Source organism: Nomascus leucogenys, chromosome 10 (assembly GCF_006542625.1).
Source record: "Nomascus leucogenys isolate Asia chromosome 10, Asia_NLE_v1, whole genome shotgun sequence".
Lineage (NCBI taxonomy): Eukaryota > Metazoa > Chordata > Mammalia > Primates > Hylobatidae > Nomascus > Nomascus leucogenys.
This window is the reverse complement of record NC_044390.1, coordinates 59,006,212-59,149,454: the sequence shown is the minus strand read 5'-3', so window position 1 is coordinate 59,149,454 and position 143,243 is coordinate 59,006,212. Positions and strand designations below refer to the sequence as shown.

The 143,243-nt window shown below is 45.3% G+C and overlaps 5 protein-coding genes across 6 annotated transcripts in view; 2 read left to right on the top strand and 3 right to left on the bottom strand.

Annotated features, from left to right (window-relative positions):
- The window catches only part of LOC100607194 (zinc finger protein 700), a 15,188-nt gene extending 2,264 nt beyond the window's left edge, over positions 1 to 12,924 (top strand). The window contains exons 2-4 of the mRNA XM_003275771.4: positions 9,342 to 9,468; positions 9,675 to 9,735; positions 10,427 to 12,924. Coding sequence (XP_003275819.1) covers positions 9,342 to 9,468; positions 9,675 to 9,735; positions 10,427 to 12,404 — 2,166 coding nt within the window. The 3' untranslated portion in view covers positions 12,405 to 12,924. The remainder of the gene's footprint in view (positions 1 to 9,341; positions 9,469 to 9,674; positions 9,736 to 10,426) is intronic.
- Positions 12,925 to 27,356: 14,432 nt separating this feature from the next.
- Positions 27,357 to 43,363, top strand: ZNF763 (zinc finger protein 763). The gene is made up of 4 exons (XM_030820762.1): positions 27,357 to 27,608; positions 41,082 to 41,208; positions 41,415 to 41,475; positions 42,164 to 43,363. Exons 1-4 carry the CDS (start codon positions 27,546 to 27,548, stop codon positions 43,155 to 43,157), a joined length of 1,245 nt encoding a protein of 414 aa, XP_030676622.1. The 5' UTR covers positions 27,357 to 27,545; the 3' UTR covers positions 43,158 to 43,363.
- Positions 43,364 to 55,935: 12,572 nt separating this feature from the next.
- LOC115836974 (zinc finger protein 433-like) lies at positions 55,936 to 77,435 on the bottom strand. Its single transcript, XM_030820767.1, has 2 exons — positions 77,186 to 77,435; positions 55,936 to 56,472 (listed from the first exon to the last, which is right to left on the bottom strand). Exons 1-2 carry the CDS (start codon positions 77,307 to 77,309, stop codon positions 56,357 to 56,359), a joined length of 240 nt encoding a protein of 79 aa, XP_030676627.1. The 5' UTR covers positions 77,310 to 77,435; the 3' UTR covers positions 55,936 to 56,356.
- Positions 76,991 to 100,175, bottom strand: ZNF433 (zinc finger protein 433). 2 transcript variants are annotated; one of them, XM_030820757.1, is made up of 4 exons: positions 99,540 to 100,175; positions 80,680 to 80,806; positions 80,386 to 80,446; positions 76,991 to 78,763 (listed from the first exon to the last, which is right to left on the bottom strand). In XM_030820757.1, the coding sequence occupies exons 1-4, from the start codon at positions 99,540 to 99,542 to the stop codon at positions 77,443 to 77,445; spliced, it is 1,512 nt and encodes a 503-aa protein (XP_030676617.1). In that variant the 5' UTR covers positions 99,543 to 100,175; the 3' UTR covers positions 76,991 to 77,442. The 2 variants fall into 2 exon arrangements, with proteins under 2 accessions (XP_030676617.1, XP_030676616.1); XM_030820756.1 differs by lacking the exon at positions 99,540 to 100,175 and having other exon boundaries at positions 80,680 to 81,364.
- A 12,378-nt stretch (positions 100,176 to 112,553) lies between these two features.
- Positions 112,554 to 120,555, bottom strand: ZNF878 (zinc finger protein 878). Its single transcript, XM_030821773.1, is given in 5 exon segments — positions 112,554 to 112,558; positions 117,542 to 117,555; positions 117,557 to 118,885; positions 120,052 to 120,112; positions 120,318 to 120,555. Coding segments are annotated over 5 exon segments (1,647 nt in total).
- Between the last annotated feature and the right edge of the window lie 22,688 nt (positions 120,556 to 143,243).

Sequence of the window (143,243 nt, the reverse complement as noted above, 5' to 3'; positions counted from 1 at the left end):
GAATTCCCAGCTACATGGGAGATGGAGGTGAGAAGACTGCTTGAGGCCGGGAGTTAGAGAACAGCCTGGTAGATACAGTGTGAGACCTCGTCTGTTTTTTTTTTTTAGAAAGACTCACCTTGTTTGAGTCTAGTTTTGGGCAGTTAAGAGTAAGGCTGCTAAAAACGTTTGTGGGAGGACTTTTGTGTGGACATCAGTTTTCAGTTCATTTGGGTCAATATTGTAGGAATGAGACTACTGAATCAGTAAGACCAGGCTATTTTCTTCAGACCTCCGCAGACTGTCTTCCAAATTGGCTGTAGAATTTTCCATTCACATTGATAGTGAATGAGTGTTCACTGTCATTGGCATTAGGAAGTGTCAGTGTTTTGGATTTTAGCTATTCCACCAGGTATCTGCTGCTGACTCATGCTGACTCATTGTTTTCTTTTTTTCTTTTTTTTTTTTTTTTTTTTTTTTTTTTTTTTTTTTGAGACGCAGTTTCGCTCTTGTTTCCCAGGCTGGAGTGCAATGGCACAATCTCAGTTCACTGCAGCCTCTGCCTCCTGAGTTCAGACGATTCTCCTGACTCAGCCTCCGGAGTATCTGGGATTACAGGCATGCGCTGCCTCGCCTGGCCAACTTTTGTATTATTAGTAGAGATGAGGTTTTACCATGTTGACCAGGCAGGTCTCAAACTCCTGACTACCTCAGGTCATCCACCCACCTCAGCCTCCCTGTGTGCCGGATTAAGGCATGAGACACTGTGCCCGGCCTGTTTTCATTTTGCTCTTTAATGACACATAATATAGATCATCCTGTCATGTTTGTTTGCCATAATTTACTTTGTTTCTGACCCATATTTCTTTATGGGGAGGTATACTTGGAAAGATCTTGCTTTTTTTTTTTTGTTTTGAGACTGTGTCTGGCTCTGTCGCCCAGTCTGGAGTGCAGTGGTGTAATCTCAGCTCACTGCAACATCTGCCTCCCAGGTTCAAGTGATTCTTCTGCCTCAGAAGTAGGTAGGATTATAGGCTTACGTCACCAGGCCCAGCTAATTTTTGTATTTTTACTTGAGACTGGGTTTCACCATGTTAGGCTGGTCTCGAACTGACCTCGATGATCCACCCGCCTCAGCCTCTCAAAGTGCTGGGATTACAGGCATGAGCCACCGTTCCTGGCTTTTTGCTTCTTTTTTGATTAGTGGGTTTTTTTCTTATAGAATTTTAGGAGTTCTTCATACCTTTTGGACACCAGTCCTTCACCAGATAGGTGTTCTGCCAATATTTTGTTCCAGTCTGTCACCTGTCTTTTTATTCTGTTAACAAAGTCATTTCCAAAACAGACCATTTTACTTTGTTTGTTTTGTCTTTTAATTATACTTTAAGTTCTAGGGTACATGTGCACAACGTGCAGGTTTGATACATAGGTATAACATGTGCCATGTTGGTTTGTTGCACCCATCAACTCGTCATTTACATTAGGTATTTCTCCTAATGCTATCCTTCCCCCAGCCCTCCACCCCCTGACAGGCCCCGGTGTATGATGTTCCCTGCCCTGTGTCCAAGTGGTCTCATTGTTCACTTCCCACCTATGAGTGAGAATATGCGGTGTTTGGTTTTCTGTTCTTGTGATAGTTTGCTGAGAATGATGGTTTCCAGCTTCATCCATGTCCCTGCAAAGGACATGAACTCATCCTTTTGTATGGCTGCATAGTATTCCATGGTGTATGTGTGCTACATTTTCTTAGTCCAGTCTATCATTGATGGACATTTGGGTTGGTTCCAAGTCTTTGCTATTGTGAATAGTGCCGCAATAAACATACGTGTGCATGTGTCTTTATAGCAGCATGATTTATAATCCTTTGGGTATATACCCAGTAATGGGATGGCTGGGTCAAATGGTATTTCTAGTTCTAGATCCTTGAGGAATCACCACACTGTCTTCCCCAATGGTCGAACTAATTCACACTCCTACCAACAGTGTAAAAGTGTTCCTGTTTCTCCACATCTTCTCCAGCATCTGTTGTTTCCTGACTTTTTAATGATTGCCATTCTAACTGGCGTGAGATGGTATCTCGTTGTGGTTTTGATTTGCATTTCTCTGATGACCAGTGATGATGAGCATTTTTTCATGTGTCTGTTGGTGGCATAGATGTCTTCTTTTGAGAAATGTCTGTTCATGTCCTTTGCCCACTTTTTGATGGGGTTTTTTGTTTTTTTCTTGTAAATTTGTTTGAGTTCTTTGTAGATTCTGGATATTAGCCCTTTGTCAGATGGGTAGACTGCAAAAATTTTCTCTCATTCTGTAGGTTGCCTGTTCACTCTGATGGTAGTTTCTTTTGCTGTGCAGAAGCTCTTTAGTTTAATTAGATCCCATTTGTCAATTTTGGCTTTTGTTGCCATTGCTTTTGGTGTTTTAGTCATGAAGTCCTTTCCCATGCCTATGTCCTGAATGGTATTGCCTAGGTTTTCTTCTGGGGTTTTTATGGTTTTAGGTCTAACATTTAAGTCTTTAATCCATCTTGAATTAATTTTTGTATAAGGTGTAAGGAAGGGAACCAGTTTCAGCTTTCTATGTATGGCTAGCCAGCTTTCCCAGCACCATTTATTAAATAGGGAATCCTTTCCTCATTTCTTGTTTTTGTCAGATTTGTCAAAGATCAGATGGTTGTATATGTGTGGTGTTATTTCTGAGGCCTTTGTTATGTTCCATTGGTCTATATATCTGTTTTGGTACCAGTACTGACAGTTTTACTTTGAAGTCTAATTTCTCGATTTTCTCATTCACAGATCATGCTTTTTGTGTTGTGTGTGAAACCTTATTGCCAAATCCAAGGTTGTCTTGGTTTTCACAACTGTTATGTTCTAGAAGTTGTGTTTTGCATTTTCCATTTAAGTAAATGATTAATTAGGAGGTAGTTTTGTAAAAGGTGAAGTTCTGTGTCTAATTCATTTCTTTGCATTTGCTAATCCAGGTGTTTCAGTACCATTTGTTGTGTGCCACCATGTCTAATTATTTGTTTTATTATAGAGACAGGGTTTCCCTATGTTGCCCCTGCTGGTCTCAAATGACCTGTGTGCCTTGGCCTCTGGTTTTGAATTTTTAATACATGTCTTTATAGTAGATTTTTCTTTTCTTTTTTTTTTTTTTTTTTTTTTTTTTTGAGACAGAGTCTCGCTCTGTCACCCAGGCTGGAGTGCAGTGGCGCCATCTCGGCTCACTGCAACCTCTGCCTCCCGGATTCATGCCACTCTCCTGCCTCAGCCTCCCAAGTAGCTGAGACTACAGGTGCCTACCACCACGCTCGGCTAATTTTTTGTATTTTTAGTAGAGACAGGGTTTCATCGTGTTAGCCAGGATAGTCTCGATCTCCTGACCTCATGATCCGCCTACCTCAGCCTCCCAAAGTGCTGGGATCACAGGCGTGAGCCACTGCGCTTGGCCTATAGTAGATTTTTCTATGTTCCTTGTGCCTCTCTTGTCATCTTATGGAATCTTCTCTTGTATAGTTTAATGAGTGTTTTTAATCATCAGGAGATATTAACCCATTTATGCAGGAGGTTGCGATTTTTCGAACTGCAGATGTGTGAAAAATCAGACTTTGGCGGTAACCTTGAATGGTGGGATATAAATAACTCCCACATGCTTAGCGTTCCAAAAATGGGACACTACACATAAATGGGCTAAGGCTTGTCAGATGCCTTTTCTGCCTCTATTTATTCATTCTTGTGGTTTTTTGTTTGTTTGTTCAGAGACGGAGTCTCACTCTGTCATCCAGGCTGGAGTGCAGTGGCGCAATCTCGGCTCACTGCAACCTCCATCTCCCAGGTTCAAATGATTCTCCCGCCTCAGCTTCCCAAGTTAACAAGGACTACAGGTACACACCACCATGCCTGGCTGATTTTTTTTTTTATTATTATATTTTAAGTTCTAGGGTACAAAATGGGCAGGTTTGTTACACATGTATACATGTGACACGTTGGTGTGCTGCACCCATTAACTCGTCATTTACATTAGGTATATCTCTTTATGCTATCCCTCTCCCTTCCCCCCACCCCATGACAGGCCCCAGTGTGTGATGTTCCCCTCCCTGTGTCCAAGTGTTCTCATTGTTCAGTTCCCACCTATGAGTGAGAACATGAGGTGTTTGGTTTTCTGTCCTTGTGATGGTTTGCTCAGAATGATGGTTTCCAGCTTCATCCATGTCCCTACAAAGGACATGAACTCATCCTTTTGTATGGCTGCATAGTATTCCATGATGTATGTGTGCCACATTTTCTTAATCCAGTCTGTCATTGATGGACATTTGGGTTGGTTCCAAGTCTTTACTATTGTGAATAGTGCCGCAATAAACATACGTGTGCATATGTCTTTATAGCAGCATGATTTATAATCCTTTGGGTATATACCCAGTAATGGGATGGCTGGGTCAAATGGTATTTCTAGTTCTAGATCCTTGAGGAATCACCACACTGTCTTCCACAATGGTCAAACTAGTTTACAGTCCCACCAACAGTGTGAAAGTGTTCCTATTTCTCCACATCCTCTCCAGCACCTGTTGTTTCCTAACTTTTTAATGATCGCCATTCTAACTGGTGTGAGATGGTATCTCATTGTGGTTTTGATTTGCATTTCTCTGATGACCAGTGATGATGAGCATTTTTTCATGTGTTTGTTGGCTGCATAAATGTCTTCTTTTGAGAAGTGTCTGTTCATATCCTTTGCCCACTTTTTGATTGTGTTGTTTGAATTTTTCTTGTAAATTTGTTTGAGTTCTTTGTAGATGCTGGATATTAGCCCTTTGTCAGATGGGTAGATTGCAAAAATTTTCTCTCATTCTGTAGGTTGCCTGTTCACTCTGATGGTAGTTTTCTTTTGCTGTGCAGAAGCTCTTTAGTTTAATTAGATCCCATTTGTCAATTTTGGCTTTTGTTGCCATTGCTTTTGGTGTTTTAGTCATGAAGTCCTTTCCCATGCCTATGTCCTGAATGGTATTGCCTAGGTTTTCTTCTGGGGTTTTTATGGTTTTAGGTCTAACATTTAAGTCTTCAATCCATCTTGAATTAATTTTTGTATAAGGTGTAAGGAAGGGATCCAGTTTCAGCTTTCTACATATGGCTAGCCAGTTTTCCCAGCACCATTTATTAAACAGGGAATCCTTTCCTCATTTCTTGTTTCTGTCAGATTTGTCAAAGATTAGTTGGTTGTAGATGTGTGGTATTATTTCTGAGGGCTCTTTTCTGTTCCACTGGTCCACATATCTGTTTTGGTACCAGTACCATGCTGTTGCGGCTGGCTAATTTTTATATTTTTAGTAGAGATGGAGTTCCACCATGTTGGCCAGGCTGGTCTCAAACTGCTGGCCTCCATAATTGCACCTGCCTTGGCCTCCCAAAGTACTGGAATTACAGGCATGAGTCACCATGCCTGGCTGCTACCATGATTTATTATCATTGCTTATTGTAAAACAAAACTTAAAACTTATCAGCTTAAGGAATTTTACACGTACACTTGAGATAGTTTGACAAATCTACGTAAGTTCTATAAGATGAATTTTATTGTATTTTGCTTATCGCAATTATCCTGAGGTTTCATGCATGTTGTAGTATGCAACAAGATGTTCTTTTCTTTTCTTTTTTTTTTTTTTTTTGAGACAGCAGCAGGCTGGAGTTCAATGGCACAATCTTGGCTCACCACAACCTCTGTTGTTTAATCTTATTTCAAAGACTGTGATCATGGGAGGCTCAGATGGGTTATAGTATACATCAAGTCGGGCATTTCCTGGGTTACACACTTTGTACTGAGTGGTGTTATATAGGCAAGTTCCTTTTAAAGTTCCTAGGCATTCATAATAACTAGAAAACAGAAAGATTGTTTTAACTTGTTGCCCTACCTCAGTAACCTGATGAATACACTGGGAACAATCTTCCATGCAGGGAAAATCAGTTGAAGTCCTTATTGTACAAGTCCAAATTTTAAGGAGAATGAGTCCTATGATGAGTTTCCTCATGCTTTCACCACACATAGACCAGTCAGCTTCCAGATGTGACAGGAGCAGGGCTTGTCATCTTTTTCAGAGTCACTTTGCAGGGGTTTTCCAGGCTTGGTCTTGCCTCCCAGGAGCTGCAGGTTTTACACGACTGTGGTGGATCCAGGCTGGGATTCCCTCTACCTTTACGGTGGTGTGAGTGGTCTAGGGTCCCGTCCACCATGGGCATGAGCGGGCTACGTTCCAGTCCTTGATCCACACTCGATTACCTGGGGAGAAAGGGTGAACTGGGGAGAATAAGCTAATGGGGCATTTCTCATTTACCCAGGCTGAGATTGTTTGTGTAATTTTTCCTAAGGCCTGTAGCTGTTGCTGTAACTTAATTTCACCTAATTCTCAGGGAGTGCCTGGAAGTCCCCATAGTATGGAAGGAGGTCTATGATATAATATTTCATAAGGAGAATATCCTGTTTTTCTAGAAGGGGTAAATTTAATCTTAAATAATACCATAGGGAGAGCTTGTACCCACTTTAATCCTGTTTCTTGACACACTTTCTCTAAACTATTTTTGATAGTCTGATTCATTCGCTCCACCTTTCCGGAACTCTGAGGTTGGTCAGGCAGCATGCAGTATCCATGTGATCCCCAATACCTTTGCTGTCTTCTGTACCAAGTCAGCCACAAATGCCAGCCCATTATCTGAGCCAATGTGTAAGGGCATTTCAAACCTAGGAATAAGATCTTGAAGAAGCACACAGGTTACTTCACCAGCTTTCTCGGTTTGCGGTGGGTAAGCCTCCACCCACCCAGAGTATGAACACACAAGAACTAGTAAATACTTGTTATCTTCACATTTTGGCACTTCTGTGAAGTCTACCTGCAGATCTTCAAAGGGGGCTGCTCCATAAGAGTGTATGCTGGGCGGAATGGTTGGACCCTGCTTTGTATTGTGTTGTTGGCAGTTAATACATCGATGTGCCACTGTTTTGGCAAGGGCTGATAAATATGAGATGTAGAAGTACCGGCCTAACAACTTTTCAAGTGACTCCTGGCCTAGATGGGTGGTTTTATGCACAGCCAGTATGACTGCGGCTCCCAGCAGCTGTGGCACAGCTACTGTCCCATCCAGTAACCAGATCCATCCCATCCTTCTTCCATCACCTGTCCTCCCTCTGCCTAGAGAAAGTCCTTTTCTTCTTTAGAGTAAGTAGGTACAAGGTAGGCCACTGGCCTTGGCCAGGCCCCCACAGTCTGGGTTAGAACTCCAACTGCCATTTTTTTGTTTTTCTGACACAGTGTAAAAGGCTTTGTCAGATCAGGTAGCCCCAGGGCTGGGACTGACATAAGTTTTTCCTTTAACTCATGAAAGGCTCACTGTTGTTGGGATTCCCATTCAGAAGGTTCCCAGCACCCCCCTTTGTGACCCCGTATAGAGGTTTGGCCAGTACTGCAAAGTTTGGGATCCACAGTCTGCAGAACCCTACTGCTCCTAAGAATTCTCTCACCTGCCTTCTGGTTTTAGGTTGCAGTAGACTGCAGATGACCTGCTTTCTTTCTGAGCTTGATTGACCAAGCGCAAGTCCTATACTGGCCTGTAGTTCTTGGTCCCCAGCTTGGGAACAGGCAGGAGGGGAGTGTTCCATGGAGACTGACAAGGGACTATAATTCCAAAGGCTCTCAGGTGCTTGAGGTGGACCTGGATACCTTCAAGAGCTTCTCTGGGGGACTGGGTACTGTTTTTGCCTGACTGGCTGGGCCCCAGGCTTAACTTCTATAGGTACAGGGGTTTGGTTGACTGCCAGCGCTGGAGGGGTGTCTTCCGTCCACACCTTTGATCACCGCTTAGCCAGAGCTGGTCTTATCTCTTGGCCTGGCTCGGTTAAAAAAAGTCTTTATTCCTCCTCCTGGGGGACCGTACGGGCCATGATGACTCCCTTTCCGGGTAACTTTAGCTGTAAAAGAACTGTGCTTTGTAAAAGAGATGGTGGCTCTCAGCTTGCTAAGCAAGTCCCTTCCCAGAAAGGGCAAGGAGCAGTCGGGCATGTACAAGAACTGGTGAATTACTTCATGTCCCCTACAGTACAAGTCCAGGGCAAGCAGAAAGCTTGTTTTGCCGAGACTCCTGTGGCTTCGATTATATCAATAGTCTTTTTGGATAAGGGGGCGACCGGGGTGGTTACTACTGAATGTTCAGCACCAGTATCGACGAGAAACTCAATGTCCTTGTCCCTGACTGTCATCCTGACCATGGGCTCGTTAGGGGCACCTGAGCCTGGTCCTCCTTAGTCCAGTAACCCTTCTGCCAGATTAAACAAGGCCCTTTCGTCCTTGCCTGAGACCTCTGGCTTAGAGCCATTTTGTTTCTTCTTTAACTGGGGGCACTTGTCTTTCCAGTCATAGGTCGTAAATGAGCCGCCAAGGGAGGGGTTTCTCCTGCAGCTTCACATTCTCTCTTCTCTGCTGTGGGTGGTCTATGGGTGTATCTGCCCGGTGGAGGCACAGGTGCTGTGGGCTCAGGAGTGGGGAGTCTCTCTTCTGGGTAAGAGCCGGGAGCATTGCTGTGCCATTTCCTGCCATGGGTCCTCTGACATTGGGTCAGATAGAATTTTAGCAGCTGACCTCCCTTGGAGGGTGGGGAGAGATCCCTCATTGGCTATCTCTCCCTTTGCCACTAACACTGCTGCTGCCTGTCCTCTCAACCACTGTGGGGGGTCTAAAACCAGCTGTAACCAAGTGTCTATGTACAGGAACTTGTCTGGATGCCCTGGCTTACAGGTAATCTTGTGCCATACCTTTGAAATAAGGGACCTATCCAGGCTTCCTTCTGATGGCCAACCCACCTCTAATGCTGGCCAGTCTGTCTCACACAAAGTTCTAAGTTTTCCTGGAGTTATAGTAACTCCACAGTCTCCCTTAAATCCCTTTTTGAGATTTTTTTAACATAGTTCCTAGTGGGGTGGGCTTACTTTGTTTCTGACCCATGTTTCTTTCAAGACAAGACAACACTCACACTACAAGAGGGAAAGGGTAAAGGTCACTCGTGTGGCGGTACATGCCTGTAATCCCAGCTACTCAGGAGGCTGAGGCAGGAGAATCGCTTGAACCCCGATGGTGAGCCAATATCACGCCATTGTACTCCAGCCTGGGCAACAAGAGCAAAACTCTGTCTCAAAAAAAAAAAAAAAAAAAAAAAAAAAAAATTGCTTTATGGAAGAAAGTAAGTGTAGACAGAGAGAAAGGGATCTGATGACCAAAGCAGGGAATAAATGTTTGGAGTCCACGGCATCCTGAGAACTTCTTGGGAATAGAGTCTAGGCCCCCAGTGCTGTCACTCTCACCCATCCTCCTCTACACATGTGAGATGTTTCAGGACCCAGTGGCCTTTGAAGATGTGGCTGTGAACTTCACCCAGGAAGAGTGGACATTGCTGGATATTTCCCAGAAGAATCTCTTCAGGGAAGTGATGCTGGAAACTTTCAGGAACCTGACCTCTATAGGTAAGGATGACAATATTCCTTCCCTCAGTGCGTTAGCAAACCAGTGTTTCTAGCTCATGAAAGCTGTTGAGTGATTTTGAACATAGATAGGAAATACTTTGCTAAATAAATGAGGCATGGCTGCAGTAAATAATGGGCATAGAATCTAATAACTTTTTCACAATTTTATACTGCTTCAGGACTATTTTTCTGTGTCTGTATTTTAGGAAAAAAATGGAAAGACCAGAACATTGACTATGAGTACCAAAACCCCAGAAGAAGCTTCAGGTAATTTGCACTTACAAGAGAAAGCAGTGTCTCTCTGCACAATCTTAGAATATGAGAATATGTTGAAGTGAAGTAAAACAAAGAACTGAATCCAGCATCAAATTCATTTCTTCTTAGAATATTTTCTCAAAAAACATATATTTAAATGTGACTGAGGCTGAGGGCTCACTCCTGTAATCCCAATCCTTTGAGAAGTGGAGACAGGATAGCTTGAGGCCAGCAGTTCAAGAACAACCTGTGCAACATAATGAGACCACAAATCAACAACAGCAAAAAATTAGCTGGGCATTGTGGTATGCATCGGTAGTCCCAGCTACTCAGGAGGCGAAGGCAGGAGGATCACTCGAGACTTCAGGAGTTAAAGGCTGCAGTAAGCAATGATATCACTGCACTCCAGCATGGGCAACAGGACAAGAACCGGACTCAAAAGAAAAATGACATATAGTTTTTAGTAATTGTGAAATAGTTTACATGGGAATAGTATTAAGAAGCCCCTTATGAGTATTTTTTTAAACAATAGGTATGGCTGGGTCATCTTGTAGAACATGTCCAGTCACCTTCAAACGATTCGGACAGGGCAGAAAGCCTACACTTTGATGGAGAGTGTTAAAAATGCAAGTGCAATACTTGCTGATGAATATAAAATTACTTATAAACAAACCCTTCATAATGTGCTTCTCATGTTTTACAGGAGTCTCATAGAAGAGAAAGTCAACGAAATTAAAGACGACAGTCATTGTGGAGAAACTTTTACCCAGGTTCCAGATGACAGGCTGAACTTCCAGGAGAAGAAAGCTTCTCCTGAAGTAAAATCATGTGACAGCTTTGTGTGTGCAGAAGTTGGCATAGGTAACTCATCTTTTAATATCAACACAAGAGGTGACACTGGACACAAGGCATGTGAATATCAGGAATATGGACCAAAGCCATATAAGTGTCAACAACCTAAAAATAAGAAAACCTTCAGGTATCGCCCCTCCATTAGAAGACAAGAAAGGGATCACACTGGAGAGAAACCCTACGCTTGTAAAGTCTGTGGAAAAACCTTTATTTTCCATTCAAGCATTCGAAGACACATGGTAATGCACAGTGGGGATGGAACTTACAAATGTAAATTTTGTGGGAAAGGCTTCCATTCTTTCAGTTTGTATCTTATCCATGAAAGAACTCACACTGGAGAGAAACCATATGAATGTAAACAATGTGGTAAATCCTTTAGTTATTTTGCTACCCTTCAAATACATGAAAGAACTCACACTGGGGAGAAGCCTTATGAATGTAGCAAATGTGATAAAGCATTTCATAGTTCCAGTTCCTATCATAGACATGAAAGGAGTCACATGGGAGAGAAGCCTTATCAATGCAAAGAATGTGGAAAAGCATTTGCATATACCAGTTCTGTTCGTAGACATGAAAGGACACACTCTGGGAAAAAACCCTATGAATGTAAGCAATATGGGGAGGCCTTATCCTATCTTATAAGTTTTCAAACACACATAAGAATGAACTCTGGAGAAAGACCTTATAAATGTAAGATATGTGAGAAAGGCTTTTATTCTGCCAAGTCATTTCAAACACATGAAAAAACTCACACTGGAGAGAAACGCTATAAATGCAAGCAATGTGGTAAAGCCTTCAATCTTTCCAGTTCCTTTAGATATCATGAAAGGATTCACACTGGAGAGAAACCCTATGAGTGTAAGCAGTGTGGGAAAGCCTTCAGATCTGCCTCACAGCTTCGAGTGCATGGTGGGACTCACACTGGAGAGAAACCCTATGAATGTAAGGAATGTGGGAAAGCCTTCAGATCTACTTCACACCTTCGAGTGCATGGTAGGACTCATACTGGAGAGAAACCCTATGAATGTAAGGAATGTGGGAAAGCCTTCAGATATGTGAAGCACCTTCAAATTCATGAAAGGACAGAAAAACACATAAGAATGCCCTCTGGAGAAAGACCTTATAAATGTACGATATGTGGGAAAGGCTTTTATTCTGCCAAGTCATTTCAAACACATGAAAAAACTCACACTGGAGAGAAACCCTATGAATGCAACCAATGTGGTAAAGCCTTCAGATGTTGCAATTCCCTTCGATATCATGAAAGGACTCACACTGGAGAGAAACCCTATAAATGTAAGCAATGTGGGAAAGCCTTCAGATCTGCCTCACACCTTCGAATGCATGAAAGGACTCACACTGGAGAGAAACCCTATGAGTGTAAGCAATGTGGGAAAGCCTTCAGTTGTGCCTCAAACCTTCGAAAGCATGGTAGGACTCACACTGGAGAGAAACCCTATGAGTGTAAGCAATGTGGGAAAGCCTTCAGATCTGCCTCAAACCTTCAGATGCATGAAAGGACTCACACTGGAGAGAAACCCTATGAATGTAAGGAATGTGAAAAAGCGTTCTGTAAATTCTCTTCTTTTCAAATACATGAAAGGAAGCACAGAGGAGAGAAGCCCTATGAATGTAAGTATTGTGGGAATGGATTCACATCTGCCAAGATTCTTCAAGTACATGCAAGAACACACATTGGAGAGAAACACTATGAATGTAAGGAATGCGGAAAAGCATTCAATTATTTTTCTTCCTTGCATATACACGCAAGGACTCATATGGGAGAGAAACCATATGAATGTAAGGATTGTGGGAAAGCATTCAGCTAGCCTGGTTCCTTTTATGGACATGAATAGACTCACACCAGAAGGAAACGCTATGAATGCAAGCAGTGTGGCAAAGCTTTCACATTTTCCAGTTCTTTTCGATATCATGAAAGGACTCACACTGGGGAGAAACCCTATCAATGTAAGCAGTGTGGGAAAGCCTTCATTTCTTTTACTTCTTTTCAACGTCATGAAAGGACTCATATGGGAGAGAAACCCTATGAGTGTATTCTAGTTCCCTTCGATATCATGAAAGGACTTACACTGGAGTGAAACCCTATGAATGTAAGCAATGTGGGAAAGCCTTCAGATGTGCCTTGCACCTTCAACGGCATGGAAGGGTTCACACTTGGGAGAAACTCTATGAATGTAAGCAGTATGGGAAAGCCTTCAGATCTGCCAAGATTCTTTGAATACAGATAATGAATATAAACAATTAACGTTATCATAACTGTATACTAACATGTTATTCTTTTTAAATAAGAAGCTATAATAAAATATCCCATTGGTTTTATGTATTAGATCAAGCTTATAATGTTACATTATTATTATTTGGACATTGTGAGTCAGTATTACCATGTGGATAAAATGTCAGGCATCTTTTTCCTCATGGAAATTTTACTTTTCACACTGGGCGCAGTGGCTCACGCCTGTAATCCCAGCACTTTGGGAGGCCAAGGCAGACGGATCACAAGGTGAAGAGATTGATACCATTCTGACCAACGTGGTGAAACCCTGTCTCTACTAAAAATACAAAAATTAGCTGGGCATGGTGGCCCACACTGGTAGTCCCAGCTTCTCGGGAGGCTGAGGCAGGAGAATCACTTGAACCTGGGAGGCAGAGGTTGCAGTGAGCAGAGATCACACCACTGCACTCCAGCCTGGCAGCAGAGCAAGACTCCATCTCAAAAAAAAAAGAGAAATTTTACTTTTCATGCTTATGTACTTATTTTTTATCTCAACCCTAATTTTGCTGTTTTTTTTTTCATAGTCTCATTCTTTGGCCCAGGATAGAGTGCAGTGGCGCAATCTCAGCTCACTGCCACCTCTGCCTCCTAGGTTCAAGCGATTCTCCTACTTCAGCCTCCTGAGTAGCTGGGACTACAGGCATGCCCCACCTGGCCCAGCTAGTATTCGTATTTTTTAGTAGAGACGGAATTTCACGATGTTAGCCAGACTGGTCTCAAACTCTGGACCTCGTAATCTGCCCACCTCAGCTTCCTAAAATGCTAGGATTATAGACATGAGCCACTGGGCCTGGCCTCAACCCTGATTTTTCATTCACTCATTATACCAAAAGTTATCTCATATACCTCTGAGTGCCTTCTTCCCCAGAACCACCAGTGCCATACCTGCTGTCAGCAAGGGTGTAATATACTGTAGTGGTAAATATGACCACAAGTCATAAATGACTGTGGGATGTATGAGAATTACAAGTCACATTAGTAAGAAGAGAAAAATTTTGGTCATGTTTGTGACTTGAAATATGTTTTCTTTTATCACATTTAGAAATATAGTTATAAAATGTTCTCTTTTTTTGTCCTGATCCATCATGGTCACTGAGGAGCATCATCTCATATGCCTGGTGTGTGACTTGTGTCTCTCCAATGGTAAAAGACTTGGCTTTGGCTGGACACGGTGGCTCACACCTGTAATCCCAGCACACTGGGAGGCTGAGGCAGGTGGATCACCTGAGGTCAATACTTTTTTTTTTTTTTTTTTTTTGAGATGGAGTCTCGCTCTGTCGCCCAGGCTGGAGTGCAGTGGCGCGATCTCGGCTTACTGCAAGCTCCACCTCCCGGGTTCACGCCATTCTCCTGCCTCAGCCTCTCCGAGTAGCTGGGACTACAGGCGCCCGCCACTACGCCCGGCTAATTTTTTGTATTGTTAGTAGAGATGGGATTTCACCGTGGTCTCGATCTCCTGACCTCGTGATCCGCCCGCCTCGGCCTCCCAAAGTGCTGGGATTACAAGTGTGAGCCACCGCACCTGGCCACCTGAGGTCAATACTTTGAGACTAGCCTGACCAATACTATGAAACCCCATCTCTGCTAAAAATACAAAAATTAGTCGGGCGTAGTGGCATGCCCATGTAATCCTAGCTAGTCAGGAGGCTGAGACAGGAGAATCACTTGAATCTCGGGGGAGGGCAGAGGTTGCAGTGAGCCAAGATGGCGCCATTGCACTCCTGCATGGGCAACAAGAGTGGAACTCCGTCTCAAAAAAAAAGACTTGGCCTTGTGATGAGGGGAGGTAAGCTGTAGACTCTTGGACCGATTTTTGCCTTACTTATTCTCTAAAGACTGAAATATTTCCTAAAATGTATGGGCACTGTTTACTAGAAAGTACCTTAGTTAAAACATACAAATTCATTTGTGCCTTATAAAGCTATATTTTTTCAAATTGCTTTACTAAGTCATAGGAAGCTAATACAGTTGTGTAAATTGTCTAAATACAAGCTTTCTTTCTCTGATAATGTGCTGTTGATGCTAACTTGTCGACAGCCTGCTTATCTCAGCAGTGCAAAGTTAACAGCAACATGGAAAAGTAACTTTTATGTATTATGCAATGGCATAGAACAATTCAGTCACTTCCCTTAAGGTACCAATGAAGCTGCTCTTCAGAAACCTTATTTAAAAAACACTAAGGTCAAAATCCAGGCACCAAAGGATGCAACATCAATCACTGACCAAACCCTATCTGTGTGTGGAGATGACATACCCAGTCCCAGATAATGTATCCACATCAGTGAAGGGTGGAGTCATTGATTGTCAGATCACACAAAGTGACTCACAGCAGGGAAGACAGGGCAGTGGCAGAGATGGAGGCACCTGACCAGGTGCAGTGGCTCACACCTGTAATCCCAGCACTTTGCAAGGCTGAGGTGGGTGGATCATTTGAGGTCAGGAGTTCAAGACCAGCCTGGCCAACATGGTGAAACCCCGTCTCTACTAAAAATACAAAAATTAACTGGGCATCGTGGTGTGTGCCTATAATCCCAGCTACTCAGGAGGCTGAGACAGGAGAATCGCTTGAGCCTGGGAGGCAGATGTTACATTGAACTGAGATCACACCATTGCACTCTCTAGCCTGATCAACAGAGCGAGACTGCATCACAAAGAAAAAAAGAGTTGGGTGCACCTGGATCTAACCCCTGTCTCATCCTTCTGCCTTGAAGGCCAAATGCACCCTGATACTTTTCACCAAAGAGTAGAAACACCACCATTCACTTGACCCCAAATGTGACTTTCCACAGGATGCAAGCACAGTGTTGGAATGGCCAGTGACAGTGACAATAGAAGTGCAGGGTGAGGGTGATGAACAGGACACACTGGAGAGCCTGACATTGGCCTAGACTATGGGGGTGTCTTGATCTTTCACAAAGAGCCCAAGGAGCAACCCAAAGAGACACTGGAGCACAGGCCCAAAGGGTGTTCATATGCCAGGAAGGCCACTAATTTTGGAAGGCAGTGATGTTGGTGCCTGTTCGAGTACTGATCCTTTATAACATATGCTTTTCTGCATCTGGTTAAACAAGGAAATCTGCAATTTTTGACTTTCAGCATTTAGAAATAAGTTATTTTAGCAATCCACACACTCGTGGTTTATTCTGAACTAACTTGAGACAAACAGCTACAGATAGGGAATATCATGAGTATTTCCAAGACTAAAATTCTTCACGAAGTCAGTGGGACCCTCTCATGGGAGGGTTTTAAGACCCACAATCAAAAAGGTGGGGAAACATTAGAGTGGAAAGAGGGCAGAAGTTCAGGGGCCTTCCCCAGAGGCCTAACACACCCAACATTACCCTGGATGAAAACAAATACATAGCATAACACCACACACTCTTCAATGTATAACAGAGGAAATGAAATGTACTCAAAGGTAAGCTTTCAGAATTCCACTTTACACAATTAATAGGGTTTTAATATTACTCTATGTGTTGATGTTAAAGAATTATTAAATATGAACAGCATTTTCTGGTTATATATGGAAAATACCTTGATTTATGAGATATGAAAATGCTCATTTTTACATATGCATGTTTTACTTTTGTGCTTTTTTTATAAAACAAGGTGAAAAAACAGGAAAAAAATTTCAGATCAAGGAAGTTAAGCAGATTAATAGGAGAAAAGTTATACAAATTTATTTAACATGTATATATGGGAGCCTTCAGAATGAAGACCCACCCAACAATAAGACAAAAACCTATATACCATTCCAGGGTAGGAAAGAATGCAGACGTGGCATGGCCAAAAAATCCCAGGTTTGATGGGTAAGTCAGGTTTAATAGCAAGACAGATTCTGCAAGAGGAAAGGAAGGAGCTTGGCCAGCAAAGCAGACCTTGTTATGTAGATGAAGGCTCCCTCAGAATAAGTGGGAAATTCTGCTTTTCCTTCAGACTTTCATTTAGAATTTTAAGTAATAGAGACAGGATTATGCTATGTTGCCCTGGCTGCTCTCTAATTGTTTGTCTCAAGCAGTCCTCCCAGCTCAGCCTCCCAAAGTGCTGGGATTCCAGGCATGAGCCACCATGCCCAATCAGGGTTTGTCCCCTTATAAAGAATTATTCATTGCTGGGCACAGTGGCTCACATCTGTAATCCCAGCAATTTGGGAGGCCAAGGCAGGAGGATCACTTGAGCCCAGGAGCTCAAGACCAGCCACAGCAACATGACGATTCCCTCTCTCTACAAAAAAATACAAAAAATTAGCTGGATATGGTGGCACGTACCATATCCAGGAGGCTGAGGCAGAAGGATAACCGAAGCCTGGGAGGTTGATGCTGCAGTGAGCTGTGATTGTACCCCTGCGCTCCATCCTGGGCAATTGAGTGAGAGCCTTTGTTAAAAAAGAAAAAAAAAAAATTATTCACTTATTGCAGCTTCAGATTTTTTAAATGAATTGTAAATTGCATTTTCATTACAATTGGAAAGATAAGAAAATTTTGCACAGAGCCCAGATAAAGACAGATTTCAGGAAAATATCATTTGTCTTACATAGCGTTTGTTTCAAAAAAAAAATTTTTTTTTTTTGAAACAAAGTTTTACTCTTATTGCCCAGGCTGGAATGCAATGGCTCAATCTTGGCTCACTGCAACTTCTGCCTGCCAGGTTCAAGCAATTTTCCTGCCTCAGCCTCCCGAATAGCTGGGACTACAGGTGCACGCCACCATGCCTGGCTAATTTTTGTATTTTTAGTAGAGACCAGATTTCACCATATTGGGTAAGCTGGTCTCAAATTCCTGACCTTGTGATCCGCCCACCTCGGCATCTGAAAGTCCTGGGATACAGGCGTGAGATACCGTGCCCAGCCTGAAAATTCTTGTTTAATTTTTTTCTTCCTTAGAGACCATGTAGTACATTTCTTGGTCTATCCTTTTTCGTGGATGATTTCTTTTTCTTTCTTTCTTTCTTTTTTTTTTTTTTTTTTTGAGACAGGGTCTGGCTCTAGTGCCCAGGCTGGGATGTAGTGGCACAATCTCAGCTCACTGCAGCCTTCATCTTCCAGGCTTAAGCTATCCTTCCACCTCAGCCTCCCTAATAGCTGAGACCACAGGGCACGCCACCATGCCCAAAGTGCTGGGATTACAGGTGTGAGCCACCGTGCCTGGCCGTTTATGCATCATTTCTAACAGTTTCAGGGCTTAGCTTTGGGAATGCTGCTTGGGAAAAGAAGTAGGGAAAATCTTTTATTACAGCTGGAGAAAATGAATAAACTTCCACAACAAAGTATAGTAGATAAATCAGTGAATTACAAAGATTCAGAAAAATATCAGTCCTCCTTGGCAGGTTGGAGAACTTGTAACGGTGGATAACTCTTCTCTTCCTGTTATCTGTGGGGTAAGACCTGGCTGGCAACTGTTGTGATATGTTTATGTTCACGTATGGTTAATGTGTAGTATGTGCTTTGTTATGGAAATTGTAATGAAGTAATAATGTCCACCTTAATAAGATAATAAGATTCAGAGAATATGATTAAATATTGAGTTTATGTGAACACAAAGTTTGAGGGTAGCCACTGGGGAAACAGACATCCTGAAGAGTGGGGTCACTGCTCCCACTCTTAACTGGAGAAGTTAAGTCTTCACTTCTGTAGGGCAAAATGAAGATGCTTAATAGGGTTACATTTTCCATGCAAGGCCAGTGCATATATTTCAATGATTTCATTGGTTGCCGCTTGCCAAATTGCAGCTTACCAAATTTCAAGGATGATTGCGTTAACTTTTTGTAAGGAGGTGTGGTAGTGGTCTCAAAAGGATCGTACCTCTGGCACTTCTCAGTGTTTTCTAATCACTTACAGCCCAAGAACAAGGAAGAGAGTTAATCTTTTTGACATGCACACCGAAGGAGCAATTACATGGTAGTGTAAACACATTTCTCAATATGTTTATTGAGTGAAAGGGTTAGATACTTTCCCTGATGAGGGGTGATAGGTAAGTGCCTTATAATTTCCTTCCAGCCTATAATAAACCGAGTTTGAGAGATTTTGCTGGATTCTTCAAACACTGGGTATTTTCTCATTGAAACAGAGGCCTGAGTCCAGTGACTGCAAACTAAGGCCAATGAGAAACCTACAAAGAGAGGTCATTGAAAGCTCACACCTGTAATCCCAGCACTTTGGGAGGCCGAGGCAGATGGATCATCTCAGGTAAGGAGTTTGAGACCAACCTGGCCAACATGGTGAAACCCCATCTCTACTAAAAATACAAAAACTAGCCAGGTGTAGTGGTTCGAGCCTGTAATCTCAGCCATTCGGGAGGCTGAGGCATGAGAACTGCTTGAACTCAGGGGGCGGAGGCTGCAGTGAGCCGAGATCATGCCATTGCACTTCAGATTGGGTGACAGAGCGAGACTCTCTCTCCAAAAAAGTAAATAAAGCTCACCTAGTTCTTCCCATGGTGTCCCCACTGTAGGTGTTTCAGCTGCTCAAATTGACCATGGGAGGAGCGCTTTATACTGAGAGAACCTCAGATCCCTGGAAAGCTAGGGATCCACAGGCAGATACAGTACCCAGTGATGCCCTCCCCAAGTGACAGTTTTTGTCATGGAGCTTTTGCTAGATGTTTCTAGTGAAACAAATGTAGGTTTAGGTAAGAATTAACTTTTTTTTTTTTTTGAGATGGGGTCTCGGTCTGTCGCCCAGACTGGAGTGCAGTGGCACGATCTCGGCTCACCGCAACCTCCGCCTCCCAAGTTCATGCCTTTCTCCTACCTCAGCCTCCCGAGTAGCTGGGACTACAGGCGCCCGCCACCATGCCCAGTGAATTTTTTCTATATTTTTTTTAGTAGAGACGGGGTTTCACTGTGTTAGCCAGGATGAACTCGATCTCCTGACCTCGTGATCTGCCTGCTTTGGCCTCTCAAAGTGCTGGGATTACAGGCGTGAGCCACCGTGCCTGGCCAAGAAATAACTTTCAATTCTAGACCTTGAAATCAGCTTGTCATTAGGAGAGGTCATAAAAAGAGTCTAGGTACTGAACTTGCAAGTAAAAATAAAAATATTAAATAAATACATAAAGTGGGGTTGCATATAAGCCTAGAAGGGATCAGTCAAAAATTCAGGGGTGGCTGGGTGTGGTGGCTCATGCCTGTAATCCCAGCACTTTGGGAGGCTGAGATGGGCAGATCACTTGAGGTCAGGAGTTCAAGACCACCCTGGCAAGCATGGTGAAACACCATCCATACGAAAAATACAAGTATTAGCTGGGCATGGTGGCACATACCTGTAACCCCAGCTATTCTGGAGACTGAGGCATGAGAATCACTTGAAGCAGGGAGGTGGAGGTTGCAGTGAGTCAAGATCGTGCTAATGCACTCTAGCTTGGGTGACAGAACAAGACTCTATCTCAAAAAAACAAAAAAGTTCAGGGACCTGGAGGAAGGAGAGAAACTGAAGCATGCTTTGGTTAATAGATATTTCATTTTGACTGATCACTAAAGACAAAGCTTTTCGCCTAACGGTTTGTGAGGTAAATACTGCAATTTCTAGTCTGTGTCTGGTTTGTCATAGGTGACAAACGTGGCATCATCTAAGTCATCGTGGGAAGAGTGTTTCATTGCAGTAAGGTGCCCCTGCACAACATAAAGGATGGATTTCTTGAATCACAGCTATTGTCAGGATTACCCACCTACCCCCATCTCCTTTCTACACCCCTCACTCTGCCCCTATCAATGTCTTTGATTTGGCTGCTGCTGAGTTGTATCCTTCATAATAAGTGGGTAACTGTAAGTGAACTGTAGGTAGTTCTATCAAATTATGGAACCTGAGTAAGGTGTTGTACAGGACCCAGGTCTAAATGCAGTTGCTGAGAAGTACAGGTGGCCCCTGGGGCTTTGAGTGGCATCTGCCGAGTGGGGCTGTGTTGGGTGAGCCAGGAACTCATGGAGTCTCTGCTAACTCTGGGTGGTTTCTGGATTGAGTGGTTGCATAACTGCTTAGTGCTGGAGAATTGGTTGGTGTTCAGCAAGCACCACACATCTGGTGTCAGAAAAAAGACACCATAGGTCAGAACCTTCCACTGACTCACAGTGAGTGAGTGGTCTTTGGTGGGCATTGAGACCCTGGTGGAAGGACTGTGTCCACACTGTGAGGAGGGGCTACAAGGGTGTTAGTAGAAGTCCCAGAATTTTCTGACTGCTCACATTTGCCTCACACACTGCCTAGGAGTGGGCCAGCCTGGCCTGTGTCTCCACAGTCCAAGTGGTTCCTAAGCTTGGGAATGTATAACTATTGGAGTGTGGGTTTCCTTGTGAGCTGTGGGTGAGGCAGGCTGCCTACCCTGAGCTGCCTCCGTTTTGTTTCTTTTATAGAATCTTGCTACCATGGAATTGCTCTTTCTGCATGCATCTGAGAATTCATTTGTTTGTTTGTTTGCTTATTTCTTTCTTTCTTTATTTTTCAGACAGAATCTCACTCTGTCACCCAGGCTAGAGTGCAGTGGCGCGATCTCGGCTCACTGCAACCTCTGCCTCCCAGGTTCAAGCGATTCTCTTTGCTCAGCCTCCCAAGGTGCTGGGACTACAGGCACACGCCACCACACCCTGCTTGGTTTTGTGTGTGTTTTTAGTAGTGACGGGGTTTTACCATGTTGACCAGGCTGGTCTCAAAGTCCTGACCTCAAGTGATCCTCCTGCCTCGGCCTCCCAAAGTTCTGGGATTGCAGGCATGAGCCATTGCACCTGGCCACATCTGAGAATTTTATTCTATGATTTGGGTGTTAGGATTTTAATTAGCTGGTTGGAACCTTAATGAGTAGTTTGGTAACCTTTGAATAAGGAAATAGTTTTTTAATAAGCTGTTTTATGCCAAGTCAAAATAATAACAATATGAATACTCAGAGACATACCACCCCAAAAAATAAATAGGCCTTGGGCAGTTCTGGTGTGTCTCCTTGGCCTCACTTATTTTTGATATGCAAAGGTGATCAAAGTTTTGATTCTTTTTGTTATTCTTTATACCTTTGTCATCTCTTTGTCACAAAGCAGAATTTTCCCACTTTTGAATTCTCAGTAACATAATGTTACCATTAATACACCATTAGTATTATGCTGAAAGGGTGTATTTCTGGGTTTTTTTGCCTGAGCCTGTTGCAAACATGCTGCTCTGTGAAGTTGTGGGTCATGTAATTGATTCTCTTATTCCCCTGCTTAATGGGACTTGAGTTGGTTCAAGTCTGTCTTTTGATCTTATTGACAGTACTCTTCTTGTTTTTGTCCCTAATTGGAAATAATTGCTGGCTTGTAGATTATGGATAAATTCAAATTTACTACGAAATGTTGATAGAGTATGAATGTAACTTCTGAATTAACCATCTCACCTTTCATGAACGTGTCTTTATTCTTGTGATTTGTCAATACTTTGAATTATCTAACTCACTTGTTGTTGCCCATCTGCTCTTAAGTAGAATCTCTGTATGATTATGTATTTTTTTACTGGTTGCCATTGGTTGAGCATTTTTCCTATATGATCTTTCATTTTCTTTGTAGCAGTTTCCAGTCATCCTCTTACATTTGACTAATTTGTAGTTATTTTTTTCTTGTTTTTTTTTTTTTTTTTTTTAGACAGAGTTTGGCTCTGTTGCCCAGGCTGGAGTGCAGTGGCGTGATCTCACCTCACTGCAACCTCTGCCTCCTAGGTTCAAATAATTCTTGTGCCTCAGCCTCCCGGGGCGCACACCACCACCCCCTGCCAATTTTTGTATTTTTAGTAGAGATGGGGTTTCACGATGTTGGCCAGGATGGTCTCAATCTCTTGAGCTCGTGATCTGCCTGCCTTGGCCTCCCAAAGTGCTGGGATTACAGGCGTGAGCCACGGCGCCCATCTCTTGTTTTCTTATTTTTAATTTGAGACAACCTTGCTCTGTAGCCCAGCTGGAGTGCAGGGGTGTGGCCACTCACTGCCCACTGCAGCATTAAGCCCCTAGGCTTGAGCAATCCTCTCACCTCAGCTTTCTGCCCAGCTAATTTTTTAAAGTTTTTTGTAGAGACAGGGGCCTCAGTGTTTTGCCCAGGCTGGTCTCGAACTCCTGGGCTCGATCAATCCTCCTGCCTCGGCCTCCCAAGGTGCTGGAATTGCAGACGTGATCCACCACGCTCAGCAATGAGGGTTTTTTTTTTTAAACCAAGATATCCGTACATGTTTCTGACAAATATTTTATTTAAAATCTTTAACAACTGCATACTACGAGAGGTTATTCTGTTTTTCATTTTCATTATGACTACTTGTTTTTCTTTCTTATTCTTATTTTTTACCTAGATAATTAAAATAATTTACCATGAAGTGGCCCTGGCATGCATTTTGCTCCTTCATGCAATCATACAGCTACCTCGATGTCTCTTCTCTCTGCCATTCTGAAATTGGACCTCACTCCTTGACTCTTACTCCCCATCTGCTATGTGATTAAGTCCTGTCTGATTACATCGTCTCCAAAGCCTCTTTTATAGACTTCCATTTGCCCCTTGGTGTGTCTTGCATTTACTCTCCTCAAAATATATACTTAGAGGCCGGGTGCAGTGGCTTATGCCTGTAATCCCAGTACTTTGGGAGGCCGAGGCAGGAGGATCCCTTGAGCCTAGGAGTTTAAAACCAGCCTGCGCCACAGAGGGAGTCCCTGTCTCAAAAACAAAATTTATACATACAAGCCCTAAACCCCAACAGGGTCATATTTGGACACGAACCTTTTAGGATATCACATAACATTTATAAATGAGGGCCCTCATAATGGGATTAGTAAGAAGAGAGAGAACTCTGTCTCTCCAGCATGTGAGGACAAAGCAAGAAGGCATCTAGCTGCAAGCCAGGAAGATAGCCTTCACTAGGAACAAAATTGCTGGCAGCAAGATTTTGGATTTTCCAAGCTCCAGAACTGTGAGAAACAAATTTATGCTGTTTAAGAAACTGAGTCCATGGTATTTTGTTATACTAGCCTGAGCTAAGTCACCCCAAGAGTCCTCCCATTAACCATATACTATCATACAAGTGCTGCATTTGGATCTACCTGGAATGTCTCCAAATATTCTACTTTTCCTCTTGGACCCATTGTGAGAATAGGTGTGCTTCATAGGAAACTGCTGGTGATAGTAGTGATAGCCTAACAACTAGGGACAAAAAGGAAACTTTTTCTTTTTCTTTTTCTTTTTTTCTGAGCTGGAGTTTGTGCTCTGTTGCCTAGGCTGGAGTACAATGGCGCAATCTCAACTCACTGCAACTTCTGCCTCCTGAGTTCAAGAGATTCTCCTGCCTCACTCAGCCTCCAGAGTAGCTGGGATTACAGGTGCGTGCCACCACGTCTGGATAATTTTTGTATTGTTAGTTAGAGATGGGGTTTCACCATGTTGGCCAGGCTGGTCTCGAACTCTTGACCTCAGGTGATCCACCTGCTTCGGCTTTCCAAGGTGCTAGGATTATAGGCGTGAACCACCATGCTTGGCCTCTTTTACACATACACACACACACACATTTTTCTTTTTTAAATAAAAATAAATAGAAACTAGGTCTCACTGTGTTGCCCAGGGTGGTCATAGCCCAAGATTTTGGGCTCCAGCGATCTACCCGCCTTGGCCACCCCAGTGCTGAGATTAAGGCGTAAGAAACTGTGCTAGGCCAAATGAACAAAACTTAGTGGGAGGATGGGCGTGGTGGCTCACACCTGTAATCCCAGCACTTGGGAGGCTGAGGAGGGTGGATCACCTGAGCTCAGGAGTTCAAGACCAGCCTGGACAACATGGTGAAACCCCGTCTCTACTAAAAACACAAAAAATTAGCCGGGCGTGGTACTCCCATTCGCATAGTGAGAGAAAGGTTCTTTCTTAAGGATTCTACCTGCTGGAAAGCATTATATACTGCCAGCACTTGTTCAATACAAGACTGTCTGGTTTCATCTCCATGTCCTGTTTCCCAGGCTGGAGTGCAGTGGTGGGATGATAGCTCACTGCAGAAACTCCTGGGCTCAAGGGATCCTCCTGCCTTAGCCTCCCAAGTAGCTGGGAATAAAGGCACATGCCACCATGCCTGACTGTTTTTAATTTTTTGTACAGATGGAGTCTCACTATATTGCCCAGGCTGTTCTTGAACTCCAAGGCTCAAGTGATCCCCCCCTAACCTCAGCCTCCCAAAGTGCTGAGATTACAGTCATGAACCAATACTCCCAGCCCTGAAACAGATATATTTCAAAAGGAGAACATCTAATGTTCAAGTTGGTATCTATAGAGCAGTTAACCGGAACTATCATTTAGGGTCTGTGGGATTCTAGGACACTAGGTATGAAACAAATATGAGGAAGGTCAGGGAACAAGCTGACTTAATGATTAACGCTGAAGGTGCTGCAAGATGGTTTAAGTTTTCCTCCTCCCTTCCTCCCTGATGAATTTGATAAAGTTTTAAGGGATAGTTTCACCAAGGGCCTCTTCCATTGACTGCAAGGAGGTCATCCCGCCTGGTAAATCCTCAGTAGGCCAAGCCTCTTACGTGGCCAGAATGATCCAATCCATGAGGACATATCACCATCTGTTGTGTTTTACAATTAGACCATCCAAGGGGGTCAGGGTTTCCCCAGGTAGTTTGGTGAGTGTGTGTGTGTGTGTGTGTGTGTGTGTGTGTGTGTGTGTGTTGAGACAGTGTCTTGCTGAAGTGCAGTAGCTTGATCATAGCTCACAGCAGCCTCAAACTTTGAGGCACAAGTGATCCTCCTGCCTCAGCCTCTTGACTAGCTGAGACTATAGGTACACACCACCTCTCTAGGCTAATTCTAAACAAAAATGTATGGAGATGGGAGGGTCTCACTTCACTGGTCAGGGTGATCTCCAACGTCTGTCTTCAAGTGCTTCTCCCACTTTGGCCTCCCAAAATGTTGGGATTACAGTCGTGAGCCATGACACCCGGCCTCCTAGGCTGTTGTTGAAAGGTCGTTGCAATCTCTAAGAGTTCTGCAGCAGTTTATTCCCCGACAGTGATACTCTCATCCTTTGACCCCATTTTGCAGCAGTGGTTGAGTGTTCACTTTTCTTTCCATAAGGGGGCGAGCTTGCCAGTGACCCTCATCCCCCTCCTCATCGATGACTTCTTTGTCATCAGAGCCTTCCTCTTCATAAATTCCCACGGAATCCAAGTTTTCACGTCCCAATCGGGCTTAGTTATGATAGCCACAGGCCCACACCACCTGCCACAGCACCCCTGTCCCATGGAAACCGCCTGACTCTCTTCTCCTCAAGCGTCCTGTCCCGGGAGCCCCCATCTCTGCTCTCCCGGGCTCCGGTCCCTAGAGCCGCGCTGCTGCAGAGCCCAGGGCAGCTCCCTCCACCTATCCACATCCAGCTCCAGCTCTCCACCCTCTTTCCGACCAGCCAGGCCTGGAGTTGCTGCAGTGTCATTGACTGCGGGTCCCTCAGCTGCCACCTCCACCGCGATCTGAAAGTCTTTTAAACTTTTAACTTATCTTAGAATTCCCCCCCTCCATTTTATACATAAACATAGGAGGAGAGCAGGGGTTTGAGGGTGTTTGTCTCATGGAACTGATCAGTGGGGTGAGAAGTAGCTGAGTAACCTGCAAGGGGCAGCAGAGCCCCAGGCCAGTGACTCCACGCTGAAGCCAGTGTGGATCCTGCAAATGAAGAGAAAGAGAGCTTCCCTGGGGGCTTCCCAGGCAGCCCTCCCTGCCCTACAAGTGGCCTCCAGCTGCTCAGAGCAGCTCCAGAAGGAGTGTGGATTCCGAGAAGCTGCAGAGCCCTGGAAAGCAGAAGACTCACGTGCAGACGCATTTGTGGGGTTCTATCCTTTCTGGTGTTGTACCTCTGGAGCCTGGGGCTGTCTTCTGGGCAGGGTTTGGGGTTTGACACCCATGGGGTAGCTGGGGTCAGAGTTGTTTGTTTATATAAAGAGAATGTGTGAAGATCAGGCTAGAGACAGAATTGTTTGGGGGCGACACCTGGATAAAGGGTTCATGAAGTTGACAGTTTATTTAGGTCAGAAGGTTAAATTAACCCCAGGTGAAAGTTTCCTGCTGGTGAAAATGAAGATCTGGAAGGAGGAAGCATTTTCACACTGTGAAGAGGGGATGGCGGTGTGTGAGCAAGGCTTGGCCATGCCTCATCCCCAATTCCGGCCCGCTCAAGGACATGTGCCTCTCCTGGTGCAGTCGTGCCTGGCCTGGTCTCGGTTCCCTTGCTGCTCTGAGGCCCGCAGATGGCTCCTATGGACACTGAGTCTGAAATTCCCTGCACACTCCTGTGACCCCGTGCAGAACGAAGGAGCGGGGAAAATCCCTTGAGTGAGGAAGACGCTAGTGTTTGTTCTCTTATATCTGTAGCAAGTCTGGCTGAAATGCAAATATCCAATAACCAGAGTACAGGAAGCACCTCGCCGTTAGAGAAGCTGTGGCTAGAATCCGTCAAGTCAGTCTGGCTCTGCCGGGCCTGATACCCAAGGCTTCCGCTGTCACTCAGAAGTGAGGGGCGGGGCCTAGCATTCCATCCAATCAGAGGTGCTGGGGCAGGGCCCGGCCCATTGTTTATCCAGGCACAGAGTGGGTCGCATTCCTGTCCTCACCTTTGTCCCTGCGCAGCCTGTGGTTGGTATCCGCTGTATCCATCCCCGAGAGGGACCTGGTGCCTCTACCCAGGTTTCTGTCGCTCTGTCTCCTGCGCTATGCCCTGCTGTAGTCACAGGAGCTGTAGAGAGGACCCCAGGACATCTGAAAGCCAGGAAATGGTGCGTGTGCATGGCCGGTTGTCCCGAGACGGGGTAGAGGCTGCCTGGAACCGGCCGGAACCGGCTGCGGCGGGACCCGGGCCTCCCTGCGGGCGACTCCAGGGTCTGGGACCGAGTCCTCCTGGAGCTGCTCGGCCCTCGGTCTCCTCGGCCGTTGGTTGGGGCTGGGCTGGCAGCCGGGACCCCGGGTGTCCTGTCCTGTCCTGTCCTGTCCCTGCGCGGCGACTGCGGCCCCGCCCCGGAGCCCTCTCTGGGCAGTTCCGCGCCCGCAGACCCGAGTCTCCCCAGATTGTGCGGAAGCCACGGGAGGGTCATGGGGGAAATCCCGACCCGGGTGTAGGGTTCGTGCGTGGGAGGAGCAGTGGTCTGTGGGGCCCCCAGTCCCCACTTTCTCCTGTTAAAAATTAAACTGAAGAACATTAACAATTAAAGAGTTCATTTGAGCAAACAGCAATTCAGTAATGAGAAATACCCAGTCCTGGCATGTGGTTTGTCAACTGAAAAAGCCAAACAATGTAAAATAAAGAAGTTTATTCGGAGCCAAATAGGAGAGACCTTGGCCGAGGGAAACACAACCCCAAGAAGCCTATAGTGAGTGGTCCCGAGGCGGCTCAAGACAGTTTGGTTTTATTCATTTCAGAGAGACAGGAGTTGCAGAGAAAATCGTGAATCAGCGCCTGAAAGGTGTAAGTTCCATTGGCAGAAAGGGTGGGACTGGTGGAAGGGGGGTTAGAAGGCACAGGTGGTTGGGGGATTCTGTAGGTGGCAGTTGGTTGAGAGTGTGTATCTTTGTCTAAAGTTTGGAGGAGGTAGGAAGGAATGCTGAAGGAAGGGGGTCTGTTATCTGCCACTTGATTCCATCCCAGCCAAAAAACAGTCCTGTTTCTCGAGATTTTATGAATTCTAAGGCATGACTTACCCTTGCCTTGTGTGGCCTTAGGTCTTGTTTGTAATTTGGTATCTTCTTGCCACAAGGAGTCTGTTTTTCCAGTCTGATAATGTCTGTTTTTACATTAATGTGCGTCAGTTGCTGCATCTAAACTCCTAAAGGGAGAGGGTATAAGGGGGCCTGTCTCACCTCCCATCCTGTCATACAGAGACACTCAATTTTCAGAGTTTCTTGGGGGTTCCCTTGGCCAAGAGCCAGTCACTTCACTTAGCTGGGAAGGTACTTTGTTTTTGTTTTTGTTTGAGACAGAGTCTCCTTCTGTCGCCCAGGCTGGAGTGCAATGGCTGGATCTCGGCTCACAGCAGCCTTTGCCTTCTGGGTTCAAGCGATTCTCCTGCCTCAGCCTCCTGAGTAGCTGGGATTACACACACACGCCACCATGCCCGGCTAATTTTTGTATTTTTAGTGCAGATCGGGCTTCACCATGTTGGCCAGGCTGTTCTCGAACTCCTGACCTCAAGTGATCCACCTGCCTCGGCCTCCCAGAGTGCGGGGATTACAGATGCGAGCCACCTCGCCTGGCCACAGGGTATGTTTTTAAGTTTGCAGGTTGAAGGCTGGGCTTTTATAAGGTACATGAGGAGACAAATGAGATAAATGCTTGATTGGTTGCAGAGATGCAGTTGCCTTATTTGGACTTGTCACTCCGAAATAAATCGAAAGGTTCAGATTTCAGTTGCAAGAGTTTATTCAAGCAGAAAGATAGCAATGGCCCAAACAGGAAAAACAGACTCGAGAAAAGGACTCAGTCCTCCAAAATTGGAAGTTAAGTTCTGGCTTTATATTACCAGGAAAAGAGGTCCTCATCAGACCCCAAGAGGGTTCTTGGATCTCACACAGGAAGGAATTCAAGACGAGTCGCAATGTACAGTATGTAGAGAGTTTATTGAAAGCTACTGTGGGCCAGCATGATGGCTTAGGCCTGTAATTCAAGCACTTTGCAAGGCAAAGGCGGGAGGATCACTTGAAGTCAGGAGTTCGAGACCAGCCTGGGCAACATAGCGAAACCCCTTCTCTTCCAAAAATAACAAAATACCAACCGGCCATAATCCACATTGGAGGCGGGGGTCACGGCAGATCGAACAGGTGAACCGTCTCTACTGAAAAAAAAACTTAGCCGGGGGGGGGGGGTGTAGGGGGGCTGGGGGGGGCGGGGGGGGAGTGGGAGATGCGCATGACTCGGGGAAGAGGAATGTCAAAAAAAAAAAAAAAAAAAAAAAATAGCCAGGTATGGGCCTGTGCCTGTAGTCGCAGGTACTCGGGAGGCTCAAGTGGGAGAATCACTTGAACCCAGGAGGCAGAAGTTGCAGCCCAGCTGAGGACTCGCCACTGCACTCCAGTGTGGGTAACAGAGTGAGACCCCATCTCAAAAAACAAAAACAAAATAAACAAGAAAGAGTTGAAGACCAACCTGGCTAACACAGCAAGACCCTGTCTCTATTTTTTTTTTTTTTTTTTTTTTTTGAGATGGAGTCTCACTCTGTCACCCAGGCTGGAGTGCAGCGGCGCGATCTTGGCTCACTGCAAGCTCCGCCTCCCGGGTTCACGCCATTTTCCTGCCTCAGCCTCCCAAGTAGCTGGAACTACAGGCACCCACCACCACGCTCGGCTAATTTTTTGTATTTTTAGTAGAGACGGAGTTTCACCATGTTAGCCAGGATGGTCTTGATCTCCTGACCTCATGATCCACCCGCCTCGGCCTCCCAAAGTGCTGGGATTACAGGCATGAGCCACCGTGTCCGGCCCCTGTCTCTATTAAAAAAAAAAAAAAGGAAGGAAGGTTCTCTGTTACAGAATAGGGCATCCTCATAAAGCAAGTGGAGGAACATACTGTCTAAGTTTTTCTTATGTAGGGATCTTGTCTATGTAAAGACTAAACTAAGCTGTGCCTACGTTCATGTGGGCTGACAGCGTCACAAAATTTATTACTCTGTTGATTTAAAGAAAACTATCCTTTACCTTTTAGCACACAAGTGCATTAAAACATAACAATAATTATCTTGAAAGCACATACTGTTCTGAGTATTGGGACATCCGGATGTTCTGTTGTTGTGGGAGTGTAAGGATACTTGCAGGCATCTTCAGGCTGTTTTCTTAATGGCAAACATTTTATGACCATGGGTTGTGACTGGCAAGGAGTGTTTCTTGTTAGTCTCAAGATGGAGCTGATTAGTCTTTCTCTGGCTCCCCTAGGCACTTGCTTCCCTAACACTTATATAGGCAAAAGGCAAATAAATATAACAGGATTACATTTTCCATAGAAGGCTAATGTATGAGGTACAATAATTTAATTTTTTTTTCTTTGAGACAATGTCTTGCTCTGTGACCCAGGCTGGAGCAGTGGTGCGATCCAGGCTTACTGCAGCCTTGACCTCCCCAGCTCAAGCACCTCAGCCTCCCCAGTAGCTGAGAGTACAGTTGCCCACCAGCACACCTGGCTAATTTTTTGTATTTTACGGAGGTGGGGTCTCGATACATTGCTCAGGCGGGTCTCTAGCTCCTGGCCTCAAACAGTCCTTCTTCCTTGGCCTCCAAAAGTGCTGGGATTACAGATATGAGCAACTGCACGTTGATAACAACTTAATTTGTAGTGGTTTGCTTTTTTCCCCCAGAGCTTGTTTTCTTTTCTTTCTAGCTGGTTTATATTTCATTTTCAATTTAAAAAAGTGAATTTAATATTCCAGCTGAAGACAACATGATAGCCATGAAGTCTTTGTGTGAGAAAGTTAAGAGGGAAATTAGTCTACTATAGAGATCAGTAGTAGAGAGGGGCCTGGCGGGATGGCTCACAACTGTAACCCCAGCACGTTGGGAGGCCGAGGCAGGTGGATGGCTTGATCTCAGGAGTTCAAGACCAGCCTGGGCAACATAGTGAGACCCCATCTCAATTGTGAAAAATCATATTAAATTAAAAAAAATAGTGACAAGGGAAAGGGTCTTTCCTGTATCCCTTCAGTCATTTACAACATTTTACAAAACACTATAGGTAAGAAAGAAGGCGAATCTGTAATCAGGGAAAGGAGGGTTCCAGCTAGCTAGGTGAAAGCTGTGTGTCATGTGACTCAACCCTATGGTCACATTGCTTCAAGATGATTTAGAGATCCATCAGCTTAAATTTTTGAATTACTTTGTTGTTTTTGCTTGTTTGTTTGTTTTGAGACAGGGTCTCACTCTGTTGGCCAGGCTGGAGTACAGTGGCACGACCTCAGCTCACTGCAGCCTCTGCCTTCTGGGTTCAAGTAATTCTCTGGCCTCAGTCTTTCAAGTAGCTGGGATTACAGGTGCGTGCCACCACACTCGGCTAATTTTTCTTTTTTTTTTTTTTTGAGACAGAGTCTCACTCTTTCACCCAGGCCGGACTGTAGTGGCACTGTCTAGGCTCACTGCAAGCTCCGCCTCCCAGGTTCACGCCATTCTCCTGCCTCAGCCTCTCGAGTAGCTGAGACTACAGGCGCCCGCCGCCGCACCCGGCAAATTTTTTGTATTTTTAGTAGAGACAGGGTTTCACCGTGTTAGCCAGGATGATCTTGATCTCCTGACCTCGTGATCCGCCCGCCTTGGCCTCCCAAAGTGCTGGAATTACAGACATGAGCCACCGCGCCCGGCCTAATTTTTCTATTTTTAGTAAAGACAGGGTTTTACCACGTTTGCCAGGCTGGTCTCGAACTTCTGTCCTCAAGTGGTCCATCCACCTTGGCCTCCCAAAGTGGTGGGATTACAGGTGGGAGCCATTGCACCAGGCCTGACTTACTTGTTCACACAGCCTATATAGGTAGAAAATTTCTAGTTATGTAATCAGCGGTTAATTGGTGGATTGTGCCTGATTAAGCATAAATTTCATTAAGCATAAATAAATGCATGCCAGGGCTACTACATGGTAATTTTCACGAGTTGTATTTAAGTATGATTTCAGGGTCCTTAGGTAGGACCTTAGGACACTACACACAGTTCGGCCTCATTGCTTCTTATTTAAATTTTTTCACACTCTCCAGGGCAACTGGCTACCCCTCAACATTTTCCAAATATATGGGATGCAGCATCTCAAATCCTCCACCCTCATACCACAGCCTGACTCTTTAAGGGCTTGCAGTGAAATCTGTTTCTGAACATTTCACATGAGAGGAAAGCAGAGAATAACCACTAGACATTTTCCCGAAAAAAACCTTTCTGCCTCTCCTCCTTTTATCTTTCCTAGACACAGACACCTTATCAGGATGTCTTTGGGATGAGGTTCCTTTCTGGAAACTGTACAGGGTGATGTGTCTTCAGTACACCCTCCTATCTTTCCTGGTTTCGGGTTTTAGAACTGCCTGGGGCTGACTCAAGATCCCCACAACTGCCATGTCTCCTGGAGGGTCTAGTGGGTATCTGTGCCTAGGGGAATGGGGCCTCCCGAGGGAGCAGCTGAATGACTAATGGTAGAGGAGATGCTGGTATACTCTTCATCTACATAACCAATTCTTGGGGTGCTCAGCTTCTCTCTCCCAACTCCACTTTCTATTAATTGGAGACACATGGCTGTTCAGCCAATCGGATGTTGCTAATGAGGAAAAACAAGAGATGATTCCTGTCCTCTGGATTGTCTCAACTGTGAAGAGAGAAATATCCCAAAAGACAAGGAAAGGCCACTCCAACAAGGTTGTATTAAGCTGTCCCACAGGGAGGTGGTCACCAGAATGCAGCCGTGTAAGTCCTATATGTGAGTTAACCACATGGAGGAAGTGGGAGGAGGTGGAGAACTAGAAACTCTGTTCAGAGTTTGAGTAAAGTTTTCTTCTGTTATGACAACATTAAATCCATAAAGAAAATGCATGCTAAGGTGACATAAATATAAGAACTCACTATAACAGGTAACTTAGAATTAATTAAATTATTGTATATGGAGATGATAGGTAGTAGATTGATTATTCTCCTGTAGATAACCATTTGTCCCTGCTTTTTCTGTTAAGTGTTCACCACTTGTATCATTGGCTGGCAATACCTGGTTTGTCATAGTTTCATATTACCTTAAATAGATGTCCAGACCAGGCGCAGTGGCTCACACACTTTGGGAGGCTGAGGCTGGCAGATCACCTAAGGTCAGGAGTTTGAGACCAGCCTGACCAATATAGTGAAACTCCATCTCTACTGAAAATACAGCGTTAGCTGAGCGTGGCAGCACATGGCTGTAATCCCAGCTACTTGGGAGGCTGAGGCAGGAAAATCGCTTGAACCTGGGAGGTGGAGGTTGCAGTGAGCCGAGATCTCGCCTTTGCCCTCCAGCCTGAGCAAGAAGAGCGAAACCTCATTTCAAAAAATAAAACTTAAAAACTAGATGCCCTGGTCTCACAATTTGCTGTTTTCCATTGGTCTATCTTTCCATTTCTCTGTTAATACCATTTTCTCTTAGTGTAGAGTTCAAAGCTGCAGTGTATAGTAGGGATATTGCTTCTCTATCTTAGTCATCTTGGGCTGCTATATCAAGTTACCATAGACTGGGTAACTTAAAGAATAAACATTTGTTTCTGGCAGTTCTTGAGGTTGTGAAGTCCATGTTCAGGGAGTTGGCAGATCCAGTGTCTGGTAATGGCCCACTTCCTGGTTTGTAGATGGTCGTCTTCTTGTGTTTCTTCACATGACAGAAAAGAGAGGAAGCTGGCTGTCCTGTGTCTTCTTACAAAAACACTAATCTCATTCAGAAAGCATCTACCTTTATGCTCTCATCTAATCGTAATTAATTCCCAGAGATGTCAACTTCTAATACTATATTGGCGGTAGGTTATTAATGTGTGATTTTTTTAGAGTGATGCAAACATTCACGCCGTAACACCCTCCAACAATATTCTATAGAGCATCTTGGCTGTTCTTAGTCATTGTCTTCTATTTCAGTTTTTAGAAGTACTTTTTTCTTAATTTTAGTGAAAAAAACAAACTGCCTTATAAATGTCATGGCATAAAATATTAACTGTAGTCATATTTCAAAGAGGTTACATCATAGTGCTATTTAATCTCCTTTTAAGGACATATGACATCTTTCCATTTATTGCATTTTATATTGATGTTTTTCAGTGTAGACTTTTTGCATAATAATCATTTTATATCCTTCCTGAGACTTTTTTGGACTTCAAGAAAATTAGTTTTAATAGAAATTTGTGGCCGGGCACGGTGGCTCACGCCTCTAATCCCAACACTTTAGGAGGCCAGTGTGGATGGATAGCCTCAGTTCGGGAGTTTGAGACCAGCCTGACAATCATGGAGAAACTCCGTGTCTACTAAAAATACAGAATTAGCCAGGCATGGTGGCGCAGGCCTGTAATCCCAGATACTCGGGAGGCTGAGGCAGGAGAATCGCTTGAACACGGGAGACAGAGGTTGCAGTGAACCAAGATGGTGTCATTGTGCTCCAGCCCAGGCAACAAGAGCAAAACTTTGTCTCAAAAAAAAAAAAAAAAAGAAAGAAAGAAATTAGTCCAGCCTGGGTAACGTGGCAAACCTTGTCTATACAAAAACATACCTGGTCATTGTGATGTGTGCCTGTAGTCCCAGCTACTCAGGAGGCTGAGGTAGAAGGATCTGTTGAGCCTAAGAGTTCGAGGCTTCAGTGAGCTATGATAGCACCACTACACTCCAGCCTGGGTAACATAGTGAGCCTGAGACCCTGTTTCAAAAAAAAAAAAAAAGGGAAGAAAAGAAAAAAGAAAAAAAATTAGTTTCAATAGAGTATGCTGTCTTTTAAAAATTACATTCAACAAGTTGTTGCTGATAATTGAAATTCACTGAGATTTATTTCTGTATAAAGTGTGCATTCTAGAAACTTAGTAAAAATATTACATATGCACAAAATACATAAAAGAATTGCACAATAAATCAAAATATTGACGGAGCCAGTATTGGGAATAAGATAATTGCCTTACTTTTTATACTCTCACAACCTGGGTATGCATCCCCTCAGTATATTCTATTTTTGCACATTTTTTATGCAAATGATAACCAATATGTGATATTTTGTATCAGATTTTAATTCAGTTATGAACCTTACATGGAATGATAGTTCATTCACTTTCTTATTTCGTTGATTTTATTATTTAGAACAGTGGTTATTTGCCCAAAACATTGAGCAGATAATCCACAGAGTTCCCACATTTTTCTTCCAAGCTCATAGTTCCCCCTGTTTTAAACATCTTGGCTGGCCAGGTGCTGTGCCTCATACCTGTAATCCTACCACTTAGGGAGGCTGAAGCAGGAGGATAGCTTGAACTCCATTGTTGGAGGCCAGCCTAGGCAACATAGCAAGACCCTGTTTCAAAAAAAAAAAAAATTGTTTTAAACCAAACAAACCATATTGACTGTGTGTAGTGTATCCTACAATTGATGCAAGAATATATTACATGTGAACACGATGAAAATTGAAGAAACCAACATTATTATTACCTAAAGTCCATCTTTTGCGTTAAACTTCACTCTTTGTGTTCTGTGGTTTAAGACAACTACATGTGTCATGTATCCACCATCACAGTCTTACACAGAGGAGTTTCACAGGCCTCAAAATCCCCTGTGCTCCTCCTAATTATTTGTCTCCCCTCCCTCTTTTGCCATCCCTATGTATCCCTGGGAGCAAATGATGATGTTCCTGCCTCTAGTGTTTTGCGTTTTCCAGAATGTCACATATTTGGAATGATGCTGTAAGTGGCCATTTCAGACTTGCTTCTTTCATGTAAAAATATGCATTGAAGGTCTCTCGATAACTTTGTTGCTTGACAACTCATTTATTTTTTATTTTTATTTATCTAAAAAAATTTTTTGTGTGTGAGAGACAGGGTCTCAAACTCATCAGCTCAGGTGATCCTCCCACCTCAGCTTCCCAAAGTGCCTGAATTCCACTTGTGAGCCACCATGTCCGGCCACTCATTTTCTTTCATCACTGAGTAACATTCCATTGTACAGATGTTACCATAGTTTGTTTCTTTATTCACCTATTGAAAGGCTCATCCTGAGCTTGGTGTGATGCCTCATCCCTGAATTCGCAGTACATGGGAGACCGAAGTGAGAAGATTGCTTGAGGCCAGGAGTTGGAGACCAGCCTGGTAGATACAGTGAGAAACCTCGTTAATGTTTGTTTGTTTGTTTGTTTGTTTCTTTGTTTGTTTTTAAAGACTCACCTTGTTTGATTCTAATTTTTGGCGGTTATGAGTAAGGCTGGTAAAAATGTCTCTGGGAGGACTTTTGTGTGGACATCAGTTTTCAGTTCATTTGAGTCAATATGTAGGATTGAGACTATTGAATCAGTAAGACCATGCTATTTTCTTCAGACCTCCGCAGACTGTCTTCCAAATTGGCTGTAGAATTTTCCATTCACATCCCTAGTCACACTGGCTCAGCATTTGGAAGTGTCAGTGTTTGGGATTTAGGCCACTCCACCAGGTGTTTGCTGGTGCCTCATTGTTTTCTTTTTCTTTTGGAGACGGAGTTTTGTGTCTAGTTCTTGTTGCCCGGGCTGGAGTGCAATGGCATGATCTCAGCTCTCTACAGCCTCTGCCTCCCGGGTTCAAGCAATTCTCTTGACTCAGGCTCCCAAGTAGCTGAGATTACAGGCGTGGGCCTCCAGTCCCAGCAAATTTTTGTATTATTAGTAGAGACGAGATTTTACCATGTCGGCCAGGGTGGTCTCAAACTCCCGACCTCAGGTGATCCACCCGCCTTGGCCTCCCAAAATGCTCGATTATAGGTGTAAGCCACTGCCCCTGGCCTGTTTTCATTTACTCTTTAATAACATATAATGTTGAGCATCCCGTCATATGTTTGTTTGACATGATTACATTCTTTAGGGGGAGGTATAGTTGGAAATATTTTGCCTATTTTTGTTTTTTTGAGACGGAATCTGGCACTGTCACCCAGGCTGGAGTGCAGGGACACTCCTGCCCTTGGTGATCCACTCGCCTCAGCCTCCCTAAGTGCTGAGATTACAGGCATGGGCCACTACAGCCAGCCTTTTGCTTCTTTTTTGATTGGTTGATTTTTTTCTTATAGAATTTTGAGTTCTTCATACCATTTGGGTACCAGTCCTTGATCAGATAGGTGTCCTGCAAATATTTGTCCCAGTCTGCTGTCTGTCTTTTTATTCTGTTTTTTCCAAAACAGTTTTATTTTGAATGAAGTCCAATTTGTTGATTTTCTCATTCACAGATCATGCTTTTTGTGTTGTATGTGAAACCTTATTGCTAAATCCAAGGTCGTCTTGGTTTTCACAAGTGTTACGTTCTAGAAGTTGTGAGTTTTGCATTTTCCATTTAAGTAAATGATTCATTAAAAGGTAGTTTTATAAAAGGTGAAGTTCTGTGTCTAGTTCATTTCTTTGCATTTGCTAATCCAGGTATTTTAGTACCATTTGTTTTGTGCCACCATGCCTGACTAATGTTTTGTTTTATTATAGAGACGGGGTCTCCCTATGTTGCCCAGGCTGGTCTCAAACTGCTGGGCTCAAATGATCTGTCCGCCTTGGCCTCTGGTTTTACGTTTTTAATACATGTCTTTATAGTCGATTTTTCTATGTTCCTAGTGCCTCTCTTATCTTATGGAATCTTCTCTGGTATATTTAGTTTATTGAGTGTTTTTAATCATGAGGAAATATTAACCCATTTATGCTGGAGGTTTCAACTTTTTGAATTGCAGACATGTGAAAAATCAGACTTTGGCGATGACCTTGAGCAGTAGGATATAAATAATTCCCACATGCTTAGCGTTCCAAAAATAGAACACTAGGCATAAATAGGTTAAGACTTGTCACATGCCTTTTCTGCCTCTATTAGGACATTCTTCTGGTTTTTTGTGTTTTGTTTTGAGATGGAGTCTCACTCTGTCACCCAGGCTGGAGTGCAATGGCACGATCTCGGCTCACTGCAACCTCCGCCTCCCAGGTTCAAACGATTCTCCCACCTCAGCCTCCCAAGTAACTGGGACTACAGGCACACGCCACCACACCTAGCTAATTTTTGTATTTTTAGTAGAGATGGAGTTACACCATGTTGGCCAGGCTGATCTCAAACTGCTGACCTCAAGTGATACGCTTGCCTCGGCCTCCCAAAATGTTGGGATTACAGGCATGAGCCACAAAACCTGGCTGCTACCATGATTGATTTTCATTACTTACTGTGAAACAAAACTTAAAACCTATCAGCTTAGGGAATTTTACATGTACAGTTGAGATAGTTGGAGAAATCTACATAAGTTCTCTATTGTATTCTGCCTTTTGCAATTATCCTGATGTTTCTTGCATGTCATAGTATGGGCCAAGATGTTCTTTTCTTTTTTTTTTTTTTCGTTGAGACGGAGTTTTACTCTTGTTGCCCAGGCTGGAGTGCAATGGTGGAATCTTGGCTCACCGCAACCTCCGCCTCCAGGGTTCAAGCAATTCTCCTGCATCAGTCTCCCGAGTAGCTGAGATTAAAGGCATGTGCCACCACGCCTGGCAAATTGTGTGTTTTTAGTAAAGATGGGGTTTCTCCATGCTGGTCAGGCTGGTCTCGAACTCCCAACCTCAGGTGATTTCCGCCCCAGTCCCATCCCCCAAAGTTCTGAGATTACAGGTGTGAGCCACTGCGCCCGGCCAAGATGTTATTGATGTTTTTTTTATATTTTATTATTTTTTTTTTTGAGACGGAGTCTTGCTCTGTCGCCCAGGCTAGTGGCACTAGTGCAGTGGCACAATCTCAGCTTACTGCAATCTCTGCCTCCCGGGTTCAAGTGATTCTCCTGCCTCATCCTCCCGAGTAGCTGGGATTACAGGACCCCGCCACCACACCCGGCTAATTGTTGTATTTTTTAGAAGAGATGGGGTTTCACCATCTTGGCCAGGCTGGTCTCGAACTCCTGAGCTCATGATCCACCCGCCTCCACTTCCCAAAGTGTTGAGATTACAGGCGTGAGCCACTGCCCCAACCAAGATGTTATTTTCTTTTTTTGAGGCGGAGTCTTGCTCTGTCGCCCAGGCTGGAGTGCAGTGGCACAATCTCGGCTCACTGCAAGCTCTGCTTCCTGGGTTTACGCCATTCTCCTGCCTCAGCCTCCCAAGTAGCTGAGACTACAGGCGCCCACCAACACACCCAGCTAATTTTTTGTATTTTTAGTAGAGACGAAGTTTCACCATGGTCTCGATCTCCTGACCTCGTGATCCGCCCGCCTCAGCCACCAAAGTGCTAGGATTACAGGTGTGGCCTTTAAGATGTTATTTTCTAAGACTAAATAATATCCCATTGTATGTGTATGCTTACCACATTTTGTTTATCCATTCAGTCATCAGTGGATATGTGGGTGGCTGCACTGCTCATTACTGCCACCCCAGGAAGGTCATATAGTGGTTAAATCTATGCTTATTACACCTGGACATCTCTTAGGAGTTTCTTGTTTGCCCTCTTGTGTACTTACAGTGCCAAGTTTTTCTTAGGAATGTCCCATCTGCCCTTGTTATCAACATCTACCTAGCTACATTCTGACAGGATAACTGCAAAGTGAATGATTCCTGGGCATCATAATGGATGTTGCTACCTAGGTGTCTCCCCTCCTCTCTGCTTATGTCTAGTGTGCCTGTTTTGGGTGGTCCCTGGGGTTGTGGGATTTCCCAGGGGCTCCCCCTCCTGCTCTTGGGTAGCTATCTGCCTTCTCTAACAATGTCATCAAAGATTACACTTTGGGAACAGGCATTTTCAAGGATACACAGCCTCAGGACTGCTAATGTTAACATTTTTCTGCATGTTAATTCATAGGACTCTATTATGACAGGTGCTACAGATTCACAGTTCAAAGAGACATTAGGGACAGCCCAGGCAGCTCCCTTTTCTCCCTAGATTCAGTGAATGCACACATTTTCCCAACCTGCTGTTGCTTTATCCCTTGTTCAGTTCTAGCATCACAATTGCTTTATGAACTAGCCAAGCATGGTGGCACATGCTTGTGGTCTCAGCTACTCAGGAGATTGAGTCATAAGAATTGCATGAACTCAGGAGGAAGAGGTTGTAGTGAGCCAATATCATGCCACTACACTCCAGCCTGGGCAGCAGAACGAGACTCTGTCTCAAAAAAAAAAAAAAAAAATTGCTGGCCAGGCACAGTGGCTCATGCCTGTAATTTCAGCACTTTGGGAGGCCGAGGCAGGCGGATCACCTGAGATCGGGAGATCAAGGCCAGCCTGACCAACATGGAGAAACCCTGTCTCTACTAAAAATGCAAAATTAGCCAGGTGTGGTGGTGCATGCCTGTAATCCCAGCTACTTGGGAGGCTGAGGCAGGAGAATCTCTTGAACCCCGGTCGTGAGCCAAGATCACATCATTACACTCCACCCTGGGCAACAAGTTATTGTTTTGAAAATCCATCTCAAAACAACAACAACAAAAATGCTTTATGGAAGAAAGTATAGAAAGAGAGGAAGGGATGTGATGACCAAAGCAGGGAATAAGTGTTTGGAGTCCACGGCAACTTCTTGGGAATAGAGTCTAGGCCCCCAGTGCTGTCACTCTCACCCATCCTCCTCTACACATGTGAGATGTTTCAGGACCCAGTGGCCTTTGAGGATGTGGCTGTGAACTTCACCCAGGAGGAATGGGCTTTGCTGGATATTTCCCAGAGGAAACTCTACAGGGAAGTGATGCTGGAAACTTTCAGGAACCTGACCTCTATAGGTAAGGATGACAATATTCCTCCCCTCAGTCCATTAGTGAACCAGTGTTTCTAGCTCATGAGTGCTGTTGAGTCGTTTGGAACATAGACAGGAAATACTTTGATGAATAAATGCGGCATGGCTGCAGTAAATCAGAGACATAGAATCTAATAATTTTTTCACAGTTTTATACTGCTTCAGGACTATTTTTCTGTGTCTGTATTTTAGGGAAAAAGTGGAAAGACCAGAACATTGAATATGAGTACCAAAACCCCAGGAGAAACTTCAGGTAACTGGCACTTACCTAGAGAGAAAGCAGTGTCTCTCTAGATGATTTTAGTATATGATAATATGTTGAAGAGAAGGAAAACAAAGAACTAAGTCCAGCATCAAATTCATTTCTTCTTAGAATATTTTCTCAAAATCATGTATTTACATGTGACTAAGTCTGAGGGCTCACTCCTGTAATCCCAATCCTTTGAGAAGTGGAGATAGGAGGATAGCTTGAGGCCAGCAGTTCAAAAACAGCCTGGGCAACATAACAAGACCATATATCAACAACAGCAAAAAATTAGCTGGTCATTGTGGTCTGTAGTCCCAGCTACTCAGGAGGCTGAGGCAGAAGGATCACTCGAGCCCCCAGGAGTTAAAGGCTGCAGTAAGCAATGATGATATCACTGCCCTCCAGGATGGTCACAGGATGAGACCCTGACTCAAAAGAAAAATCACATAGAGTATTTAGTATTTGTAAAATAGTTTACATGGGAATAGTGTTAAGCCCCTTATGAATATTTTTTTAAACAATAGGTATGACTATGTCACCTTGTAGAACATGTCGTCCATTTACCTTCAAACAATTCAGCCAGGGCAGAAAGCCTACACTTTGATGGACCATGTTAAAAATGCAAGTGCAATACTTGTTGATTAATATAAAATTACTCATAAACCCTTCATAATGTGCTTCTCACTTTTGACAGGAGTATCATAGAAGGGAATGTCAATGAAATTAAAGAAGACAGACATTGTGGAGAAACTTTTACCCAGGTTCTAGATGACAGGCTGAACTTCCAGAAGAAGAAAGCTTCTCCTGAAGTAAAATCATGTGATAACTTTGTGTGTGGAGAAGTTGGCATAGGTGACTCATCTTTTAATATGAACATCAGAGGTGACACTGGACACAAGGCATGTGAATATCAGGACTATGCACCAAAGCCATATAAGTGTCAACAACCTAAGAAAGCCTTCACATATCGCCCCTCCTTTAGAACACAAGAAAGGAATCACACCGGAGAGAACCCCTATGCCTGTAAAGAATGTGGAAAAACCTTTATTTCCCATTCAGGCATTCAAAGACACATGGTAATGCACAGTGACGATGGACCTTATAAATATAAGTTTTGTGGGAAAGCCTTCCATTGTCTCAGATTGTATCTTATCCATGAAAGAACTCACACTGGAGAGAAACCGTATGAATGTAAACAATGTGGTAAATCCTTTAGTTATTCTGCTACCCTTCGAATACATGAAAGAACTCACACTGGAGAAAAGCCTTATGAGTGTCAGCAATGTGGGAAAGCATTCCATAGTTCCAGTTCCTTTCAAGCACATAAAAGAACCCACACTGGGGCAAAGCCATATGAATGTAAACAATGTGGCAAATCCTTCAGCTGGTGTCATTCCTTTCAAATACATGAAAGAACTCACATTGGGGAGAAGCCCTATGAATGTAGCAAATGTAATAAAGCATTCCATAGTCACAGATCCTATCTTAGATATAAAAGGAGTCACAGGGGAGAGAAGCCTTATCAATGTAAGGAATGTAGAAAAGCATTCACGTATCCCAGTTCCCTTCGTAGACATGAAAGGACCCACTCTGCGAAAAAACCTTATGAATGTAAGCAGTGTGGGAAAGCATTATCTTATAAGTTTTCAAACACACCTAAGAATGCACTCTGGAGAAAGACCTTATAAATGTAAGATATGTGGGAAAGGCATTTATTCCGCCAAGTCATTTCAAAGACATGAAAAAACTCACAGTGGAGAGAAACCCTATAAATGCAAGCAATGTGGTAAAGCCTTCAATCGTTCCAGTTCCTTTCAATATCATGAAAGGACTCACACTGGAGAGAAACTCTATGAGTGTAAGCAATGTGGGAAAGCCTTCAGATCTGCCTCACACCTTCGAATTCATGAAAGGACACAAACACACATAAGAATACACTCTGGAGAAGGACCTTATAAATGTAAGACATGTGGGAAAGGCTTTGATTCTCCCAAGTCATTTCAAAGACATGAAAAACTCACACTGGAGAGAAACCCTATGAATGCAAGCAATGTGGTAAAGCCTTCAGTAGTTCCAGTTCCTTTCGATATCATGAAAGGACTCACACTGGAGAGAAACCCTATGAGTGTAAGCAATGTGGGAAAGCCTTCAGATCTGCCCCACACCTTCGAGTGCATGGTAGGACTCACACTGGAGAGAAGCCCTATGATTGTAAAGAATGTGGGAAAGCCTTCAGATCTGCCAAGAACCTTCGAATTCATGAAAGGACACAAACACACATAAGAATGCACTCTATAGAAAGACTTTATAAATGTAAGATATGTGGGAAAGGCTTTTATTCTGCCAAGTCATTTCAAATACATGAAAAATCTTACACTGGAGAGAAACCCTATGAGTGTAAGCAATGTGGGAAAGCCTTTGTTTCTTTCACTTCCTTTCGATATCATGAAAGGACTCACACTGGAGAGAAACCCTATGAGTGTAAGCAATGTGCAAAAGCCTTCAGATCTACCTCACACCTTCGAAAGCATGGTAGGACTCACACTGGGTAGAAACCGAGGCAGGCCAAACCAGGTGAATCACCTGAGGTCAGGAGTTCGAGACCGGCCTGACCAATATGATGAAACCCGTCTCTACTAAAAATACAAAAATTGGCCAGATGTGGTGGCCTGCTCCTGTAATCCTAGCTAGTTGGGAGGCTGGCACAGGAGAATCGCTTGAATCTGGGGGGCAGAGGTTGCAGTGAGCTGAGACCATGCCATTGCACTCCAGCCTGGGCAACAGGAGCAAAACTCGCTCTCAAAAAAAAAAAAAAAGACTTGGCCTTGTGGTGAGGAGATGTCAGCTCTAGACTCCTGGACCTGTTTTTGCCTTACTTATTCTCTAACGACTAAAATATTTCCTAAAATTTATGGGCTCTGTTTACCAGAACGTACCTTAGTTAAAACATAGACATTCATTTATGCCTTATAAAGCTATTTTTTTTCAGGTTGGTTTAGTGAGTCACAGGAAACTAATAAATTTGTGTAATTGTCTAAATACAGCCTTTTCTTTCTCTGATAATGTGCTGTTGATACTAACTTTTCAACAGCCTGCTTATTTCAGCCGTGTAAAGTTAATGGCAACATGGAAAAGTCACTTTTATATATTATGCAATGGCATGGAAAAATTCATTTTCATTAAGGTTCCAATGAAGCTGCTCTTCAGAAATGCTTGCTCTTCAGAAACGCTTATTTAAAACTCCCTAAGGTCAAAGTCCAGGCATCACAGGATGCAGCATCAATCACTGACCAAACCCTGCCTGTGTGTGGAGATGACATACCCAGTCTAAGATAATGTATCCACATCAGTGAAGGGTGGAATCGTTGTCAGATCACACAGAGTGACTCACAGCAGTGACTCACAGGGCAGTGACAGGTGGGTGCACCTGGCCAGGCACAGTGGCTCACACCTGTAATCTTAGCACTTTGGGAGGCTGAGGAGGGTGGATCACTTGAGGTCAGGAGTTCAAGACCAGCCTGGCCAACATGGTGAAACCTTATCTCTACGAAAAATAGAAAAATTAGCTGGGCATCGTGGTGTATCCCTGTAATCCCAGATACTCAGGAGGCTGAGGCAGGAGAATCGCTTGAGCCTGGGAGGCAGTTGTTATGCTGAACTGAGATCACACCATTGCACTCTCCAACCTAGTCTACAGAGCAATACTCTGTCTCAAAATGAAAAAAAAACAAGAGTTGGGTGCCCTTGAATCCAACCCCTGCCTTATCCTCCCTTGAAGGCCAAATACACCCTGACACTTCTAACCAAACAGTAGAAACAACAACATCCACTTGACCCCAAATGTGACTTTCCACAGGATGCAAGCACAGTGTTGGAATGGCCAGTGACAGTGACAATAGAAGTGCAGGGTGAGGGTGATGAACAGGACACACTGGAGAGCCTGACATCGGCCTAGACTATGCGGGTGTCTTGATGCTTCACAAAGAGCCCAAGGAGCACCCCAAAGAGACACTGGAGCACAGGCCCAAAGGGTGTTCATATGCCAGGAAGGCCACTAATTTTGGAAGGCAGTGATGTAGGTGCCTGCTTGAGTCTGGATGCTTTATAACATACTTTTCTGCATCTGCTTAGACAAAGAAATCTGCAATTTTTGAGTTTCAGTATTTAGAAGTAAGTTATTGTAGCAATCTACACATTTGTGGTTTATTCTGAGCTAACTTCAGACACACAGCTACAGATAGGGAATATCATGAGTATTTCCAAGGCTAAAAGTCTTCATGAAGTCAGTGGGACTCTCTCATGGGAGGGTTTTATGACCCAAAATCAAAAAGATGGGGAAACATTAGAGTGGAAGGAGGGCAGCAGAAGGTCAGGGGCCTTCCCCAGAGGCCTAACACACCCAACATTATTACCCTGGATGAAAACCAATACATATCATAACACCACACACACTCTTCAGTGTTTCACAGACAAAATGAAATGTATTCAAAGCTAAGCTTCCAGAATTCCACTTTACACAATAAGGTTTTAATATCACTCTGTGTTGATGTTAGGCAATTACTAAATAGCATTTTCTGGTTATATATGGAAAATACCTTGATTTCTGGGATATGAAAATGCTCATTTTTAGATATGCTTGTTTTGAACTTTTTTTAATAAAACAAGGTGAGAAAACAGGAAAAAATTTTTCAGATCAAGGAACTTAGGTGGATTAATAGGAGAAAATTCATACAAATTTATTTAACTTGTATATATGGGAGCCTTCAGAATGAAGACCCACCCAACAATAAGACAAAAAAGCTTACATACCATTCTGAGGCCAGGAAAAGTGCAGACTTGGCATGGCCAAAAAAATTCCAGGTTTGGTGGGGAAGTCATTTTTAATGGCAAGACAGATTATGCTAAAGGAAAGGAAGAAGCTTGGCTAGCAAAGGAGACCATGTTATGTAGATGAAGGCTCCCTCAGAGAGAATAGGTGGGAAATCCTGCTTTTCAGACTTTTATTTAGAATTTTAAGTAATAGAGTCAGGATTATGCTATGTTGCCCAGGCTGTTCTCTAATTCTTTGTCTCAAGCAGTCCTCACAGCTCAGTCTCCCAAAGTGCTAGGATTCCAGGCATGAGCCACCATGTCCAGACAGAGTTTGCCCCCTTGTACAGAATTATTCATTGCTGGGCACAGTGATTCACAGTGACGTCTGCCTGGCATCTGCCTGTAAAGGAAGCATGGCACCAGCATTTGCTCAGCTTCTGATGAAGGCCTCAGGAAGCTTTCAATCATAGCGGAAGGTGAACGGGGAGCAGGCAGTCACATGGCGAAAGCAGGAGTGAGACAGAGAGAGTGGTGTAGGAAGGTGTAGCTCACTAGAACTCACTGATTATCACAAAGACAGCAACAAGCCATGAGAGAAACAAGCCATAGGTCCTCCTGACCCAAACAAGTCCCATCAGGACTCACCTCCAATGTCGGGGATTACAGTTCATCATGACATTAGGTGGGAACATACATTCAAACTATCACGTGACAATATTACTTCCCTCAGTTTATTAAAGAGCAAGTGTTTCTAGCTCTTCAGTGCTGTTCAGTGATTTGGAATATGGACAGGGAAAACTGATAAATCAGGCATGGCTGCAGTGAGCCATGAACATAGAATCTAATAATTTTAAACTAATTTTATCATAGCTGGGCATGGTGGCTCATGCCTGTAGTTCCAGCACTTTGAGAGGTCAAGGTGGGTGAATGACTTGAACCCAGGAGTCTGAGACCAGCCTGAGCAACATGGTGAAACCCTATCTCTACAAACTTTTTAGCCAGGATGGTGACATGCACCTGTAATCCCAGCTACTTGAGAGGTTGAGGTAGGAGAATCACCCAGGAGTTTGAGGCTGTAGTGAGCTGTGATCATGCCATTGCACTCCAGCCTGGGTAATAGAGTGAGACCCTCATCTCCAAAAAAAAAAAAAAAAAAAAAAAAACCCATAATTTTATAATCAGGACTATTTTTTTTTTTTTTTTTGAGACGAAGTCTCGCTCTGTCTCCCAGGCTGGAGTGCAGTGGCGCGATCTCGGCTCACTGCAAGCTCCGCCTCCCAGGTTTTACGCCATTCTCCTGCCTCAGCCTCCCAAGTAGCTGGGACTACAGGCGTGCACCACCTACGCCCGGCTAATGTTTTTTGTATTTTTAGTAGAGATGGGGTTTCATTGTGTTAGCCAGGATGGCCTCGAACTCCTGACCTTGTGATCTACCCCCCTCGGCCTCCCAAAGTGCTGGGATTACAGGCGTGAGCCACCACTCCGGTAATCAGGACTATTTTTTTTTTTTTTTTTTTTTTTTTGAGACAGAGTCTCGCTCTGTCGCCCAGGCTGGAGTGCAGTGGCGCGATCTCGGCTCACCGCAAGCTCCGCCTCCCGGGCTCACGCCATTCTCCTGCCTCAGCCTCTCCGAGTAGCTGGGACTACAGGCGCCCGCCACCATGCCCGGCTAATTTTTTTGTATTTTTAGTAGAGACGGGGTTTCGCTGTGGTCTCAATCTCCTGACCTCGTGATCTGCCCGCCTCGGCCTCCCAAAGTGCTGGGATTACAAGCATGAGCCACCGCGTCCGGCCAGCTATCAGGACTATTTTTTATGGATCTGTATTTTAAGAAAAAAATGGAAAGACCAGATCATTGAAGATTAGTACAAAAATCTCAGGAAGAATCTAAGGTAATTTTTGCTCACAAGATAAAGCATTCTCTCTCTAGAAAATCTTATACTGCCTGAAAATGTTTTGGTTTTTTTGAAGACAGAGTTTCACTCTTGTTGCCCAGACTGGAGTGCAGTGGCTCAATCTTGGCTCATCTCAACCTCTGCCTCCCAGGTTCAAGTGATTCTCCTGCCTCAGCCTCCCAAGTAGCTGGGATTACAGGCGCCCGCCACCATGTCCGGCTAATTTTGAATTTTTAGTAGAGATGGGGTTACTCCATGTTGGTCAGGCTGGTCTCGAACTCCTGTCCTCAGGTGATCTGCCTGGCTCGGCCTCACAAAGTGCTGCGATTACAGGCATGAGCCATTGTGCCTGACTGAAAATGTTTAAAATGTGCAAATAAAAGAAATAAGACCAGCATCAAATTTATTTACCCTTAGAAAATTTTCTCTAAAAACATAGTATTTAAATGTGACATAGGCCAGGCACGGTGACTCACACCTCTACTCCCGGCCCTTTGGGAGGCCAAAGCCAGATGATTGCTTGAGGCTAGGAGTGAGACCAGCCTAGGCAACATAATGATACATCACCTCATTAACAAAAAATGTTAGCTGCACATGGTGGCACTTGCCTGTAGTTCCCGCTGAGGCTGAGGCAGGAGGATGGCTTGAGTCCAGGAATTCCAAGCTACCATGAACCATGCTCAATTAGACCCCTGCCTTATCACAAGGACAGAGGGCTTTCTATCCTAAGGTTCTTGCCTTGGTATACTGGAAGAATGGTATCACTCGTGGGCTTGGAGAATTAGTGCAAGTTTTTTCTTTCTTTTTTTTTTGTTTTTTTTTTTTTTGAGAAAGGGTCTTGCTCTTGTCGCCCAGGCTGGAGTGCAGTGACCTGATCTTGGCTCACTGCAACCTCCACCTCCCAGGTTCAAGTGATTCTCCTGCCTCAGCCTCCTGAGTAGCTGGATTACAGGCGCCCGCCACCACGCCCGGCTAATTTTTGTACTTTTAGTAGAGATGGGGTTTCACCAGGTTGGCCAGGATGGTCTGGAACTCCTGACCTCAGGTTATCCACCCACCTAGGCCTCCCAAAGTGCTGGGATTACAGACGTGAGCCACCGTACCCAGCCAAAAACGTGAACTTTCTACTTTGGGTACTGCCATTTTGGAGGGCATCAGATCCTCCATGCCCGAGCTCTGTGGGCGCTGCTGCCTCTCTACACCTCGGGCACCATATCCCAGGAGCCCCAGTCCCACTGCCTGGCTTGTGCTTTATAGCAGCAGCTGCTGCTGGGCCCTCAGCTGCCACCACCGATGTCGCGATTTAGAAGTCTTTTAATGCATTTAAATATCTTAGAATTTGTCTTCCCCATTTTATACACACAATCATGAGGAAAGCAGGGACTCTATTGGTTTCTTATTCACACAGTGGGATTGAGGGTGTTTGTCTCATGAAACTAATCAATGGAGTGAGAAGCAGCTGAATAACCTGCAGTGGGACAGCAGAGCCTGAGGCCAGCGTGCAGCCTGCAAAGGAAGGGAAAGGGAGCTCCTTGGGGGCTTCTGGGGCTCCCCGCCTTCCCCTGCAGGTGGCCCCCAGCTGCCCAAAACAGCTGCAGAGTGTGGATTCTGAGAAGCTGCAGGGCCCTGGAAAGCAGGAGACCCTCGTGCAGGTGCACTTAGGGGGTTGAATCCTTTCTGAGGTTGCCCCTCTGGAGCCTGGGGCCATTTTCTGGGAAGCGTTTTGGTTTTGACATGCATAGGGTCGCTGGGATAAGACTGTAATTGTTATACATGAAGAAAATCTGCGAAGGTCAGCCTCAGTAAGACTTGTTGGGTTTGTCTTATAACAAAGGGTTTATGAAGTTGACAGTTTATTTAGGTCAGAAGCTTAAATTGTCACCAGGTGAGAGTTTCCTGCTGAGGAAAATGAGTATCTGGAAGGAGAGAGCATTTCTACATTGTGAGGGGGCATGGGGTGGGGGTGGGGGAGCGAAGATAAGGAAGCCTTGGCCTTGCCTCATCTCCATTTCTGGCTCCGTGGAGGACATCTGCTTCTCCCTCCTGGTGCAGTCATTCTTGGCCTGGTCTGGGTTCCCCTCCTGCTCTGAGGCAAAGGGGGTGGCTTTGTGGGGGCAATAGGCCCTTGGTGTCTGTCCTAAAGGTTTGCTGAAAACTCACTGACATGAGGCAGTTGGATTAACTCTGAAAAGGCATACAAATTTATTTAGTGTATACACACAGGAGCCTTCAGAATGAAGACTCCTCAACAATAACACGGAAAAGCTTATATACCATCCTGAGGACAGCAAAGAATGCAGACTCAGCATGGCCCCAAAATCCCAGGTTATGTTGGCATATCGGATTTAGTGGCAAGACATCTTCTGAGAGAGGGAAAGAAAGGGGCTTGGCTAGCAAAGGTGGACTGTTAGATAAATGAAGGCTCTCGCAGAGAGAAGAGAAATGCTTCTTTTCCAACTTTTTAACATTTTTCTTTTTATTTGGATACTTAAATAATAAAGATGGGAGTCTCCCTGTGTTGACCAGGCCTTCAACTCCTTGCTTTAAGGCAGGGATGTCCAATCCTTCACCTTCCCTGGGCCACATTGGAAGAAGAATTGTCTTGGGCCACACATAAAACACACTAACACTAATGATAGCTGATGAGCTAAAAAAAAAAAAAAAAAAAAAAAAAAAAAAAAAAAAAAAGAAAGAAAAGAAAAGATCACAAAAAAAATCTTTTTTTTTTTTAGCCAGTCTCACTCTGTCACCCATGCTGGAGTGTAGTGGCGTAATCTTGGCTCACTGCAACCTCCGCCTCCTTGTTCAAGCGATTCTCCTGCCTCAGCCTCCTGAGTACGTGGGACTACAGACGCCTGCCACCACACCTGGCTAATTTTTGTATTTTTAGTAGAGACAGGGTTTCACCGTATTGGCCAGGCTGGTCTCGAACTCCTGACCTCGTGATTTGCCCGCCTCGGCCTCCCAAAGTGCTGGGATTACAGGCGTGAGCCACAGTGCACAGCAGAAAATCGCAAAAAAAGTTATAAGTATTTTAAGAAAGTTTACTAATTTGTGTTGGGCTGCATTCAAAGCCGTCCTTGGCCTGCAGGCCACATAGGTTGGACAAGCTTTAAGGGATCCTCCAGCCTCGGCCTCTGAAATTGCTGGGATTGGAGGCGTGAGTCACAGCTTCCTACCCGTGTTCAGGTTTTAAAGATGTCAGACCCCGAATCTCTACTAGTTCCGGTGAAGGGAAATAAGCAGGGAGGGGGCCATGGCTTAGTTAAGAGAGATTCTCTGCAGATGCACATTTTCCTCCCAAAGGCACCTTTGCAAGACCACTCTGTTGACCAAGCAGCCACGATTTCAAAATATGTCAAAGGAGTGACCAGGCGCGGTGGCTCACGCCTATATTCCTAGCACTATGGGAGGCCGGGGCGGATCGCTTGAGCTCAGGAGTTTGAGACCAGCCTGGCTGAAACCCCGTCTCTACTAAAAATACAAAAATTAGCAGGGGTGGTGGAGCACGCCTGTAGTCCCAGCTACTAGGGAGGCTGAGACAGTAAAATCGCTTGAACCCAGGAGATGGAGATTGCCGTGAGCCAGGATAGCGCCACTGCACTCCAGCCTGGGTGACAAAGTGAGACCCAGTGTCAAAAAAAAAAAAAAGTCACAGAAATATATTTTGGGGTGGCCGGGCGCGGTGGCTCACGCCTTTAATCCCAGCACTTTGGGAGGCCGAGGCAGGCGGATCACGAGGTCAGGAGATCAAGACCATCCTGGCTAACACGGTGAAACCCCGTCTCTACTAAAAATACAAAAAATTAGCCGGGCGTGGTGGCAGGCTGCTGTAGTCCCAGCTACTCGGGAGGCTGAGGCAGGAGAATGGCGTGAACCTGGGAGGCGGAGCTTGCAGTGAGCCGAGATCGCGCCACTGCACTCCAGCCTGGGCGACAGAGCGAGACTCTGTCTAAAAAAAAAAAAAAAAAAAAAAAAAAAAAGAGAACCTGCGGCTGGAACAGCAGCGATCGGCTCTGCAGGGCCCTATTACCCAGGGCTTCTGCTGTCACTCAGGGCTGAGGGGGCGGGGTAGGATGCCCTATCCAATCGGGGTGCTGGGGCGGGGCCCTGCCAACCGTTTATCCGCCGGAAGGAGGGCGCCGCCTTGCCAGTCTTCTTATTCCCTGGCTTCTGGCGGCAACCCGAGATCGGGATTCCTTCTTTCCTGCTCTGAGAGGGACCAGGTCCCTCCTCTGTAGCTTTTTTCTCTCTGTTGCCTGCGCCGTGTCCTGGACTGCTCACGGGAGTCCTGCAGGAGACGCCGGAATATCTGGAAGCTGAAAAATGGTGAGTATGTGGAGCCGGAAGCCCCGAGGTGGGGTTTGGGGGTTAGGGGACGGTCTGGTCAGAACCGCGGAATCGGCTGTGGCGGAACGTGGGCCTCCCTGCTGCGACTCGGGGGTCTGAGGCCCTAGTTCCCCTGGCGCAGCTCAGCCCTAGGTCCCCTTGGCCTCAGGGTGGGTCTGGGCGGCAGTCGGGACCCCGGGCGTCCTGCCGTCCCTGCGCGGCGACTGGGGCCGCTGCCCCGGAGCTCTCTCTGGGCAGCTCTGCGCCCGCAGCCCCGCGTCTCCCCAAATTGTGCGGAAGTCATAGGGGGAATCCCGCCTCGTGTGTGGGGTTCCCAGTCACACGTTTCTTCTGTTAAATTAAACTGAGACACTGTTAACAAGTAAAGAGTATTTTGGGCAAACAGCCAATCATGAAGGAGAAACATCGGGTCATGACTTGTTTGTTAACGGAAAAAAGCCAAACTGTAAAATAACTTAAAGAAGTTTTATTTTGACCTGGCGTGGTGGCTCACACCTGTAATCCTAGCACTTTGGCAGGCCGAGGTGGGTGGATCACCTGAAGTCAGGAGTTTGAGACCAGCCTGGCCAACATGGTGAAACCCTGTGTAGGGTCCAGCCCTACTGGGCCTGTGGGTTTTTCTCCTCGTGTGCAGAGACAAGAGATTGTAGAAATAAAGACACAAGACAAAGAGAAGAAAAGACAGCTAGGCCCCGGGGACCGGTAGTGGCCCCAAACGCCTGGCTGCGCTGTTATTTATTGGATACAAGACAAGGGGGCAGGGTAAGGAGTGTGAGTCATCTCCAATGACAGGTAAGGTCACGCGAGTCACGTGTCCACCGGACAGGGGGCCCTTCCCTGTTTGGTAGCCGAGGCAGAGAGAGAGAGAGAGAGGACAGCTTATGTCATTATTTCTTCTATGCATTTCAAAGACTTTAGTTCTTTGACCAGTTCTGCTACTGCTATCTAGAAGGCGGAGCCAGGTGTACAGGGTGGAACATGAAAGCGGACCAAGGAGCGTGACCGCTGAAGCACAGCATCACAGGGAGACGGTCAGGCCTCTGGATGGCTGCGGGTGGGCCTGGCTGATGTCAGGCCTTCCACAGGAGGTGGTGGAGAAGAGTCTTCTCTAACTCCCCTTTCCCAGTCTGCTAAGTAACAGGTGCCTCCCCAGGCTCTGGCGTTACCGCTAGACTAGGGAGCCCTCTAGTGGCCCTGTCCAGGCGTAACAGAGGCTCACACTCTTGTCTTCTGGTCACTTCTCACCGTGTCCCTTCAGCTCCTGTATCTGTATGGCCTGGTTTTTCCTAGGTTATAATTGTAGAACAAAGATTATTATAATATTGGAATAAAGAGTAATGCTACAAACTAATGATTAATGATATTCATATACAATCATCTATAATCTATTTCTAGTATAACTACTCTTATTCTATATATTTATTATACTGCAACAGCTTGTGCCCTCGGTCTCTTGCCTTGGCACCTGGGTGGCTTGCAGCCCACAACCCTCTGTCTAAAAATACAAAAATTAGCTGTGCATGGTAGTGGGCACCAGTAATCCCAGCTACTGGGGAGGCTGAGGCAGGAGGATCGCTTGAACCCAGGAGACGAAGGTTGCAGTGTTATGAAAGACCTTGGCCGAGGGAAACAACCCCAGGAAGCCTCGAGTAAGTGGTGCCGAGGCAGCTCGTGACAGTTTGGTTTTATTCATTTCAGGGAGACAGGAATTGCAGGGAAAATCATGACTTAGTGCTTGGAAGGTGTGAGTTCCTTTGGCCAAAAGGCGGGACTTGTGGTAATGGGGTTAGAAGGCACAGGTGGTTGAGGGATTCTGTGGGTGGCAGTTGGTTGAGAGTGTGAAGCTTTGGTCTAAAATTTAGAGGTGGATAAAAAGGAACGAACTAATGGCATTTGCAGCAACCTGGATGGAATTGGAGACTATTCTAAGTGAAGTAACTCGTTAGAATGGAAAACCAAGCATCACTTATGTTCTCACTCGTAAGTGGGAGCTAAGCTATGTGGATGCAAAGGCATAAGAATGATACAATGGACTTTGGGGACTGGGGAGGATGGGAAAGGGTGGGAAGGTGGATGTGAGGGATAAAAGACTACAAATTGGGCCGGGCGTGGTGGCTCACGCCTGTAATGCCAGCACTTTGGGAGGCTGAGGCGGGCAGATCACCTGAGGTCAGGAGTTCGAGACCAGCCTGGCCAATATTGTGAAGCCCCATCTCTACTAAAAATACAAATATTAGCTGGGCGTGGTGGCACATGCCTGTAGTCCCAGTTACTCAGGAGGCTAAGACAGAATTGCATGAACCCGGGAGGCATAGGTTGCAGTGAGCCGAGATCCTGCCACTGCACTCCAGCCTGGGCGAGAGAGCAAGACTCCGTCTCAAAAACAAACAAACAAAAAACCAAAAACCACAGGACTACAAATTGGGTTCAGTGTATACTGCTCCAGTGATGGGTGCACCAAAATTTCACAAATCACCACCAAAGAACTTACTCATGTAACCATATACCACCTGTTCCCCATAAACCTATGGAAATATATATATATATTTAAATTTTTAGAGGCGGTAGGAAGGAATGCTGTAGGAAGAGGGGCTGTTATTTGTCACGTGATTCCATCCCTGCCCAAAAAACAGGCCTGTGTCACCAGATTTTATGAACTCTGAGACATGAACTACCCTTTTCCTTAAGTCCCTTTAGATGGTGTTTGTAATTTCGTGTCTTACTGCCACAGAATCTGTTTTTTGAGTCTGACGATGTCTAATGAACATGAATGTAGATCAGTTGCTGTGTCTATATTCTAAAAGGGAGACAGTATAAGGAGGCTACTCTGGTCTTCCCGTCACAGTGGGGAACTCCATTTTGAGTTTTTATTGGTGATCTTGGCCAAGAGCAGGTCAGTTCACTTAGTTGTTGGTGGGGGTGCTGCTTAATTTTGTTAATAGCTTATAGGTTGGAGGACAGGCTTTTATAATGTGAAAGGAAAATAAAACCTCAGGACCCCAATTTTTATACCAAAAGGAAAATATTAAGCTAAAAGGTGAGTCAAGCAAGAAGTTGCCTTTCTTTTTGTTGCTAAGTGAAGAGCTACAGATAAAAAGTTATATATCTCGGGCCGGGCGCAGTGGCTCATGCCTGTCATCTCAGAACTTTGGGAGGCTGAGGCAGGCAGATCACTAGATCAGGAGTTCGAGACCAGCCTGACCAAAATGGAGAAACCCTGTCTCTACTAAAAATACAAAACTTAGCCAGGCATGGTGGCCTGTGCCTGTAATCCTAGTTAATAAGGAAGCTGAGGCAGGAGAATCACTTGAACCTGGGAGGCGGAGGTTGCAGTGAGCCAAGATCGAGTCACTGCACTCCAGCCTGGGTGACAGAGCGAGACTGCATCTTAAAAAAAAAAAAAAAAAAAAAAAAAAAAAAGTTATATATCTCCACAGGAAACTGTGTATCTCATGTAAAGTGTTGATTTACTGGATGAGACACAAATACCTAACTGACTATTCTCTTGCCTGCTTCTTTTCTGTTGCAATATGTGGATTACATACTAACCCTCCCTCTTACCTATCCAGCACACTTTTCCCCTTTATATATTGAAGTCCTCAAAATTGTCCTTGGAGAAAGTCACAGACTGTTTCTGTGATTCCGTGTTGATTTCCTCTGGGCCTGTTCTCAACCTTGGGAAAATAAACTTCTCAGTTGATCCAGAAGCATCTCAAATATTTTTGGTTTATAGTATGTTGCATGAGGAGCCAAACCAGATTAAATACTAGATTGGTTACAGTGATGCAGTCACCTTCTTTGTACTTGTCAACTTGAAGTAATTGAAAAGATCAGATTCCAGTTTTGAAGCATTTATTCAAGTAGTAAACTGAGAATGGCCTATTTGGGAAAACATATACTCCGGAGAAATGTCTCAGTGCTCTGAAGTCAGATGTTAAATTCTTCCCTATATAGGCAAAAGGCAAAGAAATTGAACAGGATTACATTTTCCATAGAAGGCTGATGTATGAGGTACAACAATTTAACTTGTTACAGTTTGCTTTTTTCTCCTAGGCCTTCATTTTCTTGACAGCTGATTTTCATTTCCTTCCCAATTTAAAAGAATGAGTTTGGCTACGTGCGGTGGCTCATGCCTGTAATCCTAGCACTTTGGGAGGCCATGGTGGGCCTTAGCTCAGGAGTTTGCCTTAACTCAGGAGTTTGAGACCAGCCTGGGCAACACGATGAAGCCCCATCTCTACTAAAATACAAAAGTAGCTGGCTGTGGCGACGTGCACCTGTAATCCCAGTTACTTGGGATGTTGTGGGAAATAAAGGACTAGAGAGACTGATATAAGGAACAGGAGAATTTTATTTAAGGTATGCACTGGCTCAGTGGATTCACATCTAAAAAGCTGAGCACTGAACAAAGACTGAGCGAGGTTTTTATAAGCAAACTTACAGAAGCAAAACAAAAGTAGTTAAATCATACAGTGATAGGTCACGTAATCAATAGCATAGCATAACTTGTGGCCTTGCATAGCTGGTGGCCTTGTAGCTGCATTTAAAGAAAAACAAGAACTGACTAAATACAGACATTTTTCCTTTTTCTTTTTCTTTCACCTTTGTTCTGGAGGGGGGATGTCTGGAACCTATTCTTTTGGCTTTGACTTCTCAAACAGCATTATAACTGTCTTTGAGTGAGCTTGCTAGACAGAGGAAAACTTGTTATTTTCTTTTTAACCTTTGCCTTGCCTGTTACTTTTCTTGGAGTGAATGAATGCACATTTATTTTTTAAATTTCTGCCTCAGGGAGGCTGAGGTAGGAGAATTGCTTGAACCCAGGAGGTGGAGGTTACAGTGAGCCAAGATCGTGTCATTGCACTCCAGTCTGGGTGACAGAGCAAAAATTGGTCTCAAAAAAAAAAAAAAAAAAAAAAAGAGTGAGTTTAACATTCCAGCTTAAGACAGTGTGATAGCCATGAAGTCTTTGTGTGAGAAAGGGTAAGATGAAAGTTCATCTACAATGGAGCTCAAGAGTGAAGAGGGAAGGGGTCTTCCTTGGCTCCCTTCAACATTTACATTTCAACATTTACATAATTTTATGAAAAAATATAGGGAAGAGTGAAGACAAAAAGGCAAATCCACAGTCTGGGAAAGGAAAGTTCCTGCTGCCTGTCATGTGACTCAATGCCATCTTAATCACATTGCTTTAAGGCTCAAGATAATTTAGAGATGGAACAGCTCAAATTTTTGGCTTTAGTTTCACAGACTGTACAGGTAGAAAATTTTCCAGTTATATAATCAGGTTAATTGGGGGATTTTGGTTGACTAAGCCTAAATTTCATTTCCCTATAAATTATTACTTTATCAGAATTGTATTTGAGTTGTATTTCAGGGTCCTTGGGTAGGTCCTAGGGTACTACACACAGTAGTAGTCTTATTGTTTCTCATTTAATTTTTTTTTTTTTTTGAGACAGGGTCTTGCTCACTGCAACATCTGCCTCCTGGGCTCTGGGTGCAAGCAGTCCTCCCACCTCAGCCTCCTGAGTAGCCAGGACTGCAGGCATGCACCATCACACCTGACTTAATTGTTGTATTTTTTGTAGATGCCAGGTTGCCCAGTCTAGTCTCAAAATCCTGAGCTCAAGTGATCCATCTGCCTCTGCGTCTCACCCGAAGTGCTGGGATTACAGGCGTGAGCCACAGTGCATTGCCTCATTTAATTTTTTTTTTTTTTTGTGACTGAGTCTAGCTCTGTTGCCCAGGCTGGAGTGCAGTGGTGTGATTTCGGCTCGCTGCAACCTCCGCCTCCCGAGTTCAAGTGATTCTTTGGCCTCACCCTCTCTAGTAGCTGGGATTACAGGTGCACACCACCACGCCCCGCTAGTTTTTGTATTTTTAGTAGAGACTGGGTTTCACCATGTTGGCCAGGCTGGTCAAGAACTCCTGACCTCAAGTGATCCACCCACCTCAGCCTCCCAAACTGCTGGGATTACAGTCGTGAGGCACCATGCCTGGCCTATTTAAATTTTTTAACACTCCCCTTGGGGACTGGTTTCCCCCTGCATTTTCCAAATAGATTGGATGCAGTGTCTCCTATTTGTACCCGAGGCTAACTCTTTAAGGGCTTTCAGTAAAAATCCTAAATGTTCAGTTTCTCTCCCACATTTCCAACATCAACTCCAGTCTCCAGTTCACAGTATTATCAACTATTTCTTCTTTATAGAACAACATTGTACTTATTCATCCTGTTTAGAACAGATGCAGTGTATTTTAATTGTTTATTATTTTATCACAGAGCAATAGATGATTCTTTCTAAAGTATTTGTTTGCTATTTCTGAAAATTTCACATGAGAAGAAGGCAGAGAAAAATCACCACACATCTCAGTGAACAAAACCTTTGTGCCTCTCCTTTTATTTTTTCCTAGGCACAGACATCAGGATGTCTTTGGATTGAGGTTCCTTTTTGGAAACTTTACAGAATGATCTGTCTTCCGTTCCCCCTCCAATTTTTCCTGGTCCTGGGTTTCAGAACTGCCTAGGCTGAGCCAAGATGCCCACCACTGTCATGTCTCTTGGAGGGCCTAGTGCATATCAGCCCCTGAGTCATGCCTCCCAGAGGACAGCCTAAGGTAGAGGAGTGGGGCCTCCCAAGGGAGCAGCTTAATGCCTTGTGGTGGGAGGAGACTGCTGGTATACTCTTCATCTAGATAACCAATCCCCTTGGGGTGATCAGCTTTTCTCCCTCAACCTCAGTTTCCATTATTTGGAGATAATGGCTGGTCAGCCAATTGGATTTTGCTCCTGAGAGGAAAGAGAAATGATTCCTGTCCTCTGCATTGTCTCAGAAATGTAAAGAAAGAAAACTTTTTTTTTTTTTTGCCTTTCCCACGCATTCTGAGGGAGAAAACTCAAAACGTGTGGGAGAAAACAAAACAAACAGAAAAAGTTGGTGCAAAAGTAATTGTGGTTTTTGCATTGTTGAAATTTGCTGTTTGATATTGGAATACATTCTTTTTTTTTTTTTTTTTTTTGAGATGGAGTCTTGCTCTGTCGCCCAGGCTGGAGTGCAGTGCTGCGATCTCAGCTCACTGCAAGCTCCACCTCCCAGGTTCACGCCATTCTCCTGCCTCAGCCACCTGAGTAGCTGGGACTACAGGCGCCCGCCACCACGCATGGCTAATTTTTTTGTATTTTTAGTAGAGACGGGGTTTCACCGTGTTAACCAAGATGGTCTCGATCTCCTGACCTCATGATGCACCTGCCTCGGCCTCCCAAAGTGCTGGGATTACAGGTGTGAGCCACCGTGCCTAGCCAGAATACATTCTTAAATAAATGTGGTTATGTTATACATCATTTTAATGTTCATTTTTCACTTTACGTTTTTTGGCTAATGACTTATTACTTGCTGTTTATTTTAGACTATAGAAATGATGTTAGACAAAAAGCAAATTCGAGCAATTTTCTTATTCGAGTTCAAAATGGGTCGTAAAGCAGCAGACACAACTCGCAATGTGAACAATGCGTTTGGCCCAGGAACTGCTAACAAAGGTACAGTACAGGGGTGGTTCAAGAAGTTTTGCAAAGAAGGATAGGCACAATGGCTCAGGCCTATAATCCCAGCACTTTGGGAGGCTGAGATGGGAGCATCACTTGAGGTCAGGAGTTTGAGACCAGCTGGCCAACATGATGAAACCTCGTCTCTACTAAAAATACAAAAATTAGCCAGTATGGTGGCATGTGCCTGTAATCCCAGCTACTTGGGAGGTTAAGGCAAGAGGATCACTTGAACCTAGGAGGCAGAGGTTGCAGTGAGCCAAGATCATGCCACTGCACTTCAGCCTGGGCCACAGAGAGTGAGACACTCACTCTGCATTTATGCAGCCAGAAAACACATGAAGAAATGCTCATCATCACTGGCCATCAGAGAAATGCAAATCAAAACCACAGTGAGATACCATCTCACACCAGTTAGAATGGCCATCATTAAAAAATCAGGAAACAACAGGTGCTGGAGAGGATGTGGAGAAATAGGAACTTTTACACTGTTGGTGGGACTGTAAACTAGTTCAACCATTGTGGAAGTCAGTGTGGCGATTCCTCAGGGATCTCGAACTAGAAATACCATTTGACCCAGCCATCCCATTACTGGGTATATACCCAAAGGACTATAAATCATGCTGCTATAAAGACACATGCACACGTATGTTTATTGCGGCACTATTCACAATAGCAAAGAGTTGGAACCAACCCAAATGTCCAACAACGATAGACTGGATTAAGAAAATGTGGCACATATACACCATGGAATACTATGCAGCCATAAAAAATGATGAGTTCGTGTCCTTTGTAGGGACATGGATGAAACTGGAAAACATCATTCTCAGTAAACTATCGCAAGGACAAAAAACCAAACACCGCATTTCTCTCTCATAGGTGGGAATTGAACAATGAGAACTCATGGACACAGGAAGGGGAACATCACACTCCGGGGACTGTTGGGGTGGGGGAGGGGGGAGGGACAGCATTAGGAGATACACCTAATGCTAAATGACGAGTTAATGGGTGCAGGAAATCAACATGGCACATGGATACATATGTAACAAACCTGCACATTGTGCGCATGTACCCTAAAACCCTAAAGTATAATAAAAAAAAAAAAAAAAAAAAAAAAAAAAAAAATCTAGCATTAAAATGCATCGGTTCACCTGTTTCTGCATCCTCATTTCCTTTTGAAGTTTCCTGTGTCACATAAAACTTATACTAAATAAATTTGTAAGCTTTTCAAAAAAAAAAAAAAAAAAAAAAAAAAAAAGGCAACGAGAGCCTTGAAGATGAGGAGCATAGTGGCCAGCCATCAGAAGTTACAATGACCAACTGAGGGCAATCATCGCAGCTGATCCTCTTACAACTACATGAGAAGTTGCCGAAGAACTCAACATTCATCATCCTACAGTCGTTTGGCATTTGAAGTAAATTGGAAAGGTGAAAAAGCTCGATAAGGGGGTGCCTCATGAGCTGAGTGAAAATAAAAAGAAATCATTTTGAAGTGTCATATTCTCTTATTCTGTGCGACAACAAACCATTTCTCCATCGGATTGTGATGCGTGATGGATTTTGTTCAACAGCCGGCAATGACCAGCTCAGTGGTTGAACCAAGAAGAAGCTCCAAAGCACTTCCCAAAGCCAACTTGGACCAGAAAAAGGTCATGGTCACTGTTTGGCGGTCTGCTGCTGGTATGATTCACTACAGCTGTCTGTAGCCGAGTGAAACCATTACATCTGAGAAGTATGCTCAGCAAACCGATGAAATGCACTGAAAACTGTAATGCCTGCAGCTAGCATCAGTCAACAGAAAGGGCCCAATTCTTCTCCACTACAGTGCCCAACCACACGTCGCAAAACCAATGCTTCAAAAGTTGTTCAACAGTTGGGCTAAAATGCTTGGCCTCATCCACAGATTCACAACTGATTCAATTGACATTCAGATTCACCTGACCTCCTGCCAATCAACTACCACTTCTTCAAGCATCTTGACAACTTTTTGCAGGGAAAACACTTCCACAACCAGCAGGATGCAGAAAATGCTTTCCAAGAGTTTGTCAAATCCCGAAGCACAGATTTTTAGGCTACAGGAATAAACAAACTTATTTCTCATTGGCAAAAATGTGTTGATTGTAATGGTTCTTATTTTGATTAATAGAGATGTGTTTGAATTATAATGATGTAAAATTCACCGTCCAAAACTGCAGTTATTTTTGCACCAACCTAATATTCTTAAGGACATGTGACATCCTGGCTCGTCTTGCCTTCCATCATGAGTAAGAGCTTCCTGAGCCCTCACCAGATAGAAAATTCCAGTGTCATGCTCCTTGTACAACCTGTGTAACCATGAGCCACATAAGCTTCTTTTCAATATGAATTATCCAGCCTTAGGTATGCTTTCATAGAATCATAAAACCAACTAATGCAGCCCTTTTGCCTTCCTATGTTTCCACCTTGGTTTGTACACATGTATATGCAGTGACAAAGTCTGTGTGTTTGTCAGGGGTGCTATATGTACATGTCCTATAAATCTGGAAGGTTTGTGTTTTCTGGCCTGGTTGGCCTAGTATTACCTTTCTTCTGAGTGTAACAGAAAGGATGAGAGTATACACCCTGTCTTGTGGGATTTGGGGAAAAGCAGTCTTTTATTATCAAGAGTGAGGGTAGTTTTGCATTTTCATACTTGTCTTGTAGTAGGTTTTTCTTTGTTCTTAGTGCACCTCTTGTCATATAATATTATTATGATTTTTTGAGATGGAGTTTTTCTCTTGTTGCCCAGGCTGGAGTGCAATGGTGCAATCTTGGCTCACCGCAACTTCCACCTCCCAGGTTCAAGCGATTCTCCTGCCTCAGCCTCCCGAGTGGCTGGGATTACAGGCATGCACCACCATGCCCGGCTAATTTTGTATTTTTAGTAGAGACGGGGTTTCTCATGTTGGTTAGGCTGGTCTTGAACTCCTGACCTCAGGTGATCTGCCTGTCTTGGCCTCCCAAAGTGCTGGGATTACAGGTGTGAGCTACCACACCCGGCCAGAATATTCTTTTGTATTTCTAGTTTATTGTTTTTAATCATGAGATGTTGAGGTTTGTCACATGCTTTTTCTGTATCTACTAGGACATTGGTGTTTGATGTTGATTCTATTTTGTGTATTGAATGAATTGATTTTCAGAGATAAAAGTAATATTGCTTTCCTGGATTAAAATTCCACTTGATCATGAGGTTTAGATACTGTCACATATTGCTGAATTTTTTTGTAAATATGTTGCTGAGGCTATTTCAGAATTTAAGGGAGATATTCATGTACAGTATTATAGTACAGCCTGACATCTTGTATAGCATATGGTGTGATGTGTGTATATATACATGTATATACATGTACACTTGCAGTGTATGTATATATGATTTAGTTACATAACTTGCACATTATATATAACTGCCACTTAAAAATAGTGTTATAGTATATAGCATGAAATTATTATAATATGAATTTAGTTTTATCCTCCATAGTTTAGTGGATTTCATTACCATGTCAGCCTGCAGAATTATTCAAATATTCCAGTCTTATCCTTTCATGGGAAGGGAGGAGAAACTCCCTCTCTTGATGTTACAGAAAGTGCCACCCCAAAAAAGTCTTCATAATCTTTTTTTTTTTTTTTTTTGGAGATGGAGTCTCCCTCTGTCACCCAGGCTGGAGTGCAGTGGTGCAATCTCGGCTCACTGCAAGCTCTGCCTCCCGGGTTCACACCATTCTCCTGCCTCAGCCTTCCGAGTAGCTGGGACTATAGGCACCCACCACCACGCCTGGCTAATTTTTTTGTATTTTTAGTAGAGATGGGTTTTCACTGTGTTAGCCAGGATGTTCTCGATCTCCTGACCTCGTGATCCGCTTGCCTTGGCCTCCCAAAGTGCTGGGATTACAGACATGAGCCACAGCACCCAGCCTTTTTTTTTTTTTTTTTTTTTTTTTTTTTGAGACAGAGTCTTGCTCTGTTGCCCAGGGGCCTGACCGCTGCTCACTGCAACCTCTGCCTCCCAGGTTCAAGTGATTATCGTGCTTCAGCCTCCAGTAGCTGGGATTACAGGTGCCCAGCACCACACCCAGCTAATTTTTGTATTTTTAGTAGATTTGGGGTTATGTTCACCATGTTCACCATGTTCACCATGGCTGGTCTCCAACACCTGACCTCAAGTGATCCTCCCACCTCGGCCTCCCAAAGTGCTGGGATTACAAGTGTGAGCCACTACGCCTGGTGCCAAAAATCTTAATAATCTTGAACTTAGGAAAAAGATTCTACGACATGACACCAGGAGCCCTAGGATCAAAGAACAAGTATGTCATTTAGACCACATCAGAATTTAAAACCTTTGTGCATCTGGCCAGGAATGGTGGCTCACACCTGTAATCCCAGCACTTTGGGATGCCTAGGTGGGTGGATCATGAGGTCAGGAGTTCAAGACCAGCCTGGCCAACATGGTGAAACACCATCTCTACTACAAATAGAAAAATTAGCTGAGCATGGTGTCACATGCCTGTAATCCCAGCTACTCAGGAGACTGAGGCAGGAGAATCGCTTGAACCCAGGAGGTGGAGGTTGTAGTGAGCCGAGATCATGCCACTGTACTCCAGCCTCGGCAACGGAGCAAGACTCCGTCTAAAAACAGAAACAAAAAACTTTTGTGCTTCAAAAAACACTGTCAAGAAATTGAATCATGTGTGGCCATGCCACCCTAAACGCATCTGTTCGCCATAGCTAAGCAGGATTGGACCTGGTTAGTAAATGGATGGAGAATTTCTGGGAATACTGGGTGCTATATGCTTTAAAAAAAAGAAAAAAAAAAAAGAAGAAGAAGAAGGTGGGGAATTTTACAAGAGAATTCCCCAAATGAGAGAAAACCTTCCATATTGAAAATCTGGTCATTCCCCTTCATGACACAGGGTAGAGGCTGTATTGGTAGTCAGCACTCTGAGGCATCATGGCCCATTACGGCAGGAAATAAACTCTACCCTGCAGTTCTCTCTGGCAGTGGTGTGCCCACAGTCCCCAGTCTCTCCCAGTTTATGGGGTGACAACAAAGTGGTCATCAGGAGAGAAATCTGACCTTGTGTTTGGATTTGTGAGTATAGACACTCTCAGGACACCCTCCTTCCTCCCCAAAGAAAGGCAGCTTTTTATCACCAACCATTCCAGACATAGGAAGCAGGGTCTCAAGTCTAAGTCCTTATTCCATGCAAAAGGAGATTACACTGAAAACTTGTTAAAAATGTCAAGGAAGGCTTCATTCAACACAATTGCAGTATGTGTCAGGAGAACTGTAGTATGGGAAAAAGATTGAACTCAATCTTGAATGCGTCAACAAGAGAATTATAGCTAAAGGGCAGGGTGAGGGAAAGGATGGAATTTGGTTAGGTGTCAAGAGTTGGGAGACTGATTAATTATCATAGATGGGGGAAATGGAACTTGATTAGATACCAAGTTTTGAGGGCATTCTAAGCTCAAAGCCTGGTCAAGAAGAGGGTTCTGAGGAGCCTGACTCAACTTTGGTCAAGGAATGAGTCCTTGAGATTCCCCCAGCCTACTTCTTGCTAGGGCTAATGATAAATCCTTAAATTTCTGGTTTCCTCCCCACATTCCAGAACACCCATTTCCCCTCTCTAGTGGACATTATCAACTATGTGTCCCCAATGATACATTTTAAACTGCTGCAATATTGTTTATTTTTTGACAGAGCAATAAGTGGCTCTGTGTAAGTTTGAGACAGAGTCTCTCTCTGTCGCCCAGGCTGGAGTGCAGTGGCGCAATCTGGGCTCACTGCAACCTCCACCTCCTGGGTTCAAGCTGTTGTCCTGCCTCAGCCTCCTGAGTAGCTGGATTACCTATGTATGCCACCACACTGTGCTAATTTTTTGTATTTTTAGTAGAGACAGGGTTTCACCATGCTGGCCAGGCTGGTCTTGAACTCATGACTTCAAGTGATCCACCCGCCTCAGCCTCCCAAAGTGCTGGAATTTACAGGTGTGAGCCACCGCACCTGACCTCTATGTAAATTTTTAAATGTTGTTTATAAATATTTTTCATGAGTGGAAAACACTCAATAACCACTCAACTACATTGTGTAAATCCTTGTGCCTAATGACTCCTGATGTCAACCATCTTTCGGGTGCTTACTAGCCATTTGTATATATCTTGCAGAAATGTCATTCAGATACTTTCCCATCTTTTAAGGAATTAGTTTTTTACTTGGTACGATAATTCATTATAGTTAAGTATTGTAAGAAATCTTAAAATGTACCAGCTGAAGGAATTTTACATGTACAGTTAAGATAGTTTGACAGATCTACTTCTCTAAGTTGAATAATACTGTATTTTTATTTTTGTGACTGGCTTTTTGCAATTAGTATACATTGCTTATACCATGGAACAGGATGTTATTTTCTAAGGCTCAATAATATTCCATTGTGTGTATATGCTTACCACATTTTGGTTATCCATTCAGCCATCAATGGACATTGATGGATTGATCCACCTCTTGGCTATTGTGAACCATGGTTTTCAAATATCTCTTCAAGATCCAATTTTCAATGTATTTGAATTGAATTAAAATAGACCTGGAAGACCGGGCGCGGTGGTTCACGCCTGTAATCCCAGCACTTTGGGAGGCCGAGGCGGGCGGATCATGAGGTCAGGAGATTGAGACCATCCTGGCTAACATGGTGAAACCCTGTCTCTACTAAAAATACAAAAAATTAGCCGGGGGTGGTGGCGGGCGCCTGTAGTCCCAGCTACTCGGGAGGCTGAGGCAGGAGAATCGCTTGAACCCGGGAGGCGGAGCTTGCAGTGAGCCAAGATCGTGCCATTGCACTCCAGCCTGGGCGACAGAGCGAGACTCATGTCTCAAAAAAAAAAAAAAAAAAAAGGCCGGGCACGGTGGCTCACGCCTGTAATCCCAGCACTTTGGGAGGCCGAGGTGGGCGGATCATGAGGTCAGGAGATCGAGACTACGGTGAAACCCCGTCTCTACTAAAAATACAACAAATTAGCCGGGCGTAGTGGCGGGCGCCTGTAGTCCCAGCTACTTGGGAGGCTGAGGCAGGAGAATGGCGTGAACTCGGGAGGCGGAGCTTGCAGTGAGCCGAGATTGCGCCACTGCGCTCCAGCCTGGGCGACAGAGCGAGACTCTGTCTCAAAAAAAAAAAAAAAAAAAAAAAAAAAAGACCTGGAAATGGGTTGCTGGAAGATAACATTTTTTAAATTAGCTTTTGGGTACCACCATACTGTTTTCCATAGAGGTTGAACCATTTTACAATCCTTTGGACAGAGCACATGGGTTCTAGTTTTTCAACATTCTTTCCAAAACTTTATATTTGGGGTGTTTGAATTTTTTTCTTTGTAGTTGAGTGTAGGAGTTGATTATATTTTCTGAATATTAAAACCTTGCCAGATGCATGACTTGCTTATATTTGCTCCAGTGTCATGGTGATACAGACGTGTCGGGAAGGGAAGAGCGTGGTCCCTTTAAATAATACAGAAGTGGGTAAGGGAAGTGCTGGGTAGAGGAGGGTGTGATCCCTGGCTAGGGCTCCACCCCCACAGACCTAGGTGAGGACAGTCATTTCCTGCCCAAATGTTGCATTTCCCAAGACCACCCTGGCCCACCATGCCCCATCCTGGGCCTATAAAAACCCCAGACCCTAGTGGGCAGACACACAAGCAGCTGGTTGTCAAGAGGAGCACGCCAGCAGAAGAGCACACCGACAGGCACTGGCACACCAGCAGGCCATCAACTGGTGGATGAGGCAGTCCATCAACTGGCGGGGCTGGCGGAACAAGGCAGAGTTTGGCTGAGCCGGGGCCATTGAGCAGCCCAGCTCCCGGGAAGACCATCTCGCTTCTGGCTCCCCTATCACTTCCCCTCAATAAAACTTTTCACTCATTCTCCAAGCCCACGTGTGATCTGATTCTTCCGGTACACTAAGGCAAGAACCCGGGATACAGAAAGCCCTCTGTCCTTGCGACAAGGTAGAGGGTCTCATTGAGCTCATTAATACAAGCTGCCTATAGGCAAACTAAAAGACCACCTGTAACACACGCCCGCTGGGGCTTCAGGAGCTGTAAACATTCACCCCTTGACACTGCTGTGGGGCTCCACTGCTGTGGGGTCAAAGCCCCACAGCCTGCCCATCTGTATGCTCCCCTAGAGGTTTGAGCAACGGGGCACTGTAGAAGCAAGCCACACCCCCATCGCACACCTGCTAGGGGAACAAGGGAAACTTCCCCATTTCGGTAGGGTGCCTTTTCCCTCTGTTTGTAGTGTCCTCTCATGGGCAAAAGTTTTAAATTTTGATAAACATTTGCTTTTTGTTAAGACTGAGCTCCCTGGAGGTTTTACCTCTGAACCTTGTCCCCATTCAGCCTTCAGCAGTTCATCAATTACAATTTAAGTTTTTCTACCACAATACTGTTTCTCACAAAGGTTTCTCTTCTTCAGTTTTTGATTTAGTTAGTTATGACTCATCAATTAGGTTGGTAGAGTCCCTTGCAAAAATCGAGTTGTTGTGGTTTTTTTGTTTCTTCTTTGTGCTAATTGAATCAGAACAAAATCTCCCTTTCAGGTATCTTCAATGGTTAAACTTTGTGAACAGGCATTTTCAAGGAAACACTCTCAGGACTGCTAATGTTAACATTTTTCTGCATATGAATTCAGAGGACTTTGTTATGACAGGCGCTGTAGACACACACTACAGACAGACATTAGGGACAGCCCAGGCAGCGTGCTTTTCTTTCTGGATTCACTGAAAAGACATTTCCTGTTCTGCTGTTGGTATTGCTTAGTTCAGTTTTAGCATCAGAATTGCTTTATGGAAGAAAGTGGTTGCACACCAAGTGATAACCAAGTCATGGAATAAATGTCTGGAGTCCACAGCCTCATGGGAACTTCTTAGGAATAGAGTCTAGGCCCCCAGTGCTGTCAGTCTCACCCATCCTTCTTTACACATGTGAGATGTTTTAGGACTCAGTGGTCTTTGAGGATGTAGATGTGAGCTTCACCCAGGAGGAGTGGGCTTTGCTGGAGATCCTTCCCAGAAGAATCTCTACAGAGATGTGATGCAGGAAACATTCAGGAACCTGTCCTCTATAGGTGAGGGTGACAATATTACTTACTTCCTTCAGCGAATTAGAGAACATGTTTTTTTGTTTTTTTTTTGTTTTTTTGTTTTGTTTTGTTGAGACGGAGTCTCGCTCTGTTGCCCAGGCTGGAGTGCAGTGGCGCCATCTCGGCTCACTGCAAGCTCTGCCTCCTGGGTTCACGCCATTCTCCGGCCTTAGCCTCCCGAGTAGCTGGGACTACAGGTGCCTGCCACCACGCCCGGCTAATTTTTGTATTTTTAGTAGAGACAGGGTTTCACTGTGTTTGCCAGGATGGTCTCGATGTCCTGACCTCATGATCTGCCCGCCTCGGCCTCCCAAAGTGCTGGGATTACAGGCATGAGCCACCGCACCTGGCCGAGAACGTGTTTTTAGCTCATTAATGCTATTCCATGATTTGGAATATGGACAGGGAATATGTCAGTGAATAAATGAGGCATGGATGCAGTGTACCATGAACACAGAATATTATTTTTATTATAGCTTTATACTAATTAAGACTGTTTTCCTGGTTCTGTATTTTAGGAAATAAATGGAAAGACCAGAATATTGAAGATCACTACAGAAATCTAAGGTAATTTACACTTACAAAACAAAGCAATGTCTTTCTAGAAAATCTTAGAATGTGAGACTATGTTTAAAAAAAAAAAGGCTGGGCACGGTGGCTCACAGCGCATTTTGGGAGGCTGAGGTGGGCGGATCACAAGGTCAGGAGATTGAGACCATCCTGACTAAAACAGTGAAACCCCATATGTACTAAAAATTAGCCGGGCATGGTGGCATGCGCCTGTAGTCTACTCAGGAGGCTGATGCAGGAGAATCGCTTGAACCCGGGAGGCAAAGGTTGCAGTGAGCCAAGATCTCGCCATCGCACTCCAGCCTAGGTGACAGAGCGAGACTGTCTCAAAAAAAAAAAAAGAAAAGCAAATGAAGGAAATAAGCCCAGCATCAAATTTGTTTATTTATAATAATAATTATTATTATTTTTTCTTTCTGAGACAGAGTTTTATTGTTGCCTAGGCTGGAGTGCAGTGGCACGATCTCGGCTCACTGCAATCTCTGCTTCCCAGATTGAAGCAATTCTTGTGCCTCAGCCTCCTGAGTGGCTGGGATTACAGGAGTGCACTACCATCCCTGGCTAATTTTTGTATTTTTAATAGAGACAGGGTTTCATCACCTTGGCCAGGCTGGTCTTAAACTCCTGGCCTGAAGTGATCTGCCTACCTTGGCCTCCCAAAGTGCTGGGATTACAGGCATTAGCCGCCACGCCTGGCCACTTTTTCTTTTTCTTTTTTTTTTTTTTTTTGGGACAGATTCTTGCTCTGTCGCCCAGGCTGGAGTGCGGTAGCGCAATCTTGATCTCCTGACCTCGTTGATCTGCCTGCCTTGCCCTCCCAAAGTGCCAGGATTACAGGTATGAGCCATTGCGCCTGGCTGCCACATTTATTTATTCTTAAAACATTTTATCTAAAATCCTATATTTCAGTGTGACATAAACTGGGCACAGTGGGTCACACCTGTAATCCAACTATTTGGAGGTAGAGGTGGAAGGATTGCTAGAGGCCTAGAGTTTGAGAACAGCCTGGGCAAAACAGCAAGACCTCATAACAACAAAGAACTAGCGAGACATTGTGGCATGTACCTGTAGTTCTAGCTGCTCAGGAGGCTGAGTCAGAATCACTTCAGCCCAGGAGTTTGAGGCTGCTGTAAACCACAATGATGCCACTACACTCCAGCCTGGGCAACAGGATGACCCCCATTCAAGAAAAATGATAGAGGTTTAGTATTTGTAAAGTACTCTATGAGAAAATAGTATTAAGAATTTCCAGGCCAGGCACAGTGGCTCATACATGTAATCCCAGCACTTTGGGAGGCCAAGGTGGGCAGATCACGAGGTCAGGAGTTTGAGACCAGCCTGGCCAGTATGGGGAAACCCCATCTCTACTAAAAATGTAAAAATTAGCCGGGCATGGTGGTACTCACCTGTAATCCCAGCTACTTGGGAGACTGAGGCACAAGAATTGCTTAAACCCGGGAGGCAGAGGTTGTAGTGAGCTGAGCATGCCACTGCGCTCCAGCCTGGGCAACAGAGTGAGACCTTGTATTAAAAAAAAAAAAAAAATTGCACATAGGGTCAGGCATGGTGGCTCATGCCTGTAATCCCAGCACTTTGGGAGGCAGAGGCAGGTGGATCACTTGAACCTGGGAGGCGTCCTGGAGGTCAGGAGTTCGAGGCCAGCTTGGCCAACATGGTGAAACCCTGTCTCTGCTAAAAATATAAAAATTAGCCAGGCATCATGGCACATGCCTGTAATCCTAGCTACTCTGGAGGCTGAGGCAAGAGAATCACTTGAACCTGGGAGGCGGAGGTTGCAGTGAGCCGAGATCACGCCACTGTTTCTTGCTTTAAAAGAAGAGTAAAGACAAGAGTGTTGGACCAGTTTTGCAGTTCTGTAGTATCATTTCTTATAAAAAACAAAACAACAATAATTTATCAAAATTGGCATATAAAGCCTGACAACATTCTAATAAAGGCACAAATTTCTTTTTAATACTTGTTTCAGGCTCTTTAATCTCTTTATAAGTTAACTAATCTATTTTCTTCAAACTTCTGCATTAGTTCTTTAAAATCACAACAGTTAGCAAGCTGACTTTTTTAATGTGCTCAATACAAATACTTGTGAACTTTTAATATGTTGAGTGCTTTCATTGTGATAACTGGATCTCCATTTGATATTTTCATTTGTATAACTCATTTGCAGTCTGAAAATTTTTAGTGCCAGTCCCTGAACATATCATTGAAAGTTAATTTTCTTTGCATTTTAAAATATCTGGATTATGAAGAAAAACTGATGAAAATAAATTAAAACTGAATTACCTTAAAAAAAAAAAAAAAAAAAAAAAGACCAGGCGTGGTGGCTCACACTTGTAATCCCAGCACTTTGGGAGACTGAGGCAGGTGGATCACCTGAGGTCAGGAGTTCGAGACCAGCCTGACCAACATGGTGAAACCCCGTCTCTACTAAAAATATAAAAGTAGCCAGGCATGGTAGCGCGCACCTGTAATCCCAGCTACTTGGGAGGCTGAGGCAGGAGAATCGCTTGACCCTGGGAGGTGGAGGTTCCAGTGAGCCGAGATCATGCCACTGCACTGCAGCTGGGCAACGAGAGTGAAACTCTCTCTCAAAAAAAAAGAATGTCACTTTCTGACAGGCCCAGGAGCCTCAAGTTATCTCGGGACCTTGACAGGAGAAAAATTCACTCAACTCATACAGATATTTGCAGGCATAGATAAGTCTGTGGCTGGGCTTCAAGGCTTTAAAAAGTACAATCTGAGATTCCTTAGCGAGCAAAGTTTCAGCAAAGCCAATTTTTAAAAAGAGTTTAGTCTCAGAACTAGGAAATTGACTAAAAAAGATATGGGAGAAGATATTTAAATTTGCCCTTTTCTGTCTATCCCAATCTAACAACCTCTGACCCAAATCTCTCGCTTCTAATGACCCCATGTCTGATTGGTTCTCAGAGCTGCTTTTTTTTTTTTTTTTTTTAAGATTGAGTTTTGCTCTTGTTGCCCAGGCTGGACTGGAGTACAATGGTGCGGTCTCGGCTCACTGCAACCTCCACCTCCTGGGTTCAAGCGATTCTCCTGCCTCAGCTTCCTGAGTAGCTCCAATTACAGGCACCTGCCACCACACCCAGCTAGTTTTTTTGTATTTTTAGTAGAGACGGGGTTTTATTATGTTGGCTAGGCTGGTCTCGAACTCCTGACCTCAGGTGATCCACCCACCTTAGTCTCCCAAAGTGCTGGGATTACAGGCATGAGCCACCATGCCTGGCTGGTTCTCAGAGCTTTTTACCTGTATCCCTCAGAGCTTAAGATCAATTCTACAAAGGCTTCTGAAGCTAAGACTTTCACTCTTTATCCTGGGACTCATTATTTACCTTATAGTTCACTGTTCTGTGCTAAAACTATAGTATGCTGTTCGCATAAATATTAATGCTGTACTAAAACTATAGATGAGAATACTAATGTCTTTGTCATGCAAGCCTTCGAACCCCAACCCAGCCTATGTGAGCATGCTCAGATGGCTGCAAAGTGGTTCCACTCCTCACACTTTGGGGTAAGCACCTACCCCCACTACATCCCCTGTCAGCAGGAAGAAGTTAAAGTGGTCTTCATCCTTTTTCCATCCTTATAGCCCACACCTTAAGAATAAGGTGTTATGCAGTGGCTCACGCCTGTAATCCCAGCACTTTGGGAGGCCGAGGCGGGCGGATCACGAGGTCAGGAGATCGAGACCATCCTGGCTAACACGGTGAAACCCTGTCTCTACTAAAAATACAAAAAATTAGCCGGGCGAGGTGGCAGGGCGCCTGTAGTCCCAGCTACAAGGGAGGCTGAGGCAGGAGAATGGCATGAACCCCAGGGGGCGGAGCCTGCAGTGAGCCGAGATCATGCCACTGCACTCCAGCCTGGGTGAAAGAGCGGGACTCCATCTCAAAAAAAAAAAAAAAAAAAAAAAGAATGAGGTGTTATGAAACCCAAAGGGAGAGATTGAAACTACCTTTACAAAAATTATAAATGAGACAGTTAGTACAGCGAAAAGAGATCCGACCTGACTCCATCTTACTTTTTTTTTTTTTTTTGAGATGGAGTCTTACTCTGTCGCCAGGGCTGGAGTGCAGTGGTATGATCTCAGCTCACTGCAACCTCCACCTCCCAAGTTCAAGAGATTCTCCTGCCTCAGCCTCCCGAGTAGCTGAGATTACAGGCACCTGCCACTACGCCCAGCTAATTTTTTGTATTTTTAGTAGAGGCGGGGTTTCACCATGTTGGCCAGGCTGGTCTCGAACTCCTGACCTCGTGATTCGCCCGCCTCAGCCTCCTAAAGTGCTGGGATTACAGGCGTGAGCCATCGCACCCGGCCGGCTCCATCTTGCTTCTACCTTCCAAGCTGTCCTTGTTCATTCCTGGGCATAGGCCAAACTAACCTTGGGAGGGAATTTAGCTTATAGTTTAACTCTGAAATGAAATTGAAAATAGCCCTTCCCCCTCTGCCCCCCCCCAAAAATTTTGCTCTTGGACCGTTGGCATATTTCTGAATGCTATCAGGTCCCAGTGTAATCCCAGCACTTTGTGAGGCCTAGCCACAAAGATCGCATTAGCTTAGGAGTTCCAAACCAGTTTAGGCAACATAGGGAGTCCTCATCTCTACAAAAAAAAAAATTAAAATTAGCCAGGAGTGGTGAATACCTGTAGTCCCAGATACTGGGGAGGTTGAGGTGAGAGGATCGCTTGAGCCCAGGAGTTGGAGGCTACAGTGAGCCATGATGGCACCACTGTACTCCAGCCTGGGCAACAGAGTGAGATCTTTTCTCAAACACACAACAAACAAAGCATAACATTTTTTTATTTTTTATTTTTTTTGAGACAGAGTTTCACTCTTTTTGCCCAGGCTGGAATGCAATCGTGCGATCTTGGCTCACTGCAACCTCCACCTCCTGGATTCAAGTGTTTCTCCTGCCTCGGCCGCGTGAGTAGCTGGGATTACATGTGCACGCCACCACACCTGGCTAATTTGGTATTTTTAGTAGAGACGAGGTTTCACCATGTTGGCCAGGCTGGTCTCAAACTTCTGACCTCAGGTGATCCACCTGCCTCAGCCTCCCCAAGCACTTTGATTACAGGCATGATCCACCTTGCCTTCGGGGAGGCCAGGATTTGAACATTTATCTTCCTGGTCCTTCTTGCCTGGAGCTCTGCAATAAAAGCCTTTCTTTCTAGCCCATCAAACCTCTGTAAATATCTAGTTTTCCCGGGCAGCATGAATGGACCCCAGTTCTGTTCTACAGTCTTTTTTTTTTTTTTTTTTTTTTGAGATGGAGTCTTGCTTAGTCACCCAGGCTGGAGTGAAATGATGCAATCACAGCTAACTGCAACCTCCACCTCCTGGGTTCAAGGAATTCTTGTGCCTCATCCTCCCGAGTAGCTGAGGCTACAGGTGTCCGCCACTATGCCCAGCTAATTTTTTTTGTATTTTTAATAGAGACGGGGTTTCACCATGTTGCCCAGGCTGCCTCCTGAGCTCAGGCAATCCACCCAGGTTGGCCTCTCAGTGTGCTAAGATTACAGGCATGAGCCAACTGCACCTGACCCACATTTCTTTATAATAGTGAATTTCTTTATAATTGTGAATTCCAGTATGCTTTGGAGAAAAGGGTTTTTTGTTTGTTTGTTTTGAGAAGGAGTCTCGCTCTGTCGCCCAGGCTGGAGCGCAGTTGCGTGATCTTGGTTCACTGCAAGCTCCGCATCCCAGGTTCATGCCATTCTCCTGCCTCAGCCTCCCGAATAGCTGGGACTACAGGTGCCCGCCACCATGCCTGGCTAATTTTTTTGTATTTTTTTAGTAGAGACGGGGTTTCACCGTGTTAGCCAGCATGGTCTTGATCTCATGACCTGGTGATTCGACCGTCTCGGCCTCCCAAAGTGTTGGGATTACAGGCGTGAGCCACCGTGCCCACCCCGGAAAAGGGTCTTAAAATGTATCTTCCCTTGCTGCAGAAGCTATTTTGAAGTGCCATATTTTTCATTAAGCATTAAGTAGAGAACATCAGGATAATTAGTAGGATCATCAGTATTACATGAAACATTAGATTGCTGAATGAATTGCATAATTTAACTAGAAGCACCTTATTCTCAAGTGGAAAAGTTGTTTGGAGAATTTAATCATCTGTTATTTGTTCATAAATATTCCCCCAAGGGCTCTGACCTCTCCTTCCAGTGTGAGCCTAATTCCTAAAACTGAATATATTTGCTGCTGCCTGTTTCACAAACACACATGGATGGGTCAGATGTGTCTCCTTTTCCTCAACCTTATATGAAGGAAGGAGCATCTGAGCACAGCACAGAAATGATCCAAACCAAACTACTGTAAAGTGTAAAGAGAGCAGCATGGCTTTTCCAAACAGGACAGCATCACAAACCCTCCCAAGGATACAAGGAGAGCAGTTAGAACAGAAGGAAAGGCGACCTGAAGACTGTTAGGACTGGTGAAAATGATTCATTGAAAATCTAAGAAAGAACTCTTGTCTTTGGAGCCCTGTGCCCATTTCTCTGGAGTGTGTGTTTTCCTGAATGGCCATTCCCAGCTTTTCACTTGAATAAACTCTTCACAACTCAGTCCTACATTTTTGCATGACGTGAGGTTGACAGGACACACACCCAATACCCATGGACTGTATGCTCCCTGCCACCACCTTCCTTGTCCCTCCTGGCTTACGCAAATGTCCAGGATCCAACCCTTCACTCTGAATCCCCCTAACTCCCTGACTGGACCCAGTCATGCTGGATCCCTCAGCAGACCCATACAACTTAGAAACTCTCTGCCCTGTCCCCCAAACCTGGCTTGACTCTCATGCCCTCCCCCAGGCACCTTTACCCTCAGCTTGAACTGGCCTCAGCCATGACTTGAACTTTACCCTGTGTTCCTTCATGCTCCCTCCCCAGTCCACACAAGGATGCCCCTCCACACCTACCTCCCTCAGGTGCCACCGCCCCCAGCAGTCCTGGACCTAAGGACATCACCATGTCTCTGGCATTGCATCCGGGGAGCCCTCACCTTTTCCCACCTCTCCCTGGCCTTTAAACTCATTGCTGCTGTGGGACCCAGATGACCATTTTGTTCCAGTAGCCCCCTGCCCACCCATTCTCCCTCTGTGACTTCTCTGCCCTGCCCAGCAGATGCCATTGTATCCCAGCCACGATTTCTCAACTGTCATTACCACCAACTGGAAGTCTTTTTATTTATTTAATTTTTATAATAGAGTCTCACCATGTTGCCCAGGCTGGTCTTGAACTCCTGGGCTTAAGCAGTCCTCCCACCTCAGCCTCCTAAAGCCTGGGGTTATGGGGTGCCTATGCAGTGAGTCCTTCCATGCACTTGAAGTTGTGAAGAACATCTAAAGACTTTACCACATTGCTTACATTTATAGGGTTTCTCTCCAGTGTGAGTCCTTCCATGCCTTCGAAGGTTTGAGGGACATCCAAAAGCTTTCCCACATTGCTTACATTTGTACGGTGTCTCTCCAGTGTGAGTCCTTCCATGCATTTGAAGTCGCGAGGCACATCCAAAAGACTTCCCACATTGCTTACATGCATAGGGTTTCTCTCCAGTGTGAGTCCTTCCATGATATCGAAAGGAACTCAAACAACTGAAGGATCTGCCACACTGCTTGCATTCATTAGGTTTTCCCTCCAGTGTGAGTCCTTTCATGTCTATGAAATAAACTGGGCAAACTGAATGCTTTCCCACAACCCTTACATTCATATGGCTTCTCTTCTCTGTGCATCCTTTCATGTATTTGAAAGAAAGAGAAAGTACTAAATGGTTTTCCACATTCCTTACATGCATAGGGTTTCTCTCCCGTGTGAGTCCTACCATGCGCTTGAAGGATTGAGGCAGATCTGAAGGCTTTCCCACATTGCTTACACTCATAAGGTTTCTCTCCAGTGTGAGTCCTTTCATGATATCGGAAGGAACTGGAAGAATTAAAGGCTTTACCACATTGGTTGCATTTATAGGGTTTCTCTCCAGTGTGAGTTTTTTCATGTGTTTGAAGTGACCTGGGAGAATAAAAGGCTTTCCTACATATCTTACATTTATGAGATGTCTCTCCAGTGTGCATTCCCAGGTGGTTTTGAAAGCTGGTAAGATAAGATAATACTTTCCCACAATGTTTACATTCATAGGGTTTTTTCCTAGAGTGGGTTCTTTGATGTCTACGAGCAGAACTGGGACACTTGAATGCTTTTCCACATTCCTTACATTCATATGGCTTCTCCCCCGTGTGAGTTCTTTCATGTATTTGAAAAGAATGGGAAGAGCTGAGGGCTTTCCCACACTGTTTACATTCATATGGCTTCTCCCCAGTGTGAGTTCTTTTATGAGCATGAAGGCGTGTGGAACTACAGAATGCTTTCCCACACTCATTACATTTATAAGGCTTCTCCCCAGTGTGAGTTCTTTCATGTACTCGAAGGCTACTAGAATGACTAAAGGCTTTACCACACTGTTTACATTCATATGGTTTCTCTCCAGTGTGAGTTCGTTTGTGGATAAGATACAAACTGAGAAACATCAAGGCTTTCCCACAAAATTTACACTTATAAGGTCCATCTCCACTGTGCATTATCCTGTGTCTTTGAAGGCTTGAATGGGAAATAAATGTTTTTCTGCATTCCTCACAAACATAGAGTTTCCTTCCACTATGAGCCCTTTCATGTGTCTGAACAGAGGAGAGACAGTTGAAAGGTTTTTTACAGTATTTACATTTATGTGGTTTCTGTCCATATTCTTGATACTCATATGCTTTGTGTCCATTGTCATCTCTGATGTGCCTATTAAGAGATGAATGAGCACTGCCTGCTTCTCCATACACACCGCTTTCGCATGATTTTACTCCAGTAGTTGTTTTCTTCTTCAGCATGTCATCTGGAACCTGGGTCAAAATTTCTCCATGCTGATGACCTTCTTTACTTTCAAAGAGTCTCTCTCCCACAATTCTGTGAACAATGAGAAGTACATTATAATGGGTTTGCTTATCAGTGATTTTATATTCATTCACAAGTATTGTACTTGCATTTTTTCGAGATAGAGTCTCAATCGCTTGCCCAGGCTGGAGTGTAGTGGTGCGATCTTGGCTCACTGCAACTTCTGCCTCCTGAGTTCAAACAATTTTCCTGCCTCAGCCTCCTAAGTAGCTGGGACTATAGGTGCACACCACCACACCCAGCTAATTTTTTGTATTTTAGTAGAGACGGGGTTTCACCATGTTGCCCAACATGGTCTTGAACTCCTGAGCTCAAGTGATCCACCCACCTCAGCCTCCCAAAGTGCTGAGATTACCCTAATTTTTGTATTTTTAGTAGAGACAGGGTTTCACCATGTTGGCCAGACTGGTCTTGAACTCTTGACCTCTGGTGATCCACCTGCCTCGGCTTCCCAAAATGCTGGGATTACAGGCGTGAGCCACTGTGCCTGGCCTGCACTTCCATTTTTAACATCATCCAGGAAACTGTAGGCTTTCTGCCCTGTCTGAATTGTTTGAATATGAATGGACCACAAGCTCTACAAGATGGCCCAGCCATATCTATTATCAGAAAAGATGATAGAAGGCTTCTGAATACTGTTTTTTGTTTTGTTTTTTTGAGATAGAGACTCATTCTGTCACCTAGGCTGGAATGCAGTGGGGCAAACTCGGCTCACTGCAACCTCCCCCTCCTGGGTTCAAGCGATTCTCCTGCCTCAGCCTCCAGGGTAGCTGGGATAACAGGTGTCCACCACGATGCCTGGCTAATTTTTATATTTTTAGTAGAGATGGGGTTTCACTATGTTGGCCAGGCTGCTCTTGAACTCCTGACCTCAAGTGATCTGCCCTCCTCGGCCTTCCAAAGTGCTGGGATTACAGGCGTGAGCCACCGCGCCTGGCCTCTCTGAATACTATTTTAAAGTAAACTATTTTACAAATACTAAATATCTGTTTTTTTTTTTTTTTTTTTTTTTTTTTTTTGAGATGGAGTCTTGCTCTGTTGCCCAGGCTGGAGTGCAGTGGCACAATCTCGGCTCACTGCAAGCTCCGCCTCCCGGGTTCACGCCATTCTCCTGCCTCAGCCTCCTGTGTAGCTGGGACTACAGGCGCTCGCCATCACGCCCGGCTAATTTTTTGTATTTTTAGTAGAGACGGGGTTTCACCATGTTAGCCAGGATGGTCTCGATCTCCTGACCTTGTGATCCACCCGCCTCGGCCTCCCAAAGTGCTGGGATTACAGGCTTGGGCCACTGCGCCCGGCCAAATATCTGTCTTTTTAAATTTGTTTTTGGGTCAGGGTCTCACACTTTTGCCCAGGCTGGAGTGCAGTGATGCCATCATGGCTTAGTATGGCCTTAAACTCCTGGGCTCAAGTGATCCTCCAGCCTGAACCTCCCAAAGGGCTGAAATATAGGCCTGAGCCATTGTGTCAAGCCTACATCACACTTCAATATGTGTTTAGAGGAAATTTTCTAAGAATAAATAGATTGAAATTGTGCTTATTTCTTTTGTTTCCTTTTTTTTTTTTTTTTAACATTTTCTCCCATTCTAAGATTTTCTAGAGAGACACATCTTTGTCTTGTGAGTGCAAGTTACCTTAGGTTTCTCCTTAGATTTTTGTACTCTACATATATGTTCTGGGCTTTCCATTTTTTCCCTACAACACAGAACAAGGAAAATAATCTTGAATTAGTATAAAATTATTTTAAAAATTACTTGATTCTATGTTCATGGTACACTGCAAGCATGCTTCCTTTATTTATCAAATATTCCCTGTCCACATTGTAAATCACTCAACAGCATACATGAGCTAAAAATACTTGTTCTCAGAAAAAAAAAAAAAATACTTGTTGTCTCATTTACTGAAGGAAGTAATATTATCACCCTTACCTATAGAGGCCAGGTTCTTGAAAGTTTCTTGCATCACATCTCTATAGAGATTTTTCTGGGAAGGATCCAGCAAAGCCCATTCCTCTTGGGTGAAGGTCACAGCCACATCCTCAAAGGCCACTGAATCCTGAAACATCTCACATGTATAGAGGAGGATGGATAAGACTAACAGCACTGGGAGCCTATTCTATTCCCAAGAAGTTTCCATGATGCTGTGGACTCAAAACAATTATTCCATGACCATCAGACCTCACACTCTCTGTCTATACTCAAGTTTCTTCCATAAAGTAATTCTGAGGCTACAATTGAACCATGTGGTAAAGCAACAGTAGAATAGGAAAATGTGTATTTTTGGTAAATCCAGAAAGGTGTGCTGCCGGGGCTGCCCCTAATGTTTGTTTGTAAAGTGGGAGTACAGCACCTGCCATAACAAAGTCTTCCAAAGTCCTGTGCAGAAAAAGTTAACATTAGCAGTCCTGAGGCTGCATATCCTTGAAAAAAATGCCTATCGACAAAGTTTAACCTTTGATGTTATCTAGAAAGTGAATTTTGTTCTGAGTACTGCAGCAGAAACAAAAACCAAAAAACTGGGTTTTACAAGGGGTCTTATCAGTCTAAATGATGAGTCATAAATAACTAAAACAAAAACTCATGAGCTCTACACTCATGAGCTCATGCCACTGCACTCCAGCCTGGGCAACAGAGTGAGACTCGGTCTCAAAAAAATAAAATTGGCCAGGCGTGGTGGCGCATGCCTATAATCCCAGCTACCCAGGAGGCTGAGGCAGGAGAATTGTGGGAATCCTAGAGGCAGAGGCTGCAGTAGGCCAAGATCACACCACCACACTCCAGCCTGGGTGACAGGGCAAGTCTCCATTTAAAAAAAAAAAAAAAAATTCCAGGCACCTAGTCTCAACAAAAAGGCAAATATTTATCAAACTTTTAAAAACTTTTGTGGCCAGGCATGGTGGCTCACACCTGTAACCCCACCACTTTGGAAGGCTGAGGCAGGAGGATCACCTGAGCCTAGGAGTTGGTGACCGGCCTGGCCAACATGGTGAAACACCGCCTCTACTAAAAATACAAAAATTAGCCAGGCGTGGTGGTGCGCACCTGTAATTCTGCTACTTGGGAGGCTGGGGCAGGAGAAACAGTTGAACCTAGGAGTTGGAGGTTGCAGTGAGCTGAGATCATGATACTGCACTCCAGCTTGGGCAACAGCAAGACTCCATCTCACAAAAACCACTTTTGTGCATGAGATGACACCATCAACAGAGGGAAAAGGGACTCCTTGTTCTCTGTTTAAAGGATAATAAATGGCTCAGCTTCTATGGGAACAGTAAAAAATTGAAAACTGAAACCTGAAGACATATTTGAAAGCCACTCTTCACAAAATCAAAGAGCTGGATCAATCCACATGTCCATTGATGGCTGCATGCATAATGAAAATATGCTAGGCATATATATACATTGACATATTAATCTTATAACATCTTGTGTCATGAACAATCACAAAACTTCAGGATGCTATGGTAATTGCAAAAAGCTAATCACAAAAAGAAAATTATAGTATAATTCACCTTAGATGAGTTATGTAGTGTTGTGCAACTATACACTTAAAACTGCTTAAGCTGGTAAAATTGAAGTTTATTATTTTACAATAATTAAAAATAATAATCACAGTACCAAGTTAAAAAAAAACTAATTGATATTGATTAAAAGATGGGCATAGGCCAGGTATGGTGGCTCACACCTGTAATCTTAGCACTTTGGGAGTCCGAGGTGGGTGGATGACTTGAGGTCAGGGGTTCAAGACCAGCCTGGCCAAAATGGTGAAATCCTCTCTCTACTAAAAATATAAAAATTAGCCGGGCATGATGGCACATTCCTGTAATCCCAGTTACTCAAGAGGCTGAGGCAGGAGAATCGCTTGAACCTGGGCAGCAGAGGCTGCAGTGAGCCAAGATTGTGCCACTGCACTCCAGCCAGGGCAAGACAGCAAGACTCTGTCTCAAAAAAATAAAAAAAAGCAAAAGTATTTGAATGGCATTTCTCCAATACATAGAAATCACCAATAAGTATATGAAGTGGTGCTCAACATCAGGAGTCAACAGGCATAAGTATTTCATACAGTGTAGTTTCAGGTGGTTATTGAGCACTTTCTCTCAAGAAAAGTATTCATAAAATAATAAAATTTTAAATATAGCCATTTATTAAAGTAAAAAATAGTAATTTAAGTACTGCAGCTGTTTCAAGTGTATCATGAGAAACACATAATTGAAGACATCCTTTCGAGAGAGGAGTGAGAGTTTTGTAATGTAGTGAGGAAAGCAGAAATTTAGGGATTGTCATTCCTAAGAAGAGCTGGCCGAGCACGGTTGCTCATGCCTGTAATCCCAGCACTTTGAGAAGCAGAGGTGGCCGGATCACCTGAGGTCAGGAGTTTGAGACCAGACTGACTAACATGGTGAAACCCTGTCTCTACTAAAAACACAAAAATTAGCTGGGTGTAGTGATGGGCGCCTATAATACCAGCTACTGGGGAGGCTGAGGCAGGAGAATCGCTTGAACCAGGGAGGCGGAGGTTGCTGTGAGCTGAGATTGCGCCACTGCACTCCAGCCTCGGCGACAGAGCGAGACTCTCTCAAAAACAACAACAACAACAACAACAAAACAGCACTAAGCTACAGGGGTCTTAAGGACTCCTGCTTTACTTTTTTTATTTTTCTTTTTGAGACGGAGTAGTCTCACTCTGCCACCCAGGCTGGAGAGCAGTAGTGCAATCTTGGCTCACTGCAACCTCTGCCTCCTGGGTTCAAGCAATTCTCCTGCCTCAGCTTCCCAAGTAGCGGGATTACAGGCGCCCACCACTATACCCAGCTAATTTTTTTGTATTTTTAGTAGAGATGGGGGTTTCACCATGTTGGCCAGGCTGGTCTTGAACTCCTGACCTCGTGATTCACCCACCTTGGCCTCCCAAAGTGCTGGGATTACAGCTGTGAGCCACCGCACCCAGCCAGGACTCCTTCTTTGACCAAACTTGAGCTCACAGCCCTCTTCTTGTCTAGGCTTTGGCCTTCTTCTGCAGAGCCCAGTTACAGCAAAAAGCCTTTTAAGACAGTTCACAGAGAATCCCCCCCACCAAAACTTAGTATTTCCAATCAAGTTCAATTTCCCTCACTCATGATAATTCATCAACTTTCTCTTCCCTAACTGCTGACACCTCACCAAGTTCCATCCTTTCCCTCACCTTGCCCTGTAATATAGGAGGGAGATTAAACTTAGGGAGACAGCCTATTACGTGTCGTGAGAACTGTAATATAATATACAGAACTGTAGTCTCACTCCATATTATAGTTCTCATGACACATACTACAATTGTGCAGAATAAAGCCTTCCTTGATATTTTAAACACATTTTCAGTACAATCTCTCTTTACAAGGGATAGGGACTTAGGCTGGAGACTCTGCTTCAGAAGTCTAGAATGCATAGGGGATAACAGGCTCTCTCCCTGTGGGGAGACAGCTGAGAATACGTCTCACTCACAAAACCAAAACCCCAGGACAGATTTCTCTCCTAAAGACCACTCCCTGCTGTTACCCCATAAACTTAGTAAGATAGGGGACTGTGGGTGTGCTATTTCCCAGACAGGGTACTAGGGTAGAGCTTACCTCCTGCAGTGATGATGCAGGATGCCTGGCGGTACTGGCTGCCAATTCAACCATCACAGTGTGATAGAGACCCAGGTGTTGGGAACAGTCCCCCAAATCTGGCCATAAACTGGCCCCAAAACTGGCCATAAACAAAATCTCTGCAGCACTGTGACATGTTTGTGATGGCCATGACGCCTACACTGAAGGTTGTTGGTTTACCAGAATGAGGGCAGGGAACACCTGGCCCACCCAGGGAAGAAAACAGCTTAAAGGTGTTCCTAAACCACAAACAATAGCATAAGTGATCTGTGCCTTAAGGACATGTTCCTGCTGCAGATAACTAGCCAGAGCCCATCCCTTTGTTTTGGCCCATCCCTTTGTTTACTGAAAGGAATACTTTTAGATAATCTATAATCTACAGAAACAATGCTTATCACTGGCTTGCTGTCAATAAATATGTGGGTAAATTTCTGTTCGTGGCTCTCAGCTCTGAAGGCTGTCAGCCCCGATTTGCCACTCCGCACTCTATATTTCTCTGTGTGTGTCTTTAATTCCTCTAGTGCTGCTGGGTTAGGGTCTCCACGACCAAGCTGGTCTTGGCAAGTGGTGTCCGTATGTGGGGCTTGAACCTGGGTCAAAGGGTCACCGGAGTAATGGTTGGAGAACGTGGAACTAAGCTGGAAGACACCTGAGTACTCTAAAGCAATGCCCGTAGTGAGTAAGAAGGGGAGCTCGGAAGCATCAGGGTAACAATGGGACAAGTGTGGGCTCTGGTTCATTCCATCTTGGAACCTTTTCACACTGATGATGAGGAGGAAGGAGAGTATAACGAAGTAACAGAAGAGATGACAGAGCAGGTTTGTTTGCCAGCTAAAGCTAAAGCGGCAAAGGAGGAACAGTCCATCCCTACCCTTCTGCACCCCCTCCTTATTTTGAAGACAAAGACTGGCCTGACCCACCAGATCTTTCTTTTCTGAAGGACACTGGGTGAAAAGTAATTTCCCCAACGACTGTTGGAGCAGTACCTCAAGCAACAGTTCTATTCAGAAAGGAATTCAGCAAGCTAGACAAGAGGGTGATATAGAGGCTTGGCAGTTCCATTAGGATATACCCCCCAGATCAACAGGAAAATATTATAGCTACATTTGAGCCTTTTCCTTTTAAATTTGGGAAATGCCATAAGGGGCCTGTCCCGGGCCCCATTCCAAACCAAGGCATTTCCGGCTGAGGCCATTCCCTCACCCCTGTACAATATCTATCCCCCACCACAGCCAGTAGTGCCACAGTAGATTTATGCTGCACAAAAGCTGTGAGTCTTCTGCCTGGGGAACCCCTGCAAAAAGTTCCAACAGGGGTCTGTCGACACTTGCCAGTGGGGACAATTGGATTACTTCTAGATAGATCTTGTTTAAATTTAAAAGGAGTGCAAGTACATGCAGGAGTCACTGATTCAGATTACAATGGGAAATTCAAATTGTTACAGCTACTTCTGTTCCCTGGAAAGCAGAGCCAGGAAAGCACAACTCCTGATTGTGCCATATGTGGAAATGGAGAAAAGTGAAATTAAACGAACAGGAGGATTTGGAAGCACAAATCTACAAGGCAAAGCAGCTTACTGAGTGAATCAAATTACTGATAAATGTCCTACCTGTGAAATAACTATTCAGGGAAATAAATTTAAAGGTTTGATAGATACAAGAGTGGACATTTCAATCATTTCTCCACATCACTGGCTGTCCACATGGCCAATTCAACCCACTCAATTTAACACAGTTGGAGTTGGTAAAGCCCCTGAAGTATATCAAAGTAGTTATATTTTGCATTATGAAGGGCCCGATGGACAACCTGGGACTATTCAACCAATTGCAACTTCTGTACCTATAAATTTATGGGGGAGAGATTTACTACAACAATGGGGAGCACAAGTTCTAATTCCAGAGCAATTATATAGCCCTCAAAGTCAACATATGCATGAAATGGGGTATGTCCCTGGTATGGGACTAGGAAAAAATTTGCAGGGTTTGAAGGAACTGCTCCAAGCAGAAAGACAAAGTTCCCACCAAGGTTTAGGATATCATTTTTGATGGTGGCCATTGTTAAGCCTCCAGAAACTATACCTTTAAAATTGTTAACAGATAAGCCAATTTGGATAGAACAATGGCCACGAAGTAAACAGAAACGAGGCTTTAGAGGACTTAGTTACTGAACAATTAGAAAACGGACACATAGCTCCAACATTTCCCCCTTGGAATTCTCCAGTTTTCATAATTAAGAAAAAATCGGGTAAATGGAGAATGTTAACTGACTTAAGAGCCATTAATTCAGTTATATAACCTATGGGGACATTACAGCCAGGACTGCCTTCTCCTGCAGATTCCAAAAAATTGGCCTTTAATAGTCATAGATTTAAAAGACTGTTTCTTTACTATCCCCTTAGCTGAGCAAGACTGTGAACAGTTTGCATTTACAATTCCTGCAGTAAACAACCTGCAGCGTGCTAAGCGTTTCATTGCAAAGTGTTGCCACAAGGCATGTTAAACAGTCCAACAATTTGCCAGACCTATCCATTGAAAACATTAAATGACCGGCCGGGCGCGGTGGCTCACGCCTGTAATCCCAGCACTTTGAAAGGCCGAGGAGGGCGGATCACAAGGTCAGGAGATCGAGACCATCCTGGCTAACACGGTGAAACCCCGTCTCTACTAAAAATACAAAAAACTAGCCGGGCGAGGTGGCAGGCGCCTGTAGTCCCAGCTATGCGCGAGGCTGAGGCAGGAGAATGGCGTGAACCCCGGGGGGCGGAGCCTGCAGTAAGCCGAGATCGCGCCACTGCACTCCAGCCTGGGTGAAAGAGTGAGGCTCCGTCTCAAAAAAAAAAAAAAAAAAAATTAAATGACTTTCAAAAATTACTAGGGGATATCAACTGGATACAACCTGCTCTAGGCATTCCTACCTATGCTATGAGTAATCTATTTTCTATCCTTAGAGGAGATCCTAGTCTCACTAGCCCTCAGCAATTAACAAAAGAAGCTGAGGCAGAGGTACAGCTGATTGAAAAGCAAGTCCATAAAGCTCAAATAAATAGAATAGATCCAGAGAAGACTCTAGATTTGCTAATTTTTTCAACTCAGCATTCACCTACTGGTGTTATTGTCCAAGAGCAGGACTTAGTAGAATGGCTTTTTCTGCCACATACTAACTCACAGACTCTAACTCCTTATCTGGATCAAATCGCTACTATGATAGGAAATGGGAGAACTTGGATTGTTAAATTACATGAATATGATCCTGGAAAAATTATTGTCCCTCTCACAAAGACACAAATACAGCAAGCTTTTCTAAACAGTCTTACTTGGCAAATCCATTAGCTGACTTTGTGGGTATTCTTGATAATCATTTTGCTAAAAGAAAACTATTTCGCCGGGCGCGGTGGCTCACGCTTGTAATCCCAGCACTTTGGGAGGCCGAGGCAGGCAGATCACGAGGTCAGGAGATCGAGACCATGGTGAAACCCCGTCTCTACTAAAAAACACAAAAAAAAAATTAGCCGGGCGTGGTGGCAGGCGCCTGTAGTCCCAGCTACTCGGAGAGGCTGAGGCAGGAGAATGGCGTGAACCCGGGAGGCGGAGCTTGCAGTGAGCCGAGATTGCGCCACTGCACTCCAGCCTGGGTGACAGAGCGAGACTCTGTCTCAAAAAAAAAAAAAAAAAAAAAGAAAACTATTTCAATTTTTGAAATTAACTAATTGGATTCTCCCTAAAATAACTAAATTTAAACCAACTGAAGGTGCTGACAATGTCTTCACAGATGGCTCTAGTAATGGCAAAGCTTCTTATTCCAGCTCGAAAGGTAAAGATTTTCAGAAGCCCTGTACTTCAGCTCAAAAAGCAGAGCTTTTAGCTGTAATTGAGGTATTGACTGCTTTTGATATGCCTATTAATGTGATTTCTGATTCTTCATATGTGGTTCATTCCACACTATTAATTGAAAATGCTCAGTTACGATTTCATACAGATGAACAACTGATGACTTTATTTAACCAATTGCAAACAGCAGTTAGGAGTAGAATGCACCCTTTTTACATCACTCACACTAGGGCTCATACACCTCTTCCAGGACCTTTAACTGAAGGGAATCAAATGGCTGATGGTCTAGTTGCTACTACAATATCTAATGCCAGACACTTTCACAATTTAACCCATGTTAATGCCTCTGGTCTCAAATGCAGATACAGAATTACCTGGAAAGAAGCTAAAGCTATTATTCAGTGATGCCCAACTTGCCAAATGGTGCATTCCTCATCTTTTACAGGAGTTAATCCTCAAGGATTGGAACCTAATTCTCTTTGGCAAATGGATGTCACACATGTTCCCTCGTTTGGGAGACTAGCTTATGTACATGTATGTGTGGACACCTTTTCTAACTTTGTCTGGGCCACATGCCAATCAGGAGAGTCTTCTGCCTGTGTTAAATGTCACCTTTTGCAGTGTTTTGCGGTGATAGGCATTCCAGCTTCTATTAAAACAGATAATCCCCCAGGCTATGCTAGCCAAGCTCTAGCTACATTTTTCTCCATCTCGAATATTAAACACATTACTGGCATCCCATATAATTCTCAAGGATGAGCCGTAGTGGAAAGAATGAATCTGTCCCTGAAACAGCAGTTGCAAAACAAAAACGGGAGAAACAGGGACTACGGGACACCCCATATGCAACTGAATCTAGAATTATTTAAATTTTTTGAGCCTGCCTAAAGGCCAGATGCTATCAGCAGCTGAACAGCATCTACAGAAACCAGCTGCAAAGACAGAAGCAGAACAACTGGTTTGGTGAAGAGATCCAATAACAAAAAGTTGGGAAATAGGTAAAATAATAACTTGGGGTAGAGGTTATGCTTGTGTTTCTCCAGGACCAAATCAACAGCCAATCTGGGTGCCATTGAGATATCTAAAGCCATACTATGAGCCAGATACCCAGGAAGAGGTTTGGGGAGGATCCCAAAGACTCCCTGGTTGCAGCCATGTCAAGACTGACACTGAGGAGGACTCCAGCTGTCACGAGCAACACCTGTCAAACACAGCCACCTATCTGGGGACAGATCAAGAAGCTGTCACAGATGGCAGAAGAAAACCTGAGGAAAGCGGAACAACCAGTCACAATGAGTAATTTAATGATAGCTGTGATAGCAGTGATCACCATTGCCATGAGTATTCCTTCAACAAGGGCTGACACAGAGAACAATTACACTTATTGGGCATATTTATCAATCTTGGCTGGCAGTAATGCCTGGATGTAATCACTCTATGACACAGTTACACACGCCTTCTGGTCTCAGTATTTACCATAATAATCTGCTCCTAGAATTGAGGCATACTGCCCTCAAAAACCTATTTGTAAACAGGATTGGACCTGGTCAGAAAAAATGAACGTACTTGTTTGGGAAGATTGCATTGCAGAACAGGCAGAGATGCTGTACAATGATTCCTATGGAAATATTATTGATTGGTCCCCTAAGGGGATGTTTAGCTTCAATTGCAACTCTGAATCTGTGTGCCACAGCCACACTATGTTCAGCTGGTCTGAACAAAATGGTCAGATGGTAGAAATGGTAAGAAGTACAGCAAGAGTTCCTATTATCTGGAAACATGGTGGTATAGTGGCACCTCAACCTCAAATGATATGGCCCGCTGTAGAAGCTAAATATAAGGATTTGTGGAAACTATTATTAATGGCTCGTAATAAGATCAAAATTTGGGAAAAGATAAAAAAGCATCTAGAAGGACACTCTAGAAACTTGCATATTGCAAAATTAAAAGAACAAATATTTAAAGCATCCCAGGCACACCTGACCTTAATGCCAGGAACTGGAGTGTTTGAAGGAGCTGCAGATGGATTAGCAGCTATTAACCCATTAAAATAGATAAAAACACTTGGAAGCTCTGTGATTTCAATGATGATTGTGCTTTTAATCTGTGTTGTCTTTGTATAGTCTGCAGATGCGGATCCCGACTCCTGCGAGATGTAGTTCACCATGATAAAGCCGCCTTTGCTTTTACTGTCTTGCAAAAACAAAAAGGGGGAACATGTTGGGGACAGGCTTCCAAATCTGGCTATAAACAAAAACTCTGCAGCACTGTGACATGTTCATGATGGCTATGATGCCCACGCTGAAGGTTTTTGGTTTACCAGAATGAGGGCAAGGAACACCTGGCCCGCCCAGGGCAGAAAACCACTTAAAGGTGCTCCTAAACCACAAACAATAGCATGAGTGATATGGGCCTTAAGGACATGTTCCTGCTGCAGATAACTAGCCAGAGCCCATCCCTTTGTTTCCCGTAAGGAATACTTTTAGTTAATCTATAATCTACAGAAACAATGCTTATCACTGGCTTGCTGTCAATAAATATGTGGGTAAATCTCTGTTCGTGGCTCTCAGCTCTGAAGGCTGTCAGCCCCCTGATTTGCCACTCCACACTCTGTATTTCTCTGTGTGTGTCTTTAATTCCTCTAGTGCCACTGGGTTAGGGTCTCCATGATCAAGCTGGTCTTGGCACTTAGGCTTCAGCTGATATATGTCAGGACCAGGTATAGAATTTGCATGTCTTTCTTCCATTTGGTGAATTCTCTTGCAATTTCTTTTTTTTAAGCCTATAGCAACCAGTATTCCCAGGAATTCTGCAAACCATGTACTAACCTGGCCTGAACCTGCTTAGCTACTAAGATCAGTTGCATTCAGAGTGGCATGATCATATACTCTCATCTTTTTTTGTTTTTTTCAATTTTGTTTTTTTGAGACAGGGTCTCACTCTGTCAGTCTGGAGTAAAGTGGCATGATCATATTTCACTGTGGCTTCAACCACCTGGGTTCAAGTGATCCTCCTGCCACAGCCTCCCCAGTATCTGGGAGTGAAGTACCATAGGAAGAATTGTGACCTAAGGAAAAAAAAAGTGGGACCCGTGTAGATTATGTGGCTCAATGTTATGGTCAAATGACTAGTGCTGTAAAAAACAAAATCTTAATCAAGAAAGTGAACTACCATTCCACGGAAGGTTCGTTACTAAGTAAAAATAAAATAAGATATAAAAATATCACATATCTGATATCAACTGCATAAAAAAACATGTAAAAATAAAATATACTGATAGGGATGCATACCCAGGTTGTGAAACTATGAAGAAAATAAGAAAACAATAATTATCATTCGCAATACTGGCTCCATCAATATTTTGGTTCACTATGAAATTGTTTTATGTGTTTTGACCATATGTAATATTTTAGTTTCTAGAGTGGAAACTCTGTGCAGAAATAACTATCTGTGCATATGGAAATACCAGCAATGACCCGTTGAATATAATTTTTAAAAAGACAACATAGCCTATTAAAACAAATTTGTATTACAATTAATTTTCTTTTTAAAAATGTTTTTATTGGCCAGGCGCGGTGGCTCACGCCTGTAATCCCAGTACTTTGGGAGGCCGAGGTGGGCGGATCATGAGGTCAGGAGATCGAGACCATCCTGGCTGACACGGTGAAACCCCATCTCTACTAAAAATACAAAAAAATTAGCTGGGTGTGGTGGCGGGCGCCTGTAATCCCAGCTACTTGGGAGGCTGAGGCAAGAGAATGGCATGAACCTGGGAGGCAGAGCTTGCAGTAAGCTGAGATCGAGCCACTGCACTCCAGCCTGGGCAACAGTGTGAGACTCTGTCTCAAAAAAAAAAAAATATTTTTACTATTTTTGTTTTGTTTAGAGACAGGTTCTTGCTCTGTCACCCATGCTACAGTGCAGGGGCATGATGACAGCTCACCGTAGTCTTGACTTCCCAGGCTCAAGCTATTCCTCCCTTCCTGAGTAGATAATAATACAGGTTCCTGCCACCACACATGGTGAATTTCTTAATTTTTGTCAAGATGGGGTCTCTTTTTATGTTGCCCAGGCTGGTCTCAAACTCCCGGGCTCAAGCCATTCTCCCACCTCAGCCTCCAAAAGCAATTAATTTTCTTGAAGTCCCAAAAAGTCTCAGAAAGGATATAAAATGATTATTATGCAAAAAGTACCCATGGAAAGATATCAATGGAAAATGTAATAAATTTAAAGATGTCATATGTCCTTAAACACACACTGATTATCACTGTGATGTAATCTCTCTGAAATACATTTCCATGAAATGCACAAGCAGGTTTGTTTTTTCATTGAAATTAAGAAAAACTATTTCTAAACACTGAAATAGAAGACAATGACTAAGAATAGCCAGGATAAGCTGGGCGCGGTAGCTCACACCTGTAATCCCAGCACTTTCGGAGGCAGAAGTGGGCGGATCACCTGAGGTCAGGAGTTCAAGACCAGCCTGGCCAACATGGTGAAACTCCTCTCTACTAAAAATACAAAAATTAGCCTGGCATGGTGGCATGTGCCTGTAGTCCCAGCTACTTGGGCGGCTGAGGCAGGGAGAACTACTTGAACCCAGAAGGCGGAGGTTGCAGTGAGCCGAGATTGTACCACTGTACTCTAGCCTCAGTGACAGAGCAAGACTCTGTCTCAAAAAAAAAAAAAAAGAATAGCCAGGATGTTGTATAAAATATGACTAAGGGATGTTGTGACATAAATGTTTGCATTTTCCCACTCCAAATCATACAGTGACACCCTAACCTGTAATACGATGGAATTAAGATGGTATCTCTGACAAATCATTAGAAGATTTGAGCATGAGAGTAGATCCCTCATGAATGGGATTAATACTCTTATGAGACAAAGGATAGCTTGTTTCCTCTCTCTCTATCATGTGAAAAAATAAAAAAAATAGCTGGCCAGGCACAGTGGCTCACGCATGTAATCCCAGCACTTTGGGAGCCTGAGGTGGGTGGATCACGAGATCAGAGTTCGAGACCAGCCTGGCCAAGATGGTGAAACCCTGTCTCTACTAAAAAATACAAAAAATTAGCCAGACATGGTAGCAGGCACCTGTAATCCCAACTACTTGGGAGGCTGAGGGAGGAGAATTGCTTGAACCCGGGAGGCTGAGGTTGCAGTGAGCCGAGATCAGCCCACTGCACTCCAGCCTGGGCCACAGAGCAAAACCTGTCTCAAAAAAAAAAAAAAAAAAAAAGCCATCTGCAAACCAGGAAGCAGGCTCTTACCAGGCACCAGATCTGTCAGCACCTTGAACATGGACTTCACAACTTCCAGACTTCCAGAACTGTCAGAAAGAAATATTCATTCTTTTTTTTTTTTTTTTTTTTTTTTTTGAGACGGAGTCTCACTCCCAGGATGGAGTGCAGTGGCATGATCTCGGCTTACTGCAACCTCTGCCTCCCAGGTTGAAGTGATCCTCCTACCTCAGCCTCCTGAGTAGCTTGGACTACAGGTGCGCACCACCATGCCCAGCTCATTTTTTGTATTTTTAGTAGAGCCGGGGTTTCACCATGTTGGCTAGGATGGTCTCAATCTCTTGACCTCGTGATCCGCCTGCCTAAGCCTCCCAAAGTGCTGGGATTACAGGCGTGAGCCACCACGCCCAGCCTAGAAATGTTTATTCTTTAAGTCACCCGGGTCTATGGGAATTTGATATAAAAGCCCAAGATGACTAAGATAGACAGGCACTAGCCCCAGAATACATCACAGCTTTGAGATCTATACTAATAAAGAGAAAATGATATTAACAGAGAGATGGAAATATAGACCAATGGAGAGGGTCCATAGGTACAAAAACACAGAAAGAATGAGTAAGACTAAGAATTGGTCAGGCGCAGTGGCTCACGCCTGTAATCCCAGCACTTTGGGAGGCCGAGGCGGGCGGATCACGAGGTCAGGAGATTGAGACCAACCTGGTTAACATGGTGAAACCCCGTCTCTACTAAAAATACAAAAAATTAGCCAGGCGCAGTGGCGGGCGCCTGTAGTCCCAGCTACTCGGGGGGCTGAGGCAGCAGAATGGTGTGAACCCGGGAGGCGGAGCTTGCAGTGAGCCGAGATTGCGCCACTGCACTCCAGGCTGTGCGAAAGAGCGAGACCCCGTCTCAAAAACAAAAAAAAGACTAAGAATTTGCAGGCACAACAGATTGACTATAGTAAAAAATAATATATTGTACATTTTGAAATAACTAAAAGATCTGGGCATACTGGCTTATGCCTGTAATCCCAGCACTTTTGGAGGTGGAAGCAGGAGGATTACTTGAGCTCAGGAGTTTGAGACAAGCCTGAGCAACATGGTGAAACCCCGTCTCTATGAAAAATACAAAAATTAGCTGGGTGTGGTGGAACACATCTGTAGTCCTAGCTATTTGGGAAGCTGAAGCAGGAGGATCACTTGAACCTGGGAGGTAGAGGTTGCAGTGGTGTGGTTGGCTCACGCCTGTAATCCCAGCACTTTGGGAGGCTGAGGTGGGCAGATCACAAGGTCAAGAGATTTGAGGCCATTCTGGCCAACATGGTGAAACCCAGTCTCTACTAAAAATACAAAAATTAGCTGGGTGTGATAGTGCGTGTCTGTAGTCCTAAGCTACTTGGGAGGCTGAGGCAGGAGATTCACTTGAACCCAGGAGGCAGAGGTTGCAGTGAGCCGAGATTGCACCACTGCACTCCAGCTTGTTGACAGAGTGAGACTCCATCTCAAAAAAAAAAAAGACACAGCAACTGACCAACATTCATGTTAAAATATATATCAAGCCAGGCACAGTGGCTCACACCTGTAATCCCAGCACTTTGGGATGCCAAGGGGGGCGGATCACTTGAGGTCAGGAATTCAAGATCAGCCTAGCCAGCATGGCAAAATCCCTTCTCAACTAAAAAAAATACAAAAATTAGCTGGGCATGGTGATAGGCACCAGCTACTTGGGAGGCTGAGGCACAAGAACCGCTTGGACCCAGGAGGCGGAGGTTGCAGTGAGCCAAGATTGTGCCACTGCACTCCAGCCTAGGCAACACAGTGAGACTCTGTCTAATAAATAAATAAATAAATAAATAAATAAATAAAGGAATATCAAAAAACAAAACAGACTCTTTGTGGAAATAAGACACGAAATTTGGGCAATACTGGAAGACCTCATCCCTACAAAAAATAATTAGCTGGGCAGAGTGGCATGCACCTGTGGTCCCAGCTACTCGGGACGATCAAGTAGGATGATCGCTTGAGCCCAGGAGGTCAAGGCTGCAGTGAGCTGTGATTACACCAGTACACTCCAGCCTGGGTGACAGCAAGACCCTTTTTGGAAAAAAGAAAAAAGTCCTCCATCCTGCAAAGAAGAAGAACTGATTTATTTTTTATTTTTTTTGAGACGGAGTTTCACTATTGCCCAGACTGGAGTGCAGTGGCGCGATCTCGGCTCACTGCAACCTCTGCCTCCCGGGTTCAACCAATTCTCCTGCCTCAGCCTCCCAAGTAGCTGGGACTACAGATGTGTGCCACCATGCCCAGCTAATTTTTTTTTTTTTTTTTTTTTTTTTTTTTTGAGACGGAGTCTCGCTGTCGTCCAGGCTGGAGTGCAGTGGCGCAATCTCGGCTCACTGCAAGCTCCGCCTCCCGGGTTCGCGCCATTCTCCTGCCTCAGCCTCTCCGAGTAGCTGGGACTACAGGCGCCCGCCACCGCGCCCGGCTAATTTTTTTTGTATTTTTAGTAGAGACGGGGTTTCACCGTGGTCTCGATCTCCTGACCTCGTGATCCGCCCGCCTCGGCCTCCCAAAGTGCTGGGATTACAAGCGTGAGCCACCGCGCCCGGCCATTTTTTGTATTTTTAGTAGAGACAGGGTTTCACCATGTTGGCCAGGATGGTCTCGATCTCCTGACCTGGTGATCTGCACCCCTCGGCCTCCCAAAGTGTTGGGATTACAGGCGTAAGCCACCACGCCTGGCCAGAACTGATATTTTGGGTACTCTTTGTAATTCACCAATCTATCTACCATACTTTCTTGTGGAAATTATTTCATTTTTCTCCAGTTATAATAGTAAACTTTCCCTATTTTTCTCCAGTAGCATTCCTAAAACTAGTCCCTATAACGCCACTGGAAATCACCCACAACAAAAGGATACACCTGAGAAATGTACTACACTGCCTGTAGAGAAGAAAAAAAATATTAAGAAATGGAATAGAAGACTAAATAGCGATTTTTTTTTTTTTTTTTTTTTTTTTTTGAGATGGAGACTCGCTCTGTAGCGCAGGCTGGAGTACAATGGCGTGATGTCAGCTCACTGCAGCCTCTACCTCCCAGGTTCAAGGGATTCTCGTGTCTCAGTCTCCCGAGTAGCTGGGATTACAGGCGTGCACCACTACACCCAGCTAACTTTTGTATTTTTAGTAGAGACAGGGTTTCTTCATGTTGGCCAGGTTGGTCTTGAACTCCTGACCTCAGGTGATCCACCTGCCTTGGCCTCTCAAAATGCTGGGATTACAGGTGTGAGCCACCACATCCAGCCATTTTTCTGAAATCTACCTCTTTCTGGCCTGTGTGTAAAATTTTCTTATTTTGCAAGCTCTAGTGAAAAATGCAATTTACAATTAATAAAAAACCTGAAGCTGCAATAAGTGAACAATTATTTACAAAAAGACAAACCCACAGAGAGGCAGTGCTGACTGGAACAGTGATGTTTGACTCAAGTGCCAGCACAGGCCATCCTATCACATGGGATATTTCTCTATGCCCATCCTGCTCACTGAAGTGCTGAATGACTATTTTCCAGCAACACTGCACTGTGCCCCTGTGTGCCCCAAGTGCATTTCCTTTTTTTTTTTTCCTCTTTTGAGACAGAGTCTCACTCACTTGCCCAGGCTGGAGTGCAGTGGTGCAATCTCCGCTCATTGCAGACTCCATCTCCCAGGTCCAAGCAATTCTTGGGCCTCAGCTTCTGGAGTAGCTGGGACTACAGGTGTGTGCCACCACACCTGGCTAATTTCTTTTGTATTTCTAGTAGAGCCAAGGTTTCACCATATTGGCCAGGCTGGTCTCAAACTCCTGGCCTCAAGTGATCTACCCACCTCAACCTCCCAAAGTGTTGGGATTATAGGCATGAGCCACTGCACCTGGCCAGTGCATTTTCATTTATGAGGCTGAGGCAGGAGAATGGCATGAACCCGGGAGGTGGAGCTTGCAGTGAGTGGAGATCATGCCACTATACTCCAGCCTGGGCAACAGAGCAAGACTCCATCTCGAAAACTCGAAACAAAACAAAAACAAAAACAAAAAACAAAAAAACGGGCCGGGTGCGGTGGCTCACACCTGTAATCCCAGCACTTTGGGAGGCCAAGGAGGGTGGAACACGAGGTCGGGAGATCAAGACCATCCTGGCTAACACGGTGAAACCCTGCCTCTACTAAAAATACAAAAAATTAGCCAGGCGTGATGACGGGCTCCTGTAGTCCCAGCTACTCAGGAGGCTCAGTCAGGAGAATGGCGTGAACCCGGGAGGCGGAGCTTGCAGTGAGCAGAGATCGTGCCACTGCACTCCAACCTGGGCGACAAAACAAGACTCTGTCTCCAAAAAAACAAACAAACAAAAACAAATAGTTGATATTACAAATTGAAGAAGGAGAGTTGGTGTCTGGAAATTTTAGAAAGGAACTGAAATTTTAGCATTGTACTGCAAGCTCTCCAGAGGTAGGCCAGGGTCACAGGGTGGAGGGTTTGAGATCTCGCTTCCCATATATTTGGAAAATGCAGAGAAGTACCAGTCAACTGGGGAGTGTTGAAAATTTTGAATAAGAAGTAATTAAACTTAAATGCCTATAGTACTCTAAGATCTTGGCCAAGAACATGGAAATCAAATTCAAATGCTATTCATATAAAGTACTAACTTACGTGACAGACAGTATGTGGCCTGAGAAAACAATAACAAGTTACTAATTTATTGGGAAATGAAATATGGGCTTAACCAGGTACAATTGGTTGAGTAACCTCTGATTATACAACCAAAAATTTTCCGCTGTATGGTCTGTGAAAATAAGTAATTCAAAAATTTAAGCTTTTGGAACTCTAAATTATCTTGAAGTTTAAAGTAATGTGATTCTGGAATTGAGTCACCTGACAGACACTGGAAAGAGCCAGCTGGAACCCTCCCACACCTGACTACAGATTAACCATCAGACAGGCTTCACTATACCTGGACAGGCCTCATTATACCTGCTTCCCTTAGGAGTTTACACATAGCCACTGACCCACCTTCATGGTAAAGCAGACATCAGCCCACTGAAAACACAGACTCTCTGTGACAATAAGAAACCAAATTACAAACAAGACCTAAGGCCATGCAAGGCAAGAGGTAAGTTAAATCTTAGAATTCATAACATCTAAAGAAACAGGTCTTTTGTTTTGGGTGGGATGAAATCACATGACAGATACCAGACCCTCTTCACTTAAGCATTCCTTCCTACCACCTCGAAATTTTAGACAAAGCTTCACACTCTCCACCAATGGCCACCTACACAATCCCTCAACCACCTGCACCTTCTAATCCCCCTTCCACAGGTCCTGCCTTTTCTGCCAAAGGAACTTACACCTTCCAGGCATTGACGCATGATTTTCCTACAATTCCTGTCTCCCTGAAATGAATAAAACCAAACTGTCTTGAGCCGCCTCGGGACCACTTACTCCAGGCTCCCTGGGGTTGTGTTTTCCACAGCCGAGGCCTCTCCTATTGGGCTCTGAATAAACTTCTTTAAGTTATTTTACACAGTTTGGCATTTTCCGTTAACAAATTACAAGCCAGGACTGGGTGTTTATCATTCAGGAATCTCAAAGGAACTCTTTAATTAACATATTTTTAAAAAATCCTATTCTGAGAAGCAAAACTCTAATTGTTAACGTGTCTCAGTTTAATTTTTAAGAGGAGAAAGGAGCTACTGGGGACCCCACAGCCCACCCTCCTCCTACACAACCTCCCACAACCGAGGCGGGATCCCCCATGACCCTCGCGTAGTCCCCGCACAATCTGGGGAGACGAGGGGCAGCGGGCGCGGAGCTGCCCAGAGAGGGCTCTGGGAACTGGGTGACGGTCACCGCGCAGAGACGGGACGAGACGCCCGGGTCCCAGCTGCCGGCCCAGCCCCACCGTGGGGCCAAGGGGACCAAGGGCCGAGCTGTCCCACGGGGAATCGGGTCCCAGACCCCAGAGTCGCCGCGGGGAGGCCCGGGTCCCACAACAGCCGGTTCCGGCCGGTTCCGGCCGGTTCCAACCAGCTCCTCCCCCGTCTCGGGACCCCTGGCCCGCACGCTCACCATTTCTTGCCTTTCAGGTGACTCCCACGACCAGTGCGGGTCACCGCACAGGCGGCAGAAGCTATGGCAGAGGCACCTGAACCCTCTCGGAGGGGAAAGCCAGGCTCACAACTTCAGCTTGCCGCCCGGAGCCAGGGACTGAGGAGAGCAGGGCCTTCGCCCTCCCCAGTGGACTCTTTGGCAGGCCCCGCCCCGTGCCCCTGATTGGACGAAGCGCCGGGCCCCGCCCCCTAAGCTGTAAGTGACAGTAGAAGCTCTTGGTAACGGGGCTCTGAGAACCGGTTTGACGGGATCCAGCGATAGATTCTTTAAGCCAGAGGTCTGTGACCTTTTTAGCACCAGAACCGGTTTCCTGGAAGACAGTTCTCCTACGGGGGCAGATAGTTTCGGAATGAAACTTCCACCTCAGATCAGGCATTTTATCCTCATAAGGCGAACCCAACCTGGATCCCTCGCATGCAAGGTTCACAATAGGGTTCGGGCTCCTATGACACACTAATGCCTCTGCTGATCTGACAGGAAGCATATCTCTGGCGATAATGCCCACTGGCTCGCCCGCCAGCCGCTCACCCCCTGCTGTGCGGACTGGTTCCTTACAGGCCATAGACCGGGGGTTGGGGACCCCTGCCACAGAGTACTGTTGAATAGAAACTTTAGCTCGTCCGGCGGAGGGGTGGGGGGTAGCTCATGCCTGTAACCCTACCACTTTGGGAAGCCAAGGCAGGCAGATTGCTTGAGCCTAGGAACTTTTTTTTTTTTTTTTTTTTTGAGACGGAGTCTCGCTCTGTCACCCAGGCTGGAGTGCAGTAGCGCGATCTTGGCTCACTGCAAGCTCCGCCTCCCAGGTTCACCCCATTCTCCTGCCTCAGCCTTTCCGAGTAGCTGGGACTACAGGCGCCCGCCACCACGCCCGGCTAATTTTTTTGTATTTTTAGTAGAGACGGGGTTTCACCGTGGTCTCGATCTCCTGACCTCGTGATTCCCCCGCCTTGGCCTCCCAAAGTGCTGGGATTACAAGCGTGAGCCACCGCGCCCGGCCAAGCCTAGGAACTTGAGACCAGCCTGGGTAACATAGCAAAACCCCACCTCTACAAAAAATACAAAAATTAGTCGGGCGTGCTGGTACATGTTTGTAGTCCCAGCTACTTGGAAGGCTGAGATGAGAGGATCGCCTGAGCCCAGAGAGGTCGAGGCCACAGTGAGCTGTGATTTTTTACCAGCCTGGGTGTCAGAGTGAGACCCTGTCTCCGAAAAAAAAAAAAGACAGGGAATTGCAATGTAGTTTAATATACATAGAGCCGGCTAAATGAAAGACCAGAGTTTTATTTTTATTCAATTCTGCCTCCCTAAAAAATGGGAGGCTAGGTTTTTTTTGTTTTTTTTGAGACAGAGTCTCGCTGTCGCCCGTGCTGGAGTGCAGTGGTGCAATCTCGGCTCACTGCAACCTCCGCCTTCCGGGTTCAAGCGATTCTCGTGCCTCAGCCTCCTGAGTAGCTGGGATTACAGGCAGGAGAATCGCTTGAACCTGGGAGGTGGAGGTTGCGGTGAGCCGAGGTTGCGCCATTGCACTCCAGCCTGGGCAACAAGAGCGAAACTCCATCTCAAAAAAAAAAAAAAAATTAGGTGGGCGTAGTGGTGCCCACCTGTAATCCCAGCTACTCAGGAGGCTGAGGCATGAGAATCGCTTGAACCTGGAAGTTGGAGGCTGCAGTGAGCTGAGATCGCGCCACTGCACTCCAGCCTGGGTGACAGCCTGAGACTCTATCTTAAAAAAAAAAAAAAAAAAGGCTGGGCACAGTGGCTCACACCTGTAATCCCCGCACTTTGAGAGGCTGAGGCAGGCGGATTACCTGAGGTCAGGAGTTCAAGACCAGCCTGGCCAACATGGTGAAACCCCATCTCTACTTAAAATACAAAAAATTAGCCGGGCGTGGTGGTATGCACCTGCAATCCCTGCTACTCAGGAGGCTGAGGCAGGAGAATTGCTTGAACCCAGGAGGGGGAAGCTGCAGTGAGCCAAGATCGCACCACTGAACTCCAGCCTGGGGGACAAGAGCGAGACTTCGTCTCAAATAAAAAAATAAAAAATAAAAAAAATAAACTTTCTACTCTGCTTCTTCCCTCCGTTAATGTTCTGCCAGGTAGATTAGTACTTCCACTGACACTTTTTCCTCCTCCAAAGGTAGCTAAGCAATTGTTATTTCCCTTATGGAAAACTGAGTATAAATGGGAACATAGCTAGACCAATGAGGTCACACAGAGGCAAAGGAGACTTACGTTGCATAGCAAGTTTTCTTTTCAGTAGCTTAATTTTCACTTCTATTTGTTTAATTTTTTATTTTTTTGGAGACAGAGCCTCACTCTGTCATCCAGGCTGGAGTGCACTAGCGTGATCTCAGCTCGCTGCAACCTCTACCACCCGGGTTCAAGCAATCCTCTCACCTCAGCTTCCTGAGTAGCCGGGACCACAGCCCATGCCACCATGCCTGGCTAATTTTGGTGTTAGTTTGTAGACACAAATTCTCACTATGTTGCCCAGGCTGGTCTTAAACTCCTGGGCTTCAGCGATCTGGACCTCTCACACAGTGCTGAGACTGATTACAGGCGTGAGCAACCACGCCTGGCCTTTATTTCTACTTTTTGATTATTTTAAAAATTTATTTATTTTTCTTTATTGTTAGAGACAAGATCTTCCTACCTAGTCCAGGCTGGGGAACAGTGCAGCATTAAACTAATCCTCCTGACTCAGCTTCCTGACAAGCAGTGACCATAGACACATGCCACCACACCTGGATATTTTACAAAATTAATAGTACCTAAATATGGCCGGGCAAGGTGGCTCACTCCTGTAATCCCAGCACTTTGGGAGGCCGAGGCAGGTGGATCACCTAGGTCAGGAGTTTGAGACCAACCTGGACAACATGGTGAAACCTTGTCTCTACTAAATATATAAAAATTATCTGGGCGTGGTGGTGGGCGCCTGTAATCCTAGCTACTCAGGAGGCTGAGGCAGGAGAATCGCTTGAACCCAGGAGGCGAAGGTTGCAGTAAGCCAAGATCACGCCATTTCACTGCAGCCTGGGCAACAGAGCAAAACTCCGTCTTAAAAAAAAAAAAAAGCTGGCCGGGCGTGGTGGCTCACACCTGTAATCCCAGCACTTTGGGAGGCCAAGGCTGGCAGGTTAGGATAGTCAGGAGTTCGAGACCAGCCTGGCTAACATAGTGAAACCCTGTATCTACTAAAAGTACAAAAAAATTAGCCAGGCGTGGTGGCGGAAGGCCTGTAATCTCAGCTACTCGGGAGGCTGAGGCAGGAGAATTGCTTCAACCCGAGAGACGGAGGTTGCAGTGAGATGAAATTGTGCCACTGCACTCCAGTCTGGGTGACAGAACGAGACTCGGTCTCAAAAAAAACAAAAACAAAAACAAAAACAAAAAAACTGGCGGCGCGGTGTCACGCCTGTATCCACACTTGGAGCAAGCTGCAGGTAGGATAGTCAGAGTCGAGACCAGCCTGGCTAACATAGTGAAACCTGTATCTAAAAGTACAAAAAATTAGCCAGGCGTGGTGGCGGAAGGCCTGTAATCTCAGCTACTCGGGAGGCTGAGGCAGGAGAATTGCTCAACCGAGAGACGGAGGTTGCAGTGAGATGAAATTGTGCCACTGCACTCCAGTCTGGGTGACAGAACGAGACTCGGTCTCAAAAAAAACAAAAACAAAAACAAAAACAAAAAAACTGGCCGGGCGCGGTGGCTCACGCCTGTAATCCCAGCACTTTGGGAGGCCGAGGCAGGCGGATCATGAGGTCAGGAGATCGAGACCATCCTGGCTAACATGGTGAAACCCTGTCTCTATTAAAAATACAAAAAATTAGCCGGGCATGGTGTTGGGCACCTGTAGTGCTGAAGGGGTGGGTTGCCCCTCCACACCTGTGGGTATTTCTCGTTAGGTGGAATGAGAGACTTGGAAAAGAAAAAGACACAGAGACAAAGTATAGAGAAAGAAATACGAGTGCCCAGGGAACCAGCGTTCAGCATATGGAGGATCCCGCCGGCCTCTGAGTTCCCTTAGTATTTATTGATCATTCTTGGGTGTTTCTCGGAGAGGGGGATGTGGCAGGGTCATAAGGCAGTTTTCCCCTATCTCAGTAGATGGAACATACAATCGGGTTTTATACCGAGACATTCCATTGCCCAGGGACGGGCAGGAGACAGATGCCTTCCTCTTGTCTCAACTGCAAAGAGGCATTGCTTCCTCTTATACTAATCCTCCTCAGCACAGACCCTTTACGGGTGTTGGGCTGGGGGACGGTCAGGTCTTTCCCTTCCCACGAGGCCATATTTCAGACTATCACATGGGGAGAAACCTTGGACAACACCTGGCTTTCCTAGGCAGAGGTCCCTGCGGCCTTCCGCAGTGTTTGTGTCCCTGGGTACTTGAGATTAGAGAGTGGTGATGACTCTTAACGAGCATGCTGCCTTCAAGCATCTGTTTAACAAAGCACATCTTGCACAGCCCTTAATCCATTTAACCCTGAGTTGACACAGCACATGTTTCAGAGAGCACGGGGTAAGGGATAAAGTTATAGATTAACAACATCTCAAGGCAGAAGAATTTCTCTTAGTACAGAACAAAATGGAGTCTCCTATGTCTACTTCTTTCTACACAGACACAGTAACAATCTGGCTCTCTTTCTTTTCCCCACATTTCCCCCTTTTCTTTTCGACAAAACCGACATTGTCATCATGGCCCATTTTCGATGGTCGCTGTCTCCTCGGAGCTGTTGGGTACACCTGCAGACTAACAACAGACAAAACAGGCACACAAGGATTAATATGAAATTTATAATCATAGTACTTCCGATGGTCTTAACCCAAGTGACGGGGTTAAGATTAGCGAGGCCATCAGCAACTCCTGCGATTGCCTCAATTCCTGGTACCAAATTTAAATGCGCTTTTGATGTTTTGAAAATTTGTTCTTTTAATTTGGAAATGTCTAAAGTGAGATTATCTTCTCTTCTCTGTAGATGATGTCTAACGATGTCCCAGTGATGCTCAGACTCATTATAAGCTTGGGGTGTAATACAAAAATCTGACATATTCCAGTCACATTGTAACTGGAAATGATGTTCTAAGCTCATGAGCCTGTCTCCCATCCAAATGACAGTTTGTCTAAGATCATTAATTTGATTTGCCAATTTGTGATCAATATGAGATTGTGAATTCCACAATCTTGTAGAATTTTTTTGCAAATCATTAACAAAGTTTACTGACTGAACAGAAGAGTGCAGCACAACTCCCGCCACAGCAGCCATAGCTGTGACTGCAATTAATCCCATAATCACTGTAACTAAAGTAAAAATGAATCTTTTGGATCTATTTAAAGCGGCTTTTAATACTTCAGTCAAAATATGGATGGATGGCGAGGCCTCCCACGGTCGGTCCATGGACACAGGGATCCACACGCCTTCGCTTGCTCTCATCAGTAGAATATGGTGCTGCCAATTAAAAGTCGAATCAATGTAAGTAAACAATCTACAGTTTTCATAGGTTATAGTTTGAGAGTCTGGTTTAATAACTATATTTCCTACAACTAGCATATAAGGGGGCTTTACGCAACTTTGTAAAGGAACCGTTAGACTGGAATTTAGGTCAATAGTATAAAATGGCTTACGATCTCTCGTTTCTAAAGTATGATTTCCAGACCAAATTCTAATGCGGTATGAGGCCACAGTAAGCCTCCACAATTCTGGATGTTCAGGACCAGAAACAGAACTTATTATTCTTGGTCTTGGGGTAGAGATTCCTTTTTCTCCCCATTCCCAACGGTAGAAAGACTGTAATTTTTTATGCTTATGTTTGTCTAGACTTTCTGTTAAGTTGCTATCAACAGCTAGACTCACTTGTGCACTTGGACACGACTGAGTTTGTCCTGAGCAATTGTGGTAGAATTGACCTCGGGGTGCCCAATCTATAATAGTTCCGACTTCATTGTTTTGTAATATCACCGCACTATTGGCCACACATTCTTCCCAAACTAAAACTTCTGTATTTTTTGATCCTTAGGGAATTTCCTTGGGGCAAGGTTTCCCTTTAGGTCTAAATTTTAATGACCTTTTGATAAGAAAAGTCTTGTAAATAATTTACCCGTGGCCTGAGTGACATCCCGCTTACCATGTGATAAGTGAATCTACTGATGGGACTGAGAGTAGGTACTTCTACCAACCAATTTTGGACTGCAGGCATTAAACATCTTGGTGCTCTCCCTAGGCAAATAGGAGGATAACGATACCCAGTGGAAATATTTATCATCATCCCTTCTTCCTCAGGTTTGGCAGGGCAGCGATCATCTGTGGGGCCACGTACCCATACACTATCATTCACATATACTTCTATAGGATTATCCATCCATGTGACTGCCCGAATTAAGGGCAGGAAAGGCACATAGGCCCAGTAGGTATAATTAGCTGCAGCTGCTCCTGCAGGCATAGGGAGACTTACCACCGTTGATACAATCATCAAGGCTGCAAGCAGCATACTCTCTGGAGTTTGTGTCACCTTTGTGTTCTCTAGACATTTTGTAGCTAACTGCCTCAGCTTCTTTAGTTGTGTCCAAGTTGGCGGCTCTGCCTTATTGGTGGATGGCAACTTCTTCTGTTCTTCTGACATCACCATTTGGTTCATCTTGTGAGTGGACGGTGCTCGATTGCGGAGTCTCTGTCTCCATGGAGGTGCTTTTCTTTGCATCTCCGATGGGTTCATTGTAGAACTTCAAATGTCTAGTGGGTATCCAAACAGGAAGCTGATTTCCTCCTGGTGAAACACAAGCAAAACCTCTCCCCCACGTTATCACCTTCCCTATTTCCCATGTCTTATTTTTATTATCTTTCCACCAAATCAGTTTTCCTTCATGCGGGCTGTTCTTTTTACCAGTAAGATGCTGTTCTGCAGAGGTAGTGGTCTGATTTCTATAAATGTTTAAAAAATTTAAAGTATAAGGCTGGGCGCCGTGGCTCACGCCTGTAATCCCAGCACTTTGGGAGGCCGAGGCGGGCAGATCACGAGGTCAGGAGATCGAGACCATCGTGGCTAACACGGTGAAACCCCATCTCTACTGAAAATATAATAAATTAGCTGGGCGTGTTGGCGGGTGCCTGTAGTCCCAGCTACTCGGGAGGCTGAGGCAGGAGAATGGCGTGAACCCAGGAGGCGGAGCTTGCAGTGAGCCGAGATTGGGCCACTGCACTCCAGCCTGGGCGACAGAGCGAGACTGTGTCTCAAAAAAAAAAAAAATTTAAAGTATAGAGTGCTCTGTTGTGGGGTGGGGGCAGGGAGGAGGGATGGCATTAGGAGATATACCTAATGCTAAATGACGAGTTAATGGGTGCAGCACACCAACATGGCACATGGATACATATGTAACAAACCTGCACATTGTGCACATGTACCCCAAAACTTAAAGTATAATAAAAAAATAAAAAGAAACACACACAAAAAAATGAAAAAAAAAAAAGTATAGAGTGCTAGATTAAGTTGCATCTGAGGAGTGGTACACGCCTTACTGTCTCCCCCTTCTTTTTGTTTAACTAATTGAGTTTTGAGTGTTCTATTAGTTCTTTCAACTATGGCCTGTCCTTGGGAATTATAGGGAATTCCTGTTGTATGTGAAATTTTCCACTGATTTAAGAATTTTTGGAAAGCTTTACTACAATATCCTGGTCCATTGTCAGTTTTGATTTTTTCTGGAACTCCCATTACAGCAAAACAAGATAATAAATGTTTTTTAACGTGGGAAGTATTTTCTCCTGTCTGGCAAGTTGCCCATATGAAACGTGAATAAGTATCAACTGTTACATGAACATATGATAATCTTCCAAATGAAGGTACATGCGTGATATCCATTTGCCATAATGCGTTAGGACACAGACATCTGGGATTAACTCCTGCCTCTTGAGTGGGCAGGTGTAAGACTTGACACTGGGTGCAATGTTGTACAGTATCTTTAGCCTGTTTCCATGTGACGACAAATTTGTTTTTTAATCCTGCTGCATTTACATGAGTCAAAGCATGAAGTTCTTCTGCTTTTATGAATGCAGATGATACCAGTAAGTCAGCTTGTTCATTTGCTTTAGTCAAAGGCCCTGGTAAATTAGTGTGTGCTCGAATATGAGTAATCTAAAATGGGAAATTTCTTTTTCTTACAGTTTGTTGTAATAAATTGAATAGCTGGTTTAACTGATCATCCATGCTATATTTGATTAAAGCTGTCTCAACATCCCTTGTAGCCTGTACTACATATGCAGAATCTGATACAATATTGAAAGGTTGATCAAAATCTTGTAACACTGTAATGACTGCAACCAACTCTGCTCTTTGAGCCGATTGATATTGAGTTTTGATTACTCATTCTTTTAGCCCCGTGTAAGCCACTTTTCCATTGCTGGAACCATCAGTAAATACTGTTACAGCATTTTCTAAAGGTTCACGTCTGGTAATTTTAGGTAGAATCCAAGTAGTCAATTTTAAAAACTGGAAGATTTTTGTTTTCGGGTAATGATTATCAATAATTCCCACAAAATTAGGCCGGGCACAGTGGCTCACGCTTGTAATCGCAGCACTTTGGGAGGCTGAGGCGGGCGATCACGAGGTCAGGAGATCCAGACCACGGTGAAACCCCGTCTCTACTAAAAATACAAAAAATTAGCCCGGCCTGGTGGCGGGCACCTGTAGTCCCAGCTACTCGGAGAGGCTGAGGCAGGAGAATGGCGTGAACCCAGAAGGCGGAGCTTGCAGTGAGCCGAGATCGCGCCACTGCACTCCAGCCTGGGCGACAGAGCGAGACTCCGTCTCAAAAAAAAAATTTAAATTAAATTAAAAATTCCCACAAAATTAGCAAGACCAATCTACCATGCACCAGAATTGATAAAGGCTTGTCTAATTTGTTCCTTGGTTAAAGGGACAACTATTTTGTCTGGGTCATTTCCACATAATTTTATTATTCGTAATCTTGTCTGACCAATTAATGTAGCTATTTGATCCAAGTACAATGTAAAAGTCTTAACTGTACTGTGAGGAAGGAATGACCACTCCACAAGATCAGCATTTTGAACAACGATGCCTGTTGGAGAATGTGCAGTAGCAAAAATCAAAAGTTGGAGTGGGGCTAAGGGATCTATTCTATTTATTTGCGCTGACTGAATTTTTTCTTCCACTAATTTAATTTCTTTTGTTGCCTCTGGGGTTAACATTCTCTTACTATTTAAGTCTGAGTCTCCTCTTAAGATACAGAACAAATTTGACATGGCTTAAGTAGGAATGCCTAGGGTTGGCCGAATCCAATTAATATCTCCCAGCAGTTTTTGAAAATCATTTAGTGTTTTTAATGTGTCTTTTTCTTATTTCTATTTTTTGTGGCTTAATTTTTCTATTTTCTATCTGCATCCCCAAATAATGAAAAGGAGTAGAGGTTTGGATCTTATCAGATGCTATTGCCAGTCCTGCACTGGCAACCTCTGCTTGCAGAAATGTGTAACAGTCAATTAATTTATCTCTCGTTTCTGCAGCACATAAAATATTATCAATATAATGAATAATATAACAGTCTGAAAACTTGTCTCTAACTGGTTGAAGAGCTGGACCTACAAAAGTCTGACAAATAGTTGGACTATTAAGCATTCCCTGAGGTAACACTTTCCACTGAAACCTGGTGGCTGGTTCTTTATTATTTATGGCTGGTATAGTAAAGGCAAATTTTTCACAATCCTGCTCCACCAGAGGAATGGTAAAAAAGCAATCCTTTAGATCAATTATAATTAAAGGCCAGTCTTTTGGGATCATGGCCAGAGAGGGCAACCCAGGTTGGAGAGGCCCCATGGGTTGAATTACGGCATTTATGGCCCTTAAGTCAGTTAACATACGCCATTTGCCGGATTTTTTCTGAATTACAAACACAGGAGAATTCCAAGGTGAGAATGAAGGCTCAATATGTCCCTTTTCTAACTGTTCATTTGCTAATAAATGTAAAACCTTCAGTTTGTGTTTTGGTAGCAGCCACTGATTTACCCATACTGGTTTTTGTGTTTTCCAAGTTAATGGTATGGGTTTAGGAGGCTCTACAGTGGCCGCCCCTAAAAAGGATACCCTATTCCTTCTCTTTCTTGATTTATTTTAGTCTCAATTGGAACTTTAATGCCACCTTCATTTTTTCCTAGTCCCTTTCCTGGTATATATCCCATCTTGGTCATGATTTTTTGACTCGTGGCGCTATATAATGGAGTGGGCATAGTGATTTCTGCACCCCGCTGTTGTAATAAATCTCGACCCCACAGATTAAGAGGAATTGAAGTAATCATTGGCTGAACAGCACTTTTTTGATTATCTGGCCCTAAACAATGTAAAATCTCAGTACTTTGATACACTTCTGAGGCTGTGCCTATGCCAAGTCCTGTAACAGCCTTTTGTTTAGGCCAATTTTTTGGCCACTGATTTAAAGCAACGATAGAGACATCTGCTCCAGTGTCTACTAACCCTTCAAACTATTTTCCTTGAATAATGGCCTTACACACAGGTCTGTTCTCTGAGACCTGACTTGCCCAATACGCAGCCTTTCCTGTTGGATCAGTGCTTCCAAACCCTCCTGTTCTTTTTATCTCAGTATTTCCAACCTTAGTATAAGGCAGGAGTAATAATTGAGCAATCCTGTCTCCTGGACTGGCACTCTAAGGAATTGAAGAAGTAATAACCAATTGAATTTCGCCTTTATAGTCTGAATCAACCACACCGGTATGAATTTGAACTCCCTTTAGATTTAGACTTCATCTTCCTAAGATTAGTCCTACAGTCCCCTCAGGCAGTGGGCCATATACCCCTGTGGGGATTTTTTGTGGGGGCTCCCCTGGAAGCAGGGAGACTGCTTGTATAGTACATAAATCTACTGCTGCACTGCCGCTTGTGGCGGGGGACAATTGTTGTATTGTGGTAACTGGCTCATTCCCTGAGGCACTTGGCACAGTGGGGGTTGTTGTCCCTGAAAACCCTAAGGAATAAAGGGCTGAATTGGGAATGCCCCAGTTTGTTGCGGGGCCTGAGGCTGGCCCCTTTGCCCATTTCCCGACAATGGTTGCCCATTTCTATCAAATTTAGAATGACATTGACTAGCCCAGTGTTTTCCTTTTTTACATCTTGGACATAACTGTTGTTGTAGTAGCTTGAATAGTTATATTCTGTTTATTTGAGACTGGGCAATTCTTTTTTAGATGACCAATTTGACCACAATTATAACATTTCCCTCCAAATGTTCTAACTTGTCCTCCTAAAACAACTCCCGCTATTGCTTGAACTATAAGCATGGCTTTATGTATAGCTCCTCCATTTCCATCACAGGCTTTTACATACTCTGAGATTACATCTGATCCTGTGGGAACCTTTCCTTTTAATGGCTTAATGGCTGATTGACACTCAGGATTGGCGTTTTTGTATGCCATCAACTCCACTATGACTTTACGGCATTTTCATTGGCAATTGACTTTTGAGCAACATCTTGGAGCCTTGCCACAAAATCAGGGTAGGGCTCTTTGGAGCCTTGTCTTACTGTATTAAATGAGGGGCAGGTGGTTCCTGGGTCTTGGATTTTTTCCCAGGCTCTAAGGCAGATAGCTCTAACTTGCTCAATGGCCTCATTTTGCATTAACGCTTGTTGACTAATAGTGCTCCAATTTTGACCTGTTCCTAATAGTTGATCTGCATCTTTGTTAACTGGAGGATTGGCAGCCCTATTTCTTTGGACCTGTTCTTGTGCCCCATCAATCCACCAAGTCTTAAATTGTAAAAATTGAGAAGGTGAGAGAGACGATTTTGCCAGAATCTCCCAATCATAAGGAATGAGTCTATGTCCATGAGCAATGGAATCTAATAATGTCCTCATATAAGGGGAGTTGGGTCCATACTGTTTTACTCCCTCTTTCTTATCTTTTAGCATTTTTATCGAAAAAGACTTGTATCTGGCCTCAACTGTGAGAGGCTCTCCCTCTTGGGCTCCTTCTCCAGGTGGTATCGGTTCTAACATTACTGGGAATTGCCACGCCTCAGTATCTCCTTCCTTTCTTGACTTATCAATAATTTCGTGTAATTCACTACCCTGTCTACTAGGTGGTGCCATAGGATTAAGTCTCCTAGTGGGCGGCTGAGGGTATGGCGCCCTGCCCTGTGGTGCTGGGAGCACTCCTGGATGTCCATACTGACTTTCTGGGGGTGGCCGATACTGAAGTTCGGCCGGCGGCCAGTATTGATAAGCTACTGGAGGTTGGGTCTTATTTTCTCTAACCTGCATTTGAAGTTGTAACGTTACGGGCATCTGACCTGCTGGAAGAGGACTTCGTGGTTTAGACTCTGATGGCCCCACTAATTCTGGACCTTTTCCTTCTAATTTTAACGTTTCAGGATATATCACCTCCTGTAATTGATTATAGTCAACATCTTGCGTTGACTGAGCCATTACCGGCTCTGCTACATATTCGCAATGTAAACTTTCCGTTTCCTTCTGGGATTTTCTTCCTGTCATTTCTTTACAATCTATTACACAGCTTCCAGGGGTATCAGAAACTGAAACGCTATCTTCTGTTTGAAATGGTTCTAAAGCTGCTTTAATAATGGCCCAATCATTCCACACTGTAAGTGGAATGATATTACCCTTCCTACACGCTTGTTTTAGTTCCTTGCCAATTCTTTTCCAATCTTTTAGATCTAAAGTTCCTTGTTCTGGAAACCATGGGCAAAATTGTTCTATTGTTTGAAATAGCTTGATTAGATTTTTTGTAGATACTCTAACTCACCCTCTTTTTAAAAGAATTTTAATAAAGCTGAGATAAGAGGCATATTTACTTTTAGTTTTACTTTTAGTTTGCCCCATTGTCACCCTAGCTTCTTCCGAGCGCACAAGCTTACCGTAAGGCTGACTGTAGAGGTACTCGGGATCTCTCGTCGACTTGTCCTCAATGACCACACTCGAGCGTACCTTCACCCTAGAGAAAAGCCCCCCACATTGGGCACCAGATGAAGGGGTGGGTTGCCCCTCCACACCTGTGGGTGTTTCTCGTTAGGTGGAATGAGAGACTTAGAAAAGAAAAAGACACAGAGACAAAGTATAGAGAAAGAAATACGAGTGCCCAGGGGACCAGCGTTCAGCATATGGAGGATCCTGCCAGCCTCTGAGTTCCCTTAGTATTTATTGATCATTCTTGGGTGTTTCTTGGAGAGGGGGATGTGGCAGGGTCATAGGATAATAGTGGAGAGAAGGTCAGCAGATAAACACGTGAACAAAGGTCTCTGCATCATAGACAAAGTAAAGAATTAAGTGCTGTGCTTTAGATATGCATACACATAAACATTCAATGCCTTACAGAGCAGTATTACTGCCCGCATGTCCCACCTCCAGCCCTAAGGCAGTTTTCCCCTATCTCAGTAGATGGAACATACAATCAGGTTTTATATCTTCCATTGCCCAGGGCCGGGCAGGAGACAGATGCCTTCCTCTTGTCTCAACTGCAAAGAGGCATTCCTTCCTCTTACACTAATCCTCCTCAGCACAGACCCTTTACGGGTGTCGGGCTGGGGGATGGTCAGGTCTTTCCCTTTTCACGAGGCCATATTTCAGACTATCACATGGGGAGAAACCTTGGACAACACCTGGCTTTCCTAGGCAGAGGTCCCTGAGGCCTTCCGCAGTGTTTGTGTCCCTGGGTACTTGAGATTAGGGAGTGGTGGACTCTTAACGAGCATGCTGCCTTCAAGCATCTGTTTAACAAAGCACACCTTGCACAGTCCTTAATCCATTTAACCCTGAGTTAACACAGCACATGTTTCAGAGAGCACGGGGTGGGGGGTAAGGTTATAGATTAACAGCATCTCAAGGCAGAAGAATTTCTCTTAGTACAGAACAAAATGGAGTCTCCTATGTCTACTTCTTTCTACACAGACACAGTAACAATCTGATCTCTCTTTCTTTTCCCCACATAGTCCCAGCTACTAGGCAGGCTGAGTCAGGAGAATGGCGTGAACCTGGGAGGCGGAGCTTGCAGTGAGGGGAGATGGCGCCACTGCACTCCAGCCTGGGCGACAGAGCGAGACTCCTCTCAAAAAAAAAACCAGGCCGGCAGTGGTGGCTCATGCCTGTAATCCCAGCACTTTGGGAGGCCAAGGCAGGCAGATCACAAGGTCAACAAATCAAGACCACCCTGGCCAACATGGTAAAACCCCGTCTCTACTAAAAATATAAAAATTAGCTAGGCGTGGTGGCATGCACCTGTAGTCCCAACTACTTAGGAAGCTGAGGCAAGAGAATCCCTTGAACCAGGGAGGCGGAGGTTGCAGTGAGCTGAGATCACTCCACTGCACTCCAGCCTGGCAACAGAGCAAGACTCCATCTCAAAAAAATAAAAATAAAAGTATAAAATTTAGCCAAGCATGGTGGCACACGCCTGTAGTCCCAGCTACTCAGAAGGCTGAGGCAGAATTGCTTGAACCCAGGAGGTGGACGTTGCAGTGAGCTGAGATCACGCCACTGCACTCCAACCTGGGCGACAGAGACTCTGTCTCAAAGAAAAAAAGAAAGAAATTCCACATACCAAACTAGTCCCAGGAATAAATATGCAATTTATTAAACAAGAAAATAACAGCCTAACACAATAGCCAAAAGAGTTAAAATTTCAGAAATATTTGTTTTCCCATGAAAACTAGATAGCCAGTCATGGTGGCTCATGCCTGTAATTTCAGCAAGTTGGGAGGCCAAGACAGAAGGACTGTTTGAACCCAGGAGCTCTAGAGTACCGTGGACAACATAAGGAGACCAGGTCTCTACAAAAAATTAAGAGATTAGATGGGTGTGGCCGGGCGAGGTGGCTCATGCCTGTAATCCCAGCACTTTGGGAGGCCGAGGCGGGCAGATCACAAGGTGAGGAGTTTGAGACCAGCCTGGCCAATATGGTGAAACCCCATCTCTACGAAAAATACAAAATTAACCGGGCATTGTGGCACATGCCTGCAATCCCAGCCGAGATCGCACCACTGCACTCCAGCCCAGGCGACAAGAGTGAGGCTCCATCTCAAAAAAAAAAAAAAAAAAAAAAAAGAGAAGAAAAGAAATTAGATGGGTGTGGGCCAGGCGCGGTGGCTCACGCCTGTAATCCCAGCACTTTGGGAGGCTGAGGCAGGCAGATCACAAGGTCAGGAGAGATCGAGACCATCCTGGCTAACACAGTGAAACCCCTTCTCTACTAAAAAATACAAAAAATTGGCCGGGCGCGGTGGCTCACACTTGTAATCCCAGCACTTTGGGAGGCCGAGGCGGGCGGATCACGAGGTCGGGAGATCAAGGCCACGGTGAAACCCCGTCTCTACTAAAAATACAAAAAAATTAGCCGGGCGTGGTGGCAGGCGCCTGTAGTCCCAGCTACTCGGAGAGGCTGAGGCAGGAGAATGGCGTGACCCCGGGAGTCAGAGCTTGCGGTGAGCCAAGATTGTGCCACTGCACTCCAGCCTGGGCGACAGAGCGAGACTCCGTCTCAAAAAAAAAAAAATTAGCCGGGCGTGGTGGCGGGCACCTATAGTCCCAGCTACTTGGGAGGCTGAGGCAGGAGAATGGGGTGAACCCAGGAGGTGGAGCTTGCAGTGAGTCGAGATCGCGCCACTGCACTCCAGCCTGGGCGACAGAACAAGACTCCATCTCAAAAAAAAAAAAAAAGAAAAAGAAAAAGAAATTAGTTGGGTGTGGTGGCTCACACTTGTATTCCCAGCTATTTGGGAGGCCGAGATGGGAGGATCCCATGGGCCTGGGAAGACATAGGCTGCAGTGAGCAGTGATCAAGCCACTGCACTTCAGCCTAAGTGACAGTTGGAGACTGTCCCAAACAAAACAAACTAGGCAGAAAAACTAAGGATAGCACCTTCGAATTTGTCCCTAAGTTGTCAAAGTCTTGGACCCCCACTGAAGGAATTCCCTGGTACTTAGACACTAGATAAAGCAGAAGTGAAGACTGCACTCTAATTACCCTCCTTTGTTTTAGGTTTCTTCTTGAAGGACTTGTGAAAAGTCACTTCCTCTATCCAGGTAACATTTTTCTGCTGACCCCCAAATTTTAAACAAAGCTTTTCTTCCCTAACCAATTGCAAGTCAGAAAATCTTTAAATCTACCTATGACCTGTAAGCCCCAGCTTTAAAATATCCCACCCTTTCAAGCATAAACCAACGAGTAATCTCCATGTATTCATTTGTTATTTTGCCTGTAGCATCTGCATTCCTAAAACTTATCCCTGCTTCTAAAAATACCTGCCTGCAATCCAGTCGGGGAGGTCAGGATTTAAGACTTTGGCTGGGCCCTGTGGCTCACGCCTATAATCCCAGCACTTTGGGAGGCCGAGGTGGGCAGATCACAAGGTCCAGGAGATCAAGACCATCCTGGCTAACATGGTGAAACCCCGTCTCTACTAAAAATACAAAAGACTTTCTACCTGTGTGGTCCTCCTTGATTGGGACTCTGCAATAAAAGGCTTTTTCCACATCACTTCAAACCACAGTGTAAATGCCTGGCTTTCCAGGGCAAGGCAACTAGATCACAGTTCTGTCCTCAACCCCTGGGGCTCTGGTCGCAAGGCTGGAAATAGGCTTTCTCCCACATCTTTCTCACTTTCATATAGGAAAGTAGTTTCCTTCTTTAAAATCAAAACTGTTTTATCCTCAGGATATATACCTTCACGGACAGTGTAAAGTTAACTTTTCTTTTCTTTTTTTTTTTTTTTTTGAGACGGAGTCTCGCTCTGTCGCCCAGGCTGGAGTGCAGTGGCGCAATCTTGGCTCACTGCAAGCTCCGCCTCCCAGGTGCTCGCCATTCTCCTGCCTCAGCCTCTCCGAGTAGCTGGGACTACAGGCGCCCGCCACCACACCCGGCTAATTTTTTGTATTTTTTTTTTAGTAGAGACGGGGTTTCACTGTGGTCTCGATCTCCTGACCTCGTGATCCGCCCCCCTTGGCCTCCCAAAGTGCTGGGATTACAAGCGTGAGCCACCGGGCCCAGCCTTAACTTTTCAGGATATGTTTATCAGCCAGGTAGAGTGGCTTACAGCTGTAATCCTAGCACTTTTGGAAACTAAGGTGGGAGGATTGCTCATGGCTAGGTGTTCACAACCAGCCTGAGCAATGGAAGGAGAACTTGTCTCTATGAAAGGAATGAAAAATGAGCTAAGAATGGTGGTACCTGTCTGTAGTCATAGCTACTCAGAAGGCTAAGGCAAGAGGATCATTTGAGCCCAAGAGTTCAAGGCTAAAGGGAACTATGATTGTACCACTGCACTTCAACCTGGGTGACAGAGGGACACCCTGTCTCCCAAAACACACACACACAAATACATATATACATGTATGTATGTATATAAATATCCTATATATTTTACTTATGCATTTTAAATAGTTATACGTTAAAATATATATGCATATTCATATACAGAATATAAATATGTATATTTCATCTTACTTATTTATTTTTTTTTTTTTTGAGACAGAGTTTCACTCCTGTTGCCCAAGCTGGAGTGCTATGGCACAATCTCGGCTTACCGCAACGTCTGCCTCCCGGGTTCAAGCGATTCTCCTGCCTCAGCCTCCCAAGCAGCTGGGATTACAGGCACCTGCCACCACACCTGGCTAATTTTGTATTTTTAGTAGAGATGGGGTTTCTCCATGTTGGTCAGGCTGGTCTCGAACTCCTGACCTCAAGTGATCTGCCCGCCTCCACCTCCCAAAGTGCTGGGATTACAGGCATGAGCCACTGTGCCTGGCCTATTTTATTTTGTTATGTAATAGAGATAACGTCTCACCATGTTGCCCAAGCTGGTCTCGACCTCTTCAGCTTAGGCAATCCTCCTGCCTTGGCTTCCCAAAATGCTGAGATTACAGATGTCTCTGCAGTGAGTCCTTCCATGCATTTGAAGTTCTGAGTCCCATCTAAGGACCTTACCATATTGCTTACATCCAGAGTTTCTAGCCAGCATGAGTCCTTACATGCTTTTGAAGGATTGAGGCAGATCTAAAGGCTTTACCACATTGCTTACACTCATAGGGTTTCTCTCCAGTGTGAATCCTTTCATGATAGAGAAAAGAGTTGGAAGAAATGAAAGCTTTTCCACATTGTTTACATTTATAGGGTTTCTCTCCAGTGTGAGTCCTTTTATGATAGCGAATAGAATTAGAAGAAATAAAGGCTTTTCCACATTGCTTACACTCATAGGGTTTCTCTCCTGTGTGAGTCCTTTCATGCATTTTAAGTTGTGAGGCAACTCTAAAGACTTTACCACATTGCTTACATCCATAGGGTTTCTCTCCTGTGTGAGTTCGTACGTGCTTTTGAAGGATTGAGACAGACCTGAAGGCTTTCCCACATTGCTTACACTCATAGGGTTTCTCTCCAGTATGAGTCCTTTCATGATAGTGAAAGGAATTGGAAGAAGTGAAGGTTTTCCCACATTGTTTACATTCAAAGGGTTTCTCTCCAGTGTGTGTCCTTTCATGTATTCGAAGATCCTTGACAAAACTGAAGGCTTTCTCACATTTCTTACATTCATAAGGTTTCTCTCCAGTATGAGTCTTTTCATGATAGCGAAAGGAAGTGGAAGAAATAAAGCCCTTACCACATAGCTTACACTCATAGGGTTTCTCTCCAGTGTGTTTTCTTTCATGTACTCGCAGGTACTTGACAGATCTGAAGGCTTTCCTACATTGTGTACACTCATAGGGTTTCTCTCCACTGTGAGTCCTTTCATGATATTGGAAGGAACTGGGACAATTGAAGGCTTTACCACATTGCTTGCATTTATAGCGTTTCTCTCCAGTGTGACTTTTCTCGTGTCTTTTTAACGAACTGGGAGAAAAAAAGGCTTTCCCACATATGTTACATTTATGAGGTCTCTCTCCAGTGTGCATTCTCATGTGTGTTTGAAAGCTTACAAGATAAGATAACGCTTTCCCACACTGCTTACATTCATAGGGTTTTTTTGCAGAGTGGATTCTTTCATGTCTACGAACAGAACTGGGAAACCTGAATGCTTTCCCACATTCCTTACATTCATAAGGCTTTTCCCCAGTGTGAGTTCTTCCATGTATTGCAAGGCTACTGGAATCACTAAAGGCTCTGAGGTGCCTATTAAGGGATGAAAGACCCATGCCAATGTCTCCACACACACTGCTTTCATATGATTTTACTCCAGGAGTTTTCTTCTTCAGTGTGTCATCTGGAACCTGCGTCAAAACTTCTCCATGCTGATGACTTTCTTTACTTTCAGAGAGTCTCTCTCCTATAAGTCTTCTGTGAACAATGAAAGCACATTATAATGGGTTTATCACTAATTTGAATTCATTTGCAGATATTACACTTCCATTTTTAACAGTGCCCAGCAAAGTGTAGGCTTTCTGTCCTGTCTGAACATGAATGGAACACATGCTGTACAAGATGGCCCAGCCAGGCTGGGCGCAGTAGCTCACGCCTGTAATCCCAGCACTTTGGGAGGCCGAGGCGGGTGGATCACGAGGTCAGGAGATAGAGACCTTCCTGGCTAACACAGTGAAACCCCGTCTCTACTAAAAAATACAAAAAATTAGCCAGGCGTGGTGGCAGGCGCCTGTAGTCCCAGCTACTCGGGAGGTTGAGGCAGGAGAATGGCGTGAACCCGGGAGGCAGAGCTTGCAGTGAGCCGAGATCACACCACTGCACTCCAGTCTGGGCGACAGAGCAAGACTCTGTCTCAAAAAAAACAAAAAAAAAGGTGGCCCAGCCATATCTCTTATCAAAAAAGGTAATATTGATACAGGGATTTTAAATGCTTTATTATTTATTTATTTATTTATTTATGAGACCGAGTCTCACTCTGTCGCCAGGCTGGAGTACAGTGGCACCATCTCGGCTCACTGCAACCTCCACCTCCCAGGTTCAAGCGATCCTCCTGCCTCAGCCTCCCAAGAGACTACAGGCACGTACCACCACGCCCAGCTAATTTCTTGTATTTTTAGTAGAGACAGGCTTTCACCATGTTGGCCAGGATGGTCTCGATCTCTTGACCTCATGATCCACCCACCTCAGCCTTCCAAAGTGCTGGGATTACAGGTGTGAGCCACCATGTCCAGCTTTTACATGCTATTTTAAAGTAAACTATTTTATAAATACCGTCTTTGTCTTTTTGTCTGTTTGTTTTTGAGTCAGGGTCTCACCCTGTGGCCCAGGCTGCCCTCCAGTGATGCTATCATGACTCAGTGCAACCTCAAACTCCCAGGTTCAAGTGATCTTCCATCCTGACCTCCTAAAGGGCTGGATTATACACATAAGCCATGTCACACTTTGTATGTTTCTAGGGAAGCTTTCCTAAGAATACATACATTGGAGCTAGGTTTATTTCTTATGCTTGCTTCTTTTTAACATTTTCTTCCATTCTAAGATTGTCTACAGAGACATTATTTTCTCTTGTAAGTGCCAGTTACCTTAGGTTTTTCCTAGGATTTTGGTGCTCATCTTCAATGTACTGGTTGTTCCATTTTTTTCCTAAAATGCAGACCCAGAAAAATAGTACTGAATTAGTATAAAATTATGTTAAAAAGTTACTTGATTCTATGTCCATGGCTCATTGCACCTGTGCCTCATTTATTCAAAGTATTCCCTGACCATATTCCAAATCACTCAACAGCACCGATGAGCTAGAAACACCTGTTCTTTAATTCACTGAGGGAAGTAATACTGTCATTCTTACCTATGGAGGCCAGGTTCCTCACGGTTTCCTGCATCACTTCCCTGTAGAGATTTTTCTGGGAAGGATCCAGCAAAGCCCACTCCTCCTGGGTGAAGTTCACAGCCACATCCTCAAAGGCCACTGAATCCTGAAATATCCCACATGTGGACAGGAGGATGAGTGAGGCTGACAGCACTGGGTTCCTATACCCTGTTCCCAGGAAGTTCTCAGGATGCTGTGGTGTGTGGACTCCAAACATTTATTCCATGACTTGGTCATCAGACCCCTTACTCTCTGTCTACACTCACTTTCTTCCATAAAACAATTTTGATGCTAGAATTGAACGCTGGATGGGGTAAAGCAACAGCAGAATAGGAAAAATGTGTGTTTCTGGTGGGTCCAGGGAGAAAGGCATGCTGCCTGGACTGCCCTTAATGTCTGACGTGTGGATCTGCAGCACCTGTCATAACTCCTTTGAATTTCTGAGCAAAATAAATTTAACGTTAGCAGCCCTAAGGCTGCATATTCTTGAAAATGCCTGTTCACAAAGTTTAACCTTTGTGATGACTAGAAAGTGGGTTTTGTTCTGATTCCAGTAGCAGAAGCCAAAAACAAAAAAACTGGGTTTTGCAAGGGGCTTTATTAATCTGATATGAGAGTCTGGACAGGTGCGGTGGCTCACACCTATAAATCTCAGCACTTTGGGAGGTGAAGGCAGGCAGACCACCTGAGGTCAGGAGTTTGAGACCAACCTGGCCAACATGGCAAAACCCTGTCTCTACTAAAAATCGTAAAATTAGCCAGGCATAGTGATGGGCTCCTGTAATTCCAGCTACTTGGGAGGCTGAAGCAGGAGAATCACTTGGACACAGGAGGCAGAGGTTGCAGTGACCCAAAAATGTGCCACCGCACTCCAGTCTGGGTGACAGAGCCAGACTCCGTCAGTTTAAAAAAAAAAAAGAAAAGAAAAAAATTCTAATTGATAAGAGTCATAACTAACTAAAACAAAAACTCATGAAAAGAAACCTTTCTGGGAAACTGTATGTGGACAGAAAAACCTAAACTGGGCTGGGCACAGTGGCTCATGCCTATAATTCCAGCACTTTGGGAGGCCAAGGCGGGCAGATCACCTCAGGTCAGCAGTTCAAGACCAGCCTGATCAATATGGTGAAACCCCGTCTCTACTAATAGATAATCCCAAGTGTTGGTAAACCACAAAAATAAAGACACACACATGAAAGGCTAGGTGGTTGATCCATACATACACTCTACTGGCATTATCTTTTAAATTGGAATTTATCCATAATCTACAACTCAGTGACTTTTCCCCCAATATGTGAGAAATTTATGTTGCATTTTCATAGGGCAAAAAAAACCAACCATGACATTGTCACCAAGGTCAAAAACTAAACTGTAAACCCAAATCCCATTAAGCAATGAAATGCATAAGTAAACTGGGTGACCCATGACTCAACACAGTGGCATGTTTGCAACAGAATGAGGCAAAAAGTCAGAAACAAACCCTTCTGGTATAACATGAAAGGTACATTAATTGCAATACTAAGTTACTGGAAACTCCAAACAGCCAAAATTCTACTTTGTGATAAAAGAAAATATGGCAGGCCTGAGCCGGGCGTGGTGGCTCACGCCTGTAATCCCAGCACTTTGGGAGGCCGAGGCAGGCAGATCACTAGGTCAGGAGATGGAGACAATCCTGGCTAACACGGTGAAACCCTGTCTCTACTAAAAATACATAAAACTAGCCAGTCTTGGGGGCGGGTGCCTGTAGTCCCAGCTATTCTGGAGGCTGAGGCAGGAGAATGGCGTGAACCCAGGAGGTGGAGCTTGCAGTGAGCCAAGATGAAGTCACTGCACTCCAACCTGGGTGACTAAGCGAGACTCCGTATCAAAAAAAAAAGAAAAAAAAAAAGAAAATATGGCAGGCCTGGCACAGTGGCTCACACCTGTAATCCCAGTACTTTAGGAGGCAGACGCAGATGGATCACCTGAGGTCAGGAGTTCGAGACCAGCCTGGCCAACCTGGTGAAACCACGTCTGTACTAAAAATACAAAAATCAGCTGGGCATGGTGGCTTGTAATCCCAGCTACTCAGGAGGCCGAGGCAGGAGAATCACTTGAACCTGGGAGGTGGAGGTTACAATGAGCCAAGATCGTGCATTGCACTCCAGCCTGGGCAACAGAGCAAGACTCTGTCTCAAAAAAAAAAAAAGAAAGAAAGGCTGGGCGTGGTGCCTCAGCACTTTGGGAAACTGAGGTGGGCAGATCACAAAGTCAGGAGTTTGAGACCAGCCTGGCCAATATAGTGAAACCCCATCTCTACTAAAAATATAAAAATTAGCTGGGCGTGGTGGCAGGCACCTGTAGTCCCAGCTACTTGGGAAGCTGAGGCAGGAGAATCGCTTGAACCCAGGTGGCAGACGTTACAGTGAGCCGAGATCACGCCACTGCACTCCAGCCCGGGCAAGAGGGAGCTCCGTCTCAACAAAAAAAAAAAGAAGAAAGAAAGAAAGAAAGAAAGAGAGAGAGAGATAATACAGCTACAAAGAATAACAAAAAGAAGGCTGGATGCAGTGGCTCATGTCTGTAATTCCAGCACTTTGGGAGGTGGATCACCTGAGGTCAGGAGTTCAAGACCAGCCCAGCCAAAGTGGTAAAACCCCATCTCTACTAAAAATACAAAAATTAGCCAGGTGTGGTGGCAGGTGCCTGTAATCCCGGCTACTTGGGAGGCTGAGGAAGGAGAATCGCTTGGACCCAGGAGATAGAAGTTGTAGTGAACAGAGATGGTGTCACTGCACTCCAGCCTGAGCAACAGAGCGAGACTCCCTCTCAAAAAAAAAAAAAAAAAAAAAAAAGAATAACAGGCCGGGCACAGTGGCTCACACCTGTAATCCCAACACTTTGGGAAGCCAAGGCGGGTAGAGCATGAGGTCAGGAGTTCAAGACCAGCTTGGCCAACCTAGTGAAACCCCTTCTCTACTAAAAATACAAAACTTAGCCAGGCGTGGTGGTGCATGCCTGTAATCCCAGCTACTCGGGAGGCTGAGGCAGGAGAATTGCTTGAACCTGGGAGGTGGAGGTTGCAGTGAGCTGAAATCACGCCATTGCTCTCCAGCTTGGGCAACAAGAGCAAAACTCCGTCTCAAAAAAAAAAAAAAAAAAAAAGAATCACCAGAAGAATCAAAATTTTGACCACCTTTGTGTGCCACAGTTAGGTGACATCAAAGAAACACACCAGAACTGCCCAAGGACAATTCATTTTCCTGGGTGGTGTTCCCAAGTATATTCTTACTGACATGGCATCCAATTTTAAAACATCCAGTTTTGGCCAGGTGCGGTGGCTCATGCCCGTAATCCCAGCACTACGGGAGGCCAAAGCAGGCAGATCCCCTGAGATCAGGAGTTTGAGACCAGCCTGGCCAACATGGTGAAATCCTATCTCTACTAAAAATACAAAAATTAGCCAGGTGTGGTGGCATGCGCCTGTAGTCCCAGCTACTTGGGAGGCTGAAGCAGGACAGTCACTTGAACCCGGGAGGCGGAGGTTGCAGTGAGCCGAGATTATGCCACTGCACTCCAGCCTGGGCGACAGAAAGAGACTCAGTCTCAAAAATAAATAAATAAATAAATAAATAAGAAGCAATTAAACTGAACTGGCTATAGAACACTAAGACCCTCCACAAGCATACTGAAGTCAAATTCAAATCCAATTCACATAAATTTCTAATCTGAAATTTATGTGAAACAACATCACTAATGACTAATTTATAGGGAAATGAAATTTAGGCTTAACCAGGCACAATAGGTCAATTAATCTCTGATTACATAACCAAAAGTTTCACCTGTACAGACTGTGAAAATAGGTGATTCAAAAATTTAAGCTGCTGGAACTCTAAATTATCTTGAGGTTTAAAGGAATGTGATTCTGGGGTTGAGACACCTGACAGGCAGTGGTAACAGAGCCAGCCAGGGAAACTTCCATTCCCTGATTACAGATTAGCTTGCTTTCTTACCTATATTGTTTTGTAAAATATTTTAAATGACTGAAGCAAGTCATGAAAGACCCCTTCCCTCTTAAGGACTGATTTCGTTATAGACTAACTTCCCTCTTTTCTCACACAAAGACTTCATGGCCATCACATCTTCTGGAGCTGGAAATGTTAAATTCACTTTTTTAAATAAGAAAAGAAACGAAAACCGGCCGGGCGCGGTGGCTCACGCCGGTAATCCCAGCACTTTGGGAGGCCAAGGTGGGCGGATCACGAGGTCAGGAGATCGAGACCATCCTGGCTAACATGGTGAAACCCCGCCTCTACTAAAAAATATAAAAAATTAGCCAGGCGCGCTGGCGGGCGCCTGTAATCCCAGCTACTTGGGAGGCTGAGGCAGGAGAATGGCGTGAACCCGGGAGGCGGAGCTTGCAGTGAGCAGAGATCACGCCACTGCACTCCAGCCTGGGCAACAGAGCGAGACTCCGTCTCAAAAAAAAAAAAAAGGAAAAGAAATTAAAACCTCTTGCAAAGAAAATTTTAAAGTCCTGGGCCGGGCGCGGTGGCTCACGCCTGTAATCTGATACAGGAGAATCGCTTGAACCCGGGAGGCAGAGGTTGCAGTGAGCGGAGATTGCGCCATTGCACTGCAGCCTCGGCAACAAAAGCAAAACTCCGTCTCAAAAAAAAAAAAAAAAAATCCTGTAACTAACTAAATTGTGTAATTAATTTAGTTGTACTAATTAGTTGTATTAAGTTAATTGTACAATTAATTTGTACAATTAATTTAGTTGTACTAATTGTTGCAATAATTAAATTTCTTTGTTTTTTGTCTATATAAGAAGGAGGTTCACTTTTTTTTTTTTTGAGACAGTCTCATTCTTTCACCATGGCTGGAGTGCAGTGGGGCATTCCACTGTAATCCCAGCACTTTGGGAGGCCGAGGAGGGTGGATCACGCGGTCAGGAGTTCGAGACCAGTCTGGCCAATATCATGAAATCCCGTCTCTACTAAAAATACAAAAATTGGCCGGGCGCAGTGGCTCACGCCTGTAATCCCAGTACCTTGGGAGGCCAAGGTGGGCGGATCACAAAGGAGGAGTTCGAGACCAGCCTGGTCAATATGGTGAAACCCGTCTCTACTAAAAATACAAAAATTAGCCGGGCGTGGTGGCTGGCGCCTGTAATCCCAGCTACTCGGGAGGCTGAGGCAAGAGAATCGCTTGAACCCGGGACGCGGAGGTTGCAGTGAGCCGAGATGGCGCCACTGCACTTCAGCTTGGGGAGACAGAGCGAGACTCCGTCTCAAAAATATAAAAATCTGGTAAAATAAAAACAGGTCTTTTGGGGAAGGGAGCGAGGACTAGGATGGAATAACGTGGCAGATAACAGCCCTCCTTCCTACAGCCTCCAAATTTTAGACAAAGCTTTACACACTCTCAACCAACTGCCACCTACAGAATTCCTCCACCACCTGTGCCTTCTAACCCCGCTTCTATGTGTCCCGCCTTTCGGCCAAAGGAACTTACACCTTCCCGGGACTGATTCGTCATTTTCCTGCAATTCCTGTCTCCCTGAAATGAATAAAACCAAACTGTCAGGAGCTGCCTCGGGATTGCTTACTCCGGGCTTCGTGGGGTTGTGTTTCCCTCAGCCGAGGTCTCTCCTATTCGGCTCAGAATAAACTTATTCTACACGGTTTGGGTTTTTCCGTTACCAAACCACAAGCCAGGACTGGGAGTTTCTCATTCATTAATCGCTGTTTGCTAAAATAAACTCTCATTTTTTAACAGTGCCTCAGTTTAATTTTTAACTGGAGAAAAAAAGGAACTGGGGACCCCACAGCCCACAGCTCCTCCCACACGAACCCCACACCAGAGGCGGGATCCCCCCATGACCCTTCCGTGGTCCCCGCACAATCTGGGGAGATGCGGGGCTAAGGACGCGGAGCTGCTCAGAGAGGGAGCCGGGGCCGGGGCCGCAGTCGCCGCGTAGGGACCGGACAGGACGCCCGGGGTCCCGGCTGCCGGCCCAGCCCCACCCAGCGGCCGTGGGGACCGAGGGCCGAGCTGCGCCAGGGGGACTGTGTCTGGACCCGAGTCGCCGCAGGGGGGCCCGGGCCCCGCCACAGCGGGTTCCTCTCGGTTCCACCCAGCCCCTCCTTTCGCCCTGGGACTCCCCAGCACCGCATGCTCACCATTTCCTGGCTTCTAGGTAGTCCGGCGTCCTCTCTAAAGGTCCCGCGAACAGTGCAGGTCACAGTGCAGTCGACAGAGCAACAGCAGCTACGGCGGAAGTAACTGGTCCCTCTCGGAGCAGGAAAGACCCAGACCTTAACTAGCGCGAGCAGCCCTAGGAGTGAAGAGAGCGGGAATGTAACCTCCTCTTCCCTGGAGGACAGTGGCAGGGCCCCGCCCTAGCGCCCCTGATTGGATAGGGGTCTAGACTCTGCCCCCCTTCCCTGAGTGACAGCAGAAGCCCTGGGTAATCCGGCGCTGCAGAGCCAAAGTGACTGGTTCTAGCCATACTTTCCAAGGTCAGCTCCCTCCCTCACTCCCACCTTTACTTTGAATATTTACCTTCGGCCAAACTTGCTCCGAACTGCTAGAAGGGGCACTGTTGTCTTCCTCACTCCGTGGGCTGTCCCTGCTCCTTCATCCTGCACGGGACACAAGTGTGCAGGGAATTCCAGATTCAGTGTCCACAAAAGGTGAAAGACATTAAAATATTTTGCCCCAAGATATTGCCCTGCCAAAATATATTTCTTTGACAATTTTGAAATGGCTGCTGCTTGGCCAGCAAACAAAAGGTGGCTTTGCAAAACTGTCTTTTGAAAGGGAAATTTACATTTGTAGAGAATCTCCAAATGTGAGAGATCCAAAGGTAAGAGGTAGCACATGGTGGCTTGTGCCTATAATCCCACCACATTGGCAAACTGAGGCGGAAGGATCCCTTGAAACAAGGAGTTTGAGGCCAGCATCAACAACACAGCGAGATCCCGCTGTGTTTTTTTTTTTTTTTAGACAGAGTCTCACTCTGTCGTCCAGGCTGGAGCGCAGTGGCAAGATCTTGGCTCACTGCAACCTCCGCCTCCCGGGTTCATGCCATTCTCCTGCCCCAGCCTCCCAAGTAGCTGGGATTACAGACATGCGCCACCACGCCCGGCTAATTTCGTATTTTTAGTAGAGACGGGGTTCCTCCATGTTGGTCAGGCTGGTCTCGAACTCACGACCTCAGGTGATACGCCCGCCTCGGCCTCCTAAAGTGCTGGTATTACAGGCCTGAGCCACCTCGCCCGGCCGATCCCTGTCTTTATTATTTAAAATTTTTTAAAGTGGCCAGGCACGGGCCGGGCCGGGCACAGTGGCTCACGCCTGTAATCCCAGCACTTTGGGAGACCGAGGCTGGCGGATCACGAGGTCAGGAGATCGAGACCATCCTGGCTAACACGGTGAAACCCCGTTTCTACTAAAAATACAAAAAATCAGCTGGGCGTGGTGGTGGGCACCTGTAGTCCCAGCTACTTGGGAGGCTGAGGCAGGAGAAAGGCGTGAACCCGGGAGGTGGAGCTTGCAGTGAGCCGAGATCGCGCCACTGCACTCCAGCCTGGGCGACAGAGCAAGACTCCGTCTCAAAAAAAAAGGAAAAAGAAATACAAAAAATTAGCCAGGCGTGGTGGTGGGTGCCTGTAGTCCCAGCTACCAGGGAGGCTGAGGCAGGAGAATGGGGTGAACCCGGGAGGTGGCGCTTGCAGTGAGCCGAGATCGCACCACTGCTCTCCAGCCTGGGCAACAGAGCAAGACTCGGTCTCAAAAAAAAAAAAAAAAAAAAAAAGTGGCTGGGGCGCAGTGAAACCAGGTCTCTACTAAAAAGATAAGTAAATAGATTAGGGCCAGGCATGGTGGCTCATGCCTGTAATCCCAGCACTTCGGGAGGCCGAGGTGAGTGGATCACTTGAGGTCAGGAGTTCGAGACCAGCCTGGCCAACATGACGAAATCCCATCTCTACTAAAAATACAAAAATGAGCTGGGTTTGGTGGCACACATCTGTGATCCCAGCTACCTGGGGGGCTGAGGCAGGAGAATTGCTTGAACCCAGAAGACGGAGGTTGCACTGAGCAGAGATTGCACCATTACACTCGAGCCTAGGTAACAGAGTGAGACCTTGTCTCATAAAAAGGAAAAAAGTCTATTCTCTGGGGGAAACATCATCTACATAACAGTCCACCTCTAGCCAAGCCTCTTCCTTTCTCACTCTACTAAGCTGTCTTGCTACTAAACCTAATTTACTGACCTCAGGTCGATATATAATCTTCTCTGTTTTATAGCTGGGTGGGTCTTCATTCTGAAGGTTCCCATGTATACATGTTAAATACATTTGCATGCCTTCTTTTCTATTAATTAATCTGCCTCAGATCAATTAGTTTTCAGCAAACCTTTAGGACACCAAGAGTCTATCACCCCCACAAAGCCATCCCCTTGTCTCAGGGCAGGAGGGGAACCAGGCCAAGCATGACTGCTCCAGGAGGGAGAGACAGATATCCTGCAGTGGGGCCGGAATCGGGATGAGGTATGGCCAAGGTTTCCTCACAAAAACCCATCTTCTCCTCACAGTGTGGAAAATCTCCCTCCTCTCCACACCTTCATTTTCATTAGTGGGAAACTCTCACCTGGAGTCAGTTTAATCTTATTACCAGAAAGGGGTACCAATCCAGACCCCGAAAGAGAGTTCTTGGACCTCATGTAAGAACAAATTCAGGGTGAGTCCATAAAGTAAAAGCAAGTTTATTAGAGAAGTAGAGAAACAAAAGAATGGCTACTCCATAGGCAGAGTAGCAGCATGGTCTGCTTGACAAGGTAGACTTACAGTTATTTCCTGATTATGTGCTAAACAAGGGGTGGATTATTCATGAGTGTTCTGGGAAAGGGGCAGGCAATTCCCAGAACTGAGGTTTCCTACCTCTTGTTATACCACATAGGGTAACGTCTGGATATTGCCATGGTATTTGTAAACTGTCATGGCGCTTGTGGGAGTGTCTGTTAGCATGTTAATGCATTATAATTAGCGTATAATAAGCAGTGAGGACCACATGAGGTCACTTTCTTTTCTTTTTTTTTTTTTTTGAGACAGAGTCTCACTCCCTCGCCGGGGCTGGAATGCAGCAGCACAATCATAACTCGCTGCAGCCTCTCTGCCTTCCTGCAGCCCCTGCCTCCCAGGCTCAAGCAATCCTCCCAGCTCAGCCCCCTGAGTAGCTGAGACTACAGGCACAGGCCACCACAACCAGCTAATTTTTGTATTTTTTGTAGAGATGGGGTATCACTGTGTTGCCCAGGGTGGCAGAGGTCACTTTCGTCACCATCTTGGTTTTGGTGGGCTTTGGCTGGTTTCTTTACCGCATTCTGTTTTATCAGTGGGGTCTTTATGACCTGTATCTTGTGATACCAGTCCTGCCGACCTCCTAGCTCATCCTGTGACTAAGAATGCCTAATCACCTGGGAATGCAGCCCAGTAGGTCTCACCCTTATTTTACCCAGCCCCTATTCAAGATGGATTCACTCTGCTTCAAACACCCCTGACATTCTGACTTAAATAAAGTCAACTTTATAAACCCTTTGTTCATAACACAACCCAAACGACTTGTTCTCTGAGGCTGACCTTCACCGATTTGCTTCATATATATCAATTACAGTCTGTCCCCAGTGACCCTGTGCGTGCCAAAACCAAAACACTGCCCAGAAAATAGCTCCAGGCTTCAGAAGTACAACCCTAGATAGGACAGAACCCCCGAGCGCATCTGCACGTGGGTCTCCTGCTTTCCAGGGCTCTGCAACTTCCCAGAATCCACACTCCTTCTGGAGCTGGAGGCCACCTTCAAGGGAGGGCGGGCTCCCGGGGAAGCCCCCAGGGGAGCTCCCTTTCCCTGGTTTTGCAAACTCCAGACTGGCCTCAGCGGAGAGTCATTGGCCTCGGGCTCTGCTGCCCCCTGCAGGTTATTCAGCCGCTTTTCACCCCATTGATCAGTCCCTAGAGACAAACACCCTCAATCCCAGTATGTGAATAAGACACCAGCAGAGTTTCTGCTTTCCTCCTGCGGTGTTTTTTAGTTTAGTTTTGTTTGTTTGTTTGTTTGAGACGAGTCTCGCTCTGTCGCCCAGGAGTGCAGTGGCATGATCTCGGCTCACTGCAAGCTCCTCCTTCCGGGTTCAAGCCATTCTCCTGCCTCAGTCTCCCGAGTAGCTGGGACTACAGGTGCCCGCCACCACGCCCGGCTAATTTTTTTGTATTTTTAGTAGAGACAGGGTTTCACCGTGTTAGCCAGGATGGTCTCGATCTCCTGACCTCTTGATCCGCCCGCCTCGGCCTCCCAAAGTGCTGGGATTACAGGCGTGAGCCACCGCGCCTGGCCTCCTCCTGTGTGTTATGTATGACATAAGGAAAAACAGGCTGGGTGCGGTGGCTCACGCCTGTAATCCCAGCACTTTGGGAGGCCAAGGTGGGCGGATCACTTGAGGTCAGGAGCCAGAGACCAGCCAGGGCAACATGGTGAAACCCCGTCTCTATTAAAAATACAAAAAAATTATGGCCGGGTGCGGTGGCTGACGCCTGTAATCCCAGCATTTTGGGAGGCCAAGGCAGGCAGATCACGAGGTCAGGAGTTCGAGACCAGCAGCCTGGCCAACATAGTGAAACCTTGTCTCTACTAAAAATGCAAAAAATTAGCCAGGCATGGTGGTAGGCGCCTGTAGTCCCAGCTACTTGGGGGGCTGAGGAAGGAGAATCGCTTGAACCCAGGAGGCAGAGGTTGTGGTGAGCCGAGATCGCGCCACTGCACTCCAGCTTAGGCAGCAAGAGTGAAACTCCGTCTAAATATATATATATATATTTTTATTTTAAAAAAAACCCAAAAAATTAGCCAGGCGAATTGCTTGAACCTGGGAGGCGGAGGTTGCAGTGAGCCAAAATGGCACCACGTACTTCATCCTGGGCGACAGAACGAGACTCCATCAGAAAGAAAAGAAAGGAAGGAAAAAAGGAAGGGAAGGGGAAGGGAGGGAAGGGGAAGGGAGAGGAAGGGACGGGAGGGGAGGGGAGGGCGTTGGGAGGGGTGCGCAGCCCAGGAGGAGAACGAAGGGGGCTAGGGAGGCTTAGTCAGTGGGAGGTGGGTGTGTGGGTGTGTACCCTGTCAGCCTCACATTGTGCAAAGGATCAGAATTCAGTTGTGAGTTTATAAAAGTGAAAAGCAAGGAATGGCCATTCTGGAAAACACACACTTCAAAGAAATGGGCTCAGTTCTTTCTTGCTCAGATTTTGAATGACTCATTTTCACAACCCCAAACCCTCTGCAGGTCACGTTTCCTCCTCTCATTTTGGTCTTGGCCTGAACCCTACTTGCACTCCTTGCATCCTTGTTCCCAGACCAAACCGAGGATTGGGCTGCTTATTCTCTGTGCCCAATAACGAGATGCAGACGGACTGGGAAAGAAGGGTTGCTTGCTTTTTTTTTTGAGGTGGAGTCTTGCTCTGTCGCCCAGGCTGGAGTGCAGTGGCGCGATCTTGGCTCACTGCAACCTCCACCTCTCTGGTTCAAGCAATTCTTGTGCCTCACTCAGCCTCTTGAGTAACTGAGATTACAGGCATGCGCCACCACACCTGGCTAATTTTTGTATTTTTAGTAGAGACAGGGTTTCACCATGCTGGCCTCCAACTCCTGGCCTCAAGTGATCTGCCCACCTGGGCAGCCCAAAGTGCTGGGATTCCAGGCGTGAGCCACCGCGCCCGGCCTAGGTTTTAAATGGTATTGCTAAAGAAATACAAATCGTGGCATGAGTGTGTCCTCTCTAGAAAAAGAATTAAATACAATGGTTGAAGTAAGAGTAGAAACTCCCCCTTGGAGTCTTCTCCCTTCATGTGACACAAACATCATGGGTGAGTCTCCCAGACATGATTCCTCCACAGCTTTTTTTTTCTGAGACGGAGTTTTGCTCTTGTTGCCCAGGCTGGAGTGCAATGGCCCAATCTCGGCTCACCGCAACCTCTGCCTTCTGAGTTCAAGCAATTCTCCTGCCGCAGCCTCCCAAGTATCTGGGATTACAGGCACGCGCCATCATGCCTGGCTAATTTTTGTATTTTTAGTAGAGACGGGGTTTCTCCATGTTGGTCAGGCTGGTCTTGAACTCCTGACCTTAGGTGATCTGCCTGCCTTGGCCTCCCAAAGTTCTGGCATTACAGGCGTGAGCCACTACACCCGGCCTCGCCCACAGCTTTATTACAGGCTGCCCAAAGAGTCAGGCAAAACAGTGCTGGCATCCTCTTTTTCTCTGAAAAATGTGTGCTATCCCTCCCCTCTGCCTCTCACCCACCCTACTCCCCGTCTTTGCTTTCTTTCTGCCCCCACATTGTGTCCAGCCAGTGCCATTGTGTCCAGACCATGGGTTCCTCAGTGGCCATTGCCTCCACCACCATGATCTGGAAATTTTTTTTAATTAATAGAGATGTGGGCTCACTATTCTGTCCAGGCATTTCTTGAACTCCTGGGTTCAAGTGATCCTCTGGCCTCAGCCTCCCAAATCGATAGAATTATGGACGCAAGCCACCATGCCCAGCCTAGAAGTCTTTTAATGCATTTACATTTTCTTAGAATTTTCCTTCTTTGCTTTACATACACACACAGGAGGAAAGCAGGGACTCTGTTGGTTTCTTGTTTTTGTTTGTTTGTTTGTTTTTTGAGACGGAGTCTTGCTCTGTTGCCCAGGCTGGAGTGCAGTGGTGCGATCTTGGCTCACTGCAAGCTCCACCTCCCGGGTTCATGCCATTCTCCTGCCTCAGCCTCCTGAGTAGCTGGGACTACAGGTGCCCGCCACTGTGCCCGGCTAATTTTTTTTTGTATTTTTAGTAGAGACGGACTTTCACCATGTTAGCCAGGATGGTCTCGATCTCCTGACCTCGTGATCCGCCCGTCTCGGCCTCCCAAAGTGCTGGGATTACAGGCGTCAGCCACCACGCTCAGCCGGTTTCTTGTTTTTAAAAGATGAGATTGAAGATCTTTTTGTCTGATCATGGAGGTGAAATGCAGGTGAATAACCTGCAGGGGGCAGCAGAGCCTGAGGCCAGTGACCACGCTGAGTCCAGCCTGGAGCCTGCAAAGGGAAGAAAATGGAGCTCCCCTGAGGGCTTCCCAGGCAGCTCTCCCTCCCCTGCAGGTGGCATCCAGCTGAGCAGAGGCAGCTGCAGAACAGGTGTGGATTCTGAGAAGGTGCAGAGGCCTGGAAAGCTGGAAACTTTAGTGCAGATCCCCTGGGGGTTCTGTCCTTTCTGGGTTTGCCTGTCTGGAGCCTGGGGCCATTTTCTGGACAGTGCTTTGGTTTTGATATGCGTAGGGTAACTAGGGTCATAGTGTAATTTGTATATATGAAGAAAATGTGTCCAGGCACCCTGACTCTTGTCTCTAATCCCAACACTTTGGGAGGGCATGTAGCCCCCAGTCACGTACCCCCTGCTTGCTGAATCGATCACGACCCTCTCAAGCGGACCCCCTTAGAGTTGTGAGCCCTTAAAAGGGACAGGAATTGCTCACTCGGGGAGCTCGGCTCTTGAGACAGGAGTCTTGCCGATGCTTCCGGCCCAATAAACCGCTTCCTTCTTTAACTCCGTGTCTGAGGGGTTTTGTCTGCAGTTTGTCCTGCTACCTTACCAGAAAGGGGTCCTAATTCAGACTCCGAGAGAAAGTTCTTGGTTCTCATGAAAGAACTCAGGGTGAGTCCTTAAAGTGAAAGCAAGTTTATTAGAGAAGTAAAGTCTCAGGCCAGGAGCGATGGCTCATGCCTGTAATCCTAGCACTTTGGGAGGCCGAGGCCGCCAGATCACCTGAGGTCAGGAATTCAAAACCAGCCTGGGCAACACGGTGAAACCCCGTCTCTACTAAAAATACAAAAAAATTATCCAGGCGTGGCTGCATGTGCCTGTAGTCCCAGCTACTCGGGAGGCTGAGGCAGTGAGGTGGAGGTTGCAGCTGAGATTGCACCACCACAATCCAGCCTGGGCAATAGAGGGATACTCCGTCTCCAATTAAAAAAAAAAAATGAATTGGGTTTAACATTAATAAAGTATCAGTAATATTTATAATTTTTATGTTAAATTATTGTATGTCACAGAAATGACCAGACCTTAATAATGGATGTTCTTGGCCAGGTGCAGTGGCTCAAAGTGCTGTAATCCCAGCACTTTGGGAGGAGGAGGTGGGTGGATCATGAGCTCAGGGGTTCAAGACCAGCCTGGCCAACATGGTGAAACCCCATCTCTACTAAAAATACAAAAAATTAGCTGGGTGTGGTGGTACATACCTGTAATCCCAGCTGCTCAGGAGGCTGTGGCAGGAGAATTGCTTTAACCCAGGAGGCAGAGGAGATCTAGACCATCTTCACTGCTAACACGGTGAAACCCCGTCTCTACTAAAAATACAAAAAAATCAGTCGGGCGTGGTGGCGGGCGCCTGTAGCCCCAGCTACTCAGGAGGCTGAGGTAGGAGAATGGCGTGAACCCAGGAGGCGGAGCTTGCAGTGAGCCAAGATCGCACCACTGGACTCCAGCCTGGGCGACAGAGCGAGACTCTGTCTCAAAAAAATAAAAATAAGAAAAAAAAAAAATCCTGGGTGGACGAGAAACAAAAAAATAAAAATAATTTTAAAACTGAGGCCGGGCACGGTGGCTCATGCTTGTAATCCCAGCACTTTGGGAGGCCGAGGCGGGGGAATCACGAGGTCAGGAGATCAAGACCACGGTGAAACCCCATCTCTACTAAAAATACAAAAAATTAGCCGGGCGTGGTGGTGGGCACCTGTAGTCCCAGCTACTCAGAGAGGCTGAGGCAGGAGAATGGCGTGAACCCGGGAGGCGGAGCTTGCAGTGAGCCGAGATTGCACCACTGCACTCCAGCCTGGGCGACAGAGCAAGACTCCGTCTCAGAAAAAGAAAAAAAAAAGAATTTTAAAACTGTAAGACTCCTGTAGAGTACTAATGTATTCATAAATATTGAGCAGAACAGATGCTTATTACATAGACTGAACTAAGGGAAGACTAAAATAATCTTTTTATAGCTTTTTGTTTAAAATATTGCTAATTCTTTTGTTTTTCAAAGTCCAGAAAAACTTTTTTTTTTTTTTTTTGAGATGGAATCTCACTTTGTCACCCAGGCTGGAGTGCAGTCACTCAATCTCAGCATCTCGCTCACTGCAACCTCCGCCTCCCAGGTTCAAGTAATTCTCCTGCCTCAGCCTCCAGAGTAGCTGGGATTACAGGCAACTGCCACCAGGCCCGGCTAATTTCTGTATTTTTTAGTAGAGACTGGGTTTCACCATGTTGGCCAGCTGGTCTTGAACTCCTGACCTTTGGTGATCTGCCCGCCTTGGCCTCCCAAAGTGCTGGGATTACAGGCGGGAGCCACCGTGCCTGGCCATAGGTCTCACTTTCTTTATGGCCCAGAACAAATAGCCCTCCTAAACAAATAATGTACATAACTCACAAATCACTTGCTTACCATCAAAAACCTCGATTTATCTAACATTTCAGCTGACAGAACAATGCAAGTTCCCAAGTTGCATTCTATAAAATCTCTAGCAAACCTTTGTTTCTTTGCAGCCGGCTCCCTTCTGCTGGTTCTGCCTGTTGCCTTCTTGCAAGGTACTTTCATATTTTCCTTAATAAATCTGCCTCTCTTTTTTTTTTTTTGAGATGGAGTCTTGCTCTGTTGCCCAGGCTGGAGTGCAGTGGCCCAATCTCGGCTCACTGCAGGCTTTGCCTCCCGGGTTCCAGCGATTCTCCTGCCTCAGCCTCCTGGGTAGTTGGGATTACAAGCTCGGCTAATTTTTGTATTTTTAGTAGAGATGGGGTTTCACCGTGTTAGCCAGGATGGTCTTGATTTCCTGACCTTGTGATCCGCCTGCCTCGGTCTCCCAAAGTGCTGGGATTACAGGCGTGAGCCACCTCGCCCGGCCAGTCTTAGTAAATTCTTTTACCCTTGCGCCACTGGCCCAGATAGTAGCTACTCACCCACAGCATAGATGAAGGCTCCCACAGAGAGAATAGATGCAAAATTCTTCTTTTAAGAATTTCTGGCCAGGCGAGGTTGCTCACGCCTGTAATCCCAGCACTTTGGGAGGCCGAGACGGGCGGATCACGAGGTCAGGAAATCAAGACCATCCTGGCTAACACGGTGAAACCCCATCTCTACTAAAAGTACAAAAAATTAGCCAGGCGTGGTGGCGGGCACCTGTAGTCCCAGCTACTCGGGAGGCTGAGACAGGAGAATGGCGTGAACCCGGGAGGCGGAGCTTGCAGTGAGCTGACATCACATCACTGCACTCCAGCCTGGGCAACAGAGCAAGACACCATCTCGAAAAACAAAAAACAAAAACAGAATTTCTTGCTTTTTTTGTTTTTTGGTCTCACTCTGTTGCCCAGGCTGGAGTGTACTGGTGCAATCACAGCTCACTGCAGCCCTCAACTCCTGAGCCAAAGTGATTCTCCTGCCCTGGCCTCCTAAAGTGCTGGTATTACAGGCGCGAGCCACCTTGCCTGGCCTCTTTCCAGACTTTTTTGTTTTTGTTTTCGTTCTGTGACGGAGTTTCATTCTTGTTGCCCAGGCTGGAGTCCAGTGGCATGATCTCGGCTCACTGCAATCTCCGCCTCCCAGGTTCAAGTGATTCTCCTGCCTCAGGCTCCCAAATAGCTAGGATTACAGGCGTCCGCCACCATGACCGGCTAATATTTTGTATTTTAGTAGAGATGTGGTTTCACCATGTTGGCCAGGCTGGTCTCGAACTCCCAACCACAGGTGATACACCCGCCTTGGCCTCCCAAAGTGCTGGGATTACAGGTGTGAGCCACTGCGCCCGGCTTTCCAGACTTTTAAATGTGTCAGACTCTCAATTTCTCCCGGATCAGGGAAAGGGAAAAGGGGAGAGGGGCCATGGCTTCACTAATGGAAATACTCCATAGACGCAAATTTCTCCCCGCAGAAGACAGTTGTGCAAGGGCAAAGCTGCAGCCATTCGAAATTGCCAAATAAATATATTTTGGAATAAAATATTTTAATTGCTTTCACCTCTATTAAACTTGGAGTCTGGAACTCCCTGCACACACTTATGACACTGTACAGGACGAAGAAGCAGGGACAGACCATTGACAGAGCCACTTCTAGTAATTAAGAAGAGCAAGTTTGGCCGAAATGCAAATTTTCAAAGAGCAGGGCGCAGAGAGGGAACCCAACCTTGGACTGTGGCTTGAAGCGGTCAGTCCTGCTCGGCTTCGCCCTGTTACCCAGGACTTCTGCTGTCACTCAGTATGCAGGGGGCGGGGCCTGGCGCTCCACCCAATCAGAGTCGCTGGGGTGGGGCCCTGCCAACTATTTATTCACGGGTCGCATTACCGTTCGCCTCAGTCTTTGGCTCCTCCCGCAGGGTGAGGTTAGCACCCCGTTTCTCCTGCTCTGAGAGGGACTGGTTGCCACCGCCATACTTCTGTCGCCCTGTCGTCTGCGTTGTGACTGCTTTGGACGTGGTAGTCACCTGAAAGCCAGGAAATGGTGAATGTGAGCCCCCGCTGGGAGTCCCGAGACGTGGGGCGGGTAGGCGGATGCTGGTTGGAACTGGCCGGAACGGGCTGTGCCGGGACCCGGACCTCCCCGCGGCGACTCCGAGGTCTGGGGCCCGAGCCCCATGGCGCAGCTGGGCCTTCGGTCCACTCGGCTGCCCGGTGCGGCTGGGTCGGCAGCCGGGACCCCTGGCCGCCCTGTTTCGTCGCTGCGCGGCGACTGCGGCCCCAGCCCGGGAGCCCTCTCTGGACAGCTCCGCGCCCGCAGCCCGGAGTCTCTCCATGTTGCGCGGGGGCCACGGGAGGGTCATGGGGGCAATCCCGCCTCGGGTGTGGGGCTCGTGGGGGAGAAGCTGCGCTGTGAGGCCCCCAGTGCCGCCTTTCTCCTGTTAAAACTTAAACAGGCCCCGTGCTGGGAATAGAGGCGTGAGCTACTGTGCCTGGCCTAGCGTGGAGAACTTGTGACAGTGGATAAATGTTTTCCCTGTTATCTGTGGCGTAGAGCTTGGCAACTGCTGTCATGTTTTTGTTCACATCATGATCAGTGTGTACTAAATTATTTGTTGTTGTAACCGCCTGAGGGGTTCTTCCTGCCTGTGCTGCAAAAAGAAAGACCAGGGCATTGAAGTAAAGAAAGTGTTTGACGGGAGATGGACCACGCAACGCTGAAGACGGAGACGGAGTTAGCACTCAAATCAGTCTCCCCGAAGGCTTATAGTTAGGGATTTTTCTTTAGTATTTTTTTCTTACAATTTTTTTTTTTTTTTTTTTTGAGAGGAGTCTCACTCTGTCGCCCAGGCTGGAGTGCAGTGGCGCAATCTCAGCTCACTGCAAGCTCTGCCTCCCGGGTTCATGCCATTCTCCTGCCTCAGCCTCCCGAGTAGCTGGGACTACAGACGCCCGCCACCACGCCTGGCTAATTTTTTGTATTTTTATTAAAGACGGGGTTTCACCGTGTTAGCCAGGATGGTCTCGATCTCCTGACCTCGTGATCCACCCGCCTCGGCCTCCCAAAGTGCTGGGATTACAGGCGTGAGCCACCGCACCCGGTCTATAATTTTTTTTTTTTAAGACAGAGTCTCGCTCTTTTTTGCCCAGGCTGGAGTGCAATGGCGCGATCTGGGCTCACTGCAACCTCTGCCTCCCGGATTTAAGCGATTCTCCTGCCTCAGCTTCCCTAGTAGCTGGGGTTACAGGCGCGTGCCACCACGCCCTGCTGATTTTTGTATTTTCAGTAGAGACGGGGTTTCACCGTGTTGGCCAAGGTGGTCCTGAACTCCTGACCTCAAGTGATCTGCCCACATCGGCCTCCCAAAGGGCTGGGATTACAGGCGTGAGCCACCGCGCCCGGCTAAAAATTGTTTTTTAAACAAGGTCTCACTCTGTCGCCCAGGTTGGAGTGCATGGCACGATCATGGCTCACTGCAGCCTGGACTCACCTGAGCAGTAGCTCAGGTGATCGTGCTGCCTCACCCTCCCGTATAGCTGGGACTACAGGCGAAGGCGGCTAATTTTTGTATTTTTAGTTGAGATAGGGTTTCGCCATGTTGCCCAGGCTGGTCTTGTACTCCTGGGCTCAAGCGATCTGCTCACCTCGGCCTCCCAAAGTGCTGGGATTACAGGCGTGAGCCACCACGCCTGGCCAAATGTCTTCTAAAGTTAGCTCAGCCTAAGCCTAGGAATAATTAAGGCAGCTTGAAAGATAAAGGCAAGAGGAGCAGTTGGCTAGATCTCTTTGACTGCCATAACTTTTTCAGTGTTATAGTTTTTGCAAAAGTGATTTCATTGTCATGGAAATAGTAATAAAATAATATTGTCAACTTAAAAATAATGAGATTTCCATACGAAAATTAGCTGGGTGTGATGGTGCGCTCCTGTAGTCCCAGCTACTGCAGAGGCTGAGGCAGGAGAATCGCTTGAACCCGGGAGGTGGAGGTTGCAGTGAGCCGAGATCGTGCCACTGCATTCCAGCCTGGGCTACAGAGTGAGACTCCCTCTCAAGTAAAATAATAATAATAATGAGATTTCCCTGGAGGCCAGTCAGTCAAGGCTGCACCGAACCGTGATCACACCACTGCACTCCAGTCAGGGTGACAGAGTGAGACCCTGTCTCAAAAATAAGAAAATTAGGCCAGGCGCAATGGCTCACGCCTGTAATCCCAGTGCTTTGGGAGGCCGGGTCGGGTGATCACCTGAGGTCAGAAGTTCGAGACCAGCCTGGCTAACATGGTGAAACCCCGTCTCTACTAAAAATACAAAAATTAGCCAGACGTGGTGGTGGTGCATTTATAATCCCAGTTACTCAGGAGGCTGAGGCAGGGGAATCACTTGCACCTGGGAGGTGGAGGTTGCAGTGAGCTGAGACCATGCCATTGCACTCCAGCTTGGGCAACAAGAGCGAAACTCTGTCTCAACAACAACAAAAAAAGGCCGGGCATGGTGGCTCATGTCTGTAATCCCAGCACTTTGGGAGGCCGAGGCAGGTGGATCACGAGGTCAGGAGATCGAGACCATCCTGGCACACAAAGTGGAACTCCATCTCTACAAAAAATACAAAAAATTAGCCGGGCATGGTGGTGGGCACCTGTAGTCCCAGCTATCAGGGAGGCTGAGGCAGGAGACGTGAACCCAGGAGGTGGAGCTTGCAGTGAGCCAAGATGGCGCCACTGCACTCCAGCCTAGGCCACAGAGTGAGACTCCGTCTCAAAAAAAAAAAAAAAAAAGAAAGAAAATTAAAAATTAATTTAAAAAATAGCCAGGCATAGTGCCTCACACCTACATCCTAGCACTTTGGGAGGCCAAGGTGGGTGGGCAAGGGATTGCGGGATCCTTTGAGCTCAGGAGTTTGAGACCAGTCTGGGTAACATGGTGGAACCCCATCTTAACAAACTGCTTAAAAAATAGCCAGGCATGGCCGGGCGCGGTGGCTCACGCTTGTAATCTCAGCACTTTGGGAGGCCGAGGCGGGCGGATCACGAGGTCAGGAGATCGAGACCACGGTGAAACCCCGTCTCTACTAAAAATACAAAAAAAATTAGCCGGGCGTGGTGGCGGGCGCCTGTAGTCTCAGCTACTCGGAGAGGCTGAGGCAGGAGAATGGCGTGAACCCAGGAGGCAGAGCTTGCAGTGAGCCGAGATTGCGCCACTACACTCCAGCCTAGGTGACAGAGTGAGACTCTGTCTCAAAAAAAAAAAAAAAAAAATAGCCAGGCATGATGGTATGTCTGTAGTACCCAGCCACTAGGGAGGCTGAAGTGGGAGGATTGCTTGAGCTGAGAGGTGGAGGCTGCAGTGAGGCATGATCATGCCACTGCACTTCAGCCTGGGCGACAGAGCAAGAAACTGTCTCAAAAAATAAAAATAGGGATTCAAAAAACATGGTTAAAGGCTGGGCACAGTGGCTCACGCCTGTAAACCCAGCACCTTGGGAGGCCGAGACGGGCGAATCAGGTCAGGAGTTCGAGACCAGCCTGACCAACATGGTGAAACCCCGTCTCTATTAAAAAAAAATACAAAGATTAGCCGGGCGTGGTGGTGGGCGCCTGTAATCCCAGCTACTCAGGAGGCTGAGGCAGGAGAATTGCTTGAAACCAGAAGGCGGAGGTTGTAGTGAGCCAAGAACGCGCCACTGCACTCTAGCCTGGGCAACAAGAGCGAAACTCCATCTCAGAAAAATAAAAAATAAAATAATTTAAAGTTCTAATGGCTTCAGGTTGGAATTATTGACTTCCACAAATGTGTGTATTGTCTGAAAGGATTAGATACTTTTGCTTTCCATTTTGTGGTACGAAACGCAAATGCCTTATAATTTCCTTTCCATGTGTAAACCTGAACTTGAGTTTGAGGGATTTTGCTAGATTCTTCAAACACTGGGTATTTTCTCATTGAATCAGGCCTGAGCCCAGTGACTGCAAGCTAAGGTCAATCAGAAGCCTGCAAAGAGAGGTCATTGAAGGCTCACTTGTTTCTTGCTGGGGAGCCTCCCCTGCAGTGTCCCAGCTGCTCACACTGACCATGGGAGGAGCCCTTTATGCTGAGAGAATCTCAGAGCCCTGGAAAACTGAGGATCCACAGGCAGATGCAGCAGGTCAGCGATGCCCTTCTGAGGCTAGTTGTCCTAAGGTTGTTTCTAAACATTTTTAATGAAACAGATGTGGATTTAGGTAAGGAATGACTTTTCTTTTTATTCTTTTATTCTTTTTTTTTTTTTTTTTTTTGAGACCAAGTCTTGCTTTGTCACCCAGGCTGGAATGCAGTGGCATGATCTCGGCTCACTGCAACCTCTGCCTCCTGGGTTCAAGGGATTCTCCTGTCTCAGCCTCCTGAGTAGCTGGGATTACAGGTGCCCAGCACCACGCCCGGCTAATTTTTGTATTTTTAGTAGAGACAGGGTTTCACCATGTTGGTCAGGCTGGTCTCAAACTCTTGACCTCAGGTGATCCACCCACCTTGGCCTCCCAAAGTGCTGGAATTAACAGGGGTGAGCCATCGCGCCCAGCCAGGAATGACTTTATTCCAAAGGAGAATTGAAATAAGGAAAACGGACAAAGTATAAGATCTGTAAGCATCTCAAAGTTAGCCCAAAAAGGAATTTTTTTTTTACGGAGAGGAGAAAACAAGGTTAGGAAGAAGGTGAGAGTGGGAGGTCAGGAGGTCAGGATACAATTTCATTCATTAATAATTTGTATTTTAGGCCAGGTGCGGTGGCTCACGCCTATAATCCTAGCACTTTGGGAGGCCGAGGTGGGTGGATCACCTGAGGTCAGGAATTTGATACTAGCCTGACCAACATGGTGAAACTCCGTCTCTACTAAAAATACAAAAATTAGCCAGTCATGGTGGTGCATGCCTGTAATCCCAGCTACTCAGGAGGCTGAGGTAGGAGAATTGCTTGAGCCCAGGAGGCGGAGGTTGCAGTGAGCCGAGTTTGCACCAACTGCACTGTAGCCTGGACAACAGTGAGACTCTGTCTCAAAAAAAAAAAAGAGGAATTGAAGCATGTGTGGTCATGCCACACTGAACACATCTGTTCTCTGTAGCTAAGCAGGGTTGGGCCTGGTTAGTAAATGTATAGAAAATGCCTAGGAATACTGGCTGTTGTATGCTTAAAAACAAAAAAAGAAAGGATTTCATAAGATAATTCACCAAATGGAAGAAAAATTTCTATATTGAATATCTGGTCCATCTTTTTCTTCACATAGGATGGGGGATGAGTTGGTAGCCAGCACTCTGAGGCATCCTGGCCCATTACTGCAGAGGACTACCCTGTAGTCCTCTCTGGCAATGGTGCACCCAGAGTCTCCAATCTCATCCAGTTTATAGGGTGACAACAAGAAGTGGTCATCAG

Coding starts and splice junctions, on each gene's coding strand:
- ZNF763 (XM_030820762.1), top strand. CDS start 27,546: ATGCCCTGCTGTAGTCACAGGAGCTGTAGAGAGGACCCCAGGACATCT. Junction 27,609..41,081: donor CATCTGAAAGCCAGGAAATG/GTGCGTGTGCAT, acceptor GAGATGTTTCAG/GACCCAGTGGCCTTTGAGGA. Junction 41,476..42,163: donor AACCCCAGGAGAAACTTCAG/GTAACTGGCACT, acceptor CACTTTTGACAG/GAGTATCATAGAAGGGAATG.
- ZNF433 (XM_030820756.1), bottom strand. CDS start 80,815: ATGTTTCAGGATTCAGTGGCCTTTGAGGATGTGGCTGTGACCTTCACC. Junction 80,447..80,679: donor CAAGAACCTGGCCTCTATAG/GTAAGGGTGATA, acceptor TCTGTGTTGTAG/GGAAAAAATGGAAAGCCCAG. Junction 78,764..80,385: donor AATCTAAGGAGAAACCTAAG/GTAACTTGCACT, acceptor CATTGTTCACAG/AATTGTGGGAGAGAGACTCT.
- LOC115836974 (XM_030820767.1), bottom strand. CDS start 77,309: ATGCATGGAAGGACTCACACTGGAGAGACACCGTACAAATGTAAGCAA. Junction 56,473..77,185: donor TGGAGAGAAACCCTATAAAT/GTAAGCAATGTG, acceptor TTGCCTATATAG/GGAAGAATTTAACATCTGAC.